General features: G+C 32.0%; 2 protein-coding genes and 3 long non-coding RNA genes across 6 annotated transcripts in view; all 5 read right to left on the reverse strand.

The window, feature by feature from the left end:
* The window catches only part of LOC134719009 (coronin-6-like), a 241,453-nt gene extending 216,008 nt beyond the window's left edge, over positions 1-25,445 (reverse strand). Inside the window, exons 1-3 of the mRNA XM_063581918.1 lie at positions 25,345-25,445; positions 2,850-2,923; positions 2,020-2,086 (exon numbers count right to left, since the gene is read on the reverse strand). Coding sequence (XP_063437988.1) covers positions 2,020-2,025 — 6 coding nt within the window. The 5' untranslated portion in view covers positions 2,026-2,086; positions 2,850-2,923; positions 25,345-25,445. The remainder of the gene's footprint in view (positions 1-2,019; positions 2,087-2,849; positions 2,924-25,344) is intronic.
* Positions 25,446-42,916: 17,471 nt separating this feature from the next.
* LOC134719011 (uncharacterized) lies at positions 42,917-46,770 on the reverse strand. Its single transcript, XR_010107484.1, has 3 exons — positions 46,447-46,770; positions 44,187-44,251; positions 42,917-43,014 (listed from the first exon to the last, which is right to left on the reverse strand). It is a non-coding gene; the product is annotated as an uncharacterized LOC134719011 (long non-coding RNA).
* A 1,381-nt stretch (positions 46,771-48,151) lies between these two features.
* LOC134719010 (uncharacterized) lies at positions 48,152-50,848 on the reverse strand. The gene is made up of 3 exons (XR_010107483.1): positions 50,779-50,848; positions 49,958-50,019; positions 48,152-48,315 (listed from the first exon to the last, which is right to left on the reverse strand). It is a non-coding gene; the product is annotated as an uncharacterized LOC134719010 (long non-coding RNA).
* Positions 50,849-66,398: 15,550 nt separating this feature from the next.
* On the reverse strand, positions 66,399-74,099 carry LOC134719012 (uncharacterized). 2 transcript variants are annotated; one of them, XR_010107486.1, is made up of 4 exons: positions 73,999-74,099; positions 70,989-71,267; positions 70,330-70,488; positions 66,399-67,409 (listed from the first exon to the last, which is right to left on the reverse strand). It is a non-coding gene; the product is annotated as an uncharacterized LOC134719012 (long non-coding RNA). The 2 variants fall into 2 exon arrangements; XR_010107485.1 differs by lacking the exon at positions 66,399-67,409 and having other exon boundaries at positions 68,883-70,488.
* Positions 74,100-80,540: 6,441 nt separating this feature from the next.
* Positions 80,541-90,694, reverse strand: LOC134719013 (uncharacterized). Its single transcript, XM_063581920.1, has 6 exons — positions 89,469-90,694; positions 88,103-88,429; positions 86,505-86,981; positions 85,517-85,578; positions 84,792-84,889; positions 80,541-82,809 (listed from the first exon to the last, which is right to left on the reverse strand). The coding sequence occupies exons 1-6, from the start codon at positions 89,998-90,000 to the stop codon at positions 82,668-82,670; spliced, it is 1,638 nt and encodes a 545-aa protein (XP_063437990.1). The 5' UTR covers positions 90,001-90,694; the 3' UTR covers positions 80,541-82,667.
* Positions 90,695-101,575: the final 10,881 nt, after the last annotated feature.

The raw sequence follows: 101,575 nt of genomic DNA on the forward strand, positions 1-101,575 counted from the left end.
TGTTTAATAGACTTGTTCAGGAGTGGGTGGTTTTGTGAAAATAGTCCTGGCATTTTAGTAATTGGATGTCAGCACTTGTTAGAAATTATCAGTCTTAATAAGAGCCCTATAAATATTGTATTGTAAATTTATATAAAACATGAATATATGGTCATAAATAACTGATGTTTATTTTATTGTTGGTCAAAGGACTTATCCGGAAGGGAAGTGGCCTTGGAAATTAGAAATTGGATTGTGTTCAATCAAGGATGTATAACTTACATTGACATAGTCAATGTACTAGAAGGAATAATTACCAGTCTAACACTCTGTTGTATAAAACACAATAATTATGATTTAAGGTACTGATATTTATTTTATTGCTTGTCAATGGACTTGTGAGGGAGGAGGTGATTTCTGAAAGTCATTGCATCAGATAATTGGACTGAGGTAATACATGTAATTGGCAGTATAGCACCCAAACAAATGAAACGTTTTAAACGACCTTGACTGGCTATACAGCCCTTGCACAGTCAGTACTATAGCACCCATTACAATGATAATTCCTTAAATACAGTGAAGTATTTGTTTATAACACAATTATGATTAAAGTCTTTATGTTGTTTTATATATAAGTATATAAATATACATGTGATAAAGAAAAATCATAGACAATAACAAAATATAAAATTAGCATAAATGTTTTTTTTATATTCTTCGTTTAAAGACTTGTGAGGAACAGGGATTAAGCCTTTGACTTTATGAAGTAAATGGGCTAATACTTTTATTAAATGTAAAAAGAAATTATCAGTTTAGCACACTTTTACAAGGAGAATTAGAGTAAATCTATATAAGACAAAATAATTGGAATTAATGTCGCTGAGCTTTACTATCTGATTGTTTCTCAATGAACTTGTCAGGAGGGGTGACCTCTGAAAAGAGATGATTGCATTTAGTAATTGGTCTGTGATGAATATACCAGGAATTGTCAGTCAAGCACCCTGGATAAATAAATCAGGATCATACAGGGTCATATAAAACACAATAATTAGAATTTATGGCTAAGATTCATTTTATTGTTTGTCAATGAAGTTGTCTGGGAAAAGAAAGATGTCATTGCATTTCAGTAATTGGACTGTGTTTCATAAACATCACATCTTATTTTTATGCAGAGGCTGATTGAGGTGGGTAAGCCCCCCCCCCCCCCTTTTTGTGGGTAAATTTTGGTTTGTTATATAGGGAATCACTAAAACGTGACAGGATAGGCCCCCTCTTAGTCAGTCAGTAGACTCTCACTTCTGAAATCTTTTGATTCCCCCATTAATATGCTTATGTTTATGTTAACCAAACATAATTGTCATGGTTGAGTTGTGTCCCTTTTCAAACTCTTGAATTTTCATTCAAGCAGGATGAACAACACAAATACGCGTAAACATCCTTTTATTTTAGTTACAAAATAGTTGTTAATTTTCCAGCTTGCAGTCAGAACTAAATATTTTTTTCTTAAAAACAGATCTAAACAAGGCATTACATTCATAATTATCAAATTACAGTTCAAATCAAATATTTATTTCCATATTAACTTTAAACAATAAGTTTAAGACATATAACAAATAAAATATACCATTCAAGCTGAAGCAGGATGAATAGCACTAACTAAGAAAAAACATTATGTCATTTTAATCAAAAACATCAAAAGCTTGAACTTAAAACAATCTGAAAACAAATTTTAAACTAGGCCAAATAAAATAATATGTGTGTTTCCTGTTTCATCTTTGAAAAAAATAGGGTAGGTAGGTAGGGATTTTTTTTTATTTTACCATTTTTTTTTACATTGAGTCTATGGGAGAGAAATCCTGACTTTAACAGTGCTTATTGAAAAATGACCAAAAAAACTTTAGGGTAGGCTATTTCTAAGCTTAAAATATAGGGTAGGTAGGGAAACAGAAAACACACATGCTTTTTTATTTGGCCCTACCATGCTTTTTCAAACAAGGTGACAAAAATACAAAATTTGTACAAGGAACCATGCTTTTTTACCTCCATGTTGAAAACTTATATTTTGGTCCAACTTGTTTAGATCAATATGTCATCACAAAGACAAATACTGTACAAAAAAATATGATAAAATAGTAGAGATGAATCTATAAATAGATATTCAGGAAAAGATAAAAATAAAGGAATCTTATTGCAAATAATTCTGAATTCACAGAACATACCATTAGCATAACATACAATGGCCACTTGTAAGTGTTGCAGGAACCTTTTTCAATCTTTTGTTTCAAGTTTAGTGTTTTGTATAAGGGAGCTACCATTTGATTTTTATGGGGGGGGCTAGGATGAAAAATTTTGTCCTGCATTTTTTTTTAGTTGTAATCTCTGTCCTGCCTTTTTATTTTTCACTCTATCGGGTCCTGCTTTTTTTTTTTTAGTTTATCCTGACTTTTTTTTACATAAATTGTCATCCTGACTTTTTTTTTTTGCAAGTGTCTCATCCTGCCTTTTTTTTTTACTCAAAACTCCTGTCCTGCCTATTTTTTTCAAATTTCATCCTAGCCCCCCCCATAAAAATCAAATGGTAGCTCCCTAATGTTGTTTGCCTTCTATTGTTTCTCTTTAGCCTTCATGTGCTGTATGTTTTTTTTCCTTTATGGTTTTTATTGCACCTTTAGTATCTTTCCCCACTTCGCAATAAACGGCCATTGTGGCAAAGTACTCTATTACTAGTATTAGACATACATCTACAGTTACAACTGCAACCCACTTTTAGTTTTAGCTAGTGCCCCATCTGAGCTGATCGTTTTTGTTTTCTTTTTATTGTGAAAACCCTTTTTAAACTTTGCAGGTATTCTGTTTAAGATTCAACATACCTCTTAATTGTTAGTTAATCTCTCATCTGTAGCTTTTATCTTCATAACTTTACACCAATGAATAATGAGTGGTACTGAAATAATGAAAAAAAGATATTTTTATATATTTATAAAAAAAAATCCATACAATTTCTTTCTAATTTAGTTCGTGACAGTGTCATATTGTATACATGTATACATCTTTTTATTGTTGAAGTCTTTTGGTTATTTGTGACTATAGATTGAAATAAACAATTAATTTCCCCATAGGCGACAATGGTAGCCTTTTTCGAGATACAGATTTTAGAAAGTTGATTTTATTAACGAAACCTTGCTAGAATCAAAGAAAAGTTATTAGGACAGTATTTTTTGGTCCAAAAAATATAGGTTCGCGTTGCTTTTCTTAGCGTATTTTGTACTTATCTCCCATGCCTTTCAATTTTGCCCTTAAAAATATGTGTCTTGTCCTAGCGTTGAAAAGTCATCTCAGTGCCTTTAGGGCTACAGAATAATTTTTATTTTGCCTTTTGTATAAAGCAGAGTGCACGAAGTCTCTAATAATAAAAAATAACGGGCGCACATATCGACCAATCAGGATTCGCCATACTCTTTATTCTGAATACCATGTTATGCTCATAAAATGGCTGCGCCCATCAAATCTAATGGTGTATTGTAACCTTTATGTTGATGTCTAATAGACATTTTTCTTATCTCATTTGAACACACTATACCAGAATTTCAAATTAACATTTTGAATTGTTGATATTCATAAAGTACGTAAATGAAAAGAAGGAAATGCAAATTATGATCGCCAATGAGATAACTATCCTTGAGAGAACAAAGGACACGGATGTACATATATATATATATTTCTCTAATTCTATGGAAATTTATCCCTTTTCGAACCCATTGTATAAAAAAATTTAATCAACGTGTGGTTGCTGGTGATCTCAGAAGATCATTGGATGATTTTAAGGGTCATGACCTTTTTGGCTGACTGGATGAACCAAAATATGATAACAGGTGTTAATGAAATTGACAACTTCGTGCAATGTGAAAGGCACTCGAAGGGGATTTTCGGTAAACAAAAAAAGAAAATGTCTTTTTAATCATTAGAGAAACAGATTCTTACATAGTTACTCGTGGATTATCGGATTTATCCAATCTCGATAGTTAAATTATAAATTTTAAAGTACTCGCCGAGGCGGCTCGAACTTTAAAATTGATAATTTAACTATCTCGATTGGATAAATCCGATAATCCACTGGTATCAATGTAAGAATCTATATATATATAACAGTTTGGCCTTCAAAAATACTCAAAAACCATTCAGGATAGAAAGCTATTAAAGGGCTCAGACATGATATGATGAAAAATTGAGAAACAATTCAAACCAGATAAACCAGAAATGTGTATTTTAATCATCATAAAAATAAACTTACCATGTGGGTTCTTATGAAATGAATCAATTATATTTAATAAAAGTGTTTCTATATTAATAATATGAGGGTCTGATGGGGGTTTATAGTATAGCAAATAATAGAAAAAAGATGCAAAATAAATGGCTAAAGAATTTAAGAAAAGAAAAAAGCTAGAAATTAAAGAAAAGCAAATAATGGGGTGCAAAAATGTAAGAAAAGAGAATAATGGAATTTTAAAAGTAAGAATAGATTAAAATGGCTAAACAAATTAAATATAAAGAATAAAGACCTTTTTACCACACCCTCCTATATTAATAATTACATGGGCGTCTAACATCAATATCTTTTTTCATGTACATTTAATTCATGACATGCATTCGTTTAAATTATTTGAAGTCATGCATGTTTTACTGTTTTAATAGGCTTGCAAACTATTATAACAGTGCATCTAAAATTATTTCATCATAAAACAGTGTCATCTTTGATTAAACAACCTTGACAGAAGCTTTGAAGAGATATATTATTTGGGTGAAATTAAATCTTATTTGGTATGCTCACTTAGTAATATATAAATTTAGGTGACTGTGAAAAGTTTGTTTATATAAGACTTAAATGACACTTATTAGGTAAATTTTTGGTCTTTTGAATTTTTCAAGGTTGAAGGAATCAATTGCATAATTTCCAAGGTTTCTTAGGGTATCATCAGCTTAGAAGTCAGTGCTTGGGTTCTGACATGATTTATAACATATTTCATTGTATTCTAAAATCCCCCCCAATTTTTTCAACTAGTGTCTTTGACCTTAATTAAATAGAAGAATTTGGCTATTCTTAGCAAATTATATCATCTCTTGAATACATTTCTATGTATTCTATAACATTGTATGTGCATCTCAAGTTATTTTATCAAAACATCTTTTTTTACAATTTATTAAAAGGGATATATTTTTGTGGCGAAATTTAATCTTATCTGTTATGCAAAGCACAGTAACATATTTAAAATGGTATTATATGCCAACTTTAAAAACTTGTTTACAATTTGCTATGTAATATAAGAATGTAAAAAACAACTGATCTAAAATTAATCTTATCTAAAAGCAGGTTTAGAATTTGTTGAATTTTTGGGATGACAAAAAATGACCTCTATTTTCATGACCTTGCAGTCAGGATAATAGTGAAACTTATTTAGCGACTGCCTGCACAATAAATGGTAAATAAGGGAATCAAATGACGTTTTTGTAATGATAAAATTGAGAATGGAAATGGGGAATGAGGAATGTATCAAAGAGAAAACCCGACCAAAGAGTCGAAAACAGCTCTGACAACAACACCAATGGGTCTTCCAACATTTCAAAATGAGAAAAATTGTGGTTTCCCTAGATAGTTAGCTTACCCATGAAACCCACTAAAATTGATATCAAATAAATATTAAGGATGTTGGGTTCAATTGGATGAAACAGCAATCAAACAATAATTGTAAATATAAATTTAAGATTCTTAATTGAGGTGATTTCACAAAAAAACTTACGACTTAGATTGATCGTAAATATACTGAATTGTTCATGACTTACGACCAGTCTTAATCGTAAGTTTTTTTGTGAAATCGACTCCAGATTTGTACATGGACCTTGAAGGAAAAATGAATATAAAGATAAATTCCAATATGAGCAAATGCAACCTGTGGTTCTTTTAAATTAATTGCAAGTTAAATGTTCATGACTTCACAAGTTCAAGTATTTTTTCATCAAAACATATAGTTTTTTCTATGGGCCTTATCCAACCTTTTTCCCATGTGACACTCTTCAACACAATTATCATGTGTCTAATGCATTTTCTATGAACCTTGAAAACACAGTTTTTCATAAAGATCAAATGATGAAACTTTTCCCTTTAGGTTTTTCAACTGTACCCCTATCAAGACATAAACTATATCCTATTTCGTCTTAATCTAACCTATTGTTTTAATAATTATCATCATTTCACCTTATGTAACCTTCAAGACATGAGAAAAGTGGATAGATAATTATTTTCAGCTACCATTATACATGTATATGATATCTAAGAGGAGAGTTATTTAAATTTGATATAGTTTATATTAGAAAACGCCTTGGGTAAATATTTAAATTCTTGATAAAAAATTTGCATTTTGAAATATTTGGACAGTGATCATGGCGTATGGCATTTGGGAACTAAATGTAGGATAGGAGTCAGATCAGTATTTTTCTAAAAATTTTCATTTATTTCTTTTGTACAGACAACAAAATAGAGACTGGGTTCTACATATAGAAAGCAAGGACCTCAGACATACATAGATAAAGGAACTCTAGCACCAATGAGACAACTCTTCATCCAAGCAAGTAACAATGTAAAAGTAAACCATTACAGGTCATTATACGTGGATGAATTCATTTTCTTGGATACTAATTTTTCCAGACAGAGGATACATGTATATAATCTTTTTCATGGTTTTAGCAGAGTTTGCATACTGTACAAGTGTATAAAAAGATTGAACTTTGTTGAACATTGAAATTTGAACAAAAGCCATAAACAAATTTTGATATCCCATGAATAATACTGTCTTTACAGTACTAATGAATCAAATTTGAACAAAAGCCATGACAAATTTTGATATCCCATGAATAATACTGTCTTTACAGTACTAATGAATCAAATTTGAACAAAAGCCATGACAAATTTTGATATCCCATGAATAATACTGTCTTTACAGTACTAATGAATCAAATTTGAACAAAAGCCATGACAAATTTTGATATCCCATGAATAATACAGTACTAATGAATCCCATAAGATTTCTTGAACTAATAAGTCATTTGCATTCATAACTAGATCAAGATAATAAACAATGCAGATCTATATCTGAAGGACTTAGCATTGACTGTTGTTTATTATTGATGACAGAACAATTATTCATTACTATAACACGAACAAAACAAAACTAGTGTGTGACAACAAAAAAATCCAATAAACAATAGAACAATAACAGGTTATTCATGTACTACTGCAGAATGCATCTATAAATAGTTATCAAAGGTACCAGGATTATAATTTAATACGCCAGACGCGCGTTTCGTCTACATAAGACTCATCAGTGACGCTCAGATCAAAACAGTTAAAATGCCAAACAAATACAAAGTTGAAGAGCATTGAGGACCCAAAAATTCCTAAAAGTTGTGTCAAATACGGCTAAGGTAATCTACTCCTGGGTGTAAGAAAATCCTTAGTTTTTCGAAAAATTAAAAGTTTTGTAAACAGAAAATTTATAGAAATGACCATATAATTGATATTCATGTCAACACCGAAGTGCTGACTACTGGGCTGGTGATACCCTCGGGGACGAAACGTCCACCAGCAGTGGCATCGACCCAGTGGTGTAAATAGTTATCAAATGTACCAGGATTATAATTTAATACGCCAGACGCGCATTTCGTCTATAAAGACGTATCATATAATAATTATATTGAAGAAGTAATTTGTCCTATGTCCAGGGAGTCAAATTTTATTATCAAAACATTTTAAAAGGGGCCAGGACCATATGAATTTTCAAAAAAAGAGGGCCTCCATAAAAAGTTCATAGGTCTGGTATAAAGTATCAGAGTTACGAATGGAAGGTCCTGCATGTCAAAACTTTTTAATAAATCCATGGACCCCAGCGGTATAAAAAAGACAGGTCCCAGACCTCGAACACAGACTTAATTTGAACCTCTAGGCCTCACTGCATGCAGTCATCAATTCTTAATTAGGAAAAGATTAAAAATAGACAGAATGAGGGAAACTGAATAAAATTGATAGCAATAATAATTTGATAAACTTTTAAAAATGTAGCCATCAATTCAAATACAGAAAATCTGATTTCACAAATTTAATAATCCTGGCATGCAATCATCAATTCTAGTTTAAGAAAAGGAAATAGAATTCAGTATCACAGACAGACTTATAAAGGTCATGCACATTATAAATAAAGAAAACCTTAGAGCTGTATAGCAACAATAATTTGATAAATATTAACCCATGCAGTCATCAATTCCATTTGAGACAAAAGAAAGCAGTCCACAATTACAGCCAGACTAAAAACTTTACATTTTTAAAAATAAAGAAAAACTGAAGAGTTTGATAGGGACAATGATTCAATAAATTTGAACCCAAGCATTCATTAGTTCTAAATAAGGATCAGAAAACCATTACCATTTTTAACAGACAGACAAAGTTTATGAACATTTTAAATATAGAAATCCTAAGAGCTTGATCATAGTGACAATAAATTGATAAATTTTAACCCAAACAGTCATCAATTCTTATTTAAAAAAGAGTCACTAGCACAAACAGACAGACATAATTTGACTAAGGAATAGTTGAACATTCAAAATAAAGAAAACCTGATAAGGAACGTCAATTCATTACATCAACTAAATATTTACATTTATGTCTTTAATAATAATAGAAAGTGTCCTTCACGTTGGCTTTACTTAACATAACATTTTGGGGTTTAAAATTTAAAGTTGCCCTATAATATACATGTATATTTGTACTAAATGTCTACAGATTTTCCTTTAATCAAAAATTTTTAATTGTCCGTTTTATTTTATTTTTTTACAAAACAAAAGCCCTTACCTGTACCTGTACATGTGCTATGGAAAAGTACACTGAAATTGACAACAGTGAATGTTTACATTGACATGGATCACTGCATATTCTTACACTTACTTAGTTATGACTAAACAAGTCTGATATTGATTCTGACTGTGGTTTTATCAATATCTTTTAAATGTGTCAATCCTGTTGCTTAATGCATTCCATGACTCAACCAATGAACTATAGAAAATGTGGAGCTTAAGAATTCATTGCAAATATTTTATCTCATACATATAAAAAAGAAGATGTGGTATGATTGCCAATGAGACAACCATCTACAAAAGACCAAAATGATACAAACATTAACAATTATAGGTCACCGTATGGCCTTCAACAATGAGCAAAGCCCATACCGCATATAGTCAGCCATAAAAGGCCCCGATAAGACAATGTAAAACAATACATGTATATTTTTTACATCAATTTTATCAATTTTTTATAATCTAAAATGACAAGGTGAGTATTTATAATCACCAAAAGGGGATTTTATTTTTTTATTTTATGTTTTAACACCACTTTTAAGCTCTGCATTTAGGCTATTTCCTGGCAACTGGTTTTTATTGGTGGAAGAAGCTGGAGTGCCTTATTAAGGAAAACCACCAACATTTAGGGAAACTAACTACATTGTATCCTAGTCAATTAAACTTGGAGTTGAGTGCACACACATGACTACAAGAGTGGGGTTCAACTCACAACCTCAGTGTTGACTGGATAGTGAATACAATAGTAACTACTTACTCAGCCACTGAGGCATCACCAAAAGGGGAAGAAGAACATGAATGAGCAAGGGAAATAATCTTTAACTTTAAGAAAGGGGAAAAAGGGTAGCATCAATAAAGGAGTAGGTCCGGTAAGGACCGATTTTGGCCTCAAATTTCAGTTTCATCTGACGAAAGATTTTGACCACTTTTTAAACACTTAAGTGTCTATTTCATATGATTCAATTAATTTATGTGCAAGATTTTAACTTATTAAGTCATTAAAAACGATCCGATTCAAGCTCAAATATGAAAAATCTACCAGATATCCGAAAAAATGTCACTTTTCAGATGTTTTTTGTCAAAAACGAAAGTGGCCGCATCCGTGTTCATCCTCAATCTTTACATATGTTATGTATTTCCATCAAATACAACTTCCATTTCAATATTTTGGATGAACACGAATGCGGCCACTTTCGTTTCACCCGGAAACCGTCTAAAATTTAACTAAAATGCTGGAATTGTGAAGATTTCAGTAATTTAGCACGACTTCATGGTGCTAGTACCCAATATATGTGCATTGTATTGTCAAAAACAGCCCATATTTATGTAGCAGAACCATTCTACTATCCAATAACTAAGTAAAAGTTTACATTTTAACAATTTTGTAAAACCGCTATATTTTGGGGCCAAAAAGAGGTCTTACCGGACCTACTCCTTTATGAGAAGCTTCAAGATAGTAGATAAGTCTTTGAAAGAAATGAACGAAAAAGAACTTGAGAGACCATAATTTGAAGCTATATTGGCTGTTTTATTTTCTTTTTTTTTACTTACAGAGAATCAGATATCTAACAATACTGAAAATTAAAAGATGTGGGTGATGACTTTTGTGTTTGGAATTGAATGAAAAAATCAATACTTGATTAATCATAATAGTTATCACTGGAATAATCAGACTGCAGCATGTTGACTAATCGAATCAGTGTTTTATGTATGCAATAAATGCAGGAATTTGGTAACAGTCTTTCTATAAATTTGTAATAATTCTGAATGTCATATATATTTGTAGTGTTTAGGAAGATTAGCTCAAACACGGATGGATATTCAATGTACATGTATACCATGTATAATGACTAATGTACAAAAGGATTTACTGTTCAGTGTTTTAATGCTTTCAAAAAAATACATTTTATAGATCAATGTTTTTCACTTATAATATTAATACATTGAAAATGAAAGTTGAAATGGATTAAAGACAAATCCTTCTATTCAGATCTACCAATAATATCTTCTTTATATTTTATATTTACTTTAGGTTAGGTAAAAGCTTCAAAATCAGCAAATAAAATAATGGGGTCACCGACCTCATTTTCGATTTAGAACGCCGTCTTTTTCATGGAATTTGGAAATTGGGACCTCTAGTCAATAGCAGTGTAATATTTTTTTTAAAAGTTGGTTTCCCATAAAACTTGTTTGTTCTGTTAACCAAGTTGTTAATACAAACTATTTTAATAATATTACCAATTTCTGAGGGCAAAATAATAGCGATAAGTTGCTATAATAATTTTCCCGCCTTTATTTATTGTGAAATAACTATGAAAGAATGATGTTTAAAAAAAATTGACCAATAATTTCTCGATGAGTATTCAACAGAATATGCATTGTATATTTCTAGATAAAATCATGAAATAAAAAGATGGGGTCACCGGCATGGAAAAAGAGATATTTCTACAAAAGGGTTAACAATTTGAAATGGCGGGAATACATTGCGCCAATTCTAATATAACGTCGAAAGCCGTTCCGCCGGTTTTGGGCGTTATTCCTATACAAATTACGGACAACACAGTTCTCGTTATTTGCTGTTATGTTGTTTGTTTGTTTTAAACTACTATTAATGCATATTAATTTACACGTGATAGTACTTAGTTTTCAATCAGTTTCACAGACATGTAATATAAATCCGGTGGTTGGAAAACAATGCGTTGAACAAATGTACACGCGAATGGATTATGCTTCTATTCAACTTATTTAAAGTGCTTATGTGTTGAACAGAAATTCTTCTTAAAATAGTGAATACATTTGTTATATCATTTCATAGTTCAGTCAAAGTATATCTGAAAGACAAGACAGACCTTTGCTTTTGATATCATGAATTCTAATTTCGCGGTTAAGAATGTTGTTCCTTTTTATTTTGATGATAATAACTTAAAATCAATATAAATCTAAGACCCCTAACAATAAAGATCGAGGAGCCGATAATGCAAATATGACTCGGAAAAATCGGACTTAAAAATACCACTTCCAAATGTAGTTTTAAAAAGATTGATTTGTTTATGAACCGGGTTCCGTTCACTATAATAGCGGCTACGTATTATAGATTTTGATCTGATGAACGAGTAGCTAGGCTAGCTGCAATCAATATCTATGTAGCAGCTAGCTATATAGGCTAGCTACATGTTAAATAGTCATAAATCTACGTAGCCCTATGTAGCCGCTACGATATTGAACGTAACCCTGATTTTTGTTTAAGTTTAAACGCTTAGATAAATCGATCTACAATTCAAATTGTTTTATGTAGATATCAAAATAAATCTGTGCATGGTCAGTTTAATATATTCTTATAAGTAACTGATTTCAGAGTTTCATCCGTATACTCAAATGATTTGACAGAACATGAAGATAAAAAAAATGTATACGTCGTTTTTTTGCATCATTTTTCTGATAGATAAAGATATGATAGCAAATAATACAAATTTCCACAAGAGACCAATTGACACAGGAACTATTTATAATAGGTCACCGTAATGCCTTCAACAATGAGCAAATTTCATAATGCATATAAAGCTATAAAAGGTCCAGAAATGACAAATGAAATACAATTCAAACGAGAAATAACGGCTTAATTTATGAAAAAATAAAAAAATAAATTGAAAACAAATATGTAACACGTTAACGACAACAACGTAATTACAAGCTCCTGACCCGTTTCATTGCTCGACTGATACCGTTACTTATTCGTTCCGTATTCGCTAAATATACGTGTGTTAATCGGTGCACATTTTAAAAACTATCATTTCAATTGTATTTATTCATTATTATTTTTTTTTATTATTTTCTGTAAATTACTCATCTTCAAACAAAATGACCGTTATAAGTAAAATTATTCTGACATTTCTTTGTTTTTAAAAGGACTTATGCATATAAATCAAAAAGATAATTAATAAATGCAGAAGCACATCTTATGAACCAAATATTTCCTTATTCTATTTACTAAGAGTTTTTTTTTTAACGAAATGACCGATTATTTTAGGATTGCAATGTATACTAAATTAAAATCACAAGTTCTAAAAAGATCGTAAATGAGAGATGTTCTTAAAAGATCGATTCAATTTCGTGTAAGTGTTAACGGGGTCTATTTAACATACTACTGTTTTCATCATTCATCCATAGGCATCTATTATGTCAAAATATTCCGTCATATTGCTAGAAACTCAGTCTAAGTATACTCATACAGTTGTCATATCGTGATTATGAATGGAACATAGTCCGACTTTTTTTCTCAAATCAACTATTGATTGTTTATGCCCCACCTACGATAGACTAGTAGAGGGGCATTATATTTCCTGCTCTGTGCGTCCGTCCGTCTGTCCCGCTTCAGGTTAAAGTTTTTGGTCAAGGTAGTTTTTGAAGTTCTTGTTGCTTATGATATGATCTTTCTAATTTTAAGACAAAATTTGACTTTTGATCCCAATTTCAAGGCCCACTGAACATAGAAAATGAAAGTGCAAGTTTCAGGTTAAAGTTTTTGGTCAAGGTAGTTTTTTGATGAAGCTGAAGTCCAATCACTTGAAACTTAGTAAACATGTTGCTTATGACATGATCTTTCTTATTTTAATGCCAAATTAGATTATTTTACCCGATATCACTGTCCATTGAACATGGAAAATGATAGTGTGAGTTGGGCATCCGTGTACTTTGGACACATTCTTTTTTCATATGCATTCCTCTTTAATTCTTCCACAGGCAGGATTATGTTGGGTTTTTTTATATAAAAATTGCGCACCTAGTACATAAATATAAAATTTGGCAAATTGGATCATACTCGGGAGTGGTCAAATACAAAAACCTACAATGTTAGAAGCGTAAATGTTAACTTCTCTAGATGGACTTTATTTTACACGTATGCGTCGTTGGGTTACTGATTTGTTGGTGCTTATCAGAAATCTGAATATTATATTTGTGTAAAAATGTAATCGCCTTACACATTCAAAATACGTATGTGCAATTTGCCATATCCATATAGGTACGTAAGGTTTCTAATTCTATAGATACATTGAAATTTGATGACATGATTGATGATTTTCGTATTTTCTTAATGATTTGTGGAAATATAAATACAATTTAAAACCTAGGCTACCAAAGAGAATGTCTCACTAGAACAGATAAATCCATACACGTAGCAAATTATGGAAATTATTTTTATATTATAATATATGATTGGCCAATCCCTAAATCCCGGACTTAAAAAAATCGAAATCCCGAGGTCCCGAATTTAAATAAAGTAAAGTTAAAAAGGATTCCCGGATCCCGAAATCCCGAGCTTAAAACACCCGATCCCGGAGTCCCGATAAAGGTCCTACCCCCCTCCATCTTGTTGTCGAGTATCCAGATTTTTGTTTCGTTTCTTGACAGTTGTTAGTTTGCTGTATATATAGTTGACTCTCTTTTGATCATATATTTTATCGTTTGCTGTTTTGTTGTTTGTTTCAGATACACTTAATTCACATAATTAATTTATATATCCAATTCTGGAATAGTACTGTTGCGCTGGTATATGCGCATAAACAATAGAGGGATTTGTCTTTAATTGGAAAAAATTCTACAACTGACCGATTTTCTGATCATAAAATTGATAATCACTATAGTCCCTTCATTCTGAAATGCCATTAGGGAAACAAATTAAGGCTACTGACTAGTGGAAATCACCCATCTGAACACATATCATTCTGCTCAATTTCAAAAGCTATTTTTATCAAGGAATTGTATATTTAAAAGGAATGGAAACGCGGCCGACTTCAAAGAAAATATTATGATGCATCTCTTGCTTTGACCACATGCAAAGTTACTAATAAAAAACTTATTATTCAATGTTTGTTATCGTGATATTTCATGAAGGTATGTCACAACTGATATAGTAGTCTCAGGTCACAATCAGATGATATCGGACATTTTACGAGTGTTTAAAAGTTTTCATGCAAAATAAAGGACATTTTAAAAATGTAACTAAATGACTGTTAAAGAAAGAAGTTAATTTAAGTATTATGAAGGAAGGAAAATGTAAACAACTGCAGTATATTATCTAGATAAAAGAACTTAGATTACAGGTGTTATAATAAACAACGGCATGCAGGATGTTCCAATTTGCAGGTATAATATATCATGTATTTTGCAGGTATAATATATCATGTATCAATGATAAGCTAATTTGTCTCTGGTCTTACATACTTTTAAGATGTTGAAAATTAATAATGTCGAGCTCACCTGTTAATTAATGCTAAATTATGCAGAGATGCAATAAATTTTCTAATTAGCAACAGTTAAAACTTTCCCACATTCGCATTTTATTTATTTAAACACCAAAGGAATACTTTTGCGGCCTATAGATTACTGCTCTGGGAGAAAAAAAGAAGGAACAGTTTTGCTGTTTCGTATGATAATTTGCGGCAACGCTTTATAATGGCAAACTGCAATTACCAAACAACAATTTAGTATCTAAAGCAGCATTTGACAAAAAAAATGCATATCATCGTGCATGGTATCTAAAAAGGCACAATAAATCCCAATCGTGTGTCTTCTATATATTTCTCGTCTGTTATTTCAAACAAAATGGCGTCAATGTGAACTATAAACATGGGATTTTGAAAAATCATAGCTAATTCGTTTTTATAACCATTTTCAAAAAACCAACACTATGCGATAGAAAAAAGACGAAGCTTTTAAATCATATGTCAAGGTCACATCTATTTCATGCAGTTATTTTACTTATACCAAAATACAAAGTGTCTATGTATTTGTTGACGCACAAATTCAAATTTTCAATATGTTTCGAAATAAAATCATATATATTGTACCAATTTCATTTAGCATTCGTAATTTAGACCAAACTGTAGGAAAATATTCCTTCTTTAAAATGATATCTCATTTTCTCACTTTTTTTCTTTCTACTTTCCAATATAATAAAGAAATCGTAGTGCACTCCCAGATTGATAGACACATTTTGACAGAATATTGAAACTCAAAACTGAAATTTCGAAAAATCGTAGAAAATTCATAAAAGTTACAAGAAACTTCAAAAAAGGCGTAATCGATAGAATAAGGTTTCAGCTTCACATTGATATCAACTGTTTTGTTTTGCACTTCGTAGTTTTCAAGTTTTTAGAAAAAAAATCAAAACACAGTATTTTTTGTTTTGTAATCCGGATGAAACTCCCTCAATTTTCAAGACCGAGGTCTATTCTAATGAGAATTTACTCAATACAATATAACAAACGTATGTTTGATGAGGCATTAAAATGATACCTAAGACCTTACTTTTTTGCTAGGAATAAAAGTTTATTCTTGATTTCGGGTTTCTCTCTTATTTATATCGTCTCAAGCAAGATGACCCCGTGAATTAAAAGACCGATTTATATGACAGGAAATGGAACTCCGTCATGATTTTTTATATTATTCATCATACTTCCGCCTGAGCCAGACATGGTTTATAGCTCTGCGGGTGCGCTGCGGGTATCCCGATTGATCTCGAGCCGCGTTTCCATTCCTTTTAAATATACAATTCCTTGATTTTTATATGAAACTGACAAAATTATGATCATGTTTAAATAAGAGCTAATATTATTACTTCAGATGTTATAACATTTATTCTGTCAGTTAATCTCTTGACCAGGCGTTAATTATTTTAATCATCCCTGGCTTAACAGCTGACTGTAGGTTATTAAGACCAAACAGCTGATCATCTGATTTTCCTCTTCATTACATTTCAAAACCCTTTTAATCTCTATTCTTTATATTTCAGTATTAACCCTTTTATTTTATATTTATTCTTTAAATTTCAGCATCTAAAAAAATTCCTTCTGATCGAGAAAAAAAAAGGAAGTTAATAATTGCTTTTAATATTATAAACAAACAAACAAACAAACAAATATTTTATTTGCCAATCACGGCGCCCAGAATGAGCAGAATAATTATAATACAATTTTCAAACATATATATGCGACTGAAAAAAATATGATATTATTTTTAGATACAGCTATATATTGTTATTTCAGATGTTATAATAGTTACCCTCATTTAATTAATCTGTCTAGTTAACTCATGGAAATATATGAGGTCAACAGCTGACAGCAGAAAGGTTATTAGTGAAACAGCTGGTCATCTGATTTGTCATTATAACTTATAACAACCAAATCTTCTCCACAATAGGTATCCAAAAATAGCAAAGGCAACATATTTTTTAGACAGAAGCTAAACAAGAAATAGGTCAAAGTGCAATACTAAGTGGGTCAAATTATGACTTTTTTCCTCAAAATTACTTAGTTCCAAAGTCCAAACGATAAGTGGTCAGGAAAAGTTCCTCAAAACATTTCATAATCAGATGCACAACTTTAACATCTTTGTGCAATTGTCCTGTGTATTCAGTGGCGGATCCAGCCATTTTAAAAAGGGTCCCAACCCAGAGTAAAATGGGGGGGGGGGGGGGGGGTCAAACAGTATGCTCCCATTCAAATGCATTGATGATCCAAAAAAATGCGGGGGGGGGGGGGGGGGGGGGGGGGGGGGTGTCCAACCCTGGATCCACCACTGGTATTTTCAGGATCTGACTGGAAAACTGTCCAAGTTAGTAACACATGTACATTTTGTACTAAGCTACCCACTTTTCCAATCTCCCTCCTGACTGTCACTGCAATTGGCAGCTCCAGGACTTTGAAAGAAGGAACCAGTAGGTCCACTAAAAACAAGTGCAAACAGGCATTTAAATATCTTAATAATGCCTCACAAATATGCATGGTCCCTTTTTGCCCCCAACTCCCCTTCAGTCCTTTTTGGCTAGCGCCTGTTAAATCTGTATGAAACATCAAGGGTGAGGATGAAGGGTGGCTTCAACCAACTAAAACAGCACTATTGTCAAAAACAAGAAAGATTCAAACCCCCAGACCCCCCTCCCCCTTCTTAATATGCCACTGAACATAACATTTGCTTGTGTAAATCAAATAAAATTTGTAAGGGTTCCGCAGAACCCAGTGCCTCGCCTACTTTTGCTGTAAATCGTAGGCTCAACAAAATTGAGGAAAAAAATCAATAAAAATATTCCTCTTGATACAATCTTATGATTGTAAAAAGCTAGCTTCTATACAAGTTTGGTAAAAATCTATAGTAAATGAATCTATTAATAAATGTTTTGAAAACTTTAACTGCCGACTGTGTTATGTTAACTGGAAGAAAATCTTTTTACAAAATTTACTTCTGGATACTATTTTATGATCATAAATAAGCTTCTGTCCAAGTTTGGTACAAACCAAGGATAGTTTAAGAACGTTATTAAAATTTTTAAAAATTTAACCACAGAGTGAATGTAATGTTTCCCCACAGAAAAACAAAGTCCATTTATAAGTAAAATACGGAAAAAAATAAATTTTATTTTTACAAAATTTACTTCTGGATACTATCTTAAGATCATAAACAAGCTTCTGTCCAAGTTTGGTAGAAATCCAGTATAGTTTAAGAAAGTTATTAAAATTTCAAAAATTTTAACCACAGAGCGAATATTTGTTGACGCCCCCGCTGTCGCCGGAATGTAGAATCGCTACGTCTCGCTTTTTTGACTAAAGTCGAAGGCTCGACAAAAAGCATACATACTGCATATATTAAAAGAAAGTCAATTGTACTTTAGATCTGTATGCAAATTTGCTATTCATGTATTGCATTCTCAGTGCATTCAAAACAACATGTACTGCACATATTTAGAATGTCATTCATGTTACTTTCTGCTCTATAAAAAACACGACTGATTACATAATGGTATGTAAATTGGTCAGGTCAAATAACTGATCATCTCTTCCAATGTTTCAATCATTAAATGTCAAATAGTATAACCGATACTTTTTATAAATGTCAAATAATTATATAATTTGTAATAAAAATTTACTCACTTGGGTTCAAATTGGTGCCATTAATCGATCATTTATTCCCTTGACAAATTTTCCACGTATTGGTCAGACACTTTATTCTTATTTCCAAATTATGAATTAATATAGTTAAAATTCTCTTTTAACAATTCAAGTTGCCACTATTTAAAGCACAAAAGCTGATTTCCTCGAAATTTTATACGAAAAATGAATCAAATGTTATCTTGTATTACAAATATTCCATTAATTCACTCTCTGCGACCTTATCATCAACAGTTTTGTTTATTTTCCCAGATCAATATCACAGTTTGTGTTACATAATCCGATTGCATCACAATCTAGCTCCAGTCTGTGCATTAAATGATTGCATCACAATCTACTGTGTATTTAAGCCTAATCTAATCCAGGTGTTAACAGAAAAGAGGTCATTAAACAATTGCAACCCTACCTAATGACAGTCAAAATACTGTTACAGCTAATTTCACTTTAATTGAATGCAGTTGTGTATTTGGTTCACCTGAGGACATGACTCAGAGCTGATTCATTCCACTTGTCAACCTGAGTACCTTCTGAATAGTGATTGGTTATTGTTCAATATTAATTGATTATTTTAAAGACTGAAAGTGATGACAGCCACAAACTTATAAAAAAAAATCTTTGATTTTGAAAATTAAAAAATAAATAAATATTCAACATATATTTACAATGAATCGAATAAGACTTGTAAATTAATCAATTTGAATTAAAGCACAGAGAATTAAGACTTGTAAATTAATCAATTTGAATTAAAGCACAGAGAATTATGATGTAACATTTAAAAAGAACGTGTATTTAAAGAAGTGTTTTTTAAAGAAAATATTCTTCGTATAAATGCAGCTGGTGTATTATACAAAATATCATGATTTCTTTAAATTAAATGTGTAATAATATCCTTCATTTATACTTTTTTTAATATAAAATAAGATCAAATTCCTGAAATATTGAAAGATATAGTTTTTCCACTTTATCTTCTATAGATGGTATAAATTAGATAGTATATACCATATCAGACTGACACCTTCAGTGTTAATTGAGAATGTCAAAGAAACACATTAACAGCAACCCAGACCAAAGTGTAGAAAACAGCCAAGGCCACTAATAGGGTTTAATTCAACACAGTGACTGAGAATACATGTATAATCTACACTAGCATATTTAGAATGCATTCAACTTCCCTGAGCCAACCCTTAAATCTGCCATTGAAGTATATATATTGCATATTTTTTTGTTTATTTTAATTACAGCTTTAGTTCATCAAACATACATTTACTCCCCTTTATTATACAACCCTTATATAAGTCTTTGTGTTTCATTTCATTTGATAAAAAAAATAGTCAAATCTTTATCATACTATTTGAATGTTCTCTGTCTTCTAGTGGAGTACACTACAATATGTAATAAGAAATGTTATAAGATAAAATGTGAACAATAAGTGTTTATTTGGTCCCTTTTATCATGTCCCAGACAAACAGCTATATCTTTTGTTTACATTCTTGATTTAATAAATTTTTATAACAATGAAACAAATCTCAAGAGCTTATTTACAAGAACACGTTTATAAACCAGGTATGTCACCTATGGAGTAATATTTCACAAAGATATATGCAAAACATTACGTAACCATGGTAATTTAGGTTAAGCTCTTGTTGCAAGATTTTCAAAGGGGATGCTTGTTAGTGTTGGTGACAGTAATGCAATGTTAAATAATATCTCTGTACATTAATATTCAATTGCTATTATTGTTCAGGCCAAATATATGTATACTTGTCTTCTGCCTCATAGCGTAGTGGTGTACGTATACATAGTGAAGTAAAATAATTTATTTATTTATAAATGAAATGTCTATTCTTTAATAATTGTTGATTGAAAAATGATGGGAACAGTCCTTAATCAAAAATATCTATTTAATGTGTTTAAGGGTAAGTTAAGACATGAAAAGTTATGGCAGACAAGGAAACAGTCCTGAACCAACAACTAAGAGGAAGGGACCCAGGGGAGTTGATTCCTGTATCTGGTTAATATTATAATAATAATGCTTGTAATTTCACTTGCCCAACCCAACTTCTTTTCATGCACAATAATTTGAATTTCATGTGTCGGGCTTACTTAAAAATCAACAGATCCTCAGTCTTGCTTAGACCCACTAAGAGAGGTATTTATGGTGTATGAATATCTATATACTTCATTTTGTTCTTACCTTGAAAATGTAAATCCTGATTTGTGAAAGATGGATCAGTATACAATAATTTTATCAAATAAATTAGTTCTATAATCCTGACAGAATAAAATTGAAGACTTTTAATTTCCTAAACATACAATACTGTTATCAGGGCTTTAAAGTTTACACAGAACTGATATAAAATGGAAAGCTATTAATTTTTATATTAAATACACATTTACATGATGTCCATTTCCTATACCGATACATGAACTCAAACATTCTCGGCTGCTATAAATGTAGTCCTAGATTGCTCTAACACCTTGGTCAGCCATTGTGGGGACTTTTTCAGGCAGTCCCACATCAGAGTGTCCGACCTCTTAAGTAATTCGTGACTACAACTTAAGTAGTCTGAGATTGCTCTATTTTCAAATATACTATTTTGGGATAGTATTTTCAATAGGGGCAGAAATTTTGCTTTGCAATCAAATTGAGAATGGAAATGGGGAACGTTTCAAAGAGACAACAACCCGACCAAAGAGCAGACAACAGTTGAAGGCCATCAATGGGTCTCCAATGCAATGATGGTTGTGGACTTATAGAGAGCATGGTTTGCACCCTACACAGGAAGTATAAAGGAAAGTTACTGGAATGAACATTGTTACTACATAGAAAAGGAAAATTCACATGACACAATTGAAAAAATAAGCGTATATGATACTGTCCATAAGTCTTTGAATCACGACCTCTAAGAGTGTGTCAAGACTCCAGGATTGTTGAATAATAAAAATACATGTCTGGTACATGTATGGAAAATTAATGTAGATCTATCCAACTCAGTAGTTTATTTTCAACACATTAAATGGTTAAACAAATTAAATGACCAGGCTATTAACTGAAATTTAACTATTCATAGCGATTAATCTTTTGATCCCGGTTATAATAATGTTTATAATACTATTTACATGTTATAACTGACTTTTCACCCTCGAGCTACAGGACCTTTCATAAACTGGTAACAGTTTAACATTTTATTTAAAGTTAACAATAAGGTAAAATATCTTGAGGCCAAATAAAATAATATGCGTGTTTCCTGTTTCCTCTTTGAAAAAAATAGGGTAGGTAGGTAGGGATTTTTTTTTATTTTACCCTTTTTTTTTTACATTGAGTCTATGGGAGAGAAATCCTGACTTTAACAGTGCTTATTGAAAAATGACCAAAAAAACTTTAGGGTAGGCTATTTCTAAGCTTAAAATATAGGGTAGGTAGGGAAACAGGAAACACACATGCTTTTTTATTTAGCCTGACACTTGTAAGGCTTGATCATATAATTTGTTATAAATATTGACACTTAGGCCAAATAAATATATATGTACACTTTAACTCAAGCCTGTATTGTAGTGGTTGTTGTGGAAAGAAGATGTGGTATGATTGCCATTAAGACAACTTTTCATAAGAGACCAAACAACACAGAAATTAACAGCTTTTTTTTTTTTTTTTGCTTTGTTACGAATTTTTTATGTCAAGTCCTTTTATAACAAACTATACCGTATGGGTTTTCTCATTGTTGGGGGCTGTATGGTGCCTATAATTGCTTACATCCATTTTAATTGAACTTTTGGGGAGAGTTGTAGCATTGGCATTAATATCATATCTCCTTATTTTTATTAGGATAGGTACTGCACTTCAAATGAGGTGAAAAGATTTTATTCAAAATTTTACATAGACTGTAGGTCAAGACTTTATAACAACCTCAATTTAACTGTAATATTCCCAAAATGATATGACTTTTCATACCTGTAGCCAGGGGGGTTTCGTCCAACTATATGCTCCCATTCAAATGCATTGATTGTCAAAAAAGGGGGGTTTAAACCCACAGACCCCCCTGGATCCGCCACTGATTGGGGGGTTTAAACCCACAGACCCCCTGGATCCACAACTGATTGCACTTTATAAAATGGAGACAAAAATTTCAAAATTCACAACTTACAGAAAATTTCATGTACATGTACAACTCAATTACTTATAAATGCTTACCTTCAACTCGTTTTCACCTTTAGAATAAAAATTTCTTACAAAACTATTTTCCTGTTTATAGTTTAGAATATTTAATCCTACATCAAAGTTTGTAACGTAAAATAAAACCTCTTATTCATAAATACAAAACACTTCAAAATACCTTTCTCACTGACAAGGCAAGATAGATCTTATTAAAGATTCACGACACTTGAATATCTTCGCCGCACAGGTATTTTTAAGGTAAATAAACAAATTTTATCTTTCAGACTTCATTTGTCAAATATCATTTAAAAGATTAAACTTATATGCTTTAAATATACTGAACGGCAATAAAAATGCACTTACTAGTTTAAAACTGAACAAATAATCATGTACTTGTTTAAAGTCAGAACCCTTGTCTAGTGTTTTGTTTTATTTTAATGTGAAAATTGCTATTCAGTAATTTGGGTGTTGATAGCAGATTAATAATTGTTTCTTTTTATAAATTTATTCACAACTTTTTAATAATGTGCACGATTTTGTGCTAAACATAATGACAATTTATATTTGAAGACTGTGATGGGCTGTATCTAACAAAGAATGACCCATGCTTCACTAATTTGCATACCCAATGGTTGCAAGATTTATTTTTTTAACTATATATTTCACATCTATCTAGCTTGTTGTTGGTCAAGAGGAAATCCTTCCAAAATAAATAAACTTTCGATAAAACAACAAAAAACTTCCCTAATTTAATACATCTTATTTCATCATTCCGAATAATATATATAAATAATCTCAGAAAGAGGTGTTTTTTGTATTAACATTTTATGTCCCATTGGTTATATTAATAGCTAGTGTTTAAAACATGTAAAAATGTAGGTAAAATACAACTGTGAATTGTCATGAATTTTTGCAGACAACAGAAGAAGCTGTGAGTCCCACTTTTCCTTCAAGTCACCATTGACATTGGTGGATCCAGGGGAAGGGGGTTAACCGTTAGAACGATCAATGCATTTGAATGGGGACATATATTTTCTTTTTGCGGTGAGTATAACCATAAATATTTACACCTAGAGCAAAAGGTTATATAAATTAAATACCTTGTATTTTATCAGACATTTATATTTTAGATGTTGTGTTATAACACATAGATAAATCAAGGTCAAACAGATAACTAATGATCCATTAACATATTACGACACCTTAAAGATGGCCTTGGACCTAATGTACCCCAAAGTCGGCTGAACTCTTCAGATCTTCTTGTAAACTAAATGAATCAATTCTTTTAAATTTCTTAATACACATGTACATGTACATGTTAAACGTTTAGACACATGCAGGTCTTTGTTTCAAGAATATTTCATGACAAATGAAAGCAGTATACTTCAAAATTTTAAGAAGTTAACTAAGTCATGTAAGTGCTATCCCAGTGCCTAAAAGATACAAAACTGAAATTTGCGTAGAATAATTTAGAAAATTTTCCAAAACCTCATTTATGCATTCTTAATCAAAGTTCAATAAATTGGACATGGAAGACCAAGGTTCTCCCTTAACAGCACCTACAAGCTGAAGAAGTCTTGGTGCATGATTTTCGAGGCCCCTCATGGGGGGGGTCCTAGTAATCACATAATCACCATTTTTTTGCCAATATAATCACATAATCATTAAATATTTGCTTATCTTTAGTAATCAAATAATCATAAACTAAAAATACAGTCCTATGTAATCAAATAATCATGAAATATTTGGCTTAATAATCAAATAATCATTAAAAAAAACGGCCAAGTAATCACATAATCAAAAAACCCATGAGGGCCCTCATTTTCTGTGAGGAACACCATATCAGGATACAGTGCATCCTCAAAAGATAATCTTTTAATCTTTATGATGATAAAAAGTATTAAAAAAAAATTCATGTCAAAATGTTAAACTCATAATGATAATCTGGGACTATCTTAACACAATATCACGAGTCACTAATCTCTTTGATATAGCTGTCACAGTTATTAAAAAATCTGACAGTCTCAGAGCACACACATCCATCACATCGTCATGATCATGATTGCAAAAAAAAATAATGAATAAAATATTAATTTACAATAAAAAAATAACAGTTTTACCTAAATTCACGATCTACTGTTCGTCAGAAAAAAAGGTCTACTTATGATATGATAGATATGATAATATGTTTCTACTGTACATGTACATGTACATGACACTTTTTTGTCATGTTTGTGGAAAATTATACATGATAAATTTTGTAGCTCGACTTTGCTGGATTCTTGGCAAAATTTTGGACAGAGTGTATTGAAATTTACAGGTCTATTGCATCTAATCATGTTCTACATGACACACACATTCGCTTACCGTAAATATTAGTACCAGTAGTATTTTGGTGAATGTTCAGTTCGAACGTGCTATTCCCGATATGGTTGAAGTTAAAAGTCTAGAGATGTTCCAAACTTCTGAGAACTTCCGAATAATTACGCGCCAAATATATTATAAAATCAAAGTACTGAAGTACTGAACATCGAATGACCGCAAGTCTTGTGGATGGCCAGAAGCACTTGTCTCCGAAAACAATCACATCTGATTTTCTACATCTGAAAGTGAGGATAAGGTGCATAGATATTTTGTTTCTGAGACAATGTCATGCATGGATGGTTTATAAATAACAGGGAATTCAACCTCACCGTTATAACGATTCAGTCAGCAATTTGGAATTTGGCGGCTTAAAGAGGGGCAAACGATACCAGAGGAATAGTCAAACTCAAAATTCGAAACTCACAACTCCACGAATTCAAATGAAAAAGACAAACAGACAAAAAATAGTACACAAGAAACAACATAGAAAACTAAAGATTAAGCAACATCAAGCGGGATTTGTCTAACTATACAAATCCTTGGCAACATGAACCCCACCAATCCTGTGATAAACGACACTTTTAGCATGTTTAGCAAACACATTGAAGACAAAATCCATATGTTATTTCAGGAAAAAAAACTGGAAACTAGAAAAATCAGTGTCATTTCCCATTGTCAATTATTGGAGAGGAAATGTTTTGCAAAATTTAAAACCTAATACAAATTTGGCTTTGCATGACAGTAACAGTAGTTTTCGTCATCGAAGGAACCAACAAACGTTCTAAAAGATTGGTTTTATACTAAGTAACTTGCACCAAGGTGTACCGTGAATGTCGGAGAAGTAGTCCCACAAAAAGGTTGCATGAATACACGGATTGTTAAAAAAAAATCACATTTAGGAAGCTGCCATTTGATTTTTATTTGGAGGGAGACTAGAATGAAATTTGGAAATAGTAGGACAGGAATTTTGAGTTTAAAAAAAAGCATATGTCACTTTACCAAAAATAAATGGCAGGTTTTTAAACTATCAAAAACGGCAGGACCGTACTTTTTGTATATATAGAGTGGCGGAAAAATAAAAAGCAATGAAAGATTACAACTAAAAAAAACATGCAGGACTTTAACCAAGCGCCCACTAAAAAGTTTAACCAAATGGTAGCTCCTTCATTCAGAAATGCTAAAACCGACTTTAAAATCTTAATTGTAAGTAGGTACAAACACAAATAAAGTGGGGAAAATATAAAATCGTCCTTATGTAAAATTAACAAACTTACAGTTCATAAAGAGCAGATCTTTACAAAGATAACATTTTTCTTTGCAATACACAAGTTGATTTATGTTATGTTAATGCAAGTGCGAGAGTGTGTGTATGTGTGTGTGATTGTTTCTTTTCCACTTTTTATTATAATGTTAATATTTAAATAATATATATTCAATCACATTAGAAGAAAAAAATGTAGTCAATTTTTTGTTGTATATATATATATCAAACCTCTTAACACCATAGTTTGGTGGTGATGTAAACATCCTGTATAACCCCGATACAGATGAAACCGGACGTTGACGCGTTCGAGTCGAGCACACCGTATAGCACTGAGTTCAGACAGTAAGGAATTCATACTTTTAAAGACAATCCAATATCTATTCTTCGAATATTTTGCACCAATATATTCTTTGCCATAATACTGATGAGTTACTAAAAGGTTTTTCAAAAATGTGACATTTTTTTTTATACAAACATCAAAAAACGCACGAAGATATCAATGATAAAACGTGCTTGGTATTTTTAAACATTCAAAACTTTATGTTTCTCGTACCTCATAGTTTTTAAAACATATATTTTTGGAAACTTCATAGTATAAATCAACAACCTTATAAAGATCGTTTGTTTATGTTGTATCTAGAAACAAAAAAATACACGTTTTAAAATGTCTCTATTTTCATGTTGTGTACGCTTCGTTGTCATTACACCTTTTTATACTGTACGCTTCGTTGACAAAATATTGCGTTTGTCAATGAATTTTGCATGTATTAGATTATGCTTTGATATGATTATAACCAATATGCATGTTTGAAAATAATAATTTACCATCATAACATGCAGACAGCAACCCATAATGTCAGTTGTATTGTCGAAAAACACTTGGAGGAAATTTTTACATTTAAAAAAATCCTCATGTATACAAAAGTGTGAATTGGTAGGAAAATACAATAAGTCAACAGATGCAACTATGACAAAGCATACAGATACACACGTCCGATTTCTAATTTCATAGTATATTTGAAAGTGTTTACCATACAACAGTCAATGTACGGTTAGGGGGTGGGTTGGGTGCCCGCTAACATGTTTAATCCCGCCATATTCTGTATGTGCCTGTCCAAAGCCAGGAGCCTGTAATTCAGTGGTTGTATAGATTTTTTTGTTCACACTTTTGTGCCAAAATTGAGCCGTTAGTTTTCTCGTATGCACTGACTACATTTGTTGTTTCGGTGTGCTTAATAGCGGTGTGGGCTTTTTCATTGTTAAAGGCCGTACGATGACCTATAGTTGTTCATTTTTGTTTCGTTTGGTCTCTTGCGAAGAGCTGTTTCAATACCGCATCTTCTATTTGATATAGAAAGTAATCAAATATAATCAATGGATTATAGGTTAAGCCTTTTGGCCTGAATCTCAGAGGCGGGTCCAATGGGGTCATAGATTACCATAGAGTTACATTAAGGCTCAAGAATAGGTGTATGCAAGGAACATGTAACTGATAGCCATCAATAGTAATACAGTTACTTTAATGTGAAGATATAAAGATGAAGAGACAACACTCAATATTAACTGGTTTGCTTTCTTTAATTATGTTTTTGTGTTTGTTTAATTTTTATGGTATAAAGATTATGCTTAAATTCCTCGAACATTACAGTCTTTCTACTGTGGTGCAAAAATCTAAATGATTGGTCAGGTCATTCTGGTTATTATAAACACCTTTAAAGTCTATACTCACCCATATGCATTTCATTCAAATTTTGATTTATTTCACAGAAGACCACAGGGACCATATTTATATTCCCCAGTTATACTTGGCGTCATTGGTAAATTATGGGTTAGCAAAGCATCAATCACCAACCTAACCTTAGACATTTGCTGTGTTTCTTCTTTACTGTTGGTACTTAACAATATATGGACCCTTTTATTTGTTTATGACACGCGTACGTAATGGCTGATTGTTGGTTGCTTAACGATCACTTGCAAATATGCCATGCATGTTCAGGATAAGCACAAAGTAGCAACACATACATGTAAGTCCTGTGAGGATACCCTCCGGAATAACGTCAGGGACGTTTGGATTGGCACTGGATAAAATGATGTATATTTTATAAGGACACAAATGGTGCCTTTCAACAGGCTATTTATAGACCTCTCTTGAAGTTTTTGCAGGGGTTCGTACTGTGTAGTTAGCGTGGTACTCTCTTTACACGAGACATTGGATTTTATATTCCCATTCGGACAGGACGTGACTGTGTACTGTTACATCCCACACAACTAAATGGGTGGCCAACTTCAGTCAGTTTTTACTGCCGATCGGAAAAAGACCAAAGTGATCATAACTTATAGCATATCTCCCAGTCACCCTTCACCAAATTCTTTCATAAATAAAAAAAATCAATTGGCCGCAATATAGAAAGTTTTGCTCTACCTGTTAAATCAAAACATCACTTAACATTATTACAATTTATGCACACTTATGAGAACTCATAATACCGTACATCCTCTCGATACTGTTCATATTTGGCATTGCACAAGTTCGTGCGTTTTATTACGTCTTTACCTAAAAGCGTACGATATACTGATTAAAACACTTTGGATACACGATTTACTTATTAGTTGTAATTCGCTTTGAAATAACTATCAGTTACTACAATTACTCCTTTGTCGATATTTTATGTATATGGTTTTTGTGCCTTGTACCGACATTTTGAGTTTAGCCAATTGCAACTGAACTTTTTTATCATGTTGTGCTGTTACACCAGTGTTCTATGTTAAGGAGAGGGTTAGGGGCTCACATGTTTAAACCTGTCGCACTTTGTTTTGTCGGTCCAACGTCAGAATCCTGCAGTACATGGGTTATATAGATCTGTCATTTCATAAGTTATTAACCGTTAGTTTAATCGGGGTTTTTTTTCAGATTTTTTTTCATATCGGGGCCTTTTTTAGGCGGCGGTATGGTATAGGTTTTCCTCATTGTTAAATGTTGTACATTGGACTATAATAGTTTATACGCCAACTTCATTTAAACTTTGATGGACAGTTGTCTCACTGGCCATCACATCACATCTACAAAGCTCCGCATGTAAAAAAAAAGTAATAAAAAAATTAAAGCAGTTGGAATGCCATCTATGGCATTCGCCAAATTAAGTTCAACGAGCTCCTTCATGTATGTCTGCTTTCGTCTAGGCGAATTTGGACCAACATCGGCATTTGGAAGAGCCTCAAATTGTGAAAAGGAAGTCATTAAAGTTTTAATGACTGTTCTATACTTTTTGAAACTTTCTTTTCTCTGGAATATATTTATTAACTGTTCATTTCATCTGGAAAATCATTGAAAGTCTCAATTTTCAATAGAAACATTCCAAGCAGATGTACGCGAGTTACATATTTCAATTTTGGCTTTGTATGACAGATAATTTTAGTTCAACTACTTTGACTAAGTTAACAGATAAACATTTACAATAAAATATAGAAAAAGGGTCGCCGACACCATCTCGAAAACCTTGACAAGAAAATGTTTGTCACGGTTTTTGTCAACGAACTGTACAGTGATTATTTCAAAACGCACAACGAACGCGACACATTTGGTGGAACGAACAATACAGTCAGAGAAAATTTATTTTGTATGATATTGCGTTTATTCTAAGTTATAGGGCACATTTGAAGGCACGTATTAATTCAATGTATAGTTATTTAGTATTGCTTAAGGTATTAATACTCAAAGGTGTATGCACAAAAAGATATTCAGCATTGTTATCATCGTAAACCGTATGAAATTGCACCATGTCTGTGCGTTTTGCATCTAGCAGTTTAATCAAACGTTTTATACAATATCTAAAACTTACAACAACTGTATAATTGAATAAAGATACTAACATGCTCATTGACATATTTATATATACTCAAATAGGTTCTAGAGAGGCATTCAAAGTTATTGTCATCCCAAATGTTGTCCTGATTATCGCTTCGAACGCGTCAACGTCCGGATTCATTTGTATCGGGGTTATACGGGGTGGTAAAGGGATTGTAAAAGCCTGACTACTGAAAAAAAAAAAAAAAAAAAAAATTAACAAACTATTAAAGTCTTTTGTTTTAGAACATTTATTGATTTATTGATCTTTCGAAATTTTATACATATTGCAATGTTTTGTTTAGATTACCGCACATAGTTTTCTTACAACTCATTTTGTAAAACACTAGACCAATGTGCAATGTTCATACACAATTGCTTTTCATTTAAAAAACAAAACCGATTGCAAAATTGAAGTGATATTCCAATGCCAAAAATGGGAACATGACGAAAATCATCATTTCTGAAGAATCGAAATGTATATAGTGTAAGTGGTAAAACTTGAAAGGTATTTCTTTTTAGCGAGGTGGTGACTTTTTGGAGAGCTGGAAAAAAACTGTTAACTTGGTTGTCAGTTTACTCGTAGTCCAGAGTGAAATTTCAATAATTAGGAGTCAACACTTTCTTTTTTCGAGAACTTAATTTATGTATTTTGTATTTACATTGTATCATAGATCCAATTTATTCGATCAGTGTATGTTCACTTGTGTTAATATATATTTTGATTGAGTTAATCCATTTCAATTGACATGGTACAGTTTAGTGTGTCTTTCTATGAGGTCTTCTATGTTGTGATGTTACACTATTGTTACAGGTAAGGATGAAGGCAGGTACCTATTAAAACCTTTAAGCCTGCTGCATTTGTTTGCACCTGTCATAAGTAATGAATCAATAGTTGTCGTTTGTTGGTGTGGTTCGTAAGTGTTTTTATATACATTGGACCGTTGGTTTTCCCGTTTGAACGGTTAAAATTACATTCGTCATTAATGGGGCCCTTTATAAGACCGTACAGACAGAGATATCGTCCTTTCCTCCTCAATAGATTGAGGAGGAAAGGACGATAACTCTGTCTGTATGGGAGATTGGCCCTTTATAAGACCGTTCTTAGCATATAATGGTTAACTTTTACACATTGTGACTTGGGTGTAGTGGTGTCTTATTGAATCTAGCTCATACCACATCTTCTTATATCTATGTATGTAAAATTGTGTGTTCTTCCTTTTAAAAAGTGTTAAAAAAAACTATGATGTACAAAATTAAAAGAGTCGATAATTACCTTGCACGGACGGGAAACGAATAAATCAAAAGAAAAAGAAAACAGACAAATCGCGGTATTTGTTTTGCTCATTGTTGAAGGCATATAGAAAACAAGTGTGCACACGCTGAAATTTATCACTTCTTTATTAATTAGAGGAATATCATTATGATTGTCACATTTAATATATCCAAGTGAACTTGAAATTAAAGATACTACCGACACAGATAAATCTGCTTCGTATTAAGACCTTTTTTCTCGAAATGACTACTGATGGTAGATTGAATACCAAAATTTATGACAAACGCGATGATTTTATTTTTCTATAGTCAACTTTCCATTTCTGTGTAGCAACATTCCAGCGGCACCAGCATATATGGAGTACATGTATACGTTACTCTATAGAGCTAGCTCAAAGTACATTGATTTTGTTAAACGAGGAATACTGCTTTCTCAAAAGTTGCTAAGAAAGGACTATGATTGAATCAATCAAATTAAGGTCATCATCATTAAGACATTTTACGGTCGCCATCATGAGCTGATTGGTCATTGGCCGCCATTCCAGTTAATTTCTGACAGTTGGGGAGATTTTTTTATACGTTTTAGAAGAAAAAAAAACACCATGAAAAGCTACCTATCAGATCTAAAAAAAAATAGACCTATCGGATGTAGAGTTTCTGTTCATATTGGGTGAAAATTGACCTATCATAAATTTTTACTGCAAGGGGTGAACACATCAGAATTTTGCTGACACTTAAATACAATACAAGATAATGTATAAAACGAAACTGTCAAGATACCAAAACACCCCTAAGATATGAAATAGGCATTTTTGTAACCCCCAAGATGTAATTATTTTGACCCTTGAAAACTATTTAGGACTGCAAGACCCTCAGAAGTTTTTTGCATATAATTGTTCATGTAAGGTATGAAAAACCCCAGAATTACACCCCCTAAGATATATACACTTTACACCCCTCAGAAAGGAATATCCATCCCTTCACGGGGGGGGTCTCAACATGGGATTTTGGGTACAGGTGTGCAGCTGGGATTTTAAAAACACCCCCCATTCATATATTGAATAATTGTGAAATCCCTACCTATACATATATTTCACAGCGAAATCATAACCCATTCATATATTTATGACCCATTGATATATCACAATCGGTCAATTACTACCTATTGATGTAATTCCTCGGTAAAATTGCACCCCATTGATATATTTGACGGATCAAAAAAGGGACCCATTCCAGCGGCACATATGTATATACCTTTATATAGGAAGAGACCCCCCCCCCCCCCCCGTGCATCCCTTTTTAGCAGACATTAACTGAAATGGCCCAATGTGCATAACAACTTTACCAGTCCATGACATTATTAGTTACATAGTGTGTTTGTGACCTAATATGATATATACAGGGTCAGTAAATTCCATATGGGGTGAGAGTGAAGCGTTATATATCAAGTTAAGATCTATCTGCCCTGAAATTTTCAAACAAATCGGACAACTAGTTGATGGGTTGCTGCCCCTGAATTGGTTATTTTAAGGAAATTTTGCTGTTTTTGGTTTTTATCTTGAATATTATTATAGATAGAGATAAACTGTAAACAACATTAATTTTCAGCAAAGTAAGATCGAGTTACAAATAAGTTAACATGACCAATTTATCAATTTTTCGTAATTTTTTGTAATCCTTCACAAAAATCTTCTCTAAAACTCCTGGGCCAAATTTAACCAAACTTGGCCACAATCATAATTGGAGTATCTTGTATAAAAATGTGTGGGATGACCTAGCCAACCCACCAAGTTGGTCGCCATGACTTAAAATAGAACATAAAATGTAAATTTCGGCTAATAACTCTGAAACCAAAACATTTGGAGCAAATCTGACTGAGTTAAATTGTTAATGAAACCAAGATCTATCTCCCCTGAAATTTTCAGACGAGTCGGACAACTGATTGTTGGATTGCTGCCCCTGAATTTGTAATTTCTAAGGAAATTTTAACGTTTTTGGTTATTATCTTGAATATTTTTATAGAGATAAAAGGTAAACAGCAAAGTATGATCTACAAATTGGTCAACATGACCAAAGTTGTCAGTTGACCCCTTCAGGAGTAATTGCCCCTTATAGTCAATTTTTAACAATTTTCATAAATTTGGTAAATTTTTGTAAATTTTTACAAAATATTTTCCTCTATTACACTATTGAGCCAAGTTCATTATAGATAGAGATAATTGTATGTAGAAAGAATGTTCAGTGAAAATAGGGTCAAGGTCCGATGAACCTTGTAAGACATACATGTGCACCTTACAATCATTCTATCCTTTGAATAAACATGATGAATTACTTAGTTTCAGAGAAACAAATACCCAAAACTGAACATTAATCACTGAACCATGACTTGTTCAGGCAAGGCAATCCTTCATGATGGTAAAGCTGGACAGGTGTTTGAAGTTCTGTGGCAATGTAATGCATATTTAGGACAGGTACATGAATATTAAACCTGCTTTTAACAATCCACAAATAGAGCAGCAGTAAATACCAAATTTTTAGGTCATTTAGGTTTAATATAAAAAAGATGATGTGGTATGATTGCCAATGAGAACTATCCACAAAAGACCAAAATGACACAAACATTAACAACTATAGGTCACCCTACGGCCTTCAACAATGAGCAAAGCCCATACCGCATAGTCAGCTATAAAAGGCCCTGATAAGTCAATGAAAACAATTCAAACGAGAACTAACGGCCTTATTTATGTAAAAAAATGAGGATATAGTTTGGATACAGTTTTTACAAAGACACTTTCCCTGCTAGATTAGTATCAAAGAGGCATGTCAATAAATCTGACATCATTTTAGCAGTCTTGATTTTAACATCATTTGTAGCTATTATCAGGGAATCTGTCAATCAGCAAGTCCAATGGCCAATTCTGTAAGGTTATGATTTTAACATCATTTGTAGCTATTATCAGGGAATCAGAAAGTCCAATGGCCAATTCTGTGAGGTTATGATTTTAATATCATTTGTAGCTATTATCAGGGAATCAGCAAGTCCAATGGCCAATTCTGTAAGGTTATGATTTTAATATCATTTGTAGCTATTATCAGGGAATCAGAAAGTCCAATGGCCAATTCTGTAAAGTTATGATTTTAATATCATTTGTAGCTATCATCAGGGAATCAGAAAGTCCAATGGCCAATTCTGTAAGGTTATGATTTTAATATCATTTGTAGCTATAATCAGGGAATCAGAAAGTCCAATGGTCAATTCTGTAAGGTTATGATTTTGATATCATTTGTAGCTATAATCAGGGAATCAGAAAGTACAATGGCCAATTCTGTAAGGTTATGATTTTGATATCATTTGTAGCTATTATCAGGGAATCAGAAAGTCCAATGGCCAATTCTGTAAGGTTATGATTTTGATATCATTTGTAGCTATTATCAGGGAATCAGAAAGTCCAATGGTCAATTCTGTAAGGTTATGATTTTAATATCATTTGTAGCTATTATCAGGGAATCAGAAAGTCCAATGGCCAATTCTGTAATGTTATGATTTTAATATCATTTGTAGCTATTATCAGGGAATCAGAAAGTCCAATGGCCAATTCTGTAAGGTTATGATTTTAATATCATTTGTAGCTATAATCAGGGAATCAGAAAGTCCAATGGCCAATTCTGTAAGGTTATGATTTTAATATCATTTGTAGCTATTATCAGGGAATCAGAAAGTCCAATGGCCAATTCTGTAATGTTATGATTTTAATATCATTTGTAGCTATTATCAGGGAATCAGAAAGTCCAATGGTCAATTCTGTAAGGTTATGATTTTAATATCATTTGTAGCTATTATCAGGGAATCAGAAAGTCCAATGGCCAATTCTGTAAGGGTTATGATTTTAATATCATTTGTAGCTATTATCAGGGAATCAGAAAGTACAATGGCCAATTCTGTAAGGTTATGATTTTAATATCATTTGTAGCTATTATCAGGGAATCAGAAAGTCCAATGGCCAATTATGTAAGGTTATGATTTTAATATCATTTGTAGCTATTATCAGGGAATCAGAAAGTCCAATGGTCAATTCTGTAAGGTTATGATTTTAATATCATGTGTAGCTATTATCAGGGAATCAGAAAGTCCAATGGTCAATTCTGTAAGGTTATGATTTTAATATCAATTGTAGCTATTATCAGGGAATCTGTCAATCAGCAAGTCAAATGGCCAATTCTGTAAGGTTATGATTTTAATATCATTTGTAGCTATTATCAGGGAATCAGAAAGTCCAATGGCCAATTCTGTAAGATTATGATTTTGATATCATTTGTAGCTATTATCAGGGAATCAGAAAGTCCAATGGCCAATTCTGTAAGGTTATGATTTTAATATCATTTGTAGCTATTATCAGGGAATCAGCAAGTCCAATGGCCAATTCTGTAAGATTATGATTTTAATATCATTTGTAGCTATTATCAGGGAATCAGCAAGTCAAATGGCCAATTCTGTAAGGTTATGATTTTAATATCATTTGTAGCTATTATCAGGGAATCAGCAAGTCCAATGGCCAATTCTGTAAGATTATGATTTTGATATCATTTGTAGCTATTATCAGGGAATCAGAAAGTCCAATGGCCAATTCTGTAAGGTTATGATTTTAATATCATTTGTAGCTATTATCAGGGAATCAGCAAGTCCAATGGCCAATTCTGTAAGGTAATGATTTTAATATCATTTGTAGCTATTATCAGGGAATCAGAAAGTCCAATGGCCAATTCTGTAAGGTTATGATTTTAATATCATTTGTAGCTTTTATCAGGGAATCAGAAAGTCCAATGGCCAATTCTGTAAGGTTATGATTTTAATATCATTTGTAGCTTTTATCAGGGAATCAGAAAGTCCAATGGCCAATTCTGTAAGATTATGATTTTAATATCATTTGTAGCTATTATCAGGGAATCAGAAAGTCCAATGGCCAATTCTGTAAGATTATGATTTTAATATCATTTGTAGCTATTATCAGGGAATCAGAAAGTCCAATGGCCAATTCTGTAAGATTATGATTTTGATATCATTTGTAGCTATTATCAGGGAATCAGAAAGTCCAATGGCCAATTCTGTAAGGTTATGATTTTAATATCGTTTGTAGCTATTATCAGGGAATCAGAAAGTCTAATGGTCAATTCTGTAAGGTTATGATTTAATATCATTTGTAGCTATTATCAGGGAATCAGAAAGTCCAATGGCCAATTATGTAAGGTTATGATTTAATATCATTTGTAGCTATTATCAGGGAATCAGAAAGTCCAATGGCCAATTCTGTAAGGTTATGATTTTAATATCGTTTGTAGCTATTATCAGGGAATCAGAAAGTCCAATGGCCAATTCTGTAAGGTAATGATTTTAATATAATTTGTAGCTATTATCAGGGAATCAGAAAGTCCAATGGCCAATTCTGTATGGTTATGATTTTAATATCATTTGTAGCTATTATCAGGGAATCAGAAAGTCCAATGGTCAATTCTGTAAGGTTATGATTTAATATCATTTGTAGCTATTATCAGGGAATCAGAAAGTCCAATGGCCAATTCTGTAAGGTAATGATTTTAATATCGTTTGTAGCTATTATCAGGGAATCAGAAAGTCTAATGGTCAATTCTGTAAGGTTATGATTTAATATCATTTGTAGCTATTATCAGGGAATCAGAAAGTCTAATGGCCAATTCTGTAAGGTTATGATTTTAACATCATTTGTAGCTATTATCAGGGAATCAGAAAGTCCAATGGCCAATTCTGTATGGTTATGATTTTAACATCATTTGTAGCTATTATCAGGGAATCAGAAAGTCCAATGGTCAATTCTGTAAGGTTATGATTTTAATATCATTTGTAGCTATTATCAGGGAATCAGAAAGTCTAATGGCCAATTCTGTAAGGTTATGATTTTAACATCATTTGTAGCTATTATCAGGGAATCAGGAAGTCCAATGGTCAATTCTGTATGGTTATGATTTTAATATCATTTGTAGCTATTATCAGGGAATCAGCAAGTCCAATGGCCAATTCTGTAAGGTTATGATTTTAATATCATTTGTAGCTATTATCAGGGAATCAGAAAGTCCAATGGCCAATTCTGTAAGGTTATGATTTTAATATCATTTGTAGCTATTATCAGGGAATCAGCAAGTCCAATGGTCAATTCTGTAAGGTTATGATTTTAATATCATTTGTAGCTTTTATCAGGGAATCAGAAAGTCCAATGGCCAATTCTGTAAGGTTATGATTTTAATATCATTTGTAGCTATTATCAGGGAATCAGAAAGTCCAATGGCCAATTCTGTAAGGTTATGATTTTAATATCATTTGTAGCTTTTATCAGGGAATCAGAAAGTCCAATGGCCAATTCTGTAAGGTTATGATTTTAATATCATTTGTAGCTTTTATCAGGGAATCAGAAAGTCCAATGGCCAATTCTGTAAGATTATGATTTTAATATCATTTGTAGCTATTATCAGGGAATCAGAAAGTCCAATGGCCAATTCTGTAAGATTATGATTTTAATATCATTTGTAGCTATTATCAGGGAATCAGAAAGTCCAATGGCCAATTCTGTAAGATTATGATTTTGATATCATTTGTAGCTATTATCAGGGAATCAGAAAGTCCAATGGCCAATTCTGTAAGGTTATGATTTTAATATCGTTTGTAGCTATTATCAGGGAATCAGAAAGTCTAATGGTCAATTCTGTAAGGTTATGATTTAATATCATTTGTAGCTATTATCAGGGAATCAGAAAGTCCAATGGCCAATTATGTAAGGTTATGATTTAATATCATTTGTAGCTATTATCAGGGAATCAGAAAGTCCAATGGCCAATTCTGTAAGGTTATGATTTTAATATCGTTTGTAGCTATTATCAGGGAATCAGAAAGTCCAATGGCCAATTCTGTAAGGTAATGATTTTAATATAATTTGTAGCTATTATCAGGGAATCAGAAAGTCCAATGGCCAATTCTGTATGGTTATGATTTTAATATCATTTGTAGCTATTATCAGGGAATCAGAAAGTCCAATGGTCAATTCTGTAAGGTTATGATTTAATATCATTTGTAGCTATTATCAGGGAATCAGAAAGTCCAATGGCCAATTCTGTAAGGTTATGATTTTAATATCATTTGTAGCTATTATCAGGGAATCTGAAAGTCCAATGGACAATTCTGTAAGGTTATGATTTTAATATCATTTGTAGCTATTATCAGGGAATCAGAAAGTCCAATGGCCAATTCTGTAAGGTTATGATTTTAATATCATTTGTAGCTATTATCAGGGAATCAGAAAGTCCAATGGCCAATTCTGTAAGGTCATGATTTTAATATCATTTGTAGCTATTATCAGGGAATCTGTCAATCAGCAAGTCCAATGGCCAATTCTGTAAGGTAATGATTTTAATATCATTTGTAGCTATTATCAGGGAATCAGCAAGTCCAATGGCCAATTCTGTAAGGTGATGATTTTAATATCATTTGTAGCTATTATCAGGGAATCTGTCAATCAGCAAGTCCAATGGCCAATTCTGTAAGGTAATGATTTTAATATCATTTGTAGCTATTATCAGGGAATCAGAAAGTCCAATGGCCAATTCTGTAAGGTAATGATTTTAATATCATTTGTAGCTATTATCAGGGAATCAGAAAGTCCAATGGCCAATTCTGTAGGGTTATGATTTTAATATCATTTGTAGCTATTATCAGGGAATCAGAAAGTCCAATGGTCAATTCTGTAAGGTTATGATTTTAATATCATTTGTAGCTATTATCAGGGAATCAGAAAGTCCAATGGCCAATTCTGTAAGGTAATGATTTTAATATCATTTGTAGCTATTATCAGGGAATCAGAAAGTCCAATGGCCAATTCTGTAAGGTAATGATTTTAATATCATTTGTAGCTATTATCAGGGAATCAGAAAGTCCAATGGTCAATTCTGTGAGGTTATGATTTTAATATCATTTGTAGCTATTATCAGGGAATCAGAAAGTCCAATGGCCAATTCTGTGAGGTTATGATTTTAATATCATTTGTACCTATTATCAGGGAATCAGAAAGTCCAATGGCCAATTCTGTAAGGTTATGATTTTAATATCATTTGTACCTATTATCAGGGAATCAGAAAGTCCAATGGTCAATTCTGTATGGTTATGATTTTAACATCATTTGTAGCTATTATCAGGGAATCAGAAAGTCCAATGGCCAATTCTGTGAGGTTATGATTTTAATATCATTTGTACCTATTATCAGGGAATCAGAAAGTCCAATGGCCAAGTCTGTAAGGTTATGATTTTAATATCATTTGTAGCTATTATCAGGGAATCAGAAAGTCCAATGGTCAATTCTGTATGGTTATGATTTTAACATCATTTGTAGCTATTATCAGGGAATCAGAAAGTCCAATGGCCAATTCTGTGAGGTTATGATTTTAATATCATTTGTACCTATTATCAGGGAATCAGAAAGTCCAAAGGTCAATTCTGTAAGGTTAGGCTTACGCATTATTTATATTAGGTATTATTTAAACCAACAAAGAAATTTCACAAAAGAATTCTTAAATTTAAAAAAGATGATGATGATAAATACCAAATAATGGAAATATCATTGTAACCCTCGACTACAGAAACCTCTCCCCCTTTCACTTATGAGGGGGAAAGGACCTTTATCGGGACTCCGGGATCACGTGTTTTAAAGCTCGGGATTTCAGGATTGACCCTTTCGGGATCCGGGGAATTCTTTATTTCGAATTTCGGGACTTCGGGATTTAGTGTTTTTAAGTCGAGGATTTTGGGATTTCGGGTTTTTAAGCCCGGGATTTCGGAATCAGGACCCCTCCTATCCCCCCTCACTTATCATCAAGATACAATTAAAGTAAGTTGATTTTCGAATAAATTTTATTTACCAATTAATCATCTTACATCACGATACAAAATAACTAAATGAAACCAAACACAATCTGCTTCTTCAGGTGTGTGTAAATATCAAACAAATTGTTACTAGTGAAATGCTTTTTTTTTGCCACGTTTGTAAATTATCTTTGCAACAAAAAGGAGGAAAAGGATCTGCATCATGGGTTTGGTATCATTAGCAAAATATTACAATAATACAAAATAAATGACAGTACTGAGGATTCTATCTATTCTCATGGTTGAATTTATAGTAGTGTTGTGAAAACTAATTAAGGGGAGATAATCCTAATGTGATTTCTAATTTATACGTTTAAAAAAGTTTTATAAATTAAAAGAAAATCATGTAAATTTGTTGATACATGTATTAAATTTTGTAATCATAAAATAACTTTTTTTTGTTTTATATACAAACTTAAGGCTTTTTATTGCAAACTTAACTTATAATTAAAAGAATTTAATAATAAAGAATCCTCAGTTTGTCTCGAACTTTAAAAATGACATTTAAAAAACATTACAATTCTTAAACAAAGAAAAAGTATAGTTTATGCTACAATAAAATGATACATGAATTTTGAGAACCTCAACTTATTTACTGGGTGATTAAAAAAAAAACTATCAGAGGGTTGGATTAAGAGGACCGACCTGCCTTTAAATTTTTGGTTGAATATTTAGGGAATCACTGAAACATGACTGGACCATGGCCCCACTTAGGCAGTCAGTCCCCCCCCCCCCCACCATACTCCCCATGTGATATTTCTGAATCAACTACTGTCTAAATATCTTGATCTGTGCAAAAATTATTAAATCACCAAGGATATGTTTTACAATTCATTTCATATTTTTAATCACATGCTGTTTTAAAATATAAAGTATATTTACTCACACCAAAATTCTAAGCATATTAATCTATATTAAATAAATAAGTAGTATATATTTTTCCTTTTAAGTAACCAAGAAAGGGAGATAACTAGTATTGAGTTTATATTTGTGGTATTTATCTATTAGGGAATGAAGCACCCCCCCCCCAACCCCTGTAGGAAAAATAGGGTTGTTTTGATTGTACAGGGAATGACTGGTGTGGGGCCCCTTAATGTAAAGTTCTGGATTTTCCAATAGCTTTTAGTAAGTGTATCATATGATTGCTTATCCATCTACAACTTTAACCCACAATTATCAACATTAAATGTGACTTTCTCTAAACTTTCAAATAATCTGCAGTATCTGCCAACAATGTGTACCATTGTTTTCACTTCTAAAAGGTTGGGAAAACCCAAAATTTCATTATGATAAATTAAAAAACATACTACCTTTATTACAGAAAATCATCTGAAAGTTTCAATGAAAATCTACCAAGCTGTGGATGAGAGCTAATGATGGACAAACAGACAAACGATACAAATCTTCTATAACGCCCCATTTTAAAGCGGATTTATGGGAATGTCTGCCCCCCCCCCCCCTTTAGCAGGAAAAATTTTGTTGATTCAATTGTGCTGGCCCCCTCTAAGACAGTCCTTTAGAACCCCCTAAAATTTAACAGTTTTAATAATTCATCAATTAAAAAACAATAATTGAATGCAAATGGAATACAAATAATATATATCAATTATAAACAATAAGTTGCATTCAAGTTACTTTTTTGTAGCTAAAAACACTTAAAAAAATAACAAAAAGTTGGAAAAATATATAACAATTCAGGAAACTCAAAAGAACACTACATATTTTTTTTTATTTTAGATTCACCATTCTAAACCGACTGGAAGCCTTTGGACTAGACAGACCATTATTTTAAGGCGGTAGACCTAGGTTAAGGGAAATAACTCTTAAAATCATCAGTACGTTTGTGTCAACCATTTTCAAAAATATATTCTAAGCTTCTATGTTACATAGATTATTTTCAATCTGTTTCAAGTAAATGCTTAAAATACATTGATGAACTTGACTTTTACAAACGCTTAACTGATCTAAAGAGTTATCTCCCTGAACCAAGGTCTACCACCTTAAGTTGACAAGTAAAATTGGTCTGTTCCATTTCATTTTCAAAGTAAAAATGAAATAGAGATACATGGGGTGACCGTAGGGGAATAAAGTAAAGAAGAAGATCTAAATTATGAAACAACATATAAAAAACGGCCCATAAAAAAATAGTTCAGTTTCCATAAGCACAACAAAAATATAAAGCAAAATTTTTGAAATTGTAAATTCAAACTTCCAATCTAATTGAAAATGAAGAATCTTTACACCTTTTTTTTTTTTTTTTTTTTTATAAAAAATTACATTTTTTGAAAAATTCAAAAAATTTTGAATAACATTCTTTAGTTTTATCAGATAATCATTGCTGCAGCCAGTTTCCTGAAAAAGAAATAAACATATTTGTCAAAACATAATGATTAAACCAGGATGAAAAACTTATCAATGGCTGATGTGTGTCATGTTTATTTTCCTTTATTAGTCTGATGAATTAATGCGTTGGATTTCTTGTTTGTAATTTTTTCACATTTTGTTATATTCAGGGCCCTTAAAACTGGTACTGTAAATTCAGAAATTTATGCATGCATCTATCCTTGCTATTTTTTAATACATTTGTAAATGGACAAATATGCAAGATTGATAATCCGTGATTTCAGAAAAATCTGGCTTCAAAGTTTCGCATTAGAGATTAGATTTATAATTACGAGTTCTTCTTGTAATATTCAACCAGTTGCATTATTCACATTCACATAGGTTTTGCTCATTGCTGAAGGTCTTACGGTGACTAAATTTGCTTCTCTTATTGATAGTTGTATTGTCGAGGATAATTAGAGACAATCACATTACGCGGGATTCATACATGTACTTATACGCATTACTGCTCTCTATATGTAACGTCATGGTTGCTATGTATTAACGTCTTTGTATTCAAGCATTAAATCATCCATTTGTATAGACATCTTTTTTCCCTTTTCAAAACACAACGTAAACTACAACTATACGATCACGAGATTGGTACAGAGACCAGGAAGAAGAATAGTCAGTTTGTCGAGGATAAATAGAGACAATCACAAACTACAACTTATACGATCCCGGGAGTATAGTTGGCAATCTTATAATTATAGATTATCGTTGATTATCTCAACGAGATTGATTTTCTCGCTTGAGCTGGTACAGCGAAAGTGAGAAAAGCAATCAAGTTGAGATGACCAATGATAATCTGTTTATCGCTATTTTACCTATAACAACGTTGTCAATTTCAATGTCAATTTCGTTAGAAACGCCACGTGGCCTTAGTTTCTAGCGATAATTTTTCCATCTCAAGCGAGAAGCATGATATGAAAATTATCACAAAAAAGATCAAAGGAAAAATGCACAAAATAGCGATAACATCTAGTTATTCTTATATACCCCAATTCAGATTACCTGTATAAATAAAACTTTTAATATAGAAAACATTTTTAAAATGTTAGATGTACATAAAAAAATCCATGGTGCATTTACATACTCTGAAATAAATAGTTGAATAGTTCAATCTATTTTTTAGTTCTCACCATAAAATTCAGCTCTAATGACCCTTTCCCAGCTTCAATCCTTACAGACAAGCTGTGGTGTTAATCTGAAATATAAAATAGACGTATTTACACTTGTATGCAAATTTGTCCGCCATTACGTAGAATCACACAGGTTCCCGTAAACTTTGACATAACAATTCAAAAAAAATGACGTCATAATAAAAAAGTGATTGTTGCTTGACGTCAAAAAGTTCTTCGGAGGCGATCTAAGGTCATTTGGAGACAAAATTCAGCTAAATACCAAAAGTGTAAATATGTTTATTCTTAGTCAATACAAATTGTTTTAAAGGATCACTTCTGGAATACTGTATGTATGTAACCCCATTGTTACCCAATCTTATCAAAAAACGATCTCTCATGCTCCTGTTTTCTGATATGTCGCGTGGTAGATCTCCCACGCGACATATCAGAAAACAGGGGCATCAGAGATAGTTTTTAATTAGATTGTATGTTACAGGTGAAACAATGTGAAAGGTTTTGAGAACACTGATTAGACATCAATCCAACAACACAATTTAATCCTAAAAGGGGTAGGTTTAAAAGGGCTAAAGTAGGCCACAAGATTAATATTTTCTTTAAATCAGGACCAAATAACACAAATTTGACATATGGGTCAGGATCCCTAAGGGAGCTACCATTTGATTTTTAGGGGGTGGGGGTGGGCTAGGATGAAAAATTTGGTTCTGCATTTTTTTTTAGCTGTAAATTCTGTCCTGACTTTTTACTTTTCACTCTGTTAGGTCCTGCCATTTTTTTTTATAGTTTATCCTGACTTTTTTTACCTTAATTGTCGCCCTGACTTTTTTTTTTGCAAGTGTCTCATCCTGCCTTTTTTTTTACTCAAAACTCTTGTCCTGCCTATTTTTTCAAATTTCATCCGCGTATTAATTAAAAATGTTGACCCATATAAAAAAAATTCACCGTTTCAGAATCTAATGCATCCTGGGTAATATTTTCAAAAGCGTACACCAAAGCGTTTTGATTGGTTTAAAATGTTATAAACAATAGAAATTCAACCAATGACGAAACGTTATTTTCACTTTGGGGTACCAACAATGAAATTACCCATGATGCTTTAGATTCTGAAACGGCCAATTGTTGCGTCATCATTATTGATACAGAATAACCACAACCTCTTTTTGGCACCTCACAATATATAAACTATGAAGTTTATGACCTCTTGAATATGTAATTTTGGTGTTTTCACAATAGCGCCAATTGAGGTTTAATTTTTCACCATTCAAGATTTTATTGTACACTGACAGTTTACACAGTCTACACTGTCAAAAAGAACAGTTTTTAGTAGAATTCACTTTCCCTGATCCAGTAATAGTTCTTGTAATCTAAATATTACCCTTGGCGCCTATAAGTTACAGTTAGGCCGTAGTTTTTTTATTTTCAGTTTTACGAACCCTCCTACCCTAATTTTTGCCAAATAGGAAAAAAAATAAAATTAGAAATGTTGATTTTTATTTTTTTTCTCCTCCGACCCAGTGTTTTTCATGCAAAAAAAAATATATTTTAGTTCATAACTGCATGAAAGAATCTAAATTTATGCTCTTGGTGATTTAGTAAGTTGTTGCACATTGATTTTCAATTCAAACCTTGTCAAGAAAAAAAAAATAGTTGTTACACTAGTAGAAAATCTCCTGGTGAAATCAAAATATTTTTTTTTGATATTGACGGTTGGTATTAAAAAAAAAATCAGCAGCAGCAGTTTTTTTTTGTTTGTTTTTTTTCGTTCTCCTACCCATTGGTTTTGTCAAAAAATTTCGTAAAACTAAAAATATAATAACTATGGCCTTACTAAACATTTTGGATCAAAGGTATTCTTGAAGCTTTTAGAATAGAGAATCCACAAAAACATTGCATTTTGATAATATCTGCCAATTTAGCTAATTATGGAGTCTACAAAGTTTTATATTAAATTTAAGAAGCTATTTTTTTACTATATGTACTGGTAAAATAAAGAGTATACTGTTGACTAAACTCTAATAAAACTTTAACCCTTAAGTCCAGTGGGCGATCCAGAAATGTTCATAAGTGGGGGCCCGCTCCAGTCACACTTCAGTGATTCCTTATATAAACAACCATTTTTTTTCCAAAACAGGGGGGCCTGGGACCATATAACCAACCCCCCCCCCCCCCCCAAATCCGCCTCTGAAGTCGGTATCTATTTCCAAATAATATTATTTATAGAATCATTATCTTTAAACAGGATTACAATACTGGTACCTACCTACATATTAGCTGTATTAGACCACCAAGTCTTATTCCCACACCATGAAAACATGCCACAGAAAGCACCTAAAAAGAAATGAATAAATATATTATTTTAACAAACCAATTTCTACGTCAACACAAAGATTACTTTACGAATTGTTCTGATTTCTCACTTCAAATACCAATAGTATAGCATTCACATATTGTAAAATTTATATAAAAGATTTTACAACTAACAAAAATAGTCCAAGGTTTATGATAATAATTTGAAAATGAAAATGAGTTGTCTCCCATTGAATGAACAGATCTTGCTGTTAATTTAACTAGTCTTCCCTTGATAATTAATTCCTATCTCAGAATTAACTCGTGCAATTGTAATAGAAATTCTTGTTAATGTACAATGGTATCTCAAAATAACAAACTGGTAAATAACGTTTTTCATGCAGAAAATAAGGATGAATATGTACTTTAAAAACATATTTCTAGAAAATGTATTTTTTTTTTTTTTTTTCATATAGATTAGACCGTTGGTTTTCCCGTTTGAATGGTTTTACACTAGTAATTTTGGGGCCCTTTAAAGCTTGTTGTTCAGTGTGAGCCAAGGCTCTGTGTTGAAGGCCGTACATTGCCCTATAATGATTTACTTATTTTTAAATTGTTATTTGGATGGAGAGTTGTCTCATTGGCACTAACACAACATCTTCCTATATCTATAGAAATTGTTTGACTTCAATAAACTTGCCTTCTCAATTTCATGGTAAAGCCTCAGACTTGGTTGAAGATTTTATTGACCATCTTCCTTAGAGCTGCTGTCCTGGCTGCCAGAGTGGCTGTTATCATTATTTTAATTGCAATCTTCTGTTTTTGGTCCATTATTTATAGAAATAAATAAAAAAAAATATCAGATGCACTCTCAATTAATCACATATCTTGAAAATTTCACCAAATCAATTCTACTGATAGTGACCCATAATTTCTCCCACCCTCAAATCTATTATCTGGAGCACTGTTTACATTATTTTTATTTACAGAACTCTGAATAATAGTCATTAAAGCCAGTATACATCTGATATTAAACCAAAAACTAATACAAATGGATATCTAAGTAAAACAATAAATTTTAGAGTTAAACAGTGGAATAATTTATTTCCTCCCTTTGCCAAAAAATTCACCTGTTTGGACTCCACATCATTGCTATATCTAACAAAAATACAAGATGGTATAGCTATAATCAATAAAAAAAATTGATATAAAATATTCAAACAATTAACAAAAATATTTAGGTCATCAATGTTCACCTAGGTGGTTATCTCCCATTACTCCGACTTTCTCAACCAATTGAAAAAATGGACACCAAGATATATAACCAATCTTGCTTATAGTGGCATTTAACATTAAAAATCTGAATTAATCTTTTCTCACCAAGATGTGTTTTTTTATGCTTCTTGTGAAATAATCTGGGGTTTTTTTAAAAACACTACAAAAAATAATAAATAAATTAAAAAACAATATATATATATCCAACAAATCAGAAAACCTGAAAATGTACATTTTACCAAAATAACAATTTTTTTTACATATCTTTTTTTTTTTTTTTTTTAGATTCTCCATTTTCAACCTACTGGAAATGTTTGATAACACATTGACCATAATTAAGATATCAAGATAAGGTCTACAAGTAAAATCATAAAGTTATGAAGTATGATGTATCAGTTTAGTCAACAACTTCCAGCTTTGTTAAAAATGGAAAATCTTTACAATTCTTTTTTTTTTGGTAAAAAAAATATAACATTATTTCAAGCATACACAAAAATAGTCTGAATTACATTCTTTTTGGTTTCAGTTGTATTGTAAAATAATTTCCTGCAGCAACAGTTGAAGTCACCTGAAAAAGAAATATACATTCTAATATCTGTCGGAACAATATTCAATGCAAAGGAATAAATAACTGGTTATTGCACTTTTGATGCATAGAACACTGCTTTTACGCTCTTGTAAATTTGTTTTGAAGTGATGTGTTGACAAGAATTTGACTAACAACCAGTCTTCAGTAGCAAACAAGGGATGACAAGTAGTTGGTTGTTGTCCAACAAAGGAGTATGTTCGATAAGGTCCTAAAATGGCCCCCTATTTTAGCGTAAATTTCAAATTCAGATTTAATGACCAATATCATGATAAATTACAGCTAATACAATGACTAGCTAGGATACAAACCATTTTGTTGAAAATTTTATGTTTCTGCGTTTCATTATGACGTCACAAGTTGTACTCATATTGATTTTTTACGAAAAAATCAATGAAAATGGGTAAATTTCCATAGAATATTGGACAGGAAACATAGAGCGCATACGTCGACAACAAAGATCTTTTAAAATAATGTTTGTCTTATTTGAATCTTAAGCTTGTCAACGCCTGCACATCTTTTAAAATAATGTTTGTCTTATTTGAATCTTAAGCTTGTCGACGCCTGCACTCTGTTTCCTGGTCCTTCATTTGGTTGAAATCTAGCTGATTTTGTCAAATTTCACCAAAATCCCTTATTTTGACCTTTTTTGGATGTAAAAATCAACGTGTTAGAATTAAACTTTGACAAAAACAGTTCTGTTTAACTTTCTAACATGTCTTTAAGGCAACTTAACAGATTTATTGTCTTGAAACTATGAACTTTATAATTGGGGCCAAATATGGCCCTTACCGAACTTACTATTATTTCAGGGATTCATCACAAATCAAGCTGTTGGGTTTTCTCATTTGAATTCTTTCTTATTTTGTCGTTTCTGTCTTTTATAGTTAACTGTATGGTATAGGTATTGCTCATTGTTGAAGGTCATAGAGTGACCATTAGAAGCTTGCATCCATGTTATTTAGTCTCTGAGAGATAGTTGTTTCATTGGCAATCAAATCACATCTCATTTACAATTTTACTTCAGAGAGCAAGATTTCTAAGTGACAGTATAATTTATCTTATTTCCCTATTTATTTATTTTTATACCTCCTTCCAGATTACTGTGGATTCATTAATATTCGTTGGATACCAATTTTCGTGGAATTCGTGGGTACTGGTGAACCACAAATTCAAATGTACAACGAATAGCAGATTTTGAATAGGCTTTGTATACAGTGATTGACAAAACCACGAAATCAAATATCCATGAATATGCAAGTTTTCAGCAATCCATGAAAATTGATATCCACGAAAATAAATGATTCCACAGTATATATTTAGTTATAATTCAAGACAAATTGTGTAGAGAGAAATGCATGTAATGACAATTATTTCCAAAACCAATTGTATATCAAACGATTTTTACATTATTTGGCTTTAAGGCAAGCAACATTTTGTGGGTTTAATACACTTTTCCTTCAAATTCCTTTTCATTTAGAAAAACCTACTAAAGTTCTATCAATATGGAATAAAATGACTTCTCTGTATAATAAAAATATAATTCTTCTTTGAATAATAAAATTCTAGGGTATTAACATGATCTTGGCGTAATGATTTCTTAATTTTTGTTTTTGGTTCTTACCATAAAAGTCTGCTCCAATGGCCATTCTCAGCCTCGATCCTTACAGACAAGCTGATGCTAACCTGAAACACCAAGTGCTAAAATGGTTTAAAAGGATCTATGTTACTGCTTGAAAATTATAAAGAAATCGGTTATATATGTGTATTAAATTGATGTTGAGAATATATTGACTAAGCCAGAAATCAAACAACCCAATTTAACTAAATAATCAAGTAATTCATTTCTTTTTTATATTTGGCGTATAAATATTCGCATACGCTTAAATCAGTAATTTGGTTTTCACACATATATATCTAGATTTCGCGCCTTTTCTCTTGTCGAGAAAAAATTACTGATCCGATCGACACGTATAATTTGCAGTTATATTTACATAACCAGAGTTGTCACAATTTATTTCTATTATTTATTAAACTGATCAGTACAATTTCTCATCCCAAATTGCTTTTTGTTTTATATACGTTTTATTAAGACAATTTTTATGTTCGTATGAGTATAGTGAAGAAGAACATAAAGCTCTTTACATTTACACACATACTTGTACTGATAAAAAGGAATAGAAGATTATTGTCATGAAACTCTTGCAAACTTTCAAGCCTAGAGCACACAAAATTTCCAGATAATTCATTTCTTTTATGAAACAGTATACTGGTACCTTCATTTCTTTTATGAAACAGTATACTGGTACCTTCATTTCTTTTATGAAACAGTATACTGGTACCTTCATTTCTTTTATGAAACAGTATACTGGTACCTTCATTTCTTTTATGAAACAGTATACTGGTACCTTCATTTCTTTTATGAAACAGTATACTGGTACCTACCTACATATTAGCTGTATTAGACCACCAAGTCTTATTCCCACACCATGAAAATATCTCACAGAAAGAACCTAAAATATAGAAATTGACAATTTATATACTTGACATTTCCATTTCCCCAACATTTACCAAACATTCTGATTTCTAACTTTATGTACACAATAGTATGACATAAATAAATGTAAACTCAATATAAAAGATAAAATAACAAGAATGTGTCCATTTATTAGTGCATGGATGCCCCACTCGCACATCATTTTCTATGTTCAGTGGAATGTGAAAATGAGGGTCAAAACTTTAATTTGGCATTAAATTAGAAAGATCATATCATAGGGAACATGTGTACTAAGTTTCAAGTTGATTGGACTTCAACTTCTTCAAAAACTACCTTGACCAAAAACTTTAACCTGAAGCGAACAGACGCACAGATGGATGAAAAAACGGAGGCACAGACCAGAAAACATAATGCCCCTCTACTATCGTAGGTGGGGCATAAAAAGTTTACTACTTGAATTTCAACTTCAAAAATAATGATTTAAACTTATTTTATTATTCATATAAAAGGTAAATATCTGCATATTTTACAATGAGTTATCTCCCATTTAATAGCAAAAATAACATTTCGTGTTAGCAACATCATCATCATCTCCACTGTAACTGTATGGTTTGCCTTACATATAAGTTGTCTTTAGTTTATGTGTTACATATTTGTTTTTTCGTTCATTTTTTTATATAGTCTTATCTGGGCCTCTTATAGCCGACTATGTGGTATAGGCTTTGCTCATTGTTGAAGGCAGTACAATGACCTATAGTTGTTAATGTTTGTGTCATTTTGGTCTTTTGTAGATAGTTGTCTCATTGGCATTCATACCACATCTTCTTTTTTATATACACTTTTAATCAAATTATTCATAGAATGTACAGAAATTGTTTGGCTTAATTAAACTTGCCTTATCATTTTCTTGGTAAAGCCTCAGACTTGGTTGAAGATTTATAACCATCTTCTTTGGAGCTGTTACCATGGCTACGTTGTCATGCTCTATGTGGTGATTAGTTCACCACTGAATCCATTTTATCCAATTAATGACATGTCCTTTCCATTGAATTTAACCAAATATATAATTGTCCAAAGAATGTTCTAAAGCATCTCACAATATTTTCTTTTTCATGGCAGCTAAAGTAATTCTCAATGTAAAATCACAAATAATTATTGAATTCACTAATGAAATACAGTCAAAATACCAGATGTTTTTCAAATAATAAACTTGACTTTGAAAATGTATCAATTTTTTATAGTACCCCACAATTTCTCTTTCCCATTATTATTAAGGACAATGTTTACATTTTTGTTTATTTACATAGCTCTTATATAAGTATTTAAAGAAGACATCACATATGTCTAAATAAGGGGTATTACAAAAAGAACAAAATAGTAATGGACTTACACCTGTGTTAATCCCAAACTACTTTTTTTAATATTTTGAAGCATAGTTTAATAAAAAAAAAAATCCCTTCTTTTAAGAATTTCTCATCATGCACATCATAGACGTGTATGAGCCAAAAATTGATCTTAGCATCAAGTAACTTAATTGTGCAAATCTATATTTACCCAACATGATAGAGATTGCTCTATACTGAAATTTATGAGAGCCGTGGTGTAGTGGTTAGTGCATCGGACTACTAACACAAAGGTTCCTGGTTCGATTCCCGTTTGGGATGAAAATTTCAGGAACTCAATTTTCGGCTCTCCCTTGACACCATTTGCGATTATGGTCTTGAGGAAACGATGATAGTCCGTCGGACGGGGACGATAAATGGCTGACCCGTGTTAAGAGAGAGCCACATCTCTTGCACGTTAAAGACACCCTTGTAGATTTCGAAAAAGAGTAGGCTAATATGCCGCTACAAGGCAGCACTCGCACCCGCAAAGTGGAGAGGGATAAATATAAGTTGCAAAACTTGTTTCCCAATCCACTATAAATAAATATGTTTAAACTAAACTGAAATTTATACATTGAAATAAACAATGTAAAAATTGGAGATGAAAACCAACCTCAATTAATTTGCAAACCACTTTTGGAGGTTCCAAAGATATGGGTTCAACACAATTTAAGATGAAAAACTCCCAACTAAAGAAAAATTGGAAAAATTATCAATCAGTTCCATAGTAACCAGTGCACAACTTAGGAGATAACTGTATTGTATTTTAAGCTTGGCCTTCGTAAAACGTAGATTTTACTGTCGCAAATTGAGTTTACCTAGCGACGCGGAGCGGAGATAGGTAAACGGATATTTGCGACAGTAAAATCAAGTTTTACGAAGGCCAAGCTTAAAATACAATACAGTTATCTCCATTCTAATGCCACATATTAAAATAAATGTCATTTAATAAATATTTTGGCTTAAAAATGGCATAAATGAAAAAGTCCGCGAAACTGTTGCATTGTCTTTAGCATCTAAACAATGTGACGTCATGTGTTTACTCTGGATGTCAAACATGAATACTACACATATTTTTACTTTTCGTACGCGTCAGAATGGTTTCAATATAGACTAATAGAAGATTTTGAGGCTCAAAATGTGAATATCTTGTTTTTTTTTTGAGAAATTACATATCCCAGAATTCAAAATGGTGGCTTTCTTAGTTACGGACTGGTAGAACGTGGAATCTAACCCCTCAAAATATTTATCAACGTCCAATGAAAATTGTCGTTTTAAACTAATTGCAGTAGAATTAAATATATATGCAATCATTGTGTGTAGCTTTAGAGGTCTGGATTGAAAAATACAGGACTTATTTACACCAAAATGGAACTGTCTTTGAAAATTTTAATAAAAAAATATATTCACAGATTTGGAAAAATTCCTAAAGCAATTTAATTCTAGGAGATGCACAACTTCAACATGTTTGCAATCTTTCTGTGAAGTTTAGATAGTACAAAAAAGAAATGAAATGAAAAAATACAAATATAATGCAAAATGATGCTCTTTAATTTACATATAGAAAAAAGTTTATGAAGAAAAATAGTAACTAAAGAAATGATTCAAATACAGATTCTTTTATATTAAAAAAAATTGTCCCAACCAGAATTGCTTGTAATATATATTTCACTAATTTAGTTTAAAAACTTATAGAAAAACTGTTCCAATATTTACAATTCAAAAAGTGATGTTTTTGTTCCCAAATTAAGTTTGATAGCATATTGATTGGTGATATCAAAATTAGTTTTTTTTTTATAAGAATGCTTCCAAAAATCTCTGTTTGAAAGGAGGGAAATCACTGATATCTTGACATTAATAGAGATGGATGGAGACTAGGTAACCTTTGGACTGGTTCCTAAAATGGAGGATAATAGTCAGATATAGCACCAGTCAATACACAGACAGGAAACAGCTGAGATGGATGTTCACAAGGTAACCTTTGGGAATGACTGGTTCCTTAAATGGAGGATAACAGTCAGAACTAGCATAGAGATGGATGGATACAAGGAAACCGTTGGGAATGACTGGTTCCTTAGATGGAGGATAACAGTCAGAACTAGCATAGAGATGGATGGATACAAGGAAACCTTTGGGAATGACTGGTTCCTTAGATGGAGGATAACAGTCAGAACTAGCATAGAGATGGATGGATACAAGGAAACCTTTGGGAATGACTGGTTCCTTAAATGGAGGATAACAGTCAGAACTAGCATAGAGATGGATGGATACAAGGAAACCTTTGGGAATGACTGGTTCAATAAACAGGTCAGACAGGATTCAGACACCTGATTTGTTCTAAGACACATTTCAGCCAAAATTCAGAAAATTTCAGCCACATTCAGCTAATATTCAGAAATTATGGTTCATGAGGGTACAAGGAAACCGTTGGGAATGACTGGTTCCTTAGATGGAGGATAACAGTCAGAACTAGCATAGAGATGGATGGATACAAGGAAACCTTTGGGAATGACTGGTTCCTTAGATGGAGGATAACAGTCAGAGCTAGCACCAGTCAATACACAGACAGGAAACAGCTCTTTGAAAAGGAAACAAATCCCATGTAATAACGTACATAGTTTTTCCATCTTCAAATGATTAAAAAAGCAATTATTGACACCCCCCCAGGGTTGGTTCCAGCCATTTCTAAAGGGAGGGGGCTCCCACCCAGGATAAAAGGAAGGGTTCAAACTAGTTTATGTTTTCATTCAAAGGCATTGCTCATCAAAACAATTTTAAGGGTTCTCCAGAACCCAGTGTCTCGACGACTTTTGCTGTTAATCCCAGGCTCAACAAAAATGAAGGGGAAAAAATCAATAAAATATTCACCTCTCGATACTATCTTTTGATTGTAAGTAGCTTCTGCCCAAGTTTGGTAAAAATCCAGGATAGTTTATGAATCTAATAAATGTTTTAAAAACTTTAACTTCAGATTGTATTTAAGGTTAACTATATAAAAAAGAAGACGTGGTATGATTGCCAATGAGACAACTATCCACAAAAGATCAACAATTTGCAAAGCCCATACGGCATAGTCAGCTATAAAAGCTTAGTTTATATCAATTTCATTTTGGAGGGCCCTCATGGGGTTTTTGATTATGTGATTACTTGGCCGTTTTTTTAATGATTATTTGATTATTAAGCCAAATATTTCATGATTATTTGATTACTATAGGACTGTATTTTTAGTTTATGATTATTTGATTACTAAAGATAAGCAAATATTTAATGATTATGTGATTATATTGGCAAAAAAATGGTGATTATGTGATTACTAGGACCCCCCATGAGGGGCTTCATTTTGATTGTAAGTCACTGTAGGTCCATTTATAAGTAAAATACGGAAAAACAGAAACTAAATTTCCTTCTAGATACTAGCTTTTGATCATAGACATTAGCTTCTGTCCAAGTTTGTTACAAATCCAGAATATTTAAAAAAAGTTATTAATTTTTTTAAAACTTTTAACCACACAGTGAATGTATTCTATCCTGGCATTTATAAGTAAAATATGGAAAAATTAATTTGTTTTATTTACAAAATTTACTTCTGAATACAAATATGATCATAAACAAGCTTCTGTCGAAGTTTGGTAGATATCCAGAATAGTTTTAGAAAGTTGTTATAATTTCAAAAACTTTAACCAGAGCAAATATTTATGATCACCGAAGACGACGCAGCGGACAGATTGTAGGATTAGGCTAGGTCTCATTTTTTTTTAACTAAAGTTGAAGGCTCTACAAAAAGCATTAATGGTATTTTACATTTTCAGTTTCATGAAGTGAAATAATCAGCACTACACTATGCATAGTAATTTTTTTTTATTCGAATGGCATACCCGTAGTCAGGGGGGGGGGGGGGGGGGGGTTCGGACGAACCTCCCCTTGAAAACAAATAAGCACTGTTAAAGTCGATGTTCTGTACGAATTGTGACTGTTAAAGTCGAGTTTGTGAGTCCAACAAACCCCCTTTGGAAATTCCTGGCTACGGGCCTGAATGGCCTGTAAAAGATTCACTTATAATTCTTATAACAATACTTCAGGGATTGTTAGAGTAATTAGCTAAATTGGCATGTTTTAATTTCTACAGCATCTTCATCAGAATAAAAACTAAAGAAGAGTACAAAATGGTGAAGTGATAATTTGCACTTCACAATGTCTACAGGAGGAAAAATAATAAATAAAAAATAAAAGAAGGTATGGAAGTAAACTTTAAAAAGAATGTTAAATAAAATTTGTTGAATAGTGTAAATAAAATTTTGCAGAGGTACATGCTTCCAATTGGCTTCGCTCAGAGTTACTGCATCTAATTGGGACCACTCTGCCAGGGGTACTGCTTCTAATTAGCTTTAGCAGACAGTGGTATATATGTACTACTTCCAATCAGCTTCACAACAAGACAGAGGATGTGCTCCCAATTAGCTTCACTAAGAGGTACGTGCTTCCAATTGGCTTCGCTCAGACAAACATACTTCTTCCAGTGTTGAAATAGTATGGTAAGCAAGTCTGTACTATATCCAGTATAGAAAATGGTACATAATTGCAATTCAAATGTCGTCCAAATTTACAAAAACATATTTTATTTAACATTCTTGATCCAGTTCAAGTTCACATCTACCTTCACTTTAAAAAAGAAGATGTGGTATGATTGCCAATGAGACAACTATCCACAAAAGACCAAAATGACACAAACATTAACAACTATAGGTCACTGTACGGCCTTCAACAATGAGCAAAGCCCATATTGCATACTCCCTATTTGTAGTTTATCCTGATGGTGTCTCAATATGAAATGCGAATTATCATTACAGGATTCTGTGCTCTGCTTTAGTTTCAATCCTGATGAAGGAGCTATAGACACAAAAATAGGTATCTTATTCAATCACTGTAGCAATCCCTAGTCTTTTTCTTATCTTTTGATTGAAAGAAGCATCTGTCTAAAATCTGTCCAAGTTTTGTAAAAATCCACAATAGTTTATGAACTTAATAAATGTTTTAAAAGACTTTAACAGCAGACTGTATGTAATGTTAACTTGAAAAAAAAATAAGTCCATATATAAGTAAAAAACAGAAAAAACATGATTTTATTTTTACAAAATTTACTTCTGGATACTCTCTAATGATCATAAACAAGCTTTTATCCAAGCTTGATACAAATCTAAAAGAGTTTAAGAAAGTTATTAAAAATTTTAAAACTTTAACCACAGAGTGAATGTAATGTTTCCCAGGAGAAAAACTAAGTCCATATATAAGTGATAAACAGAAAAAAAGGAATTTTATTTTTACAAAATTTACTTCTGGATACTATCTTATGATCATAAACAAGCTTTTGTCCAAGCTTGGTACAAATCTAAAAGAGTTTAAGAAAGTTATTTAAAATTCAGAGTGAATATTCGTTGACGCCGACAACGGAATGTAGGATCGCTATGTTTCACTTTTTCAACTAAAGTCAAAGGCTCAACAAAAAGGGGGATCCAACCCCCAAAATCTGCCACTGTCCCCAAAGTATGGTACATGATCGAATTTGAACCTGCTTGGTAAATATAACTGATTGTGTGCAATTTTCAAAAGAAATTTAGGGGGAATTTTAAAAAGAAATATCAAAATTTTGTCTACAAATCATGATGAGCAATTGTTTTAAAATGTGACGAAAAAGTTTAAATAAAAAAAAATAGTTGTCATTATGTACTGATATTTATAAACCAAATAGTTACTTGATTTTTTTTAAATAGAATAAAAATTACACTGATTTTAGAAAAAAATATTATGTCAAATGGACAAAGAAGCCTTAATCAAATGGCCTGTTCTCAAAAGTAATTTTCAGAATCTTCAATATAAAATTAAAATTTGAAACCCGGGATATCCCCCTTACTTAAAAGTAATAGTTTTCAGCAAAGAAACAAACTAAAAATGTTGCTCAGATACAACATTTGAGGCTTAATGCTGAAATTTGATTACAAATATTTTGCAAGCAAGATTCATTATTATTGACAAGTTTTTCTGTTTTTTTTATTCATGGAAACCACAAATTCTAGTTTTTCACAAAAAAAAAATGTTGTGATTAGTATGGAGAATTTGTAAAATGTCTGAATGCTTATTTTTTGGGGTTATAGTTGCAAGAATGAGATATTTGAACCTAAAACAGATTTTACTACCGTTTAATACCTAATTAAGCCAAGGGATGATTATTTAAAATACTCTGGAAAATGATGATAGTTTCAGGAAACTCAGATTGAAGTTGTTTTTTTGTTGTTGTTTTTTTTTGGGGGGGGGGGGGGGGGGGGTATTTGAAATGATATAAATACTTGTTCTTCCCACTTGGTCAAAACATAAGTTGAATATAATTTAGATAAGCTGATTATAACTTTGAAATGTTTCTTTTACTTCACCATTACCTTGTTAGCAATCAGAGCTTTGATTAAACAGATACCCTGAAATAAATTTAAGTATATAACATTTTGGGTAATTATTCACAATACTAATTTCAATTCAATCTAATATACAAACATATATTTCATTTTTTTCCTTTCCAATACATCATAATATGTAAACTACCAGAACTTGATTTAAGACATATTGTTTCAAAAAATTATAAAAAGTTTTACTTTTTTACAGATTTAAAGTTTGAATTAGCTTTAAGCCTTTTTAATATTTAAATGACCATACAAATATCAAATACATTTCATTTCAGAATTACATAGAAAGATTCCCTTGAAAGTAGAACACTTGAAAACCATAACACCATCCAAAGAACAAATGAAAAAAAAACAAGAAATAACTAGACCTATAGCTACTGTAAGCCACTCCAAAGAGAAACTCTGTTATATGTTAGTAAGAGACGCAGCGCTCAAAGCACAATGTATTTCTGAAATGATTATTTAATATTTGCTTAGTCTTCAAAAAAAATATTTCAAGATGAACATTAATGTTCAGCTATGAAACTTTAATTGCAGCCGACTATGACCTAAATTTAGTTTGAAGTACAAATGTACTATGTTATTCTCAAATTTGACAATCAAAATGTATTGAAAACAGTAAAAAAAATATGGAAGTTGTTTAATTATAGTTCAAAAATTTCACTTTTATCCTTTTTAACTGATGTTCCACCAAAAATTGCATGAATTGCTTTACAGACCAATTTCAACCACCCAAAAGCACTGACAATACAAACAAGACAATGTTTTAAAAATGTTTTATAAATATCTGTTGATCATTTGATCTAAGGACCTTAAAATGTTTTACAACCTAATAAACCTCATCCTAAGTTATTTCAACTGGCCACAGACCACAATTAATTCCTCTATTAGTTCTTTATAACTTTTTGTCTCATTAAAAAAATTGCACCGATTCTTTTTGTCCAATTTTTTGTGTGTGTCATATATAGTACTAGTCCAAAAATATATCCAAAATTCAGAAAGATTGCTTTCACCCAACATACAAATTTAGCCAATACACATCCATACCCCTATAGGCAAGTCAAGAGATGTTCCGAAAAGTGTAAATATAACCTTTTTGCACCTGGCCTAATCACTCTTTCCTTGTTAAAATCAGTTAAAATAAAACATCCAAAAGTTTATTTCAGCTCTCTTCTTTCATTTCCACCCCAGAATAGCTAAGAAATGAATGAGAAAGGGAAAGAAAAAAGATAAAGAAAAAATACACTATAATTAAGGGGAACTATATTCGTGAACAACGAAAAGCGGGATCATTAATTGTGGTCTTGGGCCTATTAGGGGCCTAAAACTTGACCAATTCTAATCAAACTTGGCATGATTTTAGCTTAGTATATTATAAAACAGTTTACAAAGTTTCAAAGCCATATGATACCAAATAAAAAAAAATAGGCATTTTTTATATCTGAATTTTGGGTGCTAAATTGTGGCGTTGAATTAGAACAATTTCAACTATCAAATTTGAGCTGCTAAAAAACAAAAGAAACCAAAACTAACACTTTTTAATGTCTCTATGTATCAGTTAACATCTATTTAAAGCAACAGAAAGCATACTTCATGTATCAGACTTATGAAAGATGGCCAGAAGGTAAATTTATATGAGCCTGTGCTAAAAAATAGAGGTTTTCAAATAAAGTGAGGCCTTATATCAAATGTAATATGTTTCCCTTACAACAATTTTCTGGAGTTGTTAAGTTATCAAAAAAACTTTAACATGTTATAAATGCACTTTCAATGGAAATATAAGTTTCAAACAGCATAACACATGTGGATAAAATGGTCTTTAGCTATGTCTTGCTTAAAAAAACAGGTTGTCAATTTAGGCCGTTCCCCACGTTTGCATATTAAAAAGCATATAAATGATATGGGAGATGAATATATGCTTCTTTTTACTTAAATCTGTGCTTAGATATGATAAAACATGGAGCCTAGATGTAACAAGAATGTCACTTTCAACTATATATGTAGACAGTATGATCTGATGCAAAGTTTATTAACTTTACTGTTTATAACCTGAATGAAATTTCAGCCTCAAAAGGCCAATATTTTAACCACTAGCTATCCAACAGAAGAAAATAAAGGTAGCCTGTGAAACAGAAATTGTTAAACAACCAGTAATAAGTGTTTTTGATATAGATTCAGTGCAATCTGTTTAGGAATACAAATTTGAAGTGCTTAGAACTTCACATTTCACCTGCTGCATATACTGACCATTAGACTTAGACTATAAAAACAGCACATTTTGCACTCTTTTTATGTTTTTTATCTACTTTCTTTTGTGTGCAGAGTTCACAAATGAGTAAGAGAACTGAAATAAATACCACAAACACAAATAGATATCAGAAAAAAAACTCTCAGAGAGAAATTAAGCATGCAGTTTTGCAAAACTACTAAAAATATTGAAAAAGCTACATTTTAGGCATTTTAACCTGAAAAGTGACTTTTTCACAAAATTTCTATCAAATGAAAGTGAAAATCATTTCTTCTCATGTAGTTTGACAAATTAATACCTTTAGATCATTCAGAGAAGATGTCAAAGTAAAATTTCAAAATTTGCTGAAATGCACCTCTTAGGCCACAGACCACAATTAATTCCTCTATTAGTTCTTTATAACTTTTTGTCTCATTAAAAAAATTGCACCGATTCTTTTTGTCCAATTTTTTGTGTGTGTCATATATAGTACTAGTCCAAAAGTATATCCAAAATTCAGAAAGATTGCTTTCACCCAACATACAAATTTAGCCAATACACATCCATACCCCTATAGGCAAGTCAAGAGATGTTCCGAAAAGTGTAAATATAACCTTTTTGCACCTGGCCTAATCACTCTTTCCTTGTTAAAATCAGTTAAAATAAAACATCCAAAAGTTTATTTCAGCTCTCTTCTTTCATTTCCACCCCAGAAAAGCTAAGAAATGAATGAGAAAGGGAAAGAAAAAAGATAAAGAAAAAATACACTATAATTAAGGGGAACTATATTCGTGAACAACGAAAAGCGGGATCATTAATTGTGGTCTTGGGCCAACTATCACCATTTCTGCATTGATCAATTTAAAAAACTAGAGGCTCTAAAGAGCCTGTGTCGCTCACCTTGGTACATTTGTATATGTGAATATTCAACAAAGGACATCGATTCGTCTGAAATTTTCAGGGCAGATAGATCTTGACCTGATAAATGCTTTGGTTTTTGAGTTATAAGCCAAAAACTGCATTTTACCCCTATGTTCTATTTTTAGCCATGGCGGCCATCTTGGTAGGTTGACCGGTCACCGGACACAATTTTTAAACTAGATACCCCAATGATGATTGTGGCCAAGTTTGGTTTAATATGGCGCAGTAGTTTCAGAGGAGAAGATTTTTGTAAAAGATAACTAAGATTTACGAAAAATGGTTAAAAATTGACTATAAAGGGCAATAACTCCTAAAGGGGTCATTTGACCATTTCGGTAATGTTGACTTATTTGGAAATCTTATTTTGCTGAACATTATTGCTGTTTACAGTTTATCTCTATCTATAACATTTTTCAAGATAATAACCAAAAACAGCAAAATTTCCTTAAAATTACCAATTTAGGGGTAGCAACCCAACAACAGGTTGTTCGATTCATCTGAAATTTTCAGGGCAGATAGATCTTGACCTGATAAACAATTTTACCCCATGTCAGAATTGCTCTAAATGCTTTGGTTTTTGAGTTATAAGCCAAAAACTGCATTTTACCCCTATGTTCTATTTTTAGCCATGGCCGCCATCTTGGTAGGTTGACCGGGTTACCGGACACAATTTTTAAACTAGATACCCCAATGATGATTGTGGCCAAGTTTGGTTTAATTTGGCCTAGTAGTTTCAGAGGAGAAGATTTTTGTAAAAGATAACTAAGATTTACGAAAAATGGTTAAAAATTGACTATAAAGGGCAATAACTCCTAAAGGGGTCATTTGACCATTTCGGTAATGTTGACTTATTTGGAAATCTTATTTTGCTGAACATTATTGCTGTTTACAGTTTATCTCTATCTATAATATTTTTCAAGATAATAACCAAAAACAGCAAAATTTCCTTAAAATTACCAATTTAGGGGTAGCAACCCAACAACAGGTTGTTCGATTCATCTGAAATTTTCAGGGCAGATAGATCTTGACCTGATAAACAATTTAACCCCATGTCAGAATTGCTTTAAATGCTTTGGTTTTTGAGTTATAAGCCAAAAACTGCATTTTACCCCTATGTTCTATTTTTAGCCATGGCGGCCATCTTGGTAGGTTGACCGGGTCACCGGACACAATTTTTAAACTAGATACCCCAATGATGATTGTGGCCAAGTTTGGTTTAATTTGGCCTAGTAGTTTCAGAGGAGAAGATTTTTGTAAAAGATAACTAAGATTTACGAAAAATGGTTAAAAATTGACTATAAAGGGCAATAACTCCTAAAGGGGTCATTTGACCATTTCGGTAATGTTGACTTATTTGGAAATCTTATTTTGCTGAACATTATTGCTGTTTACAGTTTATCTCTATCTATAACATTTTTCAAGATAATAACCAAAAACAGCAAAATTTCCTTAAAATTACCAATTTAGGGGTAGCAACCCAACAACAGGTTGTTCGATTCATCTGAAATTTTCAGGGCAGATAGATCTTGACCTGATAAACAATTTTACCCCATGTCAGAATTGCTCTAAATGCTTTGGTTTTTGAGTTATAAGCCAAAAACTGCATTTTACCCCTATGTTCTATTTTTAGCCATGGCGGCCATCTTGGTAGGTTGACCGGGTTACCGGACATAATTTTTAAACTAGATACCCCAATGATGATTATGGCCAAGTTTGGTTTAATTTGGCCTAGTAGTTTCAGAGGAGAAGATTTTTGTAAAAGATAACTAAGATTTACGAAAAATGGTTAAAAATTGACTATAAAGGGCAATAACTCCTAAAGGGGTCATTTGACCATTTCGGTAATGTTGACTTATTTGGAAATCTTATTTTGCTGAACATTATTGCTGTTTACAGTTTATCTCTATCTATAATATTTTTCAAGATAATAACCAAAAACAGCAAAATTTCCTTAAAATTACCAATTTAGGGGTAGCAACCCAACAACAGGTTGTTCGATTCATCTGAAATTTTCAGGGCAGATAGATCTTGACCTGATAAACAATTTTACCCCATGTCAGAATTGCTTTAAATGCTTTGGTTTTTGAGTTATAAGCCAAAAACTGCATTTTACCCCTATGTTCTATTTTTAGCCATGGCGGCCATCTTGGTAGGTTGACCGGGTCACCGGACACAATTTTTAAACTAGATACCCCAATGATGATTGTGGCCAAGTTTGGTTTAATTTGGCCTAGTAGTTTCAGAGGAGAAGATTTTTGTAAAAGTTAACGCAGGACGACGACGGACGACGACGACGACGGACGACGACAGACGCCGGACGCAAAGTGATGAGAAAAGCTCACTTGGCCCTTCGGGCCAGGTGAGCTAAAAATGAAGAAATGAAATAAATGGGCATTCCACTCTGGGTTAATTTCCAACCTCTTTTTTTTAGCTTCAAATGTTGTTGCATATTAAATTATGGAGAGTTGTCTCATTGGCACTCATGCCACATCTTCCTATATCTATTAATTTAACTATTGAAATTGATGGGCAAACCATTTTGCTGCATTTCAGAAGAAAATTTTGTTCAATGGTTAAAAAGTGTTATGTAATCAAATTAAATCAATCTTCTTCCTTAATTTTATTATTTAATTTCCAGTTTTTAATGTATATTATAATTTGTATCTAAACATCACTAGTATGGCTGAATCTTTTTCTTTGATTTTTTTTGGGTCAAAATTCCAACTTCGTTGTTCTCATAAAGTGCTAAAGAAACATCTCTGTCATTTATGTATTCAAACTGAATATGATCTAAAAGAAAATACTTTTTGGTAATTTTTAAATATGAAATGAAAGTTATTCAAGAATTGAATAAGTACCACTTGTATTTATATCGGCATATTTATCTCAATATTTTTAAATTATGAGAAGGTGTCCATGGCTTTTTTTTAATCAAATGATCATTTGGCTATACAGTTATAAATTATTGGATGAAAACTTTTACAATAAAAAACTGCTTGACAAAATCTTCCAGAATCTTTGATGGTGAATTGTTGCAATAATCATAAATATTTTTTATTATTACAATATTAACTTATTTCAGAAATTCAAAATCATAATTCAATAAATCTGAACCAAATCATATTTTCCCCAATTACTAAATTCTCTGCGGACATATCTTAATTTACAAGCAAAAATGAGTTTTTTTTACCACTTCCCACGGTTAAAATATACATGAAATTGATCTTGGCATAGTGTACCTGAATTTTACTTCACAAATTTAGAGTAAAATTGCATCACTTAGTTGAAATACCATATCGTATTGATACCCTCATTTCATACAAATTACCTCCCCTTTTTTTTAGTGAATTTTTATTTCACTACTCAGTGGCGAATCCAGAACTTTTCATGAGGGGGCCCGTACCAGTCATGCTACAGTGATTCCTTATACAATTAACAAAATTTTTCACACAAAAAGGGGGGGGGGGGTGCAAGGCTCCCTGAATCCACCTATGCTACTGTCATTCAAGATATCAGTGTTTTCATGTAAACCCGAGTCATAAATTGTTATTTTACCTTATAGTATCTGTAAAAAACAATACAATATTATATTGTGGAACAGTTCAATTGTAAAAATACACAGAAGCACATCTTAATTTACTCCCAAAAATATAGAAATTTGTTATTTGTAATCTTTTATTTAACATATTTATTAATTTGGTTATGCATGAAAAAGGTTTTAACATTTCTTTTTGTATTCGTTAATTGAAGAAAATTAACATTTCCATTTTTTTTTTTATTCAAGAATTTAATAACTTATTATTTTTGACAGTTCAATAGAAGTTAAAAAGTTTCCAAGAAGTTTAACAATTTGAAGAACGAGATTAAAAAAACACAAAAAAATAATGTTGCATTTTGACAATTTTTGATAGAATAAATGGAACAATGAATGAAAAAAACCATTTAACTTTGCCAATTTGTAAATCAGTTAACACATCAAATAATTGTTACCATTCTGTAGTGCATGTGATCAACCATCTTCTTTGTTTTGATTGGTGTTTGGCGCCTGAGATTATCCCTGTTCTTTGTTTTTATTGGTGCTTGGCGCCTGAGATTATCCCTGTTCTTTGTTTTGATTGGTGCTCAATATTATACCTGAGATCATCCCTGGTCTTTGGTTGGGTTGGTGCTCTTTGCCCTAGTTCATGCTTATTCTTTGTTTTTGGTTGGTGCTCAGTGCCTGAGACCATCCCTTGTCTTTGGTTTGGTCAGTGCTTGGTGCCTTAGAACCTCTCAGGTCTTTGGTTGGGTTAGGGAGCTACCATTTGATTTTTATGGGGGGGGGCTAGGATGAAATTTGAAAAAAAAGGCAGGACAGGATTTTGAGTTAAAAAAAAAGGCAGGATGAGTAACTTGGCAAAAAAAAAAAGGCAGGATGACAATTGTTGTAAAAAAGTCAGGATAAGCTAAGAAAAAAAAAGGCAGGACCGAATAGACTGAAAAATAAAAAGGCAGGACAGAGATTACAAATAAAAAAAAAGGCAGGACACAATTTTTCATCCTAGCCCCCCCCCCATAAAAATCAAATGGTAGCTCCCTTAGTCCTTTGGTATCTTCCTTTTTTGTGTATGATCTTGTTAATCACTATACCTGACTGTTTGAATTTTGAGGATAATTGTAAAATACTATTAGAGAGGCCCCTCATGGGGGGGGGGGGTCCTAGTAATCACATAATCACCATTTTTTTGCCAATATAATCACATAATCATTAAATATTTGCTTATCTTTAGTAATCAAATAATCATAAACTAAAAATACAGTCCTAGGTAATCAAATAATCATGAAATATTTGGCTTAATAATCAAATAATCATTAAAAAAACAGCCAAGTAATCACATAATCAAAAACCCCATGAGGGCCCTCATTAGAGATATGTTATTCCCAGATGTTCCAGGACATGGATACCTTTTTGATTACACTGTGTGTGCTGCATCAATAAAAAAAACCCATGAAAATAAGATGTCTCATGTGAAATTTTGTGAGGTAAGATATTTCTTGTGTTTCAGAGTTTTCTGTCTTAAATTACACAGTAAATACTTCTGATTGATTTGTTCTGTATGTTTTATCTCATTGACAAAAACGCACAAAAAGACAAAAATAATAAATATTGTATACCTATACATCTTTGTAAGAACTCTGAAATTGATATGAAGAAGAAAGATTAGTTATTTGTCACTTCCATAAAAAATGGACATACAGAAGTCTATATGTCACTCTTCTTCTGTCACAACATAGCCATACTCTAGGGTGTATGACTGAGGTTGCATCTAAAACAAAAACAAATTTGAAAATTATTAGTGTTTGAGAATGTTGGTGTCACTTCCATCAAATGAATCCATGACTGAAACATCCTCTCGGCTGCATCTGCAAAAACAAATCTGTAGTGTTGTGGAGAACGTTGGTGTCACTTTCATCAAACGGGCCCTTTAACAAGCTCATGGTAGAGTGATCTTGTTACTATTGCATAGTGCTGCGGAAACTCTTTGCTACCCTCCCTGGCCTAGTACAACGGAGTCTATTCAAGGTCTATGACTGTAACATCCCACTACTGCAATCTGCAAAAATCAAAATTATAGAATTAATAATCTGTTGGTGAACTCTGAAATGAAATATAATTATAAAATATACATTTAAGAATAATAATATAAAATCTATTTAACATTAATTTTTTTTCATTGAGGTAAATTGCAAAAATTAAATATGTACTCTTTTTTAAATTAACTTTTTTTACCTTATTTTTCATTAAAATTAAGCAATGTTACTGATGCAAAAATACCAAAATAATTGTCATTTGGCTCAATCTGCTTTTTTGTTACCTTTTCTGACATAGCACACAGACTTCTTTTTAGATGAGTTTTACTGTGCAAAACGCTTAGTGTGTTTATTTTTTCAATGGCTCCTAGAGATATAGGTGTGGGTTGATATCTCTCAAATCTGTTTAACCCACTATATTTATGCACCGGTCCCTTGTCAGAAGCTTGTTTTTTTTTCAGTTCATTTATATATATTTTTGAGTTTAGTATGACATCTACTTTCACTGAACTAGTACACTTTTTTTGTGTAGGGGCCAGCCTCAGGATGCTGTATTTTCTTGCTGAGTGTTGAAGAGCCATTAGTGGCCATCGGCTGTTTATAACTCTTTGGTTGGGTTGCTGTCTCTGACAATCGTTTCAATTTTGTATAAGATTCCTATTTTTTGTTGGAAAAAACAGTCACGAAAACTGTACTATATAGTAGCTACTTTGTTTCATTTTTTTATATTGACATTCTGTTCTTTTTATTATCTGACCAAGCTATTAGCAACCATCTACTACAATGCATGGTTCCTATTAAATGTTGCATGTTTACTTGACAAAAAATAATATAATTTACAAAAAGTATAATTTACAAAAAAAATTATAATTTAAAAAAAAAATCAAAATGAGGTTGAATTATAGTTTTGGAAAAAAATCAAATTAGTAATGTTTTTGTGCTCATTTTTATAAAATTTAACTTAACAGACTGGCCATATTACTTCATTTTCCCACTTTAATCGATGTTTATCAAAAACGACGTGCTGTGATTGGTTGTATTTATCATCTGATCATAGCAAATGCCTCTAAGTGATAAATTATCTAAATGTATTTTTTTCAAGCTTTTAAAAATGGAGTGAAAGGTGGCTAAAATACACAAGATAATTAAGTATTTTTTATAACAATTACAAGCCCCTAAGTGTGTGTAACATATCAAACCCTTAAGCTTAGCTTTACAAATTTGATGGATTCTTAATGTAAGAGTGAAAGTGGCAAGCTCCTTGTGAAAAAAGCATTTATATTCTCAGTGGCGGATCCAGAAATTTTGATAAGTGGGGGCCCACTGACTGACTTAAGAGGGGGCCCGCTCCAGTCACGCTTCAGTGATTTTCTATATAAGCAACCAAATTTCTTCCCAAAAATGGGGCCCGTCCCCCCCTAAATCCACCTCTGATTCTATTTTACAAACCATAACTTAAGCCTTGCTATCAACAGTAAATTTCGTGAAAACTTTATCAAAAATGAGAGTCAAAACTTCTTATCACTAAGAAAAGATTATATTCTGTTTTGTTCAAACTCATTATCACTCTGAAGAAACTAAAAAAAAACACAGTCAAAGTCAATCAAATGTTTAGCATTGACAGTCAAAGTCAATCAAATGTTTAGCATTGACAATGCATATAACATTTCAATGAAACTAACGTACATAAGGTTCTTTGTGACTCAAGAGGTGAAAGCCAATAAAACAACCAACAATGACGAAAAGCTTTCCATGTCCCAAACAAAGTTGTCACTAGGTCAATAATGCCATTCAATTTCAATAAACACTTTGTTCGTCTTCGTCAAAATCAAAGTGCAGTGCTAGTGAATTTGTCTCAACAGAGTAGAAATGAGTAAAAAAATAAAAAAAAATTTTTTGAAATATTTGGACATTTATAAATTTATATTTATTTCAAGATGTAGGACACACATTGGACATTTTAGTGTGCTGATTAGGGTCTTCATGCTGTGGTATTTTGTTAGAAGAATGGCATTCTACATCTTGGAAATTATTTTGAAAAATGAAAAAATAATTCTTTTGTTGATGTAAGCATGGCAAAAGGCAAAACAATTTCTGTATTTCTTTTATCTTAGTTATCAATTATAGATGTGAGGGGGGATAGGACCTTTATTGGGACTCCAAGATCAGGTGTTTTTAAGCACAGGATTTCGGGATACAGGAAATCTTTGTTCGAGATGTCGAGATTTAAATTTATTTAAATTCAGGACCTCAGGAATTCGTGTTTTTAAGCCCAGGATTTCGGGATCAGGACCCCTCTTTAAGTTTTCAGAATTATGATTCATGTGGTCACAATTATATCCCATTAATTAAAGGTAAGCCTCATCAAAACAGTTCCATACACTTGTTCAATTTTGAAAAATGACCAGAGCAACTGAATTAATTTTAAAGACCATTGAGGTAGTGGCCATTTTCCTCAATAAAAAGAGTGACACTTTTTCTTTTGCAGGGGAGTCAGGATTTCCAAATATTTTGTTGTTTGTTAATTGCATCTGGCATTTTTTTTTTAATAAAACATAAATTATAGCTTATTTAAAATTTGAAACCCCTCAATTTAAAAAGTTTTCTGTATAAAATTTTGTAGTTTGGTTAGGCATTGCAAAAAACGGACTCAAGCTTTATATAAAAAAAATGGTTTCACCCCGCAACATGCTCATGTGCTTAGTAGGTCAGATATTGGTGTGTATGTAAGTTATTTGTTAGTCTGTTCATTTTATTCACAAATATTTCAGACTTTGGATGATTTACAAAAATTAAGTATTGTATCATCAGACTATAATAGTTGAAGTCCTCTATTAAAATGTCTATTTATTTTCATTTGGTCGCTGTCTTGTTGGTGTATACCCTATATCCCCCATTTTTCATAATGATGCATAATATTTAACCAACAAAAAGAATACTCACCAAGTATAATTTTAGATGAGGTTCTTACCATACTCTTTGGTAACCCCAAATATACTTAATACATTGCTTACTCTTCAAGGTCATTGGATACGGTTCTTCTTTTGCTTACTCTTCAAGGTCATTGGATACAGTTCTTCTTTCTGCTCAGTTGTTTGGTTCCTACAAAATATCATTTTATTTTTGGGAGCTACCATTTGATTTTTATGGGTGGGCTAGGATGTCCTGCCTTTTTTTATAGCCTGTATTTTTATTTTTCACTCTGTTCAGTCCTGCCTTCTTTTTTTTTAGTTTATCCTGACTTTTTTAGTTTTTTTTACCTAAATTGTCGTCCTGACTTCTTTTTTTTTGCAAGTGTCTCATCCTGCTTTTTTTTTTACTCAAAACTCTTGTTCTGCCTTTTTTCAAATTTCATCCTAGCCCCCCATAAAAATCAAATGGTAGCTCCCTTAATATATATGAAAGGATTGAAACTTAAAACTGTATTGTTCATCATTCTTTATAAAATATTTATTCAATCTAAGACAGTAGCATGTTTTCCCTGGTACACCTCCTTATTGTCATATTTCACCTCATTTCTAATATATTTATTTTAAGAAAGATATAACTAAACACCAATATTATCCTGTAAAACAAACCACAAAATTTTAATCAATACATACCCGAGTAATCATTTCCAATGCTGCAAAGCTTCATCATTAACTGATTGATGAAATGCAGCTGGCTGATTCTCTAATCATTGTAATGTTGACTATACAGACTGATTCTCTAATCATTGTAATGTTGACTATATAGGCTGATTCTCTAATCATTGTAATGTTGAATAAATAGGCTGATTCTCTAATCATTGTTGACTATACAGTCTAGGTGTCTGTAGGTCTTTACATTTCTATGGTTCAACAATTCATCAAAATAAGACTGATAAAAGTCTTGTTAATTCTCTGAAAAAAAAATGTTATTTACTTTTATATAAAAAATGTATTTGGAAGGTATTGCTATTAAACAAATTCAGTTGGTAAAACATGTGACATATCTGTAAACGGGAGCGATGAGAGATCAGTTTCTAACATGTTTAATTAGATTGAAATAAAGGGACCCCATTGGAAACAAGCTTAAGAGCTTTCATGGGTTATCCCTGATAAAATATCAGCAAACTTTTTCATACATTTAAGCCTAATATTAAAGGATACTGCACTCATAATAAATGCCAATATATTTGACTATATAATATGTGTTAGTATTGTCTTTATGTCTTTATGTATCGTATATATTGTGTATTGTAATTATGAATATGCTTCATTTTGCTTAATATTTTATTGAATAAATATTAGTATTATTATATTATAATTATTAACAAAAACTTGCCCTTATGGCAAAATATTTTAAACAACAGTTAAATCTAAAACATCACACAATGAACCTGTTTTAAAATTTTAATTTTAACCACGAAAACCAAAAACTTTATCTTGATTTATACAGCTGATTTCATTTAGGGTGTAGCCAAAGGTAATATCTCTGATAAGCTTGCTTGTTAGCTGAACTGTGAAGTCATTGTCAGGTTAAGAGTAGACTAGTCTGACAGATATCCGATCTGTCTGTTGGACTAGACTACTTGAAAAGGAGCTACACACTCTATGAAATCGGCTGTAAGTAAGACCAGGATCAAGGACAATATAAGGAAGAATTCTTCTACCTTTTGAATTATGGCCTATTTATCATGTTTATAAATACAAATATTATACTTAAGACTGCATCTACTTGTTAACTGTAAACTTGATCGAAATATTAGTCCATATATCAGTAAAATACGAAAAAATAAAAAAATAAATATTTTCAAAACTTTGCTATCGATAGTTTAGCAAAAAATGTGCTATCTTTATTTTCAGTTGGTGCAACTTTTACAAACATCAAGATACTTGCTATATCTAAGTAGACTTGTTTTGTAGTAACTCGATGCATGCTCTACAGTTTATTAATTTTTATTTATTGCGATGTCAATGAACACGATTGGTTGGTTGATTGATAGTTGGTTGATTGATGTCCAGTGGCAATTATTACAAATCAAATCAAATCAAATCAAATCATTATTACATGCATGAGGGGGATAGGGCCTTTATCGGGACTCCGGGATGTTTTTAAGCTTGGGATTTCGGGATTGACCCTTTCTTGATCAGACCCCTCTTACCCCCTCTGATGCATATTCAGGACGATCAATGAACACAGGCCAACTTATTAAATTTCATCAGATAGTCTTCTGTATCATATCTTAAGATTCATCATATTAAACCTTTTGGCTAATTATGGCCGTATTTGCACCACAAATTTTACTTTGAGTACAGACAAACCTATGCACCTGCAAAAGTTTTAAGGGATGGCAGGAACTAGATATATAAATTTTAAATGCATTTTATATTTTAGAAAATTTAAAACTTTACTAGATTCTGCTATCCATTTTTTTTCGTTCCTGCAGAAGGTGTCAAAATAAACTAAGTTGGGAAAGAGGTTCGAGAATCTCCCCTCACATAATTCAAAATATCTAATGTTTTACATTTAAGGCATAATCTCTGCTCTCTAGGAATATTAGTATGTCTGCCTTTTTCTATATATATATATATTTTAAATCATGGTCACTAATTCTTAGTTTTGTTATAATTTTCTATAAGTAAAGTTTGATGTTCTTAAATAGTCTTCAAAACATAACTTTTGTTTAAGATTCTTATATAAATAAAGTTTACTTTTTTCATCAATGTTTTGCATCTAATCATGTATCAAATTTTCAAAGAAGTTTTAATAATACATGTTGTGAGTAGTATTAATTTAAATGGACAATAGATGGACAATAGACATCTGCAGATAATAGGCGATTTAAACTGTGTAACTGAGTGGACTGTTTCAAATGAAACTCGGGTGTCTGTTTATTTTCCTATCTTCTGCAGACTGGAAAAAACTGGACATCAAAATTAAGATTTTCTGAAACGTAGACTTCCTCAGTTCATATATTCTCAATCTGTCCATGCTATACATCATTAAGGGATACCTATATATATATACAAAATATTAATAAAAATCTTAATTTCAATTTTATTAAATTGCAGTCCACTATAACACTTAAGCATTTGACTGTTCTTTTAAATAGCAGTCTACCAGTCATTATAAAAATCACCATAAAGTATATTAATGATTGTCTGTTATTAAGAACATCTGTATAACTTGTATTTCTTTTAATATGCAATGCCAACCTAATTTTTGTTTGTGTTCTTTTTTCAATTGTTCATGAACATTAATAATGTGTTAACTGTTGATATCTATAGCCTTTTTTCTTCTTTGCTGTGAATACCACTGTCACTCTAATATAATTGTAAAATTTAACTATTGTAAGTTTATTGTCTTAATTTTGTATGCCATAACCATTTAATGTAAATGTGTTTGTGCGAATAAAATATTGTCTATTGTCTATTGTCTATATCTTTTAAATATCTAGTTCCTGCCATGCCATAAAACTTTCCTAGACGTACCAGTTTGTCTGTACTCATAGTAAATTTTGAGGTGAAAACACAAATATGTCAATTCCTAATATGATGAACCTTAATTTTCGAAAAAGATTTCAAAAGTCGTGTTTTGATCCATATAATGAAAATAATCTGTGGAAAATACCAAGGGGTTAATATCTACCTTGAGTATACATGTGTGTTTCACAAACAGTTTCACAGATCACATCAAATCTTTTGCTTTTGTAAACTGTGTCCATCTTGTTCGTTATAAATTGGAAACAATTCGGCGGGAAGTTTTCCACTGGTCAAAAATAAAGGGTCTAGAAACTTCAAACCAATGAAAACTCACAAAATAAGACACACCCTCGGTATTAAAAGTGCTCACAAAGTTTATTTGACAACAGCCTTTTTTTAACAATAAAAATTTAGATCTCAAATCGAGCATAAAAAGTTGTGATAATACATACATTTGATATAAAAAAATGACTTGTTAATTAATATCTTTTTATCCTATGCCCCACCTCATTATAAAGTCGGTTAAAGAGCTCACCAGAGCTCATGTTTTTTCTCTGTTATAATGTATATATATGCCGACTCTAAATAAAATTTACTTACTTACTTACTTAAAGTACGTACGTGCATGATCTTCTATAGTAAGAAATAAGTATATTCTTGTCATTTTATCATTTAAACGGTAAACTATGGAACGCCATCACCTGCCTTATAAGAAGAAACTACTATGACATGATGCAAATGTTGCTTGTAAATAAAAACATGATGTGAATTCTCCTTTACATGATGTGAATTCTCCTTTATAGCCGGGATGTGAATTCTTCATTACATTATGTGAATTCTTCTTTACATGGTGTAAAATCTTCTTTACATGATGTGAAAACTCCATTACATGATGTGGTTTCCTTTTTAGGCAGCATCCATTTGATTTTCGGGGGGGGGGGGGCTATGGATTTTTTTCTGTACAAACTTTTTTTTCGCCTTCGGGCCGGTGAAGAACAAACTACTTTTTTAGCGACAAACCGAAAACATCAATTTTAGCATTACATATAGTGGCAGCTGAGGGTGAAACAAACAATTTTTTTTTTCAGGGTCCAAAACAAAATTATTTTTTTTTCACCAAAAACTGGAAACAATTTTTTTTTCCAAATGAAAATAGCCCCGCCCCCCAGAAAATCAAATGGTTGCTGCCTTACAGAATATTTTATTTCCAATTAAAGGGCCCTATATAAAGAGCTTTCATGACATTACAAACAAGTACGTAAGATTAGACATAAATTAGAGACATATAATATAAGAAAACAACATTGTTTAATACTGATGTGAAAACTTCATTACTATACATGATGTGTTTTCCTCTTTACATGATGTGAAAACGTCATGTTACGTGTTGTGGTTGTTTCATTACCTAATTTGAAAGTTTAATTACATGATGCGAAAATTTCTTTACGTTATGTTACAATATCTTTATGTCGTATATATATTTCTATTACAGTATGCCAAAATATATACATCGTAATTTATGACAAAAGTGTGTCAGAAATCATATCTGATATTCTTCCTCAGTCGTATTAACAACTGAACAAAGAAATAACACGACAGGTGCCGTATACGGTACAGGAAATGCTTACCCTTCCGGAGCACCTGATTTCACTGCCGGTTTTTAGTGGAGTTCGTATTGTTTCTTAAATATTATTTATAACTGTTGATGTAAATGTCCTTTGGTTTAGTGAAATTTTGTTTACTCCTTGGTTTTGATTGTTATTGTCTTGTTATTAATTAATTGATTTATTGTATCAGATTTTGATAGACCTAACTATAAAGCTTTACTACAACTATCAAATAAACCTAACATGACGATAATGCGGTCAAGGTCATATAAACCAAACAAGAAATGTACCCCGTACGATCATTCAATACACTAATGAGGCCCCTCATGGGGGGGGGGTCCTAGTAATCACATAATCACCATTTTTTGCCAATATAATCACATAATCATTAAATATTTGCTTATCTTTAGTAATCAAATAATCATAAACTAAAAATACAGTCCTAGGTAATCAAATAATCATGAAATATTTGGCTTAATAATCAAATAATCATTAAAAAAACGGCCAAGTAATCACATAATCAAAAACCCCATGAGGGCCCTCAATCATTCAATACACTAATGATAGTTGATCTATTGCTTATAGTGCAGTGGCAGATACAGGATTTTTTTATAAGTGGGGGCCCACTGACTGACCTAAGAGGGGGCCCGCTCCAGTCACACTTCAGTGATTCCCTATAAAAGCAACCAATTTTTTTCCTAAAAAAGCCCCCCCCCCCTAAATCCGCCTCTGTAGTGTCTAAGAAATAGACTTACTAGTAACTAAAAAAAACCTAAACATTGACCAATGAAACATGAAAATGAGGTCAAGGTCAGATAAACCATACCAGGCAGACATGTACAGTTTACCTTCCATACAACAAATATAGTGGACCTATTGCCTATTGTTTAAGAAAACAGACCGAAACACAAAACACTGAGCAACGAACCTTGAAAATGGATTCAAGGTTAGATGACACCTGCTAGCTAGACAAGTACACCTTACAATCATTCCATACAACAAATATAGTAGACCTATTGCATACAGCATAAGAAAAACGCACCAAAACACAAAAACTTAACTAGAACCACTGAAGAATGAAAATGAGGTCAAGGTCAGATAACACCTGCAAGATGGACATCTACACCTTACAATCATTCCATAAACAAAATATAGGTGACATTGTTTATAGTATCTGATATATTGACTTAACCTTGTTCACTGATCAATGAAATAAGGTCAAAGTCATGTGAAAATCATCTGACGACATGAAGACCTTGCAAGTCAACAACCAGACACAAGAAAAGCTTTTATTGTTGTTCTTCAGTATCTTAGGGAGCTACCATTTGGTTTTATGGAAAAGGGGGGGGGGGGGGGGGGGGGGCTAGGATGAAAACTTTTTCCTGCATTTTTTTTTAGCTGTAATCTCTGTCCTGCCTTATTATTTTTCACTCTGTTCGGTCCTGCCTTCTTTTTTTTATAGTTTATCCTGACTTATTTTTAACTAAATTGTCGTCCTGACTTTTTTTTTGCAAGTGTCTCATCCTGCCTTTTTTTTTACTCAAAACTCTTGTCCTGTCTATTTTTTTTCAAATTTCATCCTAGCCCCCCCCCCCCCCCCCCCCTTTCTATAAAAATCAAATGGTAGCTCCCTTAGTCACAGTGGGGTTATTGAATCTACTCTATTTTTTAGCAGAATAATTTGCTTGATTCATTCAAATTTCATTAGTCTTTCTTCTTTTATGTTAGTTTCAGAGGAAATGCTATTATAATTCTTGAGGTTTTCCCAGGTTGGATGTACCATTGAAATCCAGATTGAAAATATCTACTGCTCTACATGGATATAGGAAGATGTGATGTGGGTGTCAATGAGACAACTCTCCGTCCATGTAACAATTTAAAAAAAAAAGGTAAACCATTATAGGTCAATGTACGGCCTTCAACACGAAGCCTTGGCTCACACCGAACAACAAGCTATAAATGGCCCAAAAATTACTAGTGTAAAACCATTCAAACGGGAAAACCAACGGTCTTATCTATATAAAACTAGAGGCTCTAAAGAGCTTGTGTCGACTCGCTCACCTTGGCATATGCATATGGCATAAACAAAGGAAGCAGACAGTTCATGACAAAATTGTGTTTAGGTGTTTAGGTGATTGTTATGCATCTTCCTTTACTGAACATTCTTGCTGCTCACAATTATCTCTATCTATAATGAACTTGTCCGTGTAGTTTCAGTGGAAAATGTTAGTAAAAATTTACAAATTTTATGAAAATTGTTAAAAATTGATTATAAAGGACAATAACTTCTTAGGGGGTCAACTGACCATTTTGATCATGTTGACTTATTTGTAAATCTTACTTTGCTGAACATTATTGCTGTTTACAGTTTATCTCCATCTATAATAATATTCAAGATAATAACCAAAAACAGTAAAATATCCCTAAAATTACCAATTTAGGGGCAGCAACCCAACAATGAGTTGTCTGATTCATCTGAAAACTACAGAGCAGATAGATCTTGACCTGATAAACTATTTTACCACTCGTCAGATTCGCTCTAAATGCTTGGGTTTTTGAGTTACAGGCCAAAAACTGCATTTTACCCCTATGTTTTATTTTTGTACATAGCGGCCTTCTTGGATGGTTGGCCGGGTAAAAAAACACAAATTTTAAACCAGATACATCAATGATGATTGTGGCCAAGTTTGGTTAAATTTGGCCCAGTAGTATCAGAGGAGAAGATTTTTGTAAAAGTTAACGCCGGATGCCAAGTGATGAGAAAAGCTCACTTGGCCCTTTTGGCCCGGTGAGCTAAAAATGACAAAACGAGAAACAGGTGAAAATTACATAAACAAACGACAACTACTGTACATCAGATTTGAAATGTATGAGCATTCAAGCATGCTATTACACTAGTAAAACAATTTGGATGTGTTGAAACTGGGTTAAAACAAGTGGAAACAAAGGATATAGAGCTTTTTTTTTTTCAACTGTTCTATAAAAACTAGTAAACTAGTTTGGGGAGCAAATACGAATTTTGTTGGAGTTCTTGTTGCTTAATCTAGTATCTATGCAATGTGTGTACTATTATTTGTGTTTCTTTTTTAGCTATGATGTTGTCAGTTTATTTGCTAACTATGAGATTGTATGAACCTCTGGTATCTTTTATTCCAGATAATTTCCCACAGAACTACAGTTCATAAATTCTGCTGTTCCAGAACTTTTCCTAAGGGGGGCCCGCTCCAGTCATGCTTCAATGATTCCCTATACATGTATAATCAACCATTTTTTTCCCACAATAGGATCCATCTATGTGCTCTGTTGGATCACTAATATCTTGTACCATAATAACCCATGCAATACTTTACATATTCCATATTTTTGTTTACCTGGTTTTGGACTAAGTTCTTCATATCTGTGTGTAAGATGGCGATGGATGGGTCTAAATTGTTGTAGCTGCAACATTGTCCTCTCTTCCTGTATTATGCTATCCCTGATATTTTAGTTACCATGGAGAAGGACCTTCAAATCCTTCAGGTGTAATACCACCATTGATTTTTCCCTATTAGTCTTTGTTAAATTGGTACTTTTAAAAAAATTGTACAGTATTTACCTTTATTTCAACCAAAGAAATACTTTGCATGTGTAAAGTTTAATCCTTTCCAGTGATACAGTGAAAATTTCACACAACATTTCATTGCATATAAGAAAATAATCATCACCGGAAGTAAACAACCCAATTTTTACACTATTATTTACTGGTTACCTGCTTTGCTAGCTATGTAACCTCAACGTTCCAAAATATTTTATAAGACCATCAAATAAAAAAAGAAGGATGCTTTCAGACATCCAACATACATATTTACGACTCAGAAAAATTTAAGTGCGTTGAAATGCAGGGTTAATTTTCTACAACTGTCAAATTCAAAGGAATATTTTTCTAGGCCTACTTTTGTATGCAACCGGATGTGACGTACCATGATTTGGTGGAGGAGCATCTGAGATTTTGTCTGGGATTTGTATTGCTCAGTTTAGTTTTCTGTAGACAGATGTTGGGGTTTTTCTTTTTTCTATTTATTAGTCATTGTATGTAAATTCAGAAGTTAAAGCGAGGTTTCAATTATTGCGAAAAATGCGACTGAGTTGAAAATGCAATAATTTAAACTCGCATTTTGAAATATTATATATGAATTTAACAGAATTTTTCTCAAAATCAAAAAAATTAAAATCGCATTTAAATCTAAAATGACAAAATTGCAATAATAAATGCACCCAATAATTTCTGAATTTACAGTACAATGTTTATATCATACAAAGGATATATATGTCAAAGATATTTTTCAATCAGCAGTGGATGGCTCAGAAAATGGTTTTAAAGTTCACTAACAATGTAACAAAATTTTGTACAAAATGAAGAGTTATCTCCCCTTTTCATTTTAATTTCATTGCTTTCTGTGTATTTTTTTTCTCTTTATTTGTTGCAGTTAATAATAAATCAAAATTTAACTTGGGGAAAGAATGAATTTGTGATATGAAATGAGAAAAATTTGAAATGTGCCATCTACTGCCTGGTTTTTCCAAGTTGAGAGCTGTAATACTACAAGTATTGTATAAACTTTACATTGACCAATGAACTATGAAAATGAGGTCAAGGTCATATGGACCCATCCAAATAAACATCTATACCATGCATTTGTTAAATCATACATTGAATATAGTTGACCTATTGCTTATAATAGGGTCAACTTCCGTATACAAATACAGGATTCAAGACTGATTTGTGATTTTTTTAACAGCAATGTGTATAAGTTTTATAACATCTGGTTGCAGCAAACTAATGAAGTAATAAGCACGGTAAAAGTAATGCCATCCAATTTTACAACTTGATCTGTGTTTTGTGGTAATAAGCATTGTGTTTAAAACATTTGGTTGAGGCAGACTCAAGTTAGAGAATGGCCATGTACGAACAAGGGTAACACTTATGTCACAGGTGCCTGTAGCAGAGGCAGATTCAAAAGGTATAACAGTTTTGCAGCAGTGACAGTGTAAAACTTTGTCTGGCATTCTCTTTCTTTGGTCACAGACTAGTAAAAAATGATAACACATTTTCTGTTTTCAATTTTTATAGTTTCACATCAAATACATTAAATTCATCAACAATTTAATAAAAATATGAAAACAAATATAAATATCTGGAACCAAATCTACAACTCTGCATGATTTAAAAATATTAACACTACCAGCAATGAATTAGGAAGTCCTCACTCAAAATAGGAAACATTATAATGACACATTATACAAAGCTACAACTTGAACTTTCATAATATTCACACACAAAACTATTCAACAAACATAAGTTAATCAAATTTTACCACATCTACATATATGCCAAGCAAACTACACATTTAATCTTTATTTAGATAGTTAGGCACACCAATTTAATTCCTTGTTCAACGGACCCGCCTGCACCTATTTTTTTCAAAACAGATTTTTATTTATTTTATTTTTTTTTATCAAAAATTTTCAAATCGCATGCTAACCCCAAATTTTGGAGTCCAAAAATCTGTAGAATAAGAAATTAAATTGGTGTGCACTTAGTTTAGTTATTTTGGCGGGTTGAGAAAAAAATTGTGTTTTTGTGTATATTCTATTTCATGATTTTGCAAAAATCTGTAAAGTTGGACAAACATTTTGGAAATGGAACACTTTTCCTATATAAAAAAAAAATTGTATCCCATGAATAATAATGAATCTACATGTACAGTATATGCCAAAAATTATCTGATGTAAAAATGTAATCCTATTTTTTTTTTACTTCCCTCTCAAATCATGCAGAAGAAATGTACACGAAACCCATACATAAACAATCATTAATTTATCAATTTATAAAACATATAAAATAACATAACATCACTTATTCTGATGTTTAAGTAAATGTACACGAAACCCATACATAAACAATCATTAAATCATCAATTTATAAAACATATAAAATAACATAACATCACTTATTCTGACCATTTTCTATTCATTTCAGACAAACTCAGCTTCAAACTTTCATAAAATGGCCTTTATCTAGTGGCAGATCCAGGGGAAGGGTTCCGGGGGTTGGGAACCCCCTTTTTTGGACGATCAATGCATTTGAATGGGAACATATAGTTGGACCCCTTTTTAAAATGGCTGGATCCGCCCCTGTTATCTGACAGGTCACATGATACATATTGCATTTTGATTGATTGATTTGATTGACGATATGTTTCAACTATTTCATTCTAGTCTTGAATACTGTAAATTCAGAAATTATTGCATGCATTTATTATTGCGATTTTGTCATTTTAGACTTAAATGCGATTTTAATTTTTACGATTTTGAGAAAAATCCTGTTAAATTCATAGAAAATATTTCAAAATGCGAGTTCAAATTATTGCGTTTACAACTCAGTCGCATTTTTTGCAATAATAAAAACCTCGCATTAATTTCTGAATTTACAGTATTTAACATCTGAAACTCAAACTCAAAGAATAATTGAAAGATTTTTGAATGAGACTCATCAACAAAACTAATTCCCGAATTTCTTCCACAAATGAAAAACATTCAGTCCTTCAAACCTACTTGTTACATGTAAATACCTTAAGAAAACAACAATTGTATATGCATTTTAGATCAGGACTAAGAGATAAAGTTTACAAGTCATACATTTATCTACAAATGCCCATGCTTTTCAAAAAATATTTTTTCTCCAAATAACCCCTTATTTTGCCAATGAAACCATAAGGATTAGTTACTGATCAACGCATTGGTGATCCTTTTTAAAAAGTTGAATTAAAAGTTATATAATAAGAAAATAAAAACCTAAATTACTAAAATAAATATGAATAACATATATATTATAAGGACAAACCTCTTCAAAATCATAAAAACATACAATGCTTCCATATATCAATAATGCTAAATTGTAACTGTATCTAAAAATTGTGTTCATTTATTGTCTAAAAGTCTGCTATACAAGCAAGATTTCATACTGATAACAAAAGATGAAGTTTGAAAAAATTACCTGAAAAAATTATACACAATGAACGATAATACTATCCGTGAACACATTACTTATTTATCAATCAACCATTTCATGATAATTCAAAATTCAGCTTTTAAACTATATTTTATAAATATTTTAAACCAATCTAAGCACTTTGAACAATTGTAACAAGAAAACTATTAAAGTTATAAATAGAAGGTATTCCCCAGTTTACAACTGGTTTTGATTTGGCCTCAATCTAAAATTATACAAGAGGTTCCTTTGGGGATAGTCTGTCACTGTTTCACAGTTTGTAACTATTCTTTGTTTCTTGGCCTGTGTCACATGATCACTTAGTGATAAGTTTCGTTGTCTGAAAAAGATAACATTCCATTACATTGTGAATAAAAAATTCTTGATTTTTTTTTTGGAAATTAGAATTCTTCACGTGCTTGACCAAATTATCTCCCCTTTGCACATAAAATGGTATAATATTTGATTGTTAGGGCTGGTCCAGAAAATACTATGTCCCCCCCAGGGAAGACAATTTTTTTAAATATTATGTGGGTGGTTGTATTTGAAATACCAAAATGCAAAGGGAGTGCTGTTCTAATTTAATTTTATTTCTGTGGGTGGTGGGGTTTAAAAAAAAGTGCCGTCCCTGGGGGGGACATACACTGTAGTATTTTCTGGAACAGCCCTTATTAATACTACTAATAACAAACATACATAAACAATTTAAATGTGGGGAAGGATAAGGCATACCCGTAGCCAGGGGGGGTTCGGGGGGTTTGGACGAACCCCCCCTTGAAAACAAATAAGCACTGTTAAAGTCGATGTTCTGTTCGAATTGTGACTGTTAAAGTCGAGTTTGTGAGTCAAACGAACCCCCCTTTGGAAATTCCTGGCTACGGGCCTGTAAGGTGCCATATAAAATGAATTAAAAAAAATAACATTCTTTCAGTTGAACATGGCCATTTATAGAATCCTGTTCCTTCCCTTTCTACACCAACACCTGAACACCTACATAAAGATGCCTCACTTATAGTCGCCGTCACGTAAAATTGGCACCATGATTTTTGTCAAAATTTTCTTAAATATCGACCGTTTTTACTCGAGATCATGTTTTTTAATTAGCGGAATAAAAATCTAATCCAAATATATACTACTGTCCTACCTTTTATTGTGTTTGCACTGTATAATCCTTACCTTCACATTTTTTCAAGATTGTTTTCATTGTAAAACCGCCATCTTGGTTTCTATGAGGATCCCTTACTACATAACATTAGTTACTCTCCGGTAATATCATTGTTACTGATGATACGATTTCCCGCGCTTTTTGCTTAAAGATGACGCAGAGCTCCGAGGGACACAAGAAAATTGAGAGCACGTGGACTCCACGGCAACACTTCTGGTAATAACAATGTCGGATTCCACCATACAAAATAATCTTGGATTTTGTGAAGGTCAGGATTAAACTGTGTAATCACAATAAAAGGTAGGATAGTAGTATATATTTGGATTGGATTTTTATTCCGCTAATTGAAAAACATGATCTCCTAGTAAACGCGGTCGATATTTAAGAAAATTTTGACAAAAATCATGGTGCCAATTTTACGTGACGGCGACTATAAGGGTTTACATGTTGCGTTAATACAAAAATATCAATGTTATACATATACTTAGATATTTTTTAAATATAGTAATATTTACATTGGATTTTAAGATTATAAACAAATATGGGCAAAATATATATTATACGAAACCAATAAATAGAAATTGTAAAAAAAAATAAAAAAAAAAAATAACATATTTCTTTGATGATGCAAATCTAAACTTAGATTTTAAGAAAAAGTTTAAGTACATGTAGTATATCTTTGATTTAGTTTAATGCAGTTTATATTTGATCTGGGTTAACCAGTTATAAAAATATTTGTCGATTTTAGTAACGATTCTATTTCTCGTTATAAGTAGTTTTACATAAAATCAGAAACAATTACTGAAGAAGCTTCAATTTTTTGTTCAGCTAAATGATCTATAGTATCATTAGTCGTATTCTAACAAGAAATAAAATTTGTTAATGATGCAGTTCCCGAAGGTAAGTTAGATTTGATAAGCCAGTCCAAAAAATTGTATTTAAAATGAAATTCAAACAAAAACTGCATCAGCTTTAAACATAAACTAATAAAACTTTAAACGAAAGTCAATGACATAATTAATGTTCACTAAAACAAATGTGTTTAGAAAAAGACATTTTAAGGTATTGTATGGTAAATCTATGTATCAAGGGATATGGAGAATTGCAGTTTTCATTGACATTTCACCCCATCCTCTTTTTCATTTTAGTTTTCTTACAATTCTCTAAAAGCTCTTCGAGGTTCATCTTCTTGTATACAGGAATATGGTGATGTAAACGGTAAACAATTCTCTTCTGAGGACTTTCTGCAAAAACTCTGAAATTAAAAAAGGCAACATCCAAGTATATATGAATGCAATTTAAGAGACACAAATCATGCATTCACCTTAACCACAGATCCAACACCATATGCATGACACTTACTGCTAGGACTATAACAAGCCTACTATTTCAATACTTTGTGAACCTCATTTTCATGTAAGATAAAAAAAAAAAAAAAAATCAATTTCTGAGTAAATATTGATAGGTAACCACATAGCCTGCATTCAAACAGCTAAGTTTCTCTAACACTTTTCATCTTATTGGAGTATTGGTTATTTTCTTTTGTTACCTTGGATGTAAGAAAAACAATTATTCCCCTTTCCCCAAATATTTTGAGTGGGTAAGCCTGTCTATGAATTAATTTGATCAACAACATTCCCTGAAAAATTCACAAAACAAGTTGTTGGCCCTACAGTGACCATGGAGGATAAAATATTAAATTGTATTGCAATAAAATATATCCTTCTTGATGTTGGACTCACCATGGCCAAAAATGACGAGTCCCTGGACTCGCCTTCAAAAATCCTTAGCAAGAACCCTGTGAGAGGTGTCTCTTTGGCAATCATACCACATCTTTTTATATTCTTACAGAATATCTAAATGATTGACAGTTACAACTTACTCTCAGTCTGGTTCTTCTGTAATTATTATCATTTTGTTGATTGTTTCCATGGTTACCATTTTCTGAAGAATAAAAATTGACATAAAAATATGAATGAAGGAGTAAGATTATTAATTATGGGAAAAAAAGATGAAAATATGTCCAATTATAAAAGCTTTCATTTGATCTCTTAATGTTCATCAATCAATAAGCCATTTCTCTCAAATTACAAGGTACATTACAAAGTTAAAAGCAAATCATTAATGTAAAATAATAAATTGATTTATCTGCTTGTTTTCATATGTTAAGGTTTGTGAGCATTCCTAATGAAGGTAAACAAGAAAATAAACTTGGATGCACATATTACCAATGTTATTTCAAGTAATCAGGCGGAGCTAGGTTTTAATTTGCATAAGGACAGTCTATTTGAAGATTTGTGTGATAAGGATGATTGCCGTTATAATTATTACTGATTTCTAATCACCTATCAGTGTCATCAAAGGAATTTACAAAAGAATTACTGGACACTTCATTGATGAGTTTATCCTAATACACCTATCTATAGATGGACTGGTTTATCATGAGCTAACCAGTTAAACTCCGCCCAGTCAAATGAAATAAATCGAGTAATACATATAATGTATTCAGTTTGATTCTAATTTCCAATTTGTAAGAATCTTTTTTTAATTGTAAATTTCAGCAGGTAACATTCAGAATTTAGTACTACATGCTCATGCTTTAATTGTGAAATGTCTCAATGTGTCTGTGGACTTTCTGAATTTTCTGGCAAGATTAAATCTAATATTTAATTTTTTTAAAAAGTCATTTTGTTTTATTAGGCAGAGCATACAAACTTAATGATTATCCTAGAATATTTATTACCAATGAAATCATTTCATTTACAAGTTTATACCAAGTACATTTTGTATGTTTGGTTCGGCACAGATGACAGAAGAAACAGCTTACAGAAAACATTTGGTTAGGCAAACTTGTCATGTATTTTCCTTACCTAATTCTCTTATGCATTGATGATATTCATCTTCAGCTATTTTGACCTTTAACTTGACCCACTTTGCCTGACATGATTTGAGCAAACTTTTAGTAACAAGTCCCTGCTGAAATTTATTCAACAAATGTCCGTGGGAATATTTTTCCCACAAGTCTTTGGCGCCATCTACAGAATTACAAAGTAAAGAAAATCTAATACTTCCGTTTGATATATCATGCATTGAGCGGCCATGTTCACATAACATTTTAAGAGTATTCATAACTTCCATAGATTCCCTTAAAATTTCGTTAGTTTGTGACAATTCTTTTTTAAATTGTTCAAAAGCAGCCGGAGTTGTGTCCCTTCTTCGAATGGCGAGGTATGCTGTCTTTGACATGATGAGAATCTGTTCTTCCACTTCCTGACATGAGCAGAGAGGTTTTTTCTTGTTGGGGAGTGGCCCCATGTCTTCACAATCTACATTAATACTTAATTCTCCTGTTCAAAGAAAAAAATAATTCAGTTTTAATTTGTTAAACAAACAACAGCTTTTTGAAAATTGTAATTTTTATTTTTCAATTTACAGTTAAAAGTTTATCATTTTGAAACAGCCTCTCATGGTATGTGTTGATATCTCCTCCTACCCTATATATTTCACAGGGCTCACACAGCTTCAGAACCATTGGGAGAAATGAATTCTCTTTAAATACAATGTATGGACTTCATAGAGAGAAGTGGTGCTAGTACGGTGATACATGTACATCCCTAAATAGTGAAATATTGATTATTTGTGCGCGGGGATGTCTGACATGTCATGATGTGCGGTAAAAGTAAGATATTACATGTACAATGTACAAGTATGTTGCTATTGTTACTTAATTTTTCATTTGAATTTTTTTTTATGTAGTGTAGTGTACAATACCCATATTGACATTGATAAATGTTGTTTGTATGTTTTTCTGGCTGTCCAATAAATGATATAATCATTAATAAAACCCTAGAATTGGAAGTGCAATTTAATGCACCTTCAGTGATATTGTTTGCCTTAAATTAGTGGAGAATAAAGGCTTTTTCCCCTGGAGAAGAATTCCAATTTGAAAAAAAATGGCTTAAAATTATTCTCAAAAAGAAAACTTTTTTTTCCCAAACAGTGCAGTCTCAGTAGTAATTGTACATGAATACAAACTAAAAAAATCCCTGATTTAAACATTTTTTCTTGCCTAAAATGACAACATGTATATGTGCACATTTGAGGGTGTCTTTATGTATCATCAATGACAAAATGGGGTCTTATTTTAAAGAAGGGTTTGACTCTTGAAAATGGGTCTGCAAATTGAAGTTTCAGTCAAATTTATGGTTTATTTTAAATTTCCCAATTTGATGAAAAGGACGCATATTTTCCCAATATAAAAGGGTAGAGGTAGTTTGAAAAAAGCCAACAATATCACTGACCTTTTAAGATTTAAATAATTACATGTCAGTAGTTATTTTCTGACAGTTCATGGTCAGTTTTGACTTGTAGAATTTCCTCAATAAGATCATTATCATGAATACATTTTTTCAAACAAATTAATGCATTATTTTGATTTTAATTACAAGTTCTACTAATACAAATGTACCTGGAACTCTTTTACGCTTTTGTCTTTTTTTGGACGGAGGTTTTGGAATGTCTTCCAATAGGTCAGCTAAATAACCTTGTAAAGTTTTATGTAAAGATCGTACAAATTCATAGAAAGCTCGATCAGACCTTCTAACCAAATTGTTTAATAATTCCTCATTCATAGCTTCTCTTGTATTTTTCTCCTTTATACGACTGACGTCTGCAGTGGTCAAAACTCTGTTTGCGATGAGGTCATTAAATATGTCATCAGGAATCATACTTTCGACTAGCGTGTCTCTATTTGACTGCAACTTTGATTTGTGTTCCTTACTCATCACTTTGTCTACTGAAAAACAAAATGGCAAATTGTTGTACATGTGTATATATTGAAACAGTGATAATATAAAATATCGTTGATCATCTCAACGAGATTGATTTTCTTGCTTCAGCTGGGACTGCCAAAGCTGGAAAGGCAATCGAGTTGAGATGACCAATGATAATCTGTTTAATTTTATATCACTATTTTACCTATGACGATGTTGTCAATTTCTTAATCAACGCCACGTGAATGCTTTAGTTTCTAGCAATAATTTTCCTTCTCAAGCAATTAGCATGATATTAAAAATCACAAAAAAAGATCGAAGGAAAAATGCACAAAATAGCGATAAAAAGTCTTTATAGCTGATGTATGTTATAATTGGTTTTACTCATTGTTGAAGTCTGTAGGTGGCTAATTATAATTGCTTACTCGCGATTCATATAGTTGTGTCATTTGCAATCATACAACATTTCCTCATTTTTAAATCAACACTAAAGAACATTTGCATATTGGCTCTGTATGCATAATATTATGAATGTCAAATTTTTGACAATTTTGTCATTCGAATTCAAATACAATGCTTGTCTTCTGTTAAAAGCAATTTTGACAAACCCATAAGTTATACTAAAAATAGCCTTCATGTTAAATCAGGATTCACAAGCCCACAAACCAAGGCATGCACATTGTAAAATTGCTTTTGAGCCTTTAAAAATTATTAATACTTGACCTTATATACATTTAGTTATTAGCCAATATAAATAATCTAACAGTAACTTAATTTTTTGGTATTATAAAAATAAAGCCTTGAAGTTGTGTCTGTGGATATTGAGGTTTAGCTTGCAAACTAAAAATCATTATTTGTATCTTTTGTAATTATCTAGTCCAAATAATTATGACGTCTTGTAAGGCTATTTTATTTTTTTCTGGGAAGAAGGCGTTCCAGAAAAAAATTAGATACATGTATAGCCATGCAAGCATCATACAAGCTATCATGCTTATACAAAATTAAAATGTATCATACATATCTTTTTGCAATAAAATTTGTACAACAATGAACAAAGCTTACAATTTTTGGAATCTTTGTCTTCATCTGACTCTGAATCTTCACAACCACTTTCATCTCTTTTTGAAGATGATGTTTCCGCAGAACGACGACTTGACAAGTTTTTCAATCTTTCTCGCTGTTCGTTCAACATGGATGACAACCCACTGGATTCTGCAAGTCTATTTTTATCTAATGATCCTGGACTTGGACTACTGGACATGTATCCAGAACTGAGACTGGTAGTCGAGGATCCTTTTAATGATTTAACAGATTTACTTAACTCCTTGTACTGCTTTTCAAGTCGAAATCTTTCAGCATTTTTTTTCGCAAGCTTTTCCTTTTCTTTTTCCAATTGTCTTATTTTTTCAATTAAATGACTATCATCTTGAGCTTCTTCACAGTTATCCGAATCGGCATCAGAATTATCAGCCATTTTGTACATTAAATAATTGAATACACTTTGTCTATTTATCCATTTTTCTTCTGGGCTCTGACTTGTGTCAGATTCCCCACTGCTGTCTAATTTTACAGGAGTACAGTGTGGATTGAACATAAATAATGATATGTACAACTTTGTAAAATTCAGGTTCCAATCACAATTAATTTCTTCTTTGTTTTAGTTTGAAATGTTCATCAATTATTCAACAGGTCAACACTGACAAAAGTACAAAGAATTAATCAAAATTAAGAATCCAATCACAATAAGCTGTTTCTTTGTGTTAGTTTGTTATGTACATGAGTTCAATAGGTCAAAAGTACAAAGAATAATTGTTATTCAAGCAATGTAAACTGATAAATTTTCCTCCAAAGCTTAAAGTTCACTTTTATCCATACATTTGTGTACATGTGTCCTTTGGAACTTGTTTTGTGTATTCAGTTATACCTTTGTAAACACTTTCTAGGATTATAAACTTGTCCTAACATGTTGAAATCAATGGCCGTGATAAGATATCTACCTACAACTATTTACACAATAGGTATTTAGTACCTAGGTAACATAAATTAGCCCTGCCCACCTTTTCATGCTCCATCACGGACACATTTTTTTACCCTTTTTAAATCATTTCTGGTCATCGCAATACGAAAATCAATTGCATTTTCTAATTGGAAGGGTCATAACCTTGGTAGCATGTTGTTTTTGTGTTATATATAGTGTGTTTTGTACATTTACAGCCATAAATAAGTTCAGATTTTGATTTGGCCGCCCAAACAATGTTGGCGGAAGTGAGCCTCTATTTGATGTGAAATGTACTTTTTAATCTTCTAAATAGAAGAGCTCATAGATACAGAATTTGCCACGCCCACTTTTTCAGTTTTTTTAAATTTGAATATGACACATTTGATTACCGTGGAATTTAAATAGAATAAATTTAATAATTATAAAGAAAATATGTGACTGATTTTATTACAAAAACCGGCAACATCTTTCGCAATAAAAAAAAATCGTTCATTAAAAATCATAAAAAAAAATATATATATAGTGTAGCCTTGGTGTGGCTAACATGCTATATCATTACTTAAGATTTCCCCATTATATTTCATTTCATTTAAAACAACATTTTTTTTTCAAAAAAACATTGTGGGGTTATTTCTGTATTTTTGTTGTGAATCATTTTTCATTTTCTCGCAAGATAAACACAAATATTATTTTTTGTTTATAAATTTACGATATATTTCAATAAAACTAAATTGTAATTGTTTATATTCTGTGTTCAGTCATCACGAGAAAACAAAAACAACTGCAAACTAAACTACGGCCAAATAACAAATATTCGCTAGATAATTCTTCGACTTTTAACGCTTTGTTGATAAAATTACAACCATAAATGTCTCAGTCAAATCATATATTTGAAAAAAAATGTTTTGATATGAAATATATAGCAAGTAAATACAGATCATGGGTGACGTATACTTTAAACCAGGTATTATATATGATCATAGGTCTATATGATTGTCATTACTATTTAATATTTGATTATAAAAAATAGTGTAACAAATTAATGTGTTCTTTATCATGCACTTTTTAATTTAAACATAAAATACCTCATCATATTTAAATGAAGCTCTAATAGAGAGGAACAGGCCCCTTCTCCCTAAATCCGCCTCTGAAAGCATACTCATTATTGCATAACAAATTCCTCTCCAGAATCACTCAGGCCAGTAGCCAGGAATTTCCATAAGGGGGGGAGGGTTGGACTCGTGAACTCGACTTTAACAGTCACAATTTGAACAGAACGTTGACTTTGACAGTGCTTGTTTTGGGGTTTCAAGGGGAAGGCTCGTCCGAACACCCCGAACCCAGCTGGCTACGGGTATGTCACTCGTGACAAATCTGTCACAAGGGCTCGGTTTATTGAACAATTTTCATACGACCGCAAAATTTGAAAAAAAATCGTCGTATATTGCTATCACGTTGGCGTCGTCGTCTGCGTCGTTGTCGTCGTCGTCGTCCGAATACTTTTAGTTTTCGCACTCTAACTTTAGTAAAAGTGAATAGAAATCTGTGAAATTTTAACACAAGGTTTATGACCACAAAAGGAAGGTTGGTATTGATTTTGGGAGTTTTGGTCCATCATTTTAGGAATAAGGGGCCAAAAAGGGCCCAAATAAGCATTTTCTTGGTTTTCGCACTATAACTTTTGTTTAAGTTAATAAAAATCTATGAAATTTTGACACAAGGTTTATGACCACAAAAGAAAGGTTGGGATTGATTTCGGGAGTTTTGGTTTCAACAGTTTAGGAATTAGGGGCCAAAAATGGGCCCAAATAAGCATTATTCTTGGTTTTCGCACAATAACTTTAGTTTAAGTACACAGAAATCAATGAAATGTAAACACAATGTTTATGACGACAAAAGGAAGGTTGGTATTGATTTTGGGAGTTTAGGTCCCAACAGTTTAGGAATTAGGGTCCAAAAAGGGACCCAAATAAGCATTTTTCTTGGTTTTCGCACCATAACATTAGTTTAAGTAAATAGAAATCTATGAAATTTAAACACACGGTTTATGACCATGTAAGGAAGGTTGGTATTAATTTTTGGAGTTTTGGTCCCAACAGTTTAGGAATAAGGGGCCCAAAGGGTCCAAAATTAAACTTTGTTTGATTTCATCAAAATTGAATAATTGGGGTTCTTTGATATGCCGAATCTAACTGTGTATGTAGATTCTTAACTTTTGGTCCCGTTTTCAAATTGGTCTACATTAAGGTCCAAAGGGTCCAAAATTAAACTTAGTTTGATTTTGACAAAAAATGAATCGGTTAGGTTCTTTGATATGCTGAATCTAAAAATGTACTTAGATTCTTGATTATTGGCCCACTTTTCAAGTTCGTCCAAAATTCAGGGTCCAAAATTAAAATTTGTTTGATTTCATCAAAAATTGGATAAATGGGGTTCTTTGATATGCCAAATCTAACTGTGTATGTAGATTCTTCATTTTTGGTCTTGTTTTCAAATTGGTCTACATTAAAGTCCAGAGGGTCCAAAATTAAACTTAGTTTGATTTTAACAAAAATTGAAATCTTGGGGTTCTCTGATATGCTGAATCCAAACATGTACTTAGATTTTTGATTATGGGCCCAGTTTTCAAGTTAGTCAAAATCAGGATCTAAAATTATTATATTTAGTATTGTGCAATAGCAAGTCTTTTCAATTGCACAGTATTGCACAATGGCAAGAAATAGCTAATTGCACAATATTGTGAAATAGCAATTTTTTTTAATTAGAGTTATCTTTCTTTGTCCAGAATAGTAAGCAAGAAATATCTAATTGCAAGCTTTTTTTTTAATTGGAGTTATCTTTCTTTGTCAAGAATCAACTTAAATCTTTGTTATATACAATATACAATGTATATTCACTTTTTACTACCAACTGATAAATTAAAATAATCTTTACCATTCAGTGATAACAAGCAGTTTTTTACATCTTAATATTTTATGATGTATTTAAATGAGTAGTTATTGTTGCAAACTCCATTAGAAATTTTAATTGAGATTAGTTTTGGAATAAGGGAAAGGGGGATGTGATTAAAAAAATTTGGTTCAATTTTCTCATTTGAAATTTCATAAATAAAAAGAAAATTTCTTCAAACATTTTTTTGAGAGGATTAATATTCAACAGCATAGTGAATTGCTCTAAGAGAAAACAAAAATTTTAAGTTCATTAGAACACATTCATTCTGTGTCAGAAACCTATGCTGTGTCAACTATTTAATCACAATCCAAATTTAGAGCTGAATCCAGCTTCAATGTTGTGTCCATACTTGCCCCAACTGTTCAGGGTTCAACCTCTGCGGTCGTATAAAGCTACGCCCTGCGGAGCATCTGGTTTTTCATGGTCTCGAGCCTTTTTGGTTTATCAAAATAAACTGTGAAGGCAGGGCTGAAAAACGAAACCGTACTTCTAAACATCATCGAATACATTTTTGAACGATATTATGTCAAAAACAATCAAAGAAAGAGCTCGAAAGTATTATCGGATATCTTTTTTGCTATCAATGTTCAACATTAATGATTTGATGACTTTGATAGTAACAAAAAAATATCGGACAAAAATGTTGAATGTAAATGATATGAAATTCCAATGGATTTGGTATGTTTCGATGTATCGAATATGAAACTTCGTAAAATATATAAAAAAAAAAAGTTCTACCGTAAGTATTTTTTTGGAAACGTTTCACTCATGCATGAGTCAAAAAAAAAATCTAAAGGTTGCCCGTAACCAATAAACTGTAGAAGAGGAATGCTGAGAATTAAGAAACACTAACAAACAAGTAGTTAGTCAGTTTTTATTGCCACTTTCAGAGAAGTTGGCTATTTCGTGCTGATCTATTTCCGTGGTTTGAGCAATTTGATAAATGTAATTCATGTTCGTGGGTTCTTAAATGATCTTAAATTCGTGGTTTTAGCATTACGTAAGAACATGTTAAAAGAGAGATAACTCTAGTTGATCAATTTGTATCTAGATTAAATTGAGATACAGTCCGAACATAAAAATGAATTAAACTTAAAATCTTCATATTTCAATGATGCTTTAAATAAAGAAATTCCTAAATTATTATATTTTTAGTTGGTGAAATTTTGAAATTATTTTCTGTGGAATTCATATGGTGCTGAATTATAAGTAGGATTCTTAATCTCGCGCAGATTTCCATGTAACCTTTTGAAAAGAAATATTATTTTAGATTTTTAAATCTAGAAATATTTAACAAACTAACATGCAGTTTTATTGTAAATATGTACATGTATGTTTTTAAAGTGTCTCATAACTCAACTGTTTGCTGGGCATTGATTGGATTTTAAAGATATTACTTAAATTTATTTGTATATATGTACTGAATATTTTTTATTTTTTATTTCACTTTACAAAAGGAATGATCGATGTTTAACATAATTAGGTTGATCGTCATGAAGTACTCTGGTCAATGATGACCACATCCACGCTACTAAGATCTTCTTAGGGTCTGGATGGGATTTGAGAAATAGAGCAAAAAATCAACAGAAAAATGGGAAAAAAAAACCCGGATAGAACTTAATAGGGGGAAACAACACAAAAAAAACCACAAAAATCAAATTCAACACAATCAAAATATCAAATGAGGTACAAATATAGTATAGTATATTATAAAGGGGACCAATCTAATAAAAATAAAGATCTCAGATTTTGTTTATACGTTATACCACGTGTGAGTATTTAGGGTTTAGGGGGGGGGGGGGGCTTTTTAGGTTGCTTATATGGGGAATCACTGAATCATGGATGGAGCGGGCCCCTCTTAGGTCAGTCAGTGGGTCCCCACTTTTGAAAATTCCTGGATCCGCCGCTGAGCTGAATAACGAAATCAGAGATCTATATTTAAATTAGATTAAAAGGGGATGAACATAACAACATATCATGACAATGGGGACAGAATTGCGAACAGAGAACAGTTTGGACAAAATGAGGAATAGAAAATAATAACCATGAAAGATTAAAGAATATGAAAATCATGCCTCTCATCAAAACCTTCGAACCGGAACACTCGTCGCCATTGAATAAAAGATAGAAAAACAAAACAGCATTTGAAAACACTATCGTGACAGAAAACGTACAAGCAAAAAGAGACACTACTTTAAATTAATTAAGGAATGACTGTTATATTTTTACTGTCTATGAAGAAATAACATAAAAAAATTGGTACACACTGAATAACGCGCGTAGCGGGTTATTTAACAGTGTGCATCAAATTTGTTATGATTTAATTCTAAATTCCATTCTAAACCGTAGAAAACCACGAAAAAACGATGATGAGGTCACGGTCATATGACTTAATTATGTCTATGGGCTGATAACAAAATAACGTCAGCCAATCAGAAGACGCGTTACATTCAAAATTAAATTATATTCGTATATTCGTTCTGTTGTTAAATTCTATACTAGTAAATGGTTGTTGACAAGAAGGCATTCTGCCTAAAGATTAATTTTAAATTTCTCTTGGTTTCTTCTTCTTCTGGTAATTGATATCATTGATATCATTGATATCAATATAAAGGAATTCTTCAAAGTCGATCTCTTTTATTTTCAGAGACTCTCCATGTACTTTACTTTTCCTTTTTGTTTTCACTGATATTCATCACCAGAAAGAATCTCCATTAATCAAAAGAAATAAAATACACTTCAAGTTGTCTTTGAATTTATCTGGAAATCAATCTTCAGTTCAAACATCAATAGATCAGTTGAAAGCTCACGTATTATATTGAAACTTCATATTACATATAGAGAGTGATTAAGGATTAATTAAAAAAAAAAAGTCATGTTTTCTATTCTTTATTTTCTTTAACTTTTTTCTTCTATCCTATTTTTTATGCCAATTTCTTAATATTATTGACCCATTCTCTATTCTGTATACCACATCCCAACCATCTACCAAGTGTCATGATTTCGACTAATATATAAAAAATAAGATGTGGTATGATTGCCAATGAGATAACTATCCACAAAAGACCAAAATGACACAAACATTAACAATTATAGGTCACCGTAAGGCCTTCAACAATGAGCTAAGCCCATATCGCATATAGTCAGCTATAAAAGGCCCCGATAAGACAATGTAAAACAATTCAAGCGAGAAAAATAACGGCCTTATTTATGTAAAGACAAAAAACGAACGAAAAACAAATATGTAACACATAAACAAACGACAACCAGTGGCGGATCCAGAAATTTTCATAAGTGGGGGCCCACTGACTGACCTAAGAGTGGGCCAACTCCAGTCACGCTTCAATGATTCCATATATAAGCAACATTTTTTTCCCAAAGGGGGGGGGGGCAAACCTCCCGGCACCACCCCTAAATCCGCCTCTGACAACCACTGAATTACAGGCTTCTGACTTGGGACAGGCACAGACATAAATAATGTGGCGGGGTTAACCATGTTAGTTTAGATTGTCCCCCTTTGTATCTATCCAACTGTATTTTGTTGTAAGACAACTGTGAAAGACGTCTAACTTTTGGACAAGCTTATAAATGCATGTTATAAAGTGTCTAAACTAGTTTCTATATATCTCAACCTTTATGTTTCCCTCTTAATTATTCTCGACCACCATGCGGATTGGTTGCGTTATTTTTGTTTTCTAACTGTATTCATTAATCATGATTGTCAAAATTATTTGTGAAAAATTAAAATAAAAAATCATTATGTGAAATTATTTTGCTCTTTGTGGGCCCTGTAATTGGATTTAACATATCTTACATTATTGTCCAATAAAAGATATATCAAATATATTCAAACGGGGGCATTGATGTCACTGTGTTACTAGCCAGTCAACACTGGGGTTGCAGTGAGTTGGAATTCCACGACTCCGATCTTGATTTACTAGGATTCAAAATTTTTCATCTGCTGACCAGCTTTTCCACCAATAAAAACTTACCGCTTTGTGATATCACAATAGTGTTCAGTGAAAGTGGCGTTATACACCAGTCAATCAATCAATGAATCGATCAGACATATTCAGAAAGCGAAAACAGCAATACATGTACATCAATCGGAATGCAGGATAAGTATTAAGACTGCCACCTGAAGATGATAGTTTGTTTGATATATCAGATTTTATAATAGATATAGGAAGATATGGTGTGAGTGCCTATGAGACAACTCTCCATCCAAGTCACAATTTCTAAAAGTAAATAATCAAAGGTACGGTCTTCAACAGTCTTGAAACAGTGCAATAAAAAACATGTACTCATGTATAACAATACAAATTAGTGGATGAAAAACTTTTAAAAGCACATGCATGTAAAATACTGGTATATTTGATAGCAAAAACTCAAGTTCAATCAAAACAAAATGTATCACACATTGCTCGAAGTTACAGAAAAAACCCCAAAAAAACCCGCTGCTGATTGTTATACACAACTGTCATATATACTAGATTCTATTTCTATTTTAATTATAATCCATGATATCCGGCAGTTTTCCTATTGTTACCTTCATATTCTTGAATATTTATTATCATACGCTCCGTTATAATCTATGATATCAGTTTTCCTATTGTTACCTTCTCACTCTTGAGTATTTATTATCATACGCTCCGTTATGATCTATGATATCAGTTTTCCTATTGTTACCTTCTCACTCTTGAGTATTTATTATCATACGCTCCGTTATGATCTATGATATCAGTTTTCCTATTGTTACCTTCTCACTCTTGAGTATTTATTATCATACGCTCCGTTATAATCTATGAAATCAGTTTTCCTGTTGTTACCTTCCCATTCTTGAGTACTTATTATCATACGCTCCGTTATAATCTATGATATCAGTTTTCCTATTGTTACCTTTATATTCTTGAGTATTTATTATCATACGCTCCGTTATAAGCTATGATATCAGTTTTCCTATTGTTACCTTCTCATTCTTGAGCATAAATGAACACTTGTTTGTTTAAGAAATAATTCATGGAAGCCATACATAGATTATTGGAAATTTACACATGCCCTGGGCCGTGATATTCGAATTTTATTCTGAGCGTAAGCGAGGGATAAAATTAACGAATATCACGCCCCAGGCCATGTGTAAATTTCCAATAAGCTATGACTTCCATGAAATATTTCGATTCTAATAGGACAAATACGATCATTAAAAAGCTGAAGCGAGGGTAGGTAAAGCTGTATGTGTTGCTGTTCTTTTTTACTCCCTGTTATATAAAGCTCAAACATTCTAATAAATCCGTAGCTTGCATGGATAGACTTTCGCGGAATTTTATTTTATTTTTATTTTGTTGGTTTCTCCGAGATCTTGTGCATTACTTACTTATTATGCAACCGAATAAGAATAAAAGTGAGTTTGTCTTTTTTTAAATGCAATTTTTAAAACAATAAAATCGGCAAAGGGATTGCAAATGGGTTTCAATACATGTGGGTTTACGTGGGAAGTATATTGTAACAGCCATTATTATGTACACCACGGAGTCTGCTCTAAGTATAGATTTATTGAGAATTTTATCATAGTGTTGTTTACAAAGCGAAAGAAGCACGTCATGTTAGAATTAAAATTTATAAATCAACTTATCTCAGTTGACACTTTATGAGAATAAATATTCTATATTATTAGAATCGACCCCCGGGTTTTGTTGTGATTCGTGTTGCTCCGGCATCTTTTTGTTTTTGTCTTGTCTTTTTTTTCTTTTTTGACGCGGTGTTGTCACCATTGAAGAGTTTGAATGTCGCTGTTATATCGTATATTGTTGAAGGCCTTACGATGACCTATTGTTAATTTAGTCTGTGTTATTTGGTTTCTTGTGGAGAGTTGTCTCATTGGCAATCATACCACATTTTCTTTTTTATTTGAAATAATAATGATAACAATGCAACGTAAAAAATGCTATTATCAATTGGATAAAAAGTAGTGTTTTAATGTGTTGAAATAATAATGATAGAACAATCGTTAAAAAAACCGCTATTCAGGAGATAACTGTATTGTATTTTAAGCCCCGACGGCATCAAATGGGGATTTGATGGTCGCAAATTAAGTTTACTGGCGATGCGTAAGCGGAGACAGTAAACGGATATTTGCGACCATCAAATCCCCAATTGATGCCGTCGGAGCTTCAAATACAATATTGTTATCTCCATTCTGATGAAACTGACATAAAACAACGCTAAAATATGTATTTAAAATCTACCATATGCCGTCTGGGCTTGCAGGTACGTCCCATAGCATCAATTGTCAATTGATGCCATGTAAATAAGCGACGTTATCCAATCACAATGAACGTTACAAACGTTGTAACATTAGAATGTCAATTGAATGAACAAGCAATGTTTTAACATTGTGAAAAAATACTCACTTTTCGATCAATTTATAAAACTCGTACAATACATTTTATATATTTCGAACAACATTGAATTTCTTCGTTTACTTTTTCTTCCGTTTGACATTTTGTATTCTTTAGATGAAAAAACAGTATTTTTTTGCAGGTCACCATATTGATTAAATATGATAGCCTTTATCCAAGTCTAACACATTTGAGAAAATATTCTATATATATATCGAGTGTGAAACCTGGCTTCTTTCCACTATAGCAATACACGGAACCTTTATATATAAAGTTTTTGTCCAGAGGTGTCCGAGTTATGTTTGTTTTCCTTTTTAACCATTGCGCATGACAGAATGCCAGCAGCCGACTGTAACTCTGGGAAATTTTTCTATGCTTTGTATGAAGGAGACTCCTAGAACATGAACATTTGAAAATTACTATACGTTTTTTTTTTAATTTCATGTAAAGGTCAGTTATGTATAGTTGATTTTGTTTGTTCTTGATGTTGTTCAGAGGTTCGCGTACGCGTGTTGAATTCATTAGTATGTTTATATATTGCACGTAATAGAATGCCAGCAGCAGACTGAAACTTTTGTAGAGGAATTCGCGCCTGGTGTACACAATTTGTTTATTCTTGTATTTATGATTAGTTGTTTCATAATCTCTTGTTTTGTTTCGTTCTCTTTATGTTTATGTCGCCTGTAAGTTGACAATGTGGGTAGGTTGAATACAAAACTTTTGGACAAAAGATATGATTTCAGCTCCCCAATTGTGAACTTTTCATTTCTATGTAACAATAGTCCAGCACCGTCTGCATACGCAGTATATGATATTCCCGGGCTTGTATTTCCTATCATGATTTCCTTGATAGAGGCTTGCTACTCACAAGAGATAATATTCCAGCATATATATATAGACGTACGGTGACCTATAATTGTTAATGTTTGTGTCATTTTGGTCTTTTGTGGTAAGTTGGTCTCATTGGCAATCATGCCACATCTTCTTTTTTTTTTTTATATCAACTCTTCCAGAGCATGGAAATAATATTCCAGAATATTTTTGCCAATGGAAATAAGATTTCAGAATATTTCGTTCATTTTAGTTCTATTCCATTACAATAGCGCTACATATAGAATCTATAACAATGTGGTACCACATTAATCGATTCTTGTACACGAATATCTCGTCATACTTTCAAACGGACATTGATTGAAAAAATATCTTGTGTGATTTTTTTACCCCTAAAATTAAACTTAAAAAGAATTAGTTATTTGAATTAACCAGGAAACAAAACCATAAACGTAAGTAAATTGCAATTCCATAAAGATTACCTGTAAAAACAAATACAGTTCAAAACATCGTGATCTGATTGGTTGAGTTTGGATTTGATTTCCAATAATATGTTTCATTAATGTTACTCAATATAAGCAATGTTATGAAGTTATACATACATAAATTTTTAATAGCTTATAGAGAATGTTCATTTCTACCAGTATTAGATATTGTTATGATATTGAAATCGGATGGCATTGCATATAAACTAGGATTGTGTATATGAGGATAAGTTATAAAAACAGTTTAAGGTAATGTGAGATATATATTTTTGATATTTTCGAAACCGATTTTTTTACATAAATAATGCCGTTAGTTTTCTTGCTTGAATTGTTTTACATTGTCCTATCGGGGCCTTTTATAGCTGACTATATGCGGTATGGGCTTTGCTCATTGTTGAAGGCCGTACGGTGACCTATAATTGTTAATGTTTGTGTCATTTTGGTCTTTTGTGGTAAGTTGGTCTCATTGGCAATCATGCCACATCTTCTTTTTTTTTTTATATC

The sequence above is a fragment of the Mytilus trossulus genome, chromosome 5 (assembly GCF_036588685.1).
Source record: "Mytilus trossulus isolate FHL-02 chromosome 5, PNRI_Mtr1.1.1.hap1, whole genome shotgun sequence".
Classification (NCBI taxonomy): domain Eukaryota; kingdom Metazoa; phylum Mollusca; class Bivalvia; order Mytilida; family Mytilidae; genus Mytilus; species Mytilus trossulus.

What these genes read in the sequence shown, in the direction of transcription:
- LOC134719013 (XM_063581920.1), bottom strand. Translation starts at nt 90,000, where the DNA reads ATGTTCAATCCACACTGTACTCCTGTAAAATTAGACAGCAGTGGGGAA. An exon ending in AAAGCGTAAAAGAGTTCCAG is followed by an intron (nt 86,982 to 88,102) that starts GTACATTTGTAT and finishes TTCTTTGAACAG; the next exon opens with GAGAATTAAGTATTAATGTA. An exon ending in CGAAGAGCTTTTAGAGAATT is followed by an intron (nt 82,810 to 84,791) that starts GTAAGAAAACTA and finishes TATCTTTTTCAG; the next exon opens with ACAACGAAACTTATCACTAA.